Here is a 139,202-nt window from a genome sequence, read left to right on the forward strand (position 1 = left end):
CCAGGGAGACAGGGGGGTCCCTGGTGGAACAAACAAAGACAGCCATATCCTAAAACTCTAGGTTTTGAAATCACTCTTTTGCTCCAGGACAAAATGTAACAAGGCCTTGAGGTTAATCATAAAATTCCTTTCGGTCTGACAAACGGAGCTGATCTGATAGATAAGAGTGGGTCATTTTGCTAATTCCTTTAGGATGGGAAGCAGAACAAACCTGGTAGAAGGCGCCAGTTCCCTTCTTCAAACAACTCCCCTTCCCCAAACAGGCAAGGGAAGGTATAAAAGTAAGAGCTTTTGCCTCAGTCACGGGGCACCCCCATTCGGGACGCCCTCCGCTTGGGAGCTCTGACTCTTTGCTTTCAATAAACTATCCTCTTTTTAAAACTCTTTGCCTCTCCTGAGTCCGTGTTTCCATTCTTCAGTCTCACGAGACACGATCCCGGCCCACACCCAGAAACTGCCAGCAGATCCAACATTATCTACATCATTTGGGAACTCACAGGAAAAATATTCCTCCATCACCAGCATTCCTATCTGTGGGCTAAGCCCTACCCCCTTCAAACTGTAAACTCCACAGGGGGGCATTTCCCAAAGGAGCCTGTGTCTGCAGCCAGCTGAGGGGGAAGTTGCAGGAAGGAAGGAGAAAAGGAGCCATGGCCTCCCTCCTCAGACACAGGACCCCAGGGCTCAGGGACCTGCACTTTCAGGGTTCTTCCCTCTCCCTGCAGGACCAGTCAAAGCTCAGAGCCAGGCAGATTCAGAAATTAGGGAAAGGCCCCACTGTGAGCTGGTGGAAAGGCCCTCCTTTTGACCTGGAGGGGCTGGGGATGGCAGCGGGAGCCTGATATTAATGTACAGCCTGAGGCTGGAGGGGGGCATGAGCTGTTGGGAGGACTGGAATCGGGAGGCGAGGTCCAGGGGCTGGTCTGGTCCACTGAGAGTAGAGTGCCCGGAGGGGCGTTTGCCCCGCTCCCGTCCTTCCCACTCCACCCCTAATCGGGAGAGTAGAAGAGGCCCTGGGTCTGACGGGCTCTGAAGGTTTGGAGCCCACAAGCCCGCCCCTCCCTCGGAGTGACCAGCTTGGTCTTGGCCCCTTGGCCCCTCGGCCCTGGGTCAGGTTCTCTCTGTGTGGATACCAAGGCAGTTATTTTTCAGAAGGCATGTGTCTTGGCTCGAGCTACGCAAACAAACCCCAGACTTGGCGGCTTAAACAACAGACATTTATTTCTCACAACTCTGGAGGCTGGATGCCCAAGGTCAAGGTACAGGCTAATTAGCTTTCAGGTGAGGACTTTCTGGCTTGTAGAGGGCCACCTTCTTGCTGTGTCCCCCCCATGGCCTTTCTTCCCTGTGAGCTCTCTCCAGGCCCCTCTTATAAGGACACTAATCCTTTCGGACCAGGACCCCACCCTTATGACCTCATTTAACCTCAATTACTTCTTACTCCAAATGCAGCCTCACTGACAAAGCGGCCAGGAGTGTTGTCTCAAAACACAGAGATGTGTTTGCATTGGCGCATTTCCGTTTAACAAAGAAAAAACACTCCTTTGTTTTGCTTTGTGGTGCTTTTTGGATCTGAAGTCTCTATCTCAGAACTCCAGGTTGAGGCAGGCAGGCAGGCTCCTGGCCCTTCCCTCCGCACAGGCCGGTGTCCCCACTCAGAGCCACTGGACAGAGGAAAGGGCACCCACAGGCACGAGGATGGGCACAGCTAAGTCTGGACAGCAGATGTGCTGCTGCCACCCCCTTCGGCCGAGCATGGGGGTCTTCTGTGCAGTCTGGGTGGGCGGTGTTCCAGAAACTCTCAGGGAGGGATTCTGGCTCCTTTGCAGTCTCCAGTCTCCATGCGTCCACGTGGGCCAAGTGGACTTCTACCTGTTTCTCTGACATCCAGGGACAAAGTAGCCTGTTCCCCAGGACCAGCACACACCTGACCTATCCACCTTCAGGTGCCAGATAGCTCCTGGCTGTGGTGGCTGAGGCAGGTGGGCAGTGCACAGCTGCACTACACCTGCCAGCTGGGGTAGTGCTGGAGTGTGGGGACAGAGCCCCAAAAAGCAGTTTCCAGGCTCTCGGCCTCACATAGAAAGGTGCTGGCTCGGGTAGTAAATGGCCATCAACTGTGATCAGATGGCTAGCAGCTGTGCCTAGTTGGCCGTCAGCTGTAACTCGTAAGCCATTGGCCACTAATATAACGGCTGTGGTTACGCTAGCAGAAAATGGGGGCTAGCAAGAGCGGATTGCAGAGAGGCGGATGCCGCCGGTGAGAATATAGTGGTATGACTCCCCTACTTATGGCTCCGTGGCTGTTCCTTTTTGGCCTCACCATGTCCTGCGTTCTTATGTGGGGAGTGGGAGCAGAGACCCCGCAGGCCGCCCCGCCAGACACCCCGCACGACAAATGGTGCAGCGAGCAGGGTCTCCTGCGTGACATGGAGTCACCGCTCTGAGGTCACCTCTCTGGAGCCTCTGGCCCAGGGACACAGCTGCTTCCACGGTGGCCTTGCTTGGAGGGCTCAGCTGTGCTCTGGTGGGGCCTTGCCAGGTGCCCTGTGCCGCTGGGACAGTGTCTGACTGCTGCCCCTCACCACCTCCAAGGGGCAGGCGAACTCGAGTATTCAAGAGACCAGGCTGCTCTGAATCGGTCCCCAAACCCGTATTTCCTGAACACCACTAAGTTTCCTGGCAAAAGACTATTTTTCTAGTTTTTTTTTTTTTTGGTGGGGGAAGGACAGAACTTCTGGGGGCGGTGTGGCAGGAGAAGGAGAGGCGGGAGGAACCCTCTGCAGCCTCCCTGGTGGGGGGGGGTCCCCGGTGGCCATTACGGGGAGAGGGCACCCCCTGCGGGCACCCCCATCTCGATTTCAGCTGTGCTGGAGAACCGCGCGTTTTTAGCGGGCTGCCCGCACCCCCCACTGGACTCCTGCGGGCAGCACGCCCGCCTCCTCTGCACACTGATGGGCCCCTCTAGTTGAAAAACTAGTAGAATGGCCCCGGAAAGCGTGCAGATCCTAAGCCCAGCGCCAGCGACCCTCCTGTGCCCCCTGCCAGGCTGCCACGCCAACTCCAAGGACACGAAGGGCTTTGCCAGTTTGAAGATTTGAGTTTGGTGTGACTGGACCTCGTAGGGGCTCTGCTGCCTGTCTCCTCCAGCCTCTGGCACCTGGCTGGCACCTCAGTGCTGTCTTGAGGTCTAGAGGGTGAAGTGTCCCAGGTGACACCCCCTGAAACCGTCTCAGGCAGACCCCCTCCAGGCCCCCTGGATGCTGACTGCCAGAGACCTAGGTGGGTGGTGGGAGTGCCCTGGGGACAAGGGAGAAAGCAGGGCAGTGGCTGGGAGGGGGCCGGCAGCCCAGCAAGGACTCCTGGGGACTGGGGTCTGGACCGCATCCGAGACACCCCCTGCCTTGACCTCACTGCCACGGGGCTCAGTGGGGAGGAATGCCCCAGGTGAGGCCCCAGCCTCCACAGAGCCAGCCTGGAGGAGGAGCTCGTGTGGATTTACACTTGGGTTTCTCTGGCAACGTCAGGGCGGGCTTCTGTCCCAGGCTCGTCCCAGCCTCCTGGCCTGTCTCCTGAGTGCCTGGAACACACCCGGGTGCCTGGGGCCCTGTGCTCTGCTTCTGGCTGAGCTGTGAGCCATGGCTGCTGCCTGGCACCCTCCCACAGACAGGGAGGCCTGGAGCCTTCCAGTTGGTGAGTAAGAGCTGGGGAAGGGCCTGCCTCTGAGCCTGCCCCAGGCACCTGGGTGGAGGGCAGAAAACACCAGCAGGGTGGTGGATAGCGGTGGGGGGAACAGGTGGTTCAGGAGGGTGGCTTAGCTTTTACTCCTTCCAAGGACTTGGCTGGGTGTAACCTAGCTACCCCTCCTGTGTGCTGCTACCCTGGGAAGGGGTCTTCTCATCTGGGGGTTCCCTCTGAGGGCTTGGGGCCTCCTCAGGGGCAATGTCTGGCTTCCCCTGAGAGTGGGATGCCAACCGGCCCTACCCACTGGGAAGCCCTGCCTCTGGGCTCAGGTCCAGCTGCGGGCAGCACTAGATTATCATCTAATGAACCCTGCCTCAGTTTCCCCACCTGTAAAATGGGGATAAACACTGCCTCAGGCCCTGAATGGGACTGATGGCTCTGTATTTGGTCCCACCTGGCAGGGTCATTACTGACAATAGCACCAGTCAGAACGGACCCCCTGTAGCTAGCTAACTCTCCTTAGGCAAAGGGCCTGGGTCGTCCTTCTGAAAGACTCCCGTCAAGGAGGGATTTAGAGGTTGGAGCAACAGGACACCCTCAGCCCTGCTCCCCAGAAGCCATGCCCCTAGTGACTGTTCTGAGCCCTTGAGGACGGTTTTGGTCCCCAGGACGGGGTATCTGTATCCACAGTCTCCTTTCCCGGGCTTGCCAGGGTCCAGGGCTGTGTCACTACTCTGGGTGCCCCTAGTTTGGGGGAGGTGCTGCCGACGGCAGGTGTCTGCAGTGTGTGTGACCCTGGGCAAGGTGACAGAGCCTTCCTCATGGGCTGTGGTGAGGAGCTCCAGGTCACTCCAGGTTGCCCAGGGAACATGCTGGGCTTGAGCCTGGCCTTGGCAGGGTGCCCCTAGGGGGGGCCGGCTCAGAAAGTGCGGCTGGAAGGCTGGGACCAGACCTGGGCAGGGGTGCAGGGAGGTGACAGGGCCTGGGGCCTTGAGGGAGCAGGCCTGGCGGGGAGGGCGCTCCCTGCTGACCTCTCTGTTGGCATGGCTGTAAGTGTCCCCTTGGCACGAGTGGCTCTGGGCTCCCTGGGCGGGATGCCGGTGCTGGGTTTCTCTGGGCTGCTGATCACAGTGCCTCCTTGCTTAGCCGAAGTGGGTTGCAAGAGCTGTTGCCGAGAATCTAAGCTACGGGCAGCTGTGCCTTCATTTCCTGCGTGTTGCTGCCTCTGACTGTGGAGCCCGCTGCTCTCCGGCCCGGCCATTGTCCTGGGTGTTTGCTCCGTTGTCAGCACTGCCATCTGGCTTCCCCAGCGGCACTCTCCTCCCAACCTCCAACCGTCTTGCTGCTTGTGGTGTCACCTCGTTCCTGCCCTCGCATCTGCCACCTCTCTGTGGCTCAAGTCCCCTTGGGGCCCGACCAGTCCCGAGGAGCCAGTCAGCCTCCTTGGGGAGCGGCTGGTGGAGCTGCTGTGGCTGTTGGAGCAGAGCAGGCAGCAGAGGCTGTGGGGGACGCTACCCCAGACATGAAGCCTGCTGGCAGCCGGGCGGGCCTGTGCTTCTGGCCCCCATCTGCAGAGCCTGGTGTGTGTACGTGTGCACGCGTGTGTGCAATATGTTGTGACTGTTGTGTGGTGTGTATGAGAGGGACAGCACGTGCTTTTGTGCTGTAGGGTCCAATGTGCCCAGGTGCTCTGTCATTTGCATGCCATTTCCCCAGATGTGACCTGAGCCTGTTTCAGCCTCCGGAGAGCGTCCATTTAGATCCTTGAGCCCCTGTGTCCTCTCCGACCACCGCTGCCTGGCACCTTCGAGGCATGGCCTGTTGCAGCTAGAGATTCTAATCGGGGTGCAGGGAGACTGGGGATGGCTTCCTCAGGGCTGGGCCCGAGCAGGTGGCCGTTGGGCACCATGCCAGCGTATAGACCTGTGCCAGCTGTTGTTTTCACCCAGTTCCACGCGGTCTGAGGGCCCCGGGCCCCGGAGGCAGTGGGCGTGGCAGGCCCTTCTCACTCCTTTCCGCTGACTCTGTCCCCAGCCTGCTCAGGCCTCCTCAGGGCTTGCTTCTCTAGGGACCAGGCGTGAGAAGTAAACAGTGAGGCTAATCAGAGTAGAGGCTGCCAGCTTCCAGAAGGAAGCCATCCCCACCCTGCCAGCCAGCCCGGCCAGCCCAGGCCGCTGGCCAGGACAGCAGTGTGCTCCTCACAGGCCCCCCGGGCGAGGGGCGGATCCTGGTGAGTCACCACTTCCTGGCAGCTCTGTGCAGGGCCTGGTGGTCTGAGGGCAGAGGTGCCAGGTTTCTTAGTCTGTGCCAGGCCCCAGGGTGAGCACTTTGTGTTCTGTGTGTCTCTGACCCTTGGAAAAGCCCTACCGAGTGAGGAGCAGGGCTGAATGACGTGCCCGAGGGCACTAGCGGGCACCCCCCCTTGTCTGGGAATGGGGATCTCCACCACTGTGCCCGCCAGGTGGGGGCAAGGGCTGGGGGTTTGCTCTTCCCACCAGCCCCTCCCAGCCAAATGCGCATCCCGTGTGAGGCTCCCAGTCTGTGTCCCAGCCCGGCCCCAGGATGAACGGGCTGCCGTCTCTCCATGCCTGGGTCCTGACCCTGACGGAATGCTGGACTGGACTCTGGCTGAGCCTGTGGATTGGAGCTGGACTTCTCCCTGAGGATTGTCGTCCTGTGCTCCGAAGTGCCCGGCCGCATTGGAGGCTCTTATGGTCACAAGCATTCTCATGTCAGGCCACCCTACCCCCAGCTGTCCCCAGCCCTGTGGGGGAGGCAGATGGCTGCGGACCAGCACCAAGGGCGGGAGGGACCTTTGTCAATGAGAGTGGCATAGGGGAGGGAGACAGGGCAGGGTCAGGAGGCGAGCTGTGAGCCCAAGGGAGCCGCAGGGTCGAACGGGGCGAGTGTGCAGCCCAGCCAGCATCAGCTCAGGTGCTGCTGGGCCCAGCACAGGCCTGACCTGTATGAGGGCTGCTCCTCCACCCCGGGCAGGGGCAGGTGACAGCTGCAGCCCAGCTTGGAGGCTGCGGTCACCCCAGGAGGTGCAGGCGTTCGGGGGTGGGGCTGGATGTTGACAGGGAGAGGGACATCCCGAGGCCTTCGGGAGTCGGTGCCTGGCTCTGGCTCTAGAACTGGGTCTGGAAGCCCCATGGTGACGCTGGTAGGGTGTGGCAGGGAAGGAAGCTGGTGGGCTTGTCCCAACTCACAGGGTGCCGATGACGCTTGTGGGGTTTGTTTCCATGTTCATCAAGCATTGGCTTTCCTAGTTCTGCTTTTATCAACGGCAGAGCTCTAAACTGACTGCCCCGCCGTGTTCATGATGTAGCTTCCTCCCGGAACAGTGATTCTCCACTCTGTGCTGGAGGCAGCTTAGTATCTGCAGTGTTTTGCAGCTAGTGGGTAGAAGGGTGTCAGGCCCAGCCGTCAGGAGAAACTTCCCGGCACTCAGGTCTGGCCACTTCTGCTCAGCATGACCCTTCCCCAGGCCCTTCCGGGAGCAGGCTAGGGAGTTGGGGAGGATCCTGGGGAGGTGGTCCTTCAGTAAAGGGACCAGCGTCTGCTTAGTAGGATGGCCCGGGGGCTGCCGCAGCGGCTAGGTCCCTCAGAGGGGTAGGGGGATGGGCTTGTGTCCTTGTCAAGGCTGCAGAAGGAGTCTGCTCAGGTGTGGGGAGGCTCTGGGAACAGATGGAGGTGGGGGATGCCATGGTTACTCCCTTATGTCCCCCGAGCCTGCTGCAGCGTCCCAAGACCTGGCCCTGGCATGTAGTAGGAGCTGTCTGCAGGCCAGGAAACCCAGCCCATCAGAGACACACTCATGCCCTGTGGCTTTATTAGAAAGGCTGCTTCCCCAACCCCAGGCTCCCCCGTGCAGCCCCAGTTCAGTCCTCTGGGATGCAAATGTCATAAAGAAACGTGCCTGCTCCATTTTCAGCCTCGAGGAGCGATGTCCCCAGTGGATGGGGCCAGCCCGGGCAGGGCGGGACTGTTAGCCAGGCAGATGAGGCCGAGACGGATGGTGGCCGAGCGGCTGCTTGCAGGGGGACCTGGCTGCAGAGGTACGTCAACTCTCTGGGCCTCCAGGTGTGGTTGAGTGCCCTGGGGCTGGAGGCTGGATTTGGGGTCCTGCTGGCTCCATGCTCTGCGGCACACGTCCTTCCCCTCGTCTTACTACAGGGGAGGCTGGTGGGGGTGGAGGGGGTGGCACCTCACATCCAGGCAGGCCTATCGCTGGGCCCCTCTCTCCTGCTGGTGGCTCAGTGTGGGGGCTGTGTCCCCCGTGACCAAGGCCTCCAGCTATGAGCCCTGCCTGTGCCTCTCCAGACAGCAGTGGCTCCAGGTGTCGCTGTCCCCAGGACAGTTTTTTTACAAGTCTCGAGGATGGATTGTGTTCCATCCTCCATGCCTGCCTGGAATTAGGGGGTCTTTTGCTGCAGACTCCCCTTCTTCAGGGGCTGCTCTAGAAGGAATGCCTGTCAGGCAATTCCTAAAGTAATACGTGCTCATGACCTCCTCAGCCACTCCCTGATGGCTCCTGATGGTGGCCGCCAGCTCAGGCCACTCCTGTGGGAGTGAGCCCACGGAGGCGAGCTGGGGCCGGGGGGCGAGGAGTGGGCAGTCTATGATTGCCCAAGGATATTGCCAGCTGCAGCAGAGCTGGGGTGTGAACCAGCTCTCCTTGTGGGGGACTGTGCCGTGAGAGCTCAGGGCCAGCTGACCACAGAGTGGGGGTCCTCCCTACCACACTGCCCTGCCAGAGTCATCACAAAGCGGACAGGAAGTCCGCTGGGGGTGGACGGGAGCTCAGGGGCTGAGGAAGCAGGCCTGGGGCTCCAGGTGCTAGGGCAGCTCTAGCTACCGTTTCTGTGCACAAAAGAGTGCCCTGAGCACCTGGCGGCCAGGGTGGGCCCAGAGGCCAGTGCCCGCTTCCCCTGGCCAGCCCCACATAGCCAGAGGCCGTGGCTTTGAGGGAGCTGCTGATGTTCTTGCCTTAGTGTTAGGCCTGAGCACTTAGCCCCGGGCCAGCTGCTGGGGACACACAGCAGGCGGCCTTCTCTCTCCTGTACCCAGGCTCTTACGCTGACCCCTCTCGGAACCGAACCTTGAGCCAGACACCAGCCTTGGGTTGAGCCCCAGCCCTGCCCCTAACACTAACCCTAGGAGCCCCCAGCATCTCACTGTGGCCCAGGCCAAGCCCAACCCCCAGCCCTGGCCAGCTCACTACCCACGCATGTCAGCTACTGGCCCCTGCGCCCTGGGACGACTAGGGTGGGGGCGCCGCCTGGACCCTCAGGAGGAGTTGAAGGCTCAGCCCTTGGTTGCTGAGTGACAAGGGTTATTATGCTGTCATGGGGCTACTGGAATTCTCTCTCATCCAGCCGAGAGGCAGATTATTAGGGAGGGCCTGGCAGCCCGCCGTGCCCACCCAGTTTCCATAACCATCCTGAGGGTTTCCATGTTGGGCCAGAGGACCAGGACAGACCAGTGTCCACAGTGGGGCAGTGGCCAGCCTGCCTTGAGCAGGGATGAATGCCAGGCTGCAGACCACAAGGCTGCCCCGTGAAAGCACTCAGCACAGGTGGTGACTGGGTTCACCAGCTCCGCCCTCGCTCCTGGCCCTGTGACCATGCCAACCTGCCTGGACAAATGAGCCAGCCCCACCCCAAAGTTAGCCAGCCAGAGGCGGGGCCGGCTCTCAGTCAGGGCTCCGAGGGGACCGGCAGTTGGGAAGCCGAGGTAGTTTGTGCCAGTTTAGGCGCATGTGTCAGCACACCGGGCCAGGTCGTGTCACTGCTGGGGAGATGGCCACGCCTTCTAGAAGGCAGCTGAGTCAGTATAAGGAGCAAGGACTTGGGGGCCAAAGTGCCCCTGCAGTGTGCCTTCTCCCCAAGTCTCAGTTTCCCCATCTGTAAACTGGGATGATCAGGGTGCCTAGCAAAAGGGGTGTGGTCAGGACCCGAGAGAACGCATCTCTGCACTGCCATGCACGGGGGCATTTTACTGGCCCCCCATACCTTTCTTAGTCTGTCGGTGTTCTGGGACAGGAAAAATGGGGAGCAGGAGAGGGCTGGAGACTATGGGGTACAGTGTGAGATGTTCTGCCAGGTCTATACACCTAACCAGCTGTGTCTGCTTCTCTCCCAAGGGCAGATGGGCTGTGTCTATCTGCAGCTGAGAATGACCGCATGGCTGCCCTGAGGTGGCCCAGGCCCTCTGTGCAGCCAGGTGCTCTGTGGGGAGCTCCCTCCACTTCCTGGTCAGACCACATCATGATGCCGGGCCCCCCGCAGAAGGACTGCAGCTACCCGGAGTGGACAGCAGGCGAGGAAGCCAAGGATGATGATAGCTCTGTGTCATCGGGCCGCCTCTCTGGCTCCTCGGGGGGCCATGAGTCACGCACACCACCCCACGGGCCCTGGAAGGAGAGACCCCCCCAGGTGCTGGGGTCCCCGCGGCAGCCCAGGGAGAGCAACCCACGGCTGGAGCAGCTGAGGGACAAGATCCGGGCCCAGGTGCAGCGGCAGGCCAGCTGTGCCTCTCTGGGCACCTCGATACCCTCCAGCGCCTCGCACCGCTACCAAGCCTCCACACCAGACCCCCGGAGGAGGGCCCGAAAGCTGAAGCACCCCCCTCAGGCCCCAGCCTACCCAGGTCAGTGGCAGCTCTCCCTGGCGAGGGGCAAATGAGGCCACGAGGAGGGCTGCGTGGGTTCCGGGGTGGAACCACCTGGGCTGGTGGCCAGTGTGCCCCTGAGAGGGGCTCTCAGCCTGGGACGTCCTCCTGGAGATGCACTGAGCCGGGCTTAAGCATGAGGAAGCATTGCTGATTTGATGGGGACGAGTGAGTTTCAGGCTGGGGGAGCCGGAGGGGTGGTGCGTTAGAAGGCAAGGTACATTGGGAGGCGGCAAGCATGGAAGGGACCTGGTGCCCTGGGTCTGAAGTCTGTAGCCTTGTGGGAAGGAGGCGGGGTGGGCAAGGCAGGTGAGGGTCATGGTCAGGTGTGTGGACTCAGGTGAGGAACACCTTGAAAAGCCTGCAGCGGATTTTGAAGGTTCTCATAAACAAGGCGTGCTCTAGCCCCAGGGCGTGGGCAAGGGCGGGGATTTAAAGAACTATCCAGACACAGCTTCTCTGTTGGACAAATGGCAGAGACGCAACCCTGTGGCTTTGCTCACTGTGCAGGCACATAACTTTTTCTTGGAGACAGGGAAGATGTTTTCTTTTCTTTAAGAATTATTATTTTAAAGGTATCTTTTCAAAAAAATTATAAAACACACATAACATAACACCGACCATCTCAGCCACGTTTCGGTGCCAGCTCATTGGCATCAGGCGCAATCACACTGTTGTGTGGCCACCCCCTCCATCATCTCCAGGACTTTCTGGTCTCCCCAAACTGACACCCTGTCCCCATTAAACACTCACTCCCCTCTCCTCCCTCAGCCCCAGCTTCCATCCACTGACTTCCTGTCTCTATTGATCTGACTCCTCTGGGGACCTCGTGTGAGGCGGGGCCTCCAGGGTTTATCCTTCTTGCACTTTTTTCTTAAAGGAAGGGACACCACCTGTTTGCCTGAGCACATCTGCAAAGCATGAAAAATGAAATGAAAATGGTGGACATTCCCTGTGTGCCTCTCTCCCTACACTGCCCTGGTTAACACCTCAGGGGGCCGTCCCTCTATGTCAGTTTTCTCTTTGCAAAAGTGTGACTTGTGCTGTGACAACCCTCTGCTGTGCTACGTTGTCCAAACAGAACGCAGTGCCCAGCTTGAGGCACTTGGGGCCCAGCTCCCCACCGGTTGGGTGAGGCTGGGCTGGGACACGGTGATGCCGTCACCCGCCCACCTCCACCCAGCTTAGCGCTGTATCTGGGTGGGCTCCGCCGAAGCACTCAGCCTGGGGCCTCAGGCAAAGCCGCTGTGTTGAAAGGCTTTTCCATGGCTGCCCAATGGGGGCTTTTCCTGGAGATTTCATGAGCCCCTCTCCTCACAATGTCCCTTTCTTCACACTCTGCTCCAGGCTTAGGCAACCTGAGTGAGGCTGAGCATGGAGCTGAAGACAAGGCCATCCTTGGTCAGCGGCGTGAGCCCTCCAGGGTTTCCCAGCAACGGGCGTCAGGTGAGTGGCTCTGTGGCCGATTACCCTGGCACATCCATCAGACACTCAGGCCATGGTGTGGGCAGCACAGTGCTGGACTCAGCGCTCTCCATGCAGCTTCTCTCTCACCCTGTGTGACTGCCTCAATTATTAATCCCCACGCACAGACAAGGACAGAGGGTCAGAGGAGACCCCAGCCAGGAAGAGGCAAGATTTGGACCAAGTTGCCATTCTCTGGAGCCCGATTTCTAACCCTGTGCCTTCCAGCAGGGAAGGCATCCAGGCAGGCCCTGCAGGGCAGGCTGGGCTCAGAGGGCAGCTGGGCAGGGGCATCTCCTCGCCGAGACTGCACAGAACATTGAGGTCTTTCCTGCCTGGTCACATGGCAGCCACAGAGGTCCTGCCAGCTCCTGGGCTTGCTGTTCCACCTTGCAGACAGGAAGCACTGCCCACCTGTTCCCCAGATGGCCCCACCATGCCACAGCCCTGCCTTGCTCAGGAGGTGCTGCTGAAAGGTTGGCAGTGAGTCGGCAGACTTCCAGACGGGTGGGGAAGGGCACAGGGGCCAAGAGAGCCACTAGGGTTTGGCTCACTCATTCACTCCACAGATAGGTGGGTGAGGACGGAGAGGCGGACGGACAGGACGCTCCTAGGGGCTGGAGAGCAGCAACATTAGGCAGAGAGGCAGTGCGGTGTGGCTTTGGAAGGCTCGCTCCGAGGCAGGATGGGGAATGGGTGGAGGAGGCCGTCACCACAGTCCCGGAGGAGAGCCTCACTCCAGCAAGATTTTGGAGACTCAGGATAGGAGAGAGACGAAGGGCTCAGGAGCAGATGTCAGGCTGTCCCGGCCCGGGAGCTCTGTGGGTTTTCTGTGGGGCTGTGGGGAAGGAGTAGGTGAGACTCAGGTTCCAGGGGACAATCGTGACCTGTCCCAGTGGTGTCGTGGTGGCCAGGGTGGGGTGAAGTTTGGTCGAGCCTTGAGTCTTGGACCTCTCTGGGTGGCGGTCGCAGGCATGTTTTCAGGTGTGTGTCTTGCCCCAGCTGGCTGTATGAGCCAAGAGCGGGCCCAGATGGGGTCGGGGGGCAGCCCGATTAAAGCTCAGGGGTAGGACCTTCTCTTTGAGCCCAGCTCTAGCCTAACTGGCATCAGTAGCTCAGTAGTTCCCCCACAAAAGCTGGGGGCTCCTGCCCTGTCCCCATTTTGACTCTGGTTCATAGAGAACTTGCTCGTCCTTCTCCTCCTCCATCCACAAGGAACCCAATGGCCTTAGCTCATCCACCTGGTCATTCTCCCCACCCCACCCCACAGAGGCTGCTGGGGCCCATCAGTGAAACTCAGGACTCCGTCCTCGGCCACTTGGGGACCTCAGCCCTTATGGTCATTGGTCACCAGCTCTTGGTAGTCATATTTCATCCACCCAGTTTTAGAACCCTCCGGAAGCAGGGCATGGGGCAGGGCCTGGGTCTTTTTCTTAAAGTTGTAGTAAAATACACATACCATAAATTTACCATCTCAGCCACATTTAAGTGCCAGCTCAGTGGCATTGGGCGCAGTCACACTGTGGTGCGACCACCACCTCCGTCATCTTCAGGACCTTCTCGTCTTCCCAAACTGACACTCTGTCCCCATTAAACACTCCCCCCCCACCCCCCCTCTACTTCCTGTCTCTGTGAACTGTACTCCTCTGGGGACCTCCTGTGAGGGGGGTCCTGCAGGGTTTGGCCTTCTGTGTGGACCTGGGTCTTAAGGCCCCTCTTGCCAGCAGGGTCAGGGCCCTGAGGCCCAAGTGACAGGCCAAGGCCAAACCCAATCGCCCTGGAGGCCTGGAGAGGCCTTCGGGTCAGTTTGTCCCGTGTTCCTCCAACCACGTGGGGACATGGAAGCCTTGGCCCAGTGTCTCGCACTCACTGGTGGGTCACTGTGCTCGCCATGGGACTTGGACAACTTCTGCCTCCTCTGAGTCTCCATGTCCCCCCATCGTCCAGCCAGGGTAGACCCAGCTATGCGAAGGCCACTCTGACCCCAGCGCTCACTCCTTCTCTCCTTGTTCAGTGTAGCCAGCTGCTATGCAAGGGGTTCACCCGTGGGCCCTTTCAGTCATTTATTCATTCAACAAACATGAGTGCTGTGGCCCATCCCTGAGCTGGGTACGAGAGACTGACATGTGAGGCTGTTCCTATTCTCAGGGGCTCTCGGCCACCAAATTTGTGCACAGTCAGGATGTGCCATGAGGGAGGGTTGGCATGCCCAGCCCTGTAGGGGGATTGCCCAGCAGATGGCCGTGAGGGGTCACAGAGCCATATGTGCCTTTGCGGCCTCTCGCTTAGCCACACACTCTGGTGTGCATGACCAGGGAGCAGACAGGACTGTCACGTGGTTCCGTGGGGCCTGCTCAGGGAGCCCCTGTGTGTTGGGAGCCACTGCTCACTTTTTCTTCCTCCCCTCCCCCTCTTCTGAAGTTCCATGGGAGAAAACCAAAAAGACAAAAAGTGGTTCTTGCAAAAGAGAGAAGGCCCCCAAGTCGCCCACCCCCAGAAGAACCACCAAAGACAAGGGTAAGGTTGGTTCACGTGGGGCTGGCAGGGCTGGGAGACATGCACGTCCCGTTTGGCTCACTAGGTAGGCACATGGTGCCAGGATGGCTGGTGGCCAGTGCCTGCCTAGAGCCCTATGTGCACAGGGTTGTGGAGGGGGCGCCTGGGACCTGTGGGGCCGAGCTTGAGTGGGGGAGGTCTCTGTGCACAGAGGAGGGGCAGCGCTGACGTCTGCATCTCAGGTAAGGGCAGAGTCTGGCCACCACCGAGCCGCAGGTGGGCCTGCCCATCCAGGGGCTGTGCCTTGTGATGAACTGAAAGTCCGCCAAAGCCCTCGGACATCCTTCCCACCCCTGCAGTGATCAAAGGCACACACGCACACGGCCATGCTTCAGCACGCCTTTAGTCTGCTCCTCACAGCGCACTGACACATTTGACAGGCGTGCGTGACGAAGGGCAGCCCGTGACCTGTATGGCTGACAGATGGGTCTGCGTTTTGTCACACGGCGTCACTTAACGGGCTGTCAGGGTTTTGCCGCCTTTGGCAGCGGGACGAGGACATGAGCTTCCCTATGGCCTGGTTTGGGAGTGAGAATGCCAGGCAGCAAGCCCACCTGAGCGCTCGTGTTGAGCAAGACCTTGGGCAGTGTCCTTTCTCTGACCCCTCTGGGGACTTGGAGCCGCCTCCCAGCCGAGCATGTGTGTGATGATGGCAGCGAAATGGTGTTGGTGATGGGCCACAGTCACGGAGAACTTCCTAATTCGGGGCCTGGGAGGTATGGACACCGGCCTGAATATGGCTTGTGGAGCCTGTGGGGTGAACCTGGGAGGGGCCCCTGCCCTCAGGCTGCATGTGGGGAACAGGGAGGCAGCATCCTCTGCAACGTTCCTTGAGAAGGTTCTGGTGGTCAGATGAGTGGGCCATGCTCAGTGCCCAGCTTGGTGTGTGCCAGGCACTCTACGGGCATCAGCTTCTGTGATCCTCACTGCTCTCCTCGGGGTGGCTGGCTTGCTCCCATTGTGTAGATGGGGAAACTGAGGCGCAGAGGTGCAACACAGATCAGGCAGGGTCTGGCCCTGACCCATCCAGCTCCAGGCCTGTGCTCCTTACCTGAGAGGGCCCAGAGGTGTGTCCCTGGGACCACACCCGGTACCTCCTCAAGGCCCGCCTTCTGGGTCTGGGCTCTGGGACCACTGTACCAAGGGGTTTGGGGACACCACTGAGAGCCCCCCAGGTGGAGAGAACCCCTATCCAGTGGGACTGAGGCCGGCTCTGCGGGACCCTTAGTCTAATAGTACTCGGAGCTGGGGTGCCGCTTTTGAGCTGCTCCTGTGCGTCCCCATGCCTCAGTTTCCCCCATGGCAGGAGATGACAGTCCTGACAGGGAGTGGGTGGTGTGTGTGCCGTGCCTCACGTCATCCCGCTTCCTCCTCCACACCGTGCCGGGTGGGCCCTGAGTGAGGTGGGGAAGCTTAGGCAGGGCTGCGCGTGCTGGGGCAGATGTGCTCATTCATCTGCTAAGAGAACCTCCACTCCCACCAGAGAGTGAGGGATGCTGGGAGACAAGGAGAAGGTTCTGGAAGGCCCACTGAAAATGCACAAAATATGACAATTTTCTGCATCGTTGTCTGCCCCCCCCCCCTTATCTTTTTGGTTTGTTTTATTTTAATGGCTCACTTGAAAAATGACCTGCTGTGTGCCTGACACTGGGTCAAAGGCTGTGCTACGGGCTGCATTCATCATCGTAAGCGCCGTGTCACCCCCGCGGCGCTCGCCATTAGTTTCTGTCAGTGACGAAGTCACAGCTGGCTAAGGAGAGATGAGTGTGGGCTCAGAGGTCAGAGTCACAGGACTTGGGAATTGGATGAATTAGAAATTTGCTGTAGTTAACAAAAAATTAAATCACAATAGTTATAAAATATTCATCCATCCGGCCGGAGGAAAATGAAGCCTGATATTTAATTTCAGATTATATCACCTCACTTTGCATTTTTTACCATAGATTAGGTCAGTCCTAGAACTCTGACAGGGCACTTGGGGACTTCATCCATTTCCGCAGATTAAAAATCCTCTCGTAAAAAAATTAATTGCCATTAAACTGCTCAGCAGAAGAAAAAATGTGCCCCCCAGGACCCATTTATTGACCCAGGCCCTCTGGCGGGCTAATGGGGAAGGTGAGCGCCCAGCAAAGGAGGGGCCTGTGGGTGGGGGCATGGGGGCCTGGCCAGGGCAGCCCCCCCACCACGGGGTGCCCCAGTGGAGGGACAGAGGCCATTTGGGCAGCATAGCAGTACAGGTGCCAGGACGCAGGAGTCTCTCTGGGAAACGCTAGCACACTGGTCCCGCCCAAAACCCAGAGGTGGCCTGGTGGGCAGTCCCGGCCTCAGCCCTGGCCTTTCCATGCCCAGCTTCTGGAGTGGTAATGACCGCTTTTTCATCCATGTGGCTCTGTGGGGAGAAGCGTACAGATGGGGAACTGAGGCACAGAGAAGTTATATCACTTGCCCAAGGTCCGTAGCTAGTGATGGGCAGAGCCTGAATTTAAACCCAGGTTTGGGACTCCTGAGACCAAGCTCTTAACCTCTGGTGTCCCCAGGAGCTTGGGGCTGGAAGGCATGGCCCTGGGAGGGGGCCGTTAAGATTGTCCTACTAGAGAGAAGGTCCCGTCCTATTGGGGCATGGCTTATGGAGGACGTAGCTCTGGGGGACAATTCCTAGAGGGACATGGCTTTACAAAGGATGTGACTTAAAGAAAGCAGGGTTTTGGTGTCCTGGCCCAGAGAGGTGTGGGCTGGGGGTGTCCTCAGGTCCTTACTGGGGGCGTGGCCTCTGGACGGCATAGCTCTGGGTAGTCCCTTTCCCCTCTGCAGCTTCAGGCCTGGGGCTGATGTTTCTGGACTGGGCCGTTAGGACGGGGCCATGTCTAGTGGCTGCGTGTGCTAGGGAGACGCCTGACCCTGTTTGGTGGCCTGTCCCTGGGTGGTCAGCTCGCTGGATAGTCTCTGCTGTAAGGCACCGTCACTTGGCAGAAATGCCCAAGGGGCAGGACAAGTTCTGGCTTGGGCAGTCTTGTTTCCCTGTGGTTTACCCTGGGCTGGCCCTAGCGGAGGGACAGCGTGTGAGTACCTGTACAGGCGTGTCTCTGTGGGTCTCTGTGTGTGTGCATGCGTGTGTGTGAATTATAGGCTGGCAGCTGCTTCCTGCCTCCGCCAGGGCCCTCGTGCATGGGGTGTATAATGACGGTGGGGCTGATATTGGCATTTGGTGAGTGTAACCCGGGATTATGAAGTAAAACCTTGATAGATGATGTTTATTATGTGACAACAGTTATTAAAGAAAGTTTGTGTTTGGGAGACACTCCCTGGGACCCCTCATCCTGCCAGCCTGGGAGTCTTCGTTGATCCCCCACCCGTTGTTGTCATTCATTGAGTCTTATCTGCTTCAAAACAAATTAATTTACTTCAGCTCCGTGCAAATGAGTGCTGTGGCTTACTAATTATTATTAATTATTATTAATTATCATTAGTAGTAGTAGTAGTCAGCATTACTGAGCACAGGCCATGTGCCTGGGCCGGTGTCGAGGTTTTGCAGACAAAGCGGTGGGGAGCGGGTTTTATTTCCCCTGTTTACTGAAGATGAGACAGAGGGTAAGAGAAGTCAGGTCACCCGGGGACTCAGCCCTGCCTCTGGCTGGCTGGTGGCTGACAGTGTGGCTCTGCCCCAGAGGCCTGGACAAGAGGGATCTCACCCCGAGCCCCTTTGGCAGCCTGGGAGCTGTCTTCCTGGGCTGCACGGAGCCGCCAACCTCCCCATCTGGGCCAGCATTTGAGGGCCTTGTCCCGGCTGTGTGTTTTCTCTGTTTAAGATTTTGAGTTGACTGGTGTTTACGCCTGGAGGAAAGGACGAGCTCTGGCGAGAGTGCTGCTTGGGCCCCCTCCTGCCCTCCCCAGGCTCCAGAGCAAGGCACCCTCAAGGGACCCGGCCCCAACCGCAGAATTAGGTACCTTCTGTCTCTGCCTTGGGCTCCACCCTAATCTGCTGTGGCATCTGGGGGTGGTCATGGAGGGAGAGAGTCCAGGTCCCCACGCTGCCTGGGAAGGAGGTGGCATTGGGGTGTGGGAGCAGCACCTCTCCCCCAGTACCCTGTCAAACGCCCCCCAAACTGCCATCAGATGGGGGACTTTGGGAAACCACTATATTTAAAAGCCTAACAACAGAACTTCTGCCCCTGAGAGCCACTCTTTTGACTCCTGGGAGGCAGGGCATGGCCATCTAGGCTTTCCTGATTTAGGGAACACGGGGTGAGAGCCAGCAGGGGCTCCTAGCAGACACCATGCCCCTGCTTGGTCTCAGTTTCCACCGGGTGCCCAGCACAGCCTCGAGTCACACAGATGTGGCACCTGCCCCCGAGGGCTTCCTCGAGTCGATGATGAGTGCAGAGGCCAAGAGGGGGGCTCCCCAGGGTGGGAGCGAGGGTGCCTCTAGAAGGGGAGCCGGTCTGCTTCTCCCTGAGCCCAGCAGGTCCTGCTACCCCTGTGACTGCCTGTCTTTGCAGGAGACAGCAAGAAAGTTGGGGCTGCTGAGAGCTCCCCAGTCTGTCAGATGCCCCGTCCAGCCTCTGTGTGCAGTGACCCACAGGCGTCTGCCAACACGCCCAATCTGACTTCCTGCAAGCAGCCCATGAGCATCCAATCTGCCATGACCATCCTTCAAGAACTCCGCCAGCAAATCCAGGCAGGGCTGCAGTTGGCCCAAGACCCGCAACTCAGGGGAGGGCAGGAGCGCCAGTCATCGAAGCTGTGGCTACGGGACCTGACAGGGAGGAGGCACGAGGGCCCCTGCAGGGCCCCCGATGTGCGGGAATCCTTCTTGAAGGGTCCTCAGGCCACAGCAGAGGGGACGCACCCCTCCTTAGAGAGGGATGGGAGTTTCCCCACCAGGCAGCACTGGAGCACCGTGGCCAGGTGGGGGTCCTGTCCGCAGAGGGCCTGGTCAGCCCAAGGACGGGACTCCTCCTACCACAGACCTGGCAGCACCCCTGAAAGGCTGACCTACTTCCCTTCGCGGCCCTGGAGCGCCTCAGCGGGGCAGAGGGCCCGGGCCACTTGTGAGAACTGGGAGGCCCCTTCCAGAGGACCATGGAACCCCCTGGAAAGGCCGAGCCCTCCTGCCCTGCGGCCCTGGAGCGCCTCCTTCACACAGAGGGCTGGCACCACGTGCAAGGGCAGAGGCTCCCTGCTGCTGCCCTCCGGAGCGAAGCACACCCACAGCGCCCCTCAGAACGCACCTCGGAAGGAGAACGAGGCCCGGTTGCCACCCCCCTGCCCGAAGCTCCGGGGGCTCCTGGGCCACCCTTACAGCTCCGAGTGCCTGCGGGATTTCATGCGCCAGAAGACACTGGCACGGAGGCAGCAGGCCCTGGAGGAGAAGGCCAAGGCCGTGCGGGCGCTGGAGCTGAGAAACCAGCGGCTGCAGGACATCTATAGGAAGCAGAGGGAGGCCATCCTGGGCAGAGGCGTCCCTGGCAAAGCCTTCCCCATGGTCTCCCAGACCAGCCCCGGCATCGTGACCTTTGTTCCACATTCTACACAGTCCAGGGTATGTACTGGGGTGCGGATGGAGTGCTGGCCAGCTCAGCCACTGCCTCCAGTCCCCGCGTCCCCAAATGCCTGCCTCCCTGGGTATGACGGGGCTCTGGAGGGACCCCATTGCCTCTGTCCTAGTCCCTAAAGAGGAGTCCTCGAGGAGTCCAGCCTGAGACCGGAGAGGGTGTCGGGATATTCTGGCCTGGAGTGGGGCTCTGACTGTCTTCCTGTTTCAGGACCTGGAAGCGCCCGGGAGCCTGGGGTCACCCGTGCTGCAGTGGAGCAAGGTGACTTCCGGCATGGTGCTGGGGGACCAGGAGGCCCCAGGCAGGTGGGTGTGCAGGTCAGGGGGAGGGGAAGAGGGGCTGCACTTCCTGGGTGGGGCTCCTGGGGCGGGGGCACAGCTTCCTGCACCCACTGCTGCACAGAGCCTGAGATTTCATTGGGGTGACATTCCCATCACATCAAATCCACCATTTCAACGTGAACACTTGAGTGGCATTGAGCATTGACAATAGTGTGTGACCAGCACCTCTGCCCAGTTCCAGAATGTTTCATCACCCAAAGGAAACCCGTCCCCATTGACAGTCACGCCCCATTCCTCCCCCAGCCCCTGGCAGCCCCCAGCCTGCCTTCTGTCTCTGGCTTCACCTGGACATTTCAGATAAAAGGATTCTCCAACATGTGGCCTGTGGTGCATGGCTTCTCTCACTGAGCACGTCTCCTAGGTTCATCCCTGCCGTAGCGTGTCTGGACGGCTCCGTTTGTGGCCACGTACTGTTCCGCTGTCTGGAGCGGGGGAAACACTTGGTTCATCTATGGGCAGTTGACGGACACTTGGGCTGTTTCCCCTGTGCTGTTGTGAACAGAGGTGCTGAGAGTGACTTGTCTGGACACTTCTTGGGTAGATACTATGGTGTTTCCCCCAAAATAAGACCTAGCCAGACCATCAGCTCTAATGTGTCTTTTGGAGCAAAAATTAATGTAAGACCTGGTCTTATTTTACTATAATATAAGTCCAGGTATAATATAATATAATATAATATAATATAATATAATATAATATAATATAATATAATATAATACCGGGTCTTATATTAATTTTTGCTCCAAAAGACGCATTAGAGCTGATTGTCCAGCTAGGTCTTATTTTCGGGGAAACACGGTAAGAGTAGCATGGTCGGGCCGCATGGGAACTGCCACACAATGTTGCCTCCCGCCGGCAGTGTCGGAGCTCAGTTTCTCCCGTCTTTGTCAACATTTATTTTCTGTTTTTCCCCCCCTTGCTTTTGTTTTTGTTTTGTTTTTGCCACCATGTGTCCTAATGCTGGTGGGGCAGCTGTCCACAAGCCCCCGCCCCCCCAGCATCTTGAAGCACAGGGTCAGAGACCTCCCCGCCACTTTGCTCACTGACTGGGGAGGGTGGTGTGACAAGCAGTTCACAGCCAGGCTTGGAGGAAGCTCCTGCCACCCACCAGGCACCTCCCACCCTGTGCTGGCTCCCGACCTGGCTCCCAGATGCATCTTTGGCAATCCGTGCTCTGGGCGGGGGCTTTCGGGGGACCCCCTGGGTGCTCAGTTCCCAGTCCTCTTTGCAGCCCTTCACTCCCCCTTCCCCTGGCCCCTGGAAGTTTCTCTGTCTGGCTCTCTTTTGTCTTAAAAGTGTCCATCCCCAGGCTCCTCCCCAGACTTCAGGTCCACAGGGCAGCCCAGGACTCTGTATTTTAAAGCTTTTTAAAGTTGACATCTGGTAACATCCCGACAAGGACCAGGTCCTAGGTGTGCAGCTCAATGGACATTCACGTGCTGAGCACACATGTAACCCACACCTGACCAACAAACCGGCCCCACCCCTAAGGGTCACCCTGCCTTCAACGGAAGGGCCAATGGAGGTCCTGGCTCTCCTGACACCATGCTGGGGTCATTCCATGGCTGCAGGAGGCTGCGCTCCTTCATCTTGCTTCATTGTGTGCTTTTTTTTTACTCTAAAAGAATTGGAGGAAAATACACAGAAAATCGACCATCTTACTCATTTTTAAGTGCCAGCTCAGTGGCATTAGGCGCAGTCACCCTGTTGTGTGCCCACCACCTCCATCATCTCCAGGACTTTCTCATCTCCCCAAACTGACACTCTGTCCCCATTGAACACTCACTCCCCTCCCCTCCCCTCCCCAGCCCCCCATCTACTTCCTGTCTCTGAACCTGACTCCTCTGGGGACCTCCTGTGAGGGGTCCTGCAGGGTTTGTCCTTCTGGGACGGGCTCGGTTCACTGAGTACAGTGTCCTCAGGGTCCATCCACATGGTAGCGGGTGTCAGGACCTCCTTCCTTTCAGGGCTGTGACATTCCACTGTGTGGAGGGACCCCGTTTGGTATATCCGGTCCTCTGTCAGTGGACACTGGGGGTGCTCCCACATTTTAGCTCTTGTGAATAGTGCGACTGTGAACATGAAAGTAAGAACACTTGTTCGAGTCCCTGCTTTTGTTTCTTTTAGATAAATACCCAGGCGTGGGATTGCTGGGTGACATGTGTCTAATTTTTTGAGGAGCCGCCATACTGCTTTCCATCACGGCGGCTCCACTTCACATTCCCCTCGGCACTGGACAAGCGTCCCGTTTCTCCACATCCTCGCCAACACTTGTCGTTTTCTGGTGTGATCTACAATCACACCATGATAATGGGTGTGAGGTTGTACCCCACTGTGGTTTTGAGTTGCGTTTCCCTAATGATTAGTGATGTTGAGCACCTTTGTAAGCTTATTGGCAATTCTTCTTTGTAGAAATGTCTATTCAAGTCCTTTGCCCATTTTTAACCAGCTTCTTTGGGTTTTGTTGTTGTTGAGTCATAGGTGTTCTTTACATGTTGTGGATTTTAACCCTTGTGAGACTTTATAAAGATCTCCTATTCCTTGGGTTGCCTTTTCACACTGTTTGTTATCCTTTGACACATAGAAGTTTTGGATTTTGAAGCACTTTGTCCTTTCTCTCATGGCCTGTGCTTCTGGAGTCATATCCAAGAAATACCTCCAGTTGTCCTCATTCTTGCGAATAGTCATGCGCAGTCCTGTAGATGCTCTGTAACCAGCACCGTGGCCATAAATAGACACTGTGACTAGACCCTGGGTCTGTCACAGACGCTGCAGCTGGCCTATCCCTGCAGGTGTGTCTCACACACACCACTGGAGATCTGACCCTCCACGGCCTCTCTCCCTGCAGCTTCTGCCTGTGTTTGAACAGAGCCTTGAGCCACACCGAGACTCTGGAGACGGGGGTTCCCCAGGAAGGCTGGGATGGCCCTCCCCTGCTGACATCGGCCACTGGCTCTCTGGGCCCCACAAAGCTCTGGGACCCGCCCGCCCATGCCCCACGCCCAGGCCTCTGCATCTATCTGGGCCCTGAGGAGGCCGAGCGCCTAGGCATGCCGGGCCCCCTGCACTTCCAGTACAAGCAGGCCCGGCTGCAGGCCCTGGAGACCATGGCCAACATCCTGAAGCAGCGGATCGATGTCCTGACTGCCAAGCTGCTCAGGTCCAAGGCAGCGAACTCTCTCGGGGACCTGGTCTTGGACTCTCTGCCCTCGTGCCCCAGCACCGTGCCTGTGGCAGCCACATCTGCAGCCCCAGTCTGTCCTGGAGGCTCGGTGCCCAGCGGGGGCCGAGGGGCTCCCTGGGACTGGGAAGACGTGCAGGCCAGGACTCTTCTCTCTCCCACCTGCTCCCTGGACGGAGGGACGCCGCTGTGGAGCCCTGGCTGGGAGGCGAGGCGGAGCATGAGCTCGAGGGGCCACCTCGCCAGCAAGCCCCGAGGTAGGGCCGGCTCCTGGGCCACAGGGAACCCCACTTTCTCCCTGCCCCTTGGTTTCTTCTCCCTAAAGGGGTACATAGTGACAATGCCATAACTGTTGTCCAGACCATTTGAGGAGGTGACATAGGTGACTGTCCTGGCACAGCGAATGACACATGCTAAATTTTCCATCAGCTGTAGCTGCTGTCATCGTCTTGACTCTGGCTGGAGGAGGGGTACAGCCTGGTCCTGAGGCTTAAGTGCCTGACACCTCCCTACCCTGCTTCCCGAAGAGGGGCAAGAAAGCAGGATGAGGCACCGGGCGGGCGAGGCACTGAAGCCACAGGGCCCTCCGGCTGGGGGTGGGGCACTTCCCTCACTCCCCTCTGACCAGCAGCCACTCTCCTCATGCTGACACCTGGGAAATAAAATCCTGATGCCTGTCTCTCCAAGGTTTCATGGACGTCGGACGTTTGGAGCTGGGTGAGAGGCTGGCGAGAAACACGGCTTCCTTCCAGGCCCTCAGGCCCTTCACAGGGAGGTAAGCCCGTGAGCACCCTGTGCGTCTAGGCTTGCCACGAGCTGTGCGGCTGCCTCTCATGCAGCCAGTGCACGGCCACACTGGCCAGGGCCAGGAGTCTGGGTACATCCAGGCCTGGCCGGGCAGTGACACAGCTCCTGACCCATCCGTGCTGGCTCTGACACTGGCCCGGCAGGCCTGCAGGCCCCCTCCACACAGTGGCTCTTGGCTACCTCTGGAGGGCTGTGTGCAATGGGCCCCTGACCCAGGGCTCCCGCTGATGAGTGAGCAGCCCTGGGACGCACTCCCCTCTACCCTCCCTGCACTGGTTCTGGGCCCCAGGGAGACACTGTCAGCTACACTTTCTTGTGTCACTGGTGTAACTGACAGGCTGATGGTGTCCAGGGGACACTGAAGCAGGTGGTCCTCCATCCATGTCCCATGTCTGTGTCTAAGTTCTCAGGACCATCCATCCACAGACCCTTGCACCTTCTCGTGGCTTCCATCCCCAGCACCGCTGTGGCCTTCTCTGGGGGCCACTTCACACAGGTGTCTTCCCAGGAGACACTGGACCCAGTTGCACACAGATGACCAGCCTGGGGCTGGGGCACTGAGCGCCCTCGGCTGCCCCACCATCCACCTGCAGCCCAGACAGGGCTTGGTTTTGGGGAACTGCGGTCCCCACCCTCGCCCCAGGACTCTAGGGCCTCAGCCATGCTCCCCAGTGCTGTACACCTGCTGTCACTTCCTGTCCCCTCTGTCCTCCAGCTCATTTCCCCCCAATAGCCAGGGTCACTGCTCTGTGCTCCCAGCCCCTCAGCCCTGACTCTGCTTAGGGGGGGTGTCTGTCCCCCCAGGCCCAGCCCTGCTCAGGGAGCTGCTTCCTCACCAAGGTGTAACCTTCCCTGAGCCACCGTGGCCTCTCGTCTTCTGGGCTTCATGAACATGCTTGGGCTTCTCCTCAAGGAGCCCCTCGCCACCCCAAGAACTATTCCTTCGGCCCCCATCACCCGCCCACCTGCCTGGTGTCTCCTGATGCCAGAGCAGGCACGGGTCCCTGTCCCATCTTCCTCAGTGGCCAGCAGCACCCTCCTGGTCCCCAAGCCCCACCCATCCTCCTCCCAGGCACACCATGTGGCCCTCGAGCTCCTTGAACCACCCCAGCCCCTCTCACGAGTCCTGGGACTGAAGGAGCCTGGGGCAGTGGTCCCCAGCCTGGCCCCGAGCAGCCCCTCCCCAGCCAGCCCTCTCCCACATCCTCCAGGACCCCAGACTTGACATCTCAGAGCCGAGGGAAAGGAGGGCCCTAGAGGGGGACAGGCCGGCGGGTGGTCTCCAGGGGGCTGGCCTCGCCCCTTGTCATTGTCAGCCAGAGCCTGCCTGGAAGGCCTGGGACGGATGCCAGCCAGAGGGTCCTCACCACGCACTCGCCAGGTCGTCCTAGCTTGGTGCTTGGGTTCGGGGGCTTCAGGGGCCGGCTGGAGGCTGGAGAGCTTATTAGCGGAGAGCTAAAAGGGAGGGCGGAGACCGCAGTTGGGGCAGCTGTGCAGTGAGGAATACAAACGGGGGTGGGTTTGCCTCTCTGGGGACAAAGAGCTGGACACCCCTTTACATGAGGCTGCCCAGGGGACCCCAGGGGTCAGTGCCTCAAGCTGTTGGTCTGGAGCATATTCACGTGCTCCTGCCAGCCTGAGTCTTCCCTAGGAAATGGGGAGGTGATGTATCCACTTAGAAAGGGGGCACGAGTCTCCCCAACACCGCTTCAACCCTCCCCTCCCCTCCAGGGACATTTCCCTGCCTGCATGCCTCCCTGGTCATTACCCTAGGAACCCCCACCCACCCTGCTGTCTTGTAGCCTCCCTTGATCTCAATGGTGGGGGTTAGTGTTTGGTCCTTTGGGGTGAGTTTTATCTTGCCCCCCCAGCCTCAGTCAGTTGGTGGAACTGCATTGTTGCCACCAGTAGGGGGCAGCATTGGGCTGGACTTCTTTGCGCACCCCCCCCACCCCCACTTCCCCTTCAGAAGGGGCCAGGCAACTCTCCAGTTTAGTTTCCGGGTCCCAGGCTCCACGGTGGGCACTCTAGTCTGCACCTGCTGCCGGATGGCCAACATGGCCCCATTGGCCCAGGCCAGAAGGTCTCAGAGCAGAGGGGTGGAGGGCACATGGCCTCTGGGACGTTCCCACCCGGGGCATCCCCCACACCCGGGGCATTGCCACCAGGGCCTTCCCACTGGGCAACGCATCGCCCCCATCCCTGAAGCCCTGACCAGGCCCTAGGGCAGAGGCGGAAGTCATTCACAAGCGTGCCTGGTGTGTGGGGTCAGGGCCCAGGGGCTTGCTGGCTCCTGAGGCTTCCAGGGAAGGTGCCTAGGCTGCCCCTCCTAAAACAGCAGTCACCACTCACTGCTTCAGGGGGCTGCAGCTTGGCAGCAGTGCCCCTGGTCACCTTACCTGCTGTCCAGTTCCAAGGATGAAAGCTGCAGCTCTCCTCCAAGGCCAGTTTCTGAGTTGGGGTGGGACGACCTCTTCTGCCCCATCTTTTCCCTGCTGGGACAGTGGGGCTCAGTGCAGGATAGGAACCTCCTGTCACCAGCATTGTGGTAAGGAAGCTGGGTTGGGCCCCAGGATGCCCTGTACTCAGGTGAGGGGGGTACGCCCCACTCCCCGCAGACTCCCTGAATCTCATGTACAGCTTTTAGCACCTGCAGGAGAGGTGCTCTCATTTTACAGACAGGAAAACTGAGATTCAGAAAGAAGGGACTTTGCTCAGGTCACACAGCTCGTGGGAAGGCAGGCCAAGGTTCAGATTAGGGCTTGGACTCAAGAGCCCACGGTTTTTCCACTTGGCCCATTCCCTAGTTCAGCGGTTCTGCAGCTGTTCCCTGGGAACTCATTAGAATTGCAGAGTCCCAGGCCCACCCAGCCCTCCTCGATGTGGTACACTGGGGAGGGAAGTGGTCAGTGTTTTCACAAGGCCTCCAGGTGATTCTGGTGTCCACTGAAGTTTGAGGACAACTGCCCTGGAAAGTCTGGACCAAGGGTCAACACGCCACAACCTCCGCAGCCCACCACCTGTCTTTGTAAATAAAGCTTTATTGACACATGGTCATGTTCACTTTTACATAATGAGAACGGCTGCTTTCATGCTGTGAGGGCAGAACTGAGTCCCCACAGAGAGAGAGAAACAGAACTTAACTATTAATTGTTTGGTCCTTTATGGGAAATGTTTGCTGACCCTGCTCTAAATAGTTGAGAGAGACACTGGCCATCGATGGTGTTCTTTTTAACTAAGCCTTTGTGGAGATGGCTCCTTCCTGCCATCCATTGACCCACTCAGTGAGGCTGGCACCCTAAGTTCAGGGTTTGGAAAGCGGGAGCGAGAGTGAGCCTGGGGAAGAGCCTGCAGGAATCTCGTCCTTCCTTTCCCTTCATGGGCCCATGCTCTTGGAGTACCCCCACCCCAGCTCCCCTGGTCAACCGGGCCTGTCCCATCACTTGCTCGCAGCTCTCTCTTAGCCCCAGGGAGAAGGCTGCTCCCTCTTTCTGGAAAATTCTTTTCTGCCGTCTCCCGGTGAGCTGTGGGGGCAGGGGCTGGGTGGCAGGCACCTGGCACACAGAAGGTGCTAGACAAACACCTGTGGCCTGTGGGCCCCTGTGGGTGGCTGGAGGAAGGCCAAGTCCCCCCCTGCCCCCAGTCTCCATGGCGACAGGTATGGCCTGCGTCTTTAGTCACTCCAGCAGGCCCTGGGTGGCTGTGTGCCGGGAAGGACACTTGGCTGTCCAAGTGTCCTAAGGAAGGACATGAAGTGAGGGGGACCGTGTGCACTGCTGCTACAAGCTCAGCACGTCAGGACAGTGGCCGTGGCATGGGCACTCTGTCCCGGCCCCAGCACCCCTTGGTGACCGTGGAAGCAGAGCCTCAGCTGTCTGGCCCCTGTGGGGCTGCTGGGCCTCCGGGTCTGTGTGCAGAGCCCCAGCCACCGCTTCTCCGACGAGGCCCCACTGAGCCGGTGGGCACTGCGGGTGTTGGCATCTTCAGGCCCCACCTGCTCATCACAGTTCCCCTGGTCGTCTGGTCACAGGCCCCGCTCTCGTGGGTCTTTGGCCCTGAGATCCTGCCTCGGACACTGTGTGGGTCTGAGAGCTCTTCCAGCGGAGGGAGTCCAGACTCCCAGCCCCTGCCCTGCTCGCCACCTCCTACCCCATGATGTTTACTGCTCTACCCTGCTCACGTGTGTGTTTGCATGTCCCCAGCTCACACAGGGTGCCAGCCCCACCAGACCCCACCTGCAGCTCCCTGTGGCTGGAGGAGACACCGTCGGCCAGAGGGGCAGGCTTGGTCACGCCCTGGACCATGCAGAGTTGCGGTAAGGGAGAGCCTGTGGACAGGCCCTGGGCTGGCTGGTCAGGGGGCCGGGGAGGTCCGCTGGAGACCCCCTCCGCGGCCCGACACACCAGCGAGGTCCTGCGGATGTAGAGAGGTCCCTTTCTATGTGGAAAGCATCCACGCTTCAGTATTAAAGTGTTTTAGAGGCTTTTGGGACCCAGCTGCTTACTCTGTGCTCTTGCCACGCCCCTGTTGTGACTGATACTTGCTCCGACAGATGACCATCCAGCCACCTGCCTTCCCGGTACTTGGGTCTGTCATGCGTGGTGGGCTGGGAGGTGGTATGGCATCGGGGGTAGGGGGCAGGCAGCCCCGCCTGGGACCCACACTGAGGGGCCTGAGGCCAGAGCCAGGGGCAGAGAACGGCACCCTCCCGATATCCCGAAGGGAAAAGTGTCAGTCCCTGGTTGAAAGGACAAAGTGCCTGACTTGTGGACCACAAATCAGGAGTATGGATGGCGTGCTTTTTCCCACTGATTCATTCCCTCGAGGAATATTTAGTGGGTGGCCTGGGTGCGAGGGCGGACAGACAAGAACTGACATCAGCAGCTCCTTCCAGAGCTGCCTGCCCTGCCCCCACAGGTGCCTCTCAGCTGTGTGAAGGGCCAGGTCACAGACCTCCTGACAAAGGAGGGACCAGTGAGGGCTGCCCCACCCCAGCTCCCTGTGGGGCTCAGGGTCCTCAAGGGAGCCACCCACACCTGCTATGTCTTCCAGAGAGAGGACACTGGGCAGAGCTGCCCCACCCACCTGAGAATGTCCCTTCTGAAGCCTCTGGGGTCTGGTCTGGGTGCAGCAGTGAGCTACCCGTATTAGCTGGGGCCTGGCAGCTTCCACAGGCTGAACCTGAGCAGAGCAGGTACCAGGCCTTCTAGCAAATGCTGCTCCTCTCCCTGGTGCTGCCTCCAGGCTGCCTCTCCAGGAGGTGGGAGTAGGTGGGCGATGGGGTGGAAGCTCCCCCAAGTTCTCGGTCCCTCCTGTGTGAGGGGGCTGAGTCCCAGCTGCCCTTACACTCTCCTGGACAGGGCTGGGCAGGCCCACCTCTCTACCTGTGCAGACTGGAATTCTCTGGCAGGATCTCTTTATCCTGAGGCTACAGGCAACCCTGAAGCATCATTTGAAATCGGAGCCACTTCTGCTGGGAGTGGCTGAGAGCAGGATATCAGGTAGCCAGAAACCAAGCAGTGAGCACAACCCAAATGGCCTGCACGAGGCTTGTGTCAGACACCGCCTCCAGGAAGCCTCCCAGATAACACCCAGGCTGGGTCAGGGTTGCCACTCACCCTGTCATGGCCTGCTTTGTGGGCATCTAGCTCGTGTTTGTGTGTCTGTCTCTGCGGGCCACGAGAACTTGAGGGTCTGGGTCTCATTGCAGCGCTGGCCTTTGGAATAGCACCTGTCATGCGGGGGGTGGGGGCACCTGGGAAATATTTGTTGAAAGCATGCATGAACTGCTGAGCGCCCTGAATGCCCCTGGGCCAGGAGCTGTTTGTTACACACCGTGTCTCGGTCTCACTGTGCCTCAGAGATCGCTCCCATACTCGTGACAATGGACAAGGAACCTGATGCCCCCATCAGGAGCAGAGGAATCCATCGTCTCCAACCGGGAAATGGCTGAGTGGGGATTCAGGCTCAGCTCTGAGTCAGGCAGCTCCAGATTTAATGAGTGGAAAGAGCACCGACCGATAGAACTTTCCAGTCTCAAACACCTTGACCAGCCCTGCCCAACAGAACCTTCTAGACCTAAACACCTAGCACCATATTATCCAGCAGAACCTTCTCGGATGAGGGAAATGCTTTCAATTGTGGGCTATCCAATATGGCAACCACCAGCCACATGTGGCCGCCTAGACATTGAGACGTGGCCAGTGTGACTAAAGAGTGACTTTCAATTTAAGTGCTCACGGAAGCAGTGTGTGTGGCTGCCAGCTGCCGTGTTGGGCAGTGAAGCGCTGGCTGTCAGACTCGGTGGCTCTCCCACCCAACAGGCGTCCTGCCAGCCTCACTGGGGTGCGAGGCCGTGACCCCCCGACCCTGGAACGGAGAGGTCACTTCATCGTCATCATAATCATTAGCCATAATAACAGCATTTATTAAATCCTCTCTCTGGGTGCTCAGCTACCAGGCACTTTGGGGTGATGTGCAATGCTGGGCTCCTCACCAATTGTCTTTAGAGAATTTGGAGAATGAGGCCAGTGTCACTCTCTGCTCAGTGGGGTGACTCTGGCAGTCGCGGGGGCAGCCAGGTGCTTGGCCAGCCAGGGCCATGCTGCTCTCAGGGACAGTTTGCTTTCTGTTGGGCCACAGCGCAGAGCTCATGTCTCCCAGGTGACCTGTCAGGAACACTGGCATGGCCAGAGGTGGCCAGGAACTTCCCCTCCTTGGACTGAAGGGCTGAAGCCTTGGGCCTCTGAAGCTTACAGGTGCCTGGAGGAGGGTCCGCGGGAAGTAGGCCAGCGGGGGCCAGCTTGGTGGGAACCAGGCACCTTCTCTGGCTTCAGCTTCTCAAAAGGGCCACACAGCAAAAGCAAGAGGGGATTTTTCCCTTCTTGAGGGAACTTCAGCTCAGAACAGACACTTTAAACCAATTCCCAAGTGTCTTCACAGAGGCCAGTTCACTGGAAGGAGGAGAGGGCCCCCCGAGCACCCTCCAGGTGCTCAGTGTACCTTCAGCGGCCAGAGCCCCTGCTTCTCACCTGGCTCGGGGCCTCACGGTATCGCAGCTGCCGCGGAGACGCCCAGGAACTGGGGTAGCCGTCACTCCTAGCTCTTTATCGGCTCTAACGTGGAAAGCTGAGTCGCTCTGTTCTGGGAAGGAGAGCTCAGAGGAGAGGGTGTTACTGTCTGCACACTCGCCAGCAGTGACCGGGGAACTCATCAGAGAGTCACCAGGAGGGTTCTGCCGTCTTCAGACCAGCGGCCTGAGTCGGTGTGAGCTGACCGGCCTCCACGCCCTCCTCCTCTGCCAACTCTCATCAGGAGCCAGACCCAGAAGGAGGAGTGAGGGAGGGTGGAGGAAAGAGCACACTGGCCACCCCTCCGACTGTGGAGTGTCCCCTAGAGGCAGCTTCCGCAGGGCCGGGAGCACCAACTGCAGGGCCTGAGCTGGGCCTTGGGGCGCCCAAAGGAAAGAGTCCCCTCCACTGCCCACGGGGACTTCCTAACCCAGGGGGAGGCTGACGTCCTCACTCCCCCACACCAGGCCAGCCCTCGGGCGGGACCTGGGCCTCTGCCTTGATACTCCCCCTGCCCCCACCACGACTGTCACTAGTGGAAGCTGACAGCCACCACTGGAGCACACGCTAATTAGGTCATTTCACTGCCAGGGAGCAGGGAACCTCCACCTCCCACAGAGGCTCTGATGGGCTAGCGGTTTGTTCCAGGTCACCCGGCAAACACATGATGTGTGAGGTCTGTCCGGTGGCAACGCTGATGTTCCTGACCCCTGTTATGTCTGCAGACCGGGGTCTTTGCTCCAGGGGGAGTGTGGCCCAGGCGGGGGGGGGGGGGGGGGCAGAGCGAGTCCCTGGGAGGTCCAGGCCTTGCAGCAGAGTGTCTCCTGCTCCAGGGGCTGAGGACTGATTGTGGGAAGGGCCTCTGCTGGAGTCGGCCTGGACGCCTCCCTCTGCGCCCAGCGCTGGCACTGAGCAGGGGGTGCCCGAGGGTGCTCCTGGCGCCCAGCACCCAGATGCTCCTTTCCCCCTGCTTTCCGCAGGTCAGCAGGAGCATGGCGGGCTGCGTGCCAGGCACCTCTCTGACATCCAACAGAAGTCCCTGAGCTTTCTCCAGTCACTGAAGGTGTGTCCCGTCCCCTTCTGCCAGGCAAATGACTGCTGTGTCCCCTTTAGGCGTCTTCTATTTGGGGTGAACTGGGAGGAGCCCCTGTCCAGCTGGGATTGAGCAGAAGAGGCTCTAACACAGGGAACCGTAGAATTTAAAGCTGCGGCTCTTCAGGGGAGGTTGGGCAGGAGGGTGGAGGGCGGACAGCACAGCAGTCAGACCAGCCCAGGTCACCAGCCTTCCTGGCTGAGAAGGGGAGGCGCCAGGTAGGGAGAGCACGGGTGGGAGGGGAGAAACGAGGGGCCTTGTGAAGAGTGGGGTCCTCTCGGGGGACACTCGAGTTCTCAGAGGTGGCACTGCCTGCACTCTCCGGCTGAGGGTTTGCGGGGAGCTGTGGGGGCAGCAGGCTGGGCCCCAGGAATCCTGAGGCTTGGGCCCTTCCCACAGCTGGACCAGCAGAAGCAGGAGCAGGCACTGGCCCACCTGCGGCAGCGGGCGGAGATGGAGGTCTGGGAGACACAGAAGGCTCTGGACGAGCTGCTTTTTAAACACCAGCTACAGGTCAGCCAGGCCGCGGCTAAGGCTCTCACACATGCCCACTGCCTGCCCAGGTGCCCCTCCCTGGAGGAGCCTGTGGTCCTTGGAAGGTGGAAGCGACTCCCTTGCTGGGTGGGGGCTGCCTGCCTTTGCAGAAGCTCAAGTTGAGGAGGGTGCAGACATGCTACCTCCTGAAATGTGGGCCCTGCCTGCACCCCACAGAGGGGAGCGCAGCAGCCTGCTGGAGGCCGGTAGGTAGGCTATATGCGATGCTTTTCCTGGGGGCTCCTGGCTGGGGTGACAGATGACCGTCTGAGCCTCTCACCTGCCCATGTCCTGGAGAGGCTGGCACCTGAGCTGCGGGCTGTCCATTGGCGCTCACGAGCTCAAGTGTTTGGGAAGCTTGTGTCCCAGGCAGGTCTGCCCTGGAAGGGAAGGGGCCCGCACCTCTGAGCCCACCCTGCCCAGCGGCCTCGCACTGGCCTGTTGAGCCCCATTGGGCAGGCAGCTCTGGCTGGTCGGGGTGGTGCAGACGGTACCCAGCATGGCCGGGGCTGGAGGGCTGAGGATCAGGAGGCTAATGTTTGTGACCTGGTGGGACGTGAGGAAGCTGCACAGAAGTGGCTCTTCTCTGTGCCTTTGTCTGGGCACTGCTGGGATGTACTCACTCACATTTAGGGAGATGCTCCCAGGAGACTAACCGAACCCAAGGGAGCATGTGGACACGTATGTGCACGCGTGCACAGTATGCCGTGTGTGCACACATGCGTGCAGGTGCCTTCAGACCCACAATGGCACAGGCACATCTGGCCTCTCCTCCTGTTTCCAGCATCGCACCTGCTGGGTGATTGCAGCCACAGCAGCCTGGACCAGTTCCTCAGGTGGCCTTCATACAGCGGGCCCTGGCTGTCCGATCCCCCACACTCAGGGGGCTCAAGCACTGGCCTTGCTCTGCACTGCTGGGCACCTCACCCTGCCATGTCCAGCTCTCTGGAGGGCAGGAGGGGGCAGAGAAGGGCCTGCCCCCTGGAGGATGGGCCAATGAGGTCCCCTGAGGTGGGAGACTTGCCTGGCCTCCGGCTCCTCCCTGGGGCCTGGCCTGGCCTGAGGGACTGTAAGGCTGCTCTGTTCTTCCTCCCCACACACACCTGTCATCGCAGAGGCTGATGGAGAAACACGAAACCCAGGCCAGGCCAGGAATAGCTTCGGAGCTGGAGCAGCTACTGCTGTGTGGGGACCTGGATCTGGAGACCTCTTGGAGCAACGTGACAGCCAGACCAAGGTGCAGCCCGGGGCTGGGGCCCACGGCCCACGCCCAACGTAGAAGGCGGGCTGGGGGGGGGTCTCAGATAGTCATGGGCAGTGGTGCTGCCGGGTGGTGAGTCCCCACTTCTTTCTCACCTGGCAGATCACACCCACCCCGGGGCACAGACGCTGCCGTGCCCTCCCAGGGTGCCAAGGAAGAATGGCAGAGTCCAGTGGGCAAGACAGCTTCTGCAGGTGAGAGTCTCCTCAAAACTAGCCACACCCCAGGCGCTTACCCCCGAGCTGGGCAGCAGACAGAGCCCATTCCTGCATGGACCCCCCAGGGGAGACTGAGTCAGACACACAGTTGAGAGGCCCAGAGAGATAAAGGGACTTGTCCGAGGCCACACGGTAAGGGCGGAACCAGGATTTGAAACTAAATCTGATGCTAGGACTGTGTGATTGACCATCGGGCAACACTGCTTCTCGTGTGTAGGGACAAGCTGGGCTTCCATTGCGCCCGGGGTAACTAGGACAAGACAGCAAAGGGGCACAGCAGCCACCATCCCCACCCACACACCTGGGGACTGTGAGCCTGGGTGACAGCAAGAAAACTGTAGGTTAGACACTAGCTGAGATAGCCCAAGGGCCGAGTGAGGAAGAGTGTGGTGTGTCATCCAGTCCTGTCTGGGACTGAGAGGGTCTCAGCTCCTCCAAGCTCGCTCCCGGCACACCTCCACGGTGGCTGTTGCCATCTCCCTGAAGCCCCAGTTACAGCCCATCTCGGCCCCTTCAGGAACAGACACCCTCACACTGTTTCCAGGCCATCCAATATGCCCACCTCTGTCCCTTTGAGCAGTTTTCCCTGCGACCGACCTCTCAAGTGCTAGCCCATCAGTATCCTGCCAAGTCCCTTCTCCGTGTTGTGTGTTGGCAGGTGAGGGTCCCTTAGTGCAGGCTACAGGGACCTGGGAGCAAACCTCCCTGAGCTCTGAGCTCAGCTGAGCTGGGGGCAGCAGATGGTATGAGCACCTAGCCTGACGCAGTCGCCCATCTGTGCGGCTTTGCTCCTGTTACCAGTTTCCAGTCCAATCTCATCACGGTCACGTAGGACCCTACCTAAGTTCAAATGTGGGTCTTTCCCACAGTGCGGTCTGTCTTTGTGGGTGCCCCATGTCCTCTTGTAAAGAATGTGTCTTCCGCTGCTGTTGGGTCGGGTGTTGTTCAACCCTATTCCACGCTGGAGGGCTTTCCCATTGGTCAGGGAGGGAGGGGCACTAAAACAATGCCCAGTAGCTGCGGCTTTGTCCCTAGCTCCTCCTCGGAGGCTCCGTAGGGTTTTGCTTCGTGTGTGTTGAAGCTCTGGTATCAGGCCCTGAACACTTAAGGTTATTACGTGCCCCTGATGAACTGAACCCTTTATCCTATGTCGTTGTGGAATAACACTTGATCCCTGGCCCCGTGCTTCACTCTGAAGTCGGCTTTGTCTGATGCTAATCTGGCTCCCCACAGCTTTCTTACACCCGGGTTGGTGTGGTACAACCCTCCCACCCTTTTAACCTGCTTCCTGTGTCTCTATTTCAAGTGCACTTCCCGTAGGCAGCATGTCCTCAGACCTTGCTCTGTTTGTTCTCATTCGTTCTGGCAGTCTCTGCCTTCTTTGGGATTCGACAGATACTCTGTCACCATCCCATTTTATCTGTGCTGCTGGCCTAGGAGCTGTGCCCGTTGTGTCAGTGGTTGCGGTGGGATTTACTGCAGTGTATGCCAGTACACACAGTCCTCCTGCACGTGACACACCGCCACTGCGCCTGGGGCGCAAGGCTCGTCCACACGCCCGTTCCTTCTTTTCTGGACTTTAAGTGACTGTTGGCATGCACTTTACTTTAAGTATTTTATAAACTCCATAATAGATCGTTATTATTTTAAACACTCAACGATCTTTTAAAAATATATACATATCCCAATATGTGGTGTTCTTCAGTCCTTTCTGGGCACCCAGATTTCCTCTCTGACATCATTTTCCTTCTGCCCAAAGGACCTCCTTTCACATTTCCGGTAGTGCTGGTCTGCTAATGACAATTTCTTTTACCTTCCTTGTGCTCTGCCCGAAAACCCACGAATCATAAGGTTTTCCAGCCCGGCTAGTGGAGACAGATGTAATCCCCAGCCTTCTGGTTCTTCTGGATGTTTCTTTTCCCAACAATGAGGTTTCGCCATGTGCACATCACTGACCAATTCTCTATTAAGGACTTTAGGAGGACCCTCTACAGATCTCCAGGCGTCCCTCTCTGACTCTGTCCCATGAGCTCTAGCTGCTTCGGTCTCTCCAGACGCTTAGCTCCACTCCCCTACCCAGGGGGTCTGCCAGGCTCTGCCTCAGTTTCCCCTTTCTGAACTGTAGCCGAGAACCTCTCTCAAGGCAGCCAGGAGTAGCAATGAGAAGTCTCACCTCATGGGTTTCCTGTCCCTCGGGGATTACTGTGTTATGTTGCCTGATAGGAAAAACCATTCTTTCTTGTGTGGGTGTGTGAACATTTATATCTCTATGGTGCATTTACATACGTACTTTTTCGTTAAGTTTTTTTCTTAGTGGGACAGTAAATCCACAATCCAATTCCTTTTACTCTCTTGCAAGAAGCACAAGTCTTCATATGACCTTTTTAAAAGCACAGGGTCCATTTTCCATCATACCCATCATCCATGAGTGGCCAGCAGCGGTCAGTGGCCAGATAGCTGCTTAAGCTGGGAGTTTGAGCTCTGCTGTCACCCCACTTGCTTGGTGCTGCACCTTGAAGGGGTCATTCTCTCTCTGGGCCAAGAGAAGTCTCTCAGTCAAGTAACTGGACTCGGTTATCCCCGAGCACCCTCTACCTTGGGTCTGGTCTTTTACATAGTCAGTGGGTTCACCCACCAGAACTTCGTATCAGGAAAAAGGAGACAGTTGATTTCTTCTGTCATGGCCTTGTGAAGGTCTGGGGTGAAGCTGTGTGTATGTGGGGGCATTAAACCGTGTCACACATACTGCCTTTGTGAGGCCCTCCTGTAGAACAGGTCCCTGGAACCGCTATATGACCCAATGACTGCCTGCTTTCTATCCTCAGCGCCCATGCAGGAAGGGAGGCCAGACAAAGCCCACTCCCAGCTGCCCCAGGCCAGGCTCTACCCTTGGGACCACCCCACCCAGCAGGTACAGGGAGATGTTCCTGGAGGGGGCATAGGAGTGGGGTCCAGGGGAGGCACTGGCAGCCCGTAGACAACCCAAAGCCTCCCTCAGCTGCCAGGAGGCGTCAGGGGCCAAGGCCTGCCTCTCTGAGAGCCTGCACCCAGGGGGTCTTCACTGTGGGTCCTGGGCTGGGGGAGGCTCTCCCTGCAGTGGGCATCACACACCCTTCCAACTGACATCAGCCCAAGCCAGCCCCTTCCTCCCACCCTGGGAGGTAGGTCAGGGCAGTCATTTCAACAGGCTGCTCTGGGCAGGGCTGGCCCTGCCGCTCAGCTTGCACATGGCAGAACAGGTGGCCTGGCCTATCGCAAACCCTCTAGAGCACAAACAGGTCCCGGAACTGGATTGGTGCTGGGCGCCAGGCCAAGATGATAAGGACCCATATCTGCCGTCAGGAGCTCACGGGAATGGGACACACCATAGGGATGAGTGGGTGGGCAGTCCAGGAGGACTTCCTGGAGCCAGCGAGCTCCTTCCCAGAGCTGAGCACCGCTCGGAGTGAGGCTTGTCTCAGGAGTGGCCTGGAGCTTGGCAACAGTGACGTAACTGTGGTCAGAACGGTCTGTCCCACTGCAGTAGAGCCCTGTGGGGCCCTCTAGCGCCTTGCCCGGGGTTTCCCACCACTTTACACTCCAGATGCTGGAGCAGAGTCTGAAGCAGAGTCTGCAAGAGGAAGAACTCCGTGCACAGCACCAGGCTGCACTTCTGCGCCTGCGCGAGAAGGCTCTGGCGGAGAAGATGCGGGCGGAGCTGGCTTGGCTGGAGCATTGGCGAGGGTGAGCTCATGCGTGCGCCGGCCCCCCAGGACCCCCATGCCGACAGCATTAAGGAAACTAGACTATACTGATCCAAATAGTAACAGGTGTTTGCAGAAAGTTAGATAAGGCAATAAAGTACCAAACAATAAATACATAAATTGAAAAACCACCCATCGTCCCACCTCTCTGCGATAATCTCTGCCTATAATCTGCAGTCTTTCTTGAAGGCTCTTGTTGAGGGAGACAGGCACATGGCTTTTTAAACAGTAGGTGTAATAGACTACACACACTGTAACCTAAGACCTAAGTTTTCACTTAAAAGTCCAGAAAACCCTCTGGTCCCTTGGTAACTGATACAACAGCCAGGGTGCCCAGCGCAGAGACCACCAGTTCCTTAAACAGCCCCCTATAGCCGGACCTTCCGGTAGCTTCCAACTTGGTGTCATTAGAAGGGACCATCCTAGACGTAATTTCCTTAAAGTAAATTCCTAGAAGTAGAATTGTCATGTCAGTGAGAATGCATTTTTTTAAGCTTCTTGATATTGCCACATTGGCCTCCAAAAGGTTACTCCAGCTAAAATCCCCACCGGCAGTTTATGAGCGTTCCAGACTGTGGGGGTTCTACTCCACAACCCACCCCCTCCCCAAAGGACCCGCAGGCTCGGCTGGGGCTCCAGGGTGGGAGGTGCTGCCTTCCCTTCGTCTCTCAGGCCCAAAAGGGGTTGTGAGGGGGTAGAAAGAGTGACAGCCTTGGCTGGGGTCACCGTCTGCCCCCAGGACGCCCCCAGCTTGCCCACGCATGGCCACTGCCTCCAGCTATGGGAGGGGTCATCCCATGTCCACCTGGCTGGCCAGGGCTCGCTGTGTCTGGCTTTCCACATCCACGTGCCGGACTTGAGGTTGACCATCCTGCCACCCCCCCAGGTGTCTGGGCAGCAAGGGGCACTACACTGCACTGGTAGCCTTGGTGGAGAAGCAGCAGCACGTCCTCAGCGACCTCGAGCGGGAGCAGGTAAGTGCGCAGGTGGCAGACACCATGGTGACGGTATGATGAGCGCGCACCCTGGCTGGAGAATTCCCGAGCCGTCTCTACGTCCAGGGCTGCTCAGGCTTCTGACCTCCGTCCTAGATGGCCTGTCTGGATTGGGAAGGTGGGGTGGCAGGCATGGGGTGGGGGGTGACAGGAGGAGCCCCAGACAGAAAGACGCAGTGACTCTATCTGTAGGGCAGACCCTCACCAGTGAACCGGGAGGAGGGCTTAGAGGGGGATCCACTGATCAATGGCACTGAGGGTGGCCTATGGCACAGGCCCTGCCTGGGGGCCTGCCCCGGTCTCCCACCTGAGAGCGCATCCTGGCTGGAGGGCCTGGCCACCAAACCTGGAGTCCTGGGTTGTAGGCAGACGCAGGGTGGGAGCTGGGTCAGGGCCCGCTCTGCTGAGCCTTGGTGTCTGCCTCTGGCCTGTGAAGGCTGCGACCTCCCCAGGTGGGTGTGCAGAGACCCAGTGTGGGTAAAGTAACTTTGTTGAGGGCTATGCTGCTGGAGACACAGCAGGGGACGGAGAACAGTGGGGACAGTTTAACAACAGGATGTGTTCTAGAGGTGGTGGCAGTGCCCAGAACCTGGAGAGGGAGGGCTGCGTGGGGAGGGCAGGGACGGGCACCCAGCCTTGCCTCCTGCCTCCTGCTGGCCAGACCCACAGGGAGCCCAGGTGCACGGGGCCTCCTGGTCGAGCAGGCTGAGAGGCAGGGGCATGTGGAGGGGCAGAGGGAGGCCCCACACAGTCCCAGCGCCAGGCTGCGCCCTGCACCCCGTTCATCAGTGCCTTTGCCTCCCGTGTGGCCTTTGTGCTGGGCGGGGGTACGGCTGATGTTTCCTCCTCTGCCTGGTTCAGAGGGAAATCCAATGCCTGCGGAGCAGTCACCTGTTGTCGCATCGAGAGAGGACACTGCTCCTGCAGCGCACCCGGGACACCCTCTTCATGCAGAGGTCCCTGGCCCGCCTGCAGCAGGAGCTCCAGGCCCCGCCCCGGCTGCCTCAGGTGGGCGCTCTCACCCGGGCTGGAGGCTCCGCCGTGGCCAGAAAAGCCTTGTCACCTGGCTGCTTTGTGGGAATGTGCAATTCCCCTATAAAAATGCCCATGACCCAGATGGAAAGGGACTCTGGAGGGGTACAGATGGAGGGTGGGTGAGTGGCCACCTGCTCTGGGGGCCAAGCAGGTCTCCTAGAAGAGGCAACCCTGGCTGAGCCCTGCAGGAAAAGCCAGACCCCCAGTGGTAGTGGAGGGGGCTCTAAGGCAGGAAGAAGCACATGGCCTGGGGCTCCTCAGGGAGGCCAGCCCTTTGGGGGAGCCCGAGCTGCAAGGGCATTCGTGGTCCAGCTCCCCATCCCTGCCTGCTATTGCATGAGGAGGCTGTGGACGTGTGGGGGGGCGGCTGTCTCCAGCCTGAGCGTCTCCTCTGAAGGTTGGAGATGCTGATGGTCTCACCTGGTGGGTAAGGATGGAATGAGCTGGGTTCCATGAAACACCCGGTGTAGGTTAGCGTTTGCTCTGTGAGATGACCACCAGGTGGGTGTGCTGCCCTCCCCAGGCCAGCCTGCAGGAGGGGGCACCCAGGGCTGCCGGATTCCCAATACAGCCTTGGTTGCAGCCCTGAGACCCCACTCTGGCCTCGTGTCTGCACCTGTCGGGGAACAATTAGCACTGGGGTGCAGGGTTCCTGTGAGGGTAAGTAAGCCCATCTGTTTCAGCCCAGTGCCTGCTTGTGGGAACATGCTACCTAGCGTGCTGTCGGCCGCCCCACCACAGCTGCTGCCACGTGAAGCCTGCACCCACTTTTCCGAACAGGAAATGGACCTGAGGTGCCTGGGCCAGCTCACCCTGCTCTGTTTCTCTTAGAGTCCCAGCCCCGAAATCAAGGCTGCCCAGGAGGCGGGCTCTGAGGCAAGCCAGCAGCCAGAGGGGCCTGCACAGGGATCCTCATGTCCCCCGACACCACACAGGCCTGGCAGCCCCCCAAGTCACAGCCCCTGGAGAAGCCCTGAGAGCCTGCGAGTCCCACAGTGAGTTGTTGGGCACCTCTGGCCCTGGTCCACCACTAACAGTCGTTCCTGCCAGGAAGGCGCCCTGGCACTGCCGGGGCTGCCAAGGAGAACAGGGACAGCGGGAGCCCTGCAGGGACCCTGCTCCGGCTGGCTGGTCCATGGGGATGGGGGCAGAGGCCAGAGTTGCCCTGGCTGGTGGCAGGTGCCGCACATTCCCAGCTGTGCCGCTGGCTGGGGTGTGGTGGGGGTGTCCTCCCTTCTCTGAGCCCTTTTCCTTGTTTGTTAAATGGGGACAGGCTGGCACTGTCCGCAGGCCGTGGTGGGGTGCACTGAGACAGAGCAGCTAGACAGGCCTAGCTTGAAGGCAGCAGGCGGAAGCCCAGCTGCTGGGCACCCTCCATCTGTGGCTATTCTCTCACAGTCCTTGCCACGTGGCCGCTGCCCTCTGTTTGCAGTCAAAGGGCCTCTCTGGTGGGACAACAGAGGCCCCGCCCAGGCTGTGTCACCTCGGGGGGCAGCAGCGGTGCCCAATGACCAGTGCCCCGACTCTGAGCCTTGCTGTGGGAGGAAGCCCAGCTGTTTCTCCTTCGAGCTTCAGCCCCAGGGCTGGCCGGCTGCCGGACTCTAATGGCAGCACCTGTCAGAAACAGGTGGCAGCCCCAGGAAGGGACGGCCCCAACCTTCTTAGGGACCCCTTCCTACCTTTGGGGGCAGGGTCACCCATCCAGCAGCCCTCTTCCAGTGTGGTGGAGCCCGTGTTCACAGCTTCCCCAGGAAAGGGAGTCATCGCCCACTCAGCCGCCTGGCCTAGCCGGCTGGTCCAGCTTCACTGGGCTTCCCCCTGATGGCACTTCCCAAATAAATCTCACACGGACTGGTCTATAATTCACGTCGCTACCCACAGCCAGCCAGTCCCAGGTTTTCAAAAGGTTCTGGGTGACCCTACCGTATTGGTACCCGTGAGCTTGCTTGTAGGGCTGGGTAGGCGGGGCCCTGAGCCTAAGGTTGGCGGCCGGCGCCTGGGGTGAGGGATCAGCCGTGGGTGGTCCTGTGCTTTCCGATCACACCCGCGATGTGAAGTTAGGAAACAGGGAAGCGGTGTATACACGGGAGAGACTTGAGAGACACTGGGCATTTTGCTGGTGATCACGGCGCACAGATAAACAGGCGTCCTCCATTCTTTTGTTCGTTCAAGCGCAGCCAGGTGGGGCTCCCAGCCGGTCAGGGCCTGCGTGCGCCTGTGAACTAGCACCTGCGCCTGCTCCCCCACGCTCTGCAGGCCTGAGGCCCGGGGTGCAGGGAGGGTTAGGGGCCTGCACCGGGGTATGGGGACAGGGCTCAGGGCACAGCCCCCATGCTCTGTCCTCAGCACCCGCGCTCCAGGGGCCGGGCGGGGGGGGCGACTGCATCTGGGACACACAGCTGCCCACCAGGTCCTGCCCAGCGAGGTCCAAGCTCCAGCCCCCAAGTTTCCTCTTTTTAAGGCTCTGAGCACTGGCCTCTGACCCGAAACCCTGTTCTCACTCCTGATATGGTGTGAACCCTGGGGGGGAGCAGCAAGCTGGGCCCAGTTGTAGCCTGGGGAGACAGGGAACAGAAGTTAATGCCAGATTGCACCTGGAGAGCTGTGTGCGGAATGTTCTAGAGCGGGCCAGCCTGTAGGCGTTGCCCTTAAACCCAGGAGTCAGGACACCTGCCAGGCTTACCCCCCAGCCATGTCCTTGAGGCTGTGACGGGGGCCATTTCTTGCTGCCTGTCAGTGTGCCCAGAGTATGGCAGTTGGTCTGGGTGTGTGGCACCCAGGCCACCGCCCCGCTGTACCTCCCAGAGCTCAGTGGGCCCCACTGGCACACACGGTGCCGCCCCATAGCCCTGCAGTTGGGCTCCACGCAGAGGTGTCGACAGAGCATGTGCTCTGCCCCGCTGTGTGCCAGGGGAGAGATGGCCAACTCCCTCCCACCATGCCAAGTGCTGTGTCCCACGCCTTGTCACCCCCAGCCATGGCCCCTGCTTGGGAAGCTGCTGGTCAGGGAGGGGCCGGGACCCATCATTTTTTACCCATGCACTGACCACAGCCACTGACCACATGTGCCCTAGAGTGACGCGTGTTGTTCCACTTGTGTTCTGGTGTGGGCTGGGCACTCTGGGAGGACATTCACCGCCCCCTGCACTGCCTTGCAGGCTTCTCACCCAACAGCAAGACGGGACACCCCCCAGGACAACTTCAGCTTTGGACAGTCACCTGCAGCCCCCGAGGCCAGCATGGGGGGAGGACACAGCCACAGACCATGGCTGGCTTGACGCCCAGGGCCAGCTGGTGGACAGCGGCAGCCATATGGACCCAGGTAACCAGGCGGGCCAGTGGCAGTGGCAGCTGGAGGACAGACGGTCGCTCCCTCAGAGGGTCTGGCCTCACTGTCAGACAGACCTCTGTCCTGCTGTGTTGCACCCAAGCTGTGTGATGGGGCGTCCCCAGCCTCTCTGTGTCTGAGTGTGCACTGGGCCCTGTCACCAGATCAGAATGGCTGTGCTGGTGAGGAGATGCAGAGGGCTCCAGCCCCATCCCCAGGGTCACCCCTAGGAAATGTTTCAGAGCCCAAGGGCACCTTGGAACAGAGCCTGGGAGGCATGGGGAGGAGTGTTGAGGGGTCTGAAGGACAGACCACTGGGCCAGCAGCCAAGTCTCTGGGTGCCGGTGTCTAAGGGTAGAGGAGGGGAGGGCAGTAACCTTTCCCCGGAAGGAGAAGGAGGTGTAGAGGAGGGGTTGGAGGACGACATTGGAGTCCCAGGGGAGGGAGTGTCTGTGGCTCCAAGCGGGAAGGGCAGGAGGACAGGGTCTGCAGGAACCTTCCTCGGAGACCAGCTCTGCTGCCTCTGCACTCTGGGCTCCCCGAGCCCTGGGGGCCTTTCCCAGAGGGCCGGTCAGAGCCCAAATCCCTGGGTCTGTGTGTTTTTCAGAGTCTGGGGAGCAGCCTTGTGTCCCTCTACCAAGCCCTCAGCAGGTGACCTCTCTGGATGTTGGATGGCCTCTGGTCCCGGCCTTTCCTGTATGCAACCCCCCAGAAAGCCCTTTCCTCCATTTGCCCATTTGGGGGACCTCTCCCCTCCTGCTGCTTGATCTTGGTTGGGAGCCCTGTTGCCAGTGTGCCCTTAGTCCCTGTGTGTGGGGGGGTCCTGGGCACCCTCTCCCCAGGTGGCTCCTGAAGGACAGCGGCTTTCCTCCCCTCTCATAGCCTGCGGCGGGTGAGGCAGAGGGGAGCGTCTCTGCAGTTCAGCTGCAGTTCCAGCAGACAAAGGAGCTGCCCCCGGGTGAGTCCCCTGGAAAGGCTTTTAGGGCCTCCCCTGCGTGGCCTTGCTAGAAGATCCCCACACCTAGCGGGTCTCCTCCAAGGCCGTGCCAGCTGCCCAGCATGACCGGGGGGCCCAGGAGGAAAAGCACACAATCTGGGCCTCAGAGCCTACTTACGCGGGAGACCCGCCTGTTCTGTGTCTTGGGGCAAAGTGAGGCTTTTCTGGCAAAAGGAGAAACTGTAAGCTGCTGATTATTGCACTCATAGCTTTGTCCACCTGGGATGGATGTTAAGTGACTTGGACACCAGCATTGCCAGAGGCATCTTCATTAACTAACGCGAGATTTCTGCATGTACTGAATTCCGGGATAGGAGGACACTCATTTGTGGCATGTTGGGGACAGCAGGCTGGACAGCCAGGGGGTCACATGGCCCCCGCCTTGTCTCAGTGCCCAGAATGCCACCTGAGCTTGCCCTCCAGCCCTGGGTCTGGGCCCCAAGTCCAGAAGCCGCTCTCGAGGTCCATCCTCGGGAACAAGCAGGAGAGCCTCCACACCAGCCAGCTGGCCGGCCTGGTAACCGAGTCCTGGGACATCCATGTAGATGGGAGGGCTTAGAACCACCCGGGCCGAGGGGAGCTGTGGTGGGTCCAGGCTGGCGCGGTCTGTCTGACTGGTGCCAACTGCTCTCTACTCAGGACACTGCCAGCAGGGATTCCCTGGTGATGGAAGCCCAGGAAGCCCGGGGTCCTCTGGCATGACCCACAACACCTCACTTTCACTAAGCGCTGTGGACGAGAGGTTCCACAAACCTGGGCTTTAGCCAGATGGCTCAGGTCCCCTCAGGCTGGTGGCCTCAGGATAGTCACAGACCCTGGGTCTTGGTGTCCCAACACCTGCCAGGTTCAGGGTGGAATGAAGGTGTAGGAACATGATGACGTGCAGACATGAAGTCCCCAGCGAAGGCCCTCCTGCGGTGCCTTGTCCCACTTTGTCCCCACTTCGCTGATCTTCCAGCTTGTCTGTGGTGACCTTGACATGGTCAAGGCCTGCCCCTGCCCCACCTCCCTGTGAAAGGTTTTCGGGCACTTGTTATAGTAACTCTCTAACAAGGATAATTTCAGGAGTAGATAACACATATTTCTGTGTCCTCCCACAAGCCAAACACAAATTAAGTGTGTGGCTGTTTGAAATTTTAAGATTTTGTTCATGTGGCTTCAGAATTCCTGGACACCGTGTCTTCTGTGTCCTGTGTTCTGTGCCTGTTGGCGCTGACGATCCCTTTGCCTCACAGGAGACCCCCAGACCAATCCCAGCCCCCCATCTGCAGAGGAGGAGACCCGGGCTCTGATGGAAAGTAATGCTGGGGGCTTCCAAGGCCCAAAGCAGAAGTCCCAGGGCGGAGGGGGACCCCGCAGCCCCCAGGAAGCCAGCGTGAGTCGGGGCTTGGCTCTGCACTGCATGCTGGCCCTTGACATGTGGCTTTGTGGGGGGTGACCTCGTCCATCAGATGAGGTGCCGCTGAGACAGACTCTGGGTTTTCCCAGATGGTGTATCCGTTGGTGGGTCTTTGGAACCTGCTGGAAGGAGGGCTGTCTGCTGCATGCGGGTCTCAGGGCCCTCTGTAGGGGATGGTCTTTGTTTCTGACTGTGATCACAGAAGCAGAGGGGCTTTCTCCACAGCTAAGGGACTTGGACTGATGCTGGCAGAGGTGGCCACATCCCGTCTGTGGCATTTCTCCATTGTGTTTCCAGCAGGTGGCTGAAGGCGGTGCAGGACGTGCAGGGGCGGAGTCAGGGCTGGACTTTGTCGGCAGCCCCGTGGGGAAGTCCCCAGAAACAGAAAGCTGGTGGTCAGGAGAGCTGAGGTGTGAGGCCTGGGGGCACTGCCTGGGCCTCGGGGACCCCTCAGGCAGGGGTTGGGGCCGGGGGCATGCAGATGCTTCTGCCAGCGCTCCCGTCCTCTCACTCTGTCCTGGAGCCCCTTGAGATGGCCTGGCCCACTGTGCACCCCCAGGCCACCTGAGTCTGAAATAAGGAGCCAGCGGTGGGGGCAGCAGGAGGGGCCCCTCCAGGGAGCACATGCCTCTGAGCCTGTCAGGTGGCCACCCCCCCGCTACTTGACACAGTGGGGACTGAGGCCAGACACCTTGAAGACGGGGTTCCTTGGCCCACCCATTGAGCCCTGACTGGCCTCTTTGGGGTAGTTGAAGGCCCCCTTCGGAGACCTGGAGCTGGGAGGAGGTTAGGAGGGTGGGGTCCGTCCTGGGGACGTCCCAGACTTGTCCATGATGCCCTTGCAGGACAGGGACCTGTTGGCAGGAGGACGCCCACAACCCCTTCTGGCAGGAGGATGCCCAGGTGATGCCTGTCCAGACTACCTGTCCAGGTGAAGCCCTGGGCCCCCGGCCCTGCACCAGGGCCCTCGAGTCCCTGCTTAAGGGTCATCCAAGACCAGCTTCTAAATCAGAGCCAGCCCCCTCCCACAGCGCCCACCCCTTCGCCACCTGTCACATCATGGGGTCCCGAGAGGCAGGTGAATGGCTGTAGGTGGACTCCCTGTCTGGACCACTTATGTCCCAGATGAACGCAGAGCGAGGCAAAGACAGCCACTCAGTCTCTGAAGGGCAGCTTCGGTTCTAAGCCCAGGTCCCTGAGACGTGGAAACATCCACCCAGACGTCACTCACTTCCACGCGGGGGTGGGTGGGGCTGAGCTAACCCATGGGATCAAAGGGTCCACTAGCTGCGCCCATGGATATTTCTGCCTCTGTCTGGGTTTCCTGGTTCTGATCGGCTGGCTCAGGGGCCAAGGAGTATGGGTTGCTGCCCTTCCCAGCACTGGGGACGTTGCAGGGACAAGAGTGTAGAACTGTTGGCGTCATCCCCACACCCACTCTCTCTGCAGCTCCGGCAGCCGCTGAGGAGGCCGCGCCCCCCACCCAGCAGCGGAGCAGTCCCCTGCCCCAGCTCTCAGCCCCCTTGGCCCTGGGCTCCCCTTCCGAGCCTGCCCCCAGGACCTGCTCGGGGTCTTCTGTGCGGTCCCGAGCCTCCTCCTCTGCCAGCAGCCTGTCCTTTCCCTCCCTCCAGGAGTTCCAGAAAGTGTCAGCCGTCCTGGTCCAGCTTTCTGAGAGCTCTGTCTCCCTGTCGGACTGGGAAGCTGGGGACGCCCCAGACGCAGACCTGATTTGGTCTGGGGAGGCCTCCCCTCGAGGCTCCAAGGAGCTGCACAGGGGCGGAGGGTGGGTGACCTGGGAGAGGCCGGAGGGCAGTGGGGCCGGTCCCCTGCTGGGCTTCTCCACTGTGCTGGGAGGCCCAGAATTGGCGCTAGGCCTCCCGCAGGCCAGCCAGCAGCCACCTCTTCTCCATGTCCCCTCTCCCAGGTCGGGGTCAGAACTGTCAGAGGCATCCAGCGAGGTCTGGGATGAGGATGACCTCCTGGAGCCTGGAGCTGCTGCCCAGCCAGCCTCAGGGCACGCCTCGCCTGCAGGAGGTTCCTCTGGCCTGAAAAACGGCGAGGCGCCCCAAACGGCACTTCCCTCTTTGGGCCCTGGGATGGGGCAGGAAGCTTCTGGAACTAGTGGGAGCCTGACTAGTGGATCGTACACAGGAAAGGCCAAACGGACGTCCCGTGAAGCTGCTTGCATGGCGTCCCCATCCAAAGCCTCTTCCTCCGGTGACTTAGACCTTTCCCTTTCCATTCCCTCGGGGTCCTTGTGGTCTGAAGGGGCAGATTTCGGCAAAGGAGGAGAGACCGGGCCTCCACAGGCCGCACCTGGTTGCCCAGAGGAGCCCTCGGATGCTGACCTGAGTCCATCCACTGATAGGAAGCCCCTACAGGCCTCACCAGAGCCTGAAGTTCCCGTGAGCCTACAGGCTCCTCCTGGGAACCCCAGTGGGCTGGCAGGTCTGACAGCTGAGAGCCGGGCTCCTGGGCATGGGGGCAGCGGAGCACCCCCTGTCCCTGAGGAAGACTGCCCTCCTCTGGCCAGTGGTGTCCTGCCTGAGATCCTGTCCCCAGTGGACGAGGTGCTGTCTTATGGCAGTGCCGACCTCCCATCCTCCACCCACAGGGGTGCCCTCTTCCCTCTGCCCCCTCCCACCCTCTCAGCAGAGAGTGGGGCCACCGCCAGCTCCCACTCAGAAGACTTCCCTTCCCCACCTGAAGACACCATGTCTCCTGGGGTCTCTCTGGGCCCCCCAGAAGAGGACGCCTCCATCAGCACTGGAGAGTTGCCCTCATCTGAGGAGGGGCTGCCCGAGGCACTGTCCCTGGGGCCCCAGGAGTCTGGGCTCTGCCTGGGCGAAGGTGCACCGGGCGGAAGCCTCGGGGACAGATTAGAGGAACCGAGTTCCACTGCGGGGCACCAGGCTGTGGGAGGCCAGTGGTCCGAACCCTGCTGGCTAGGGTCTCCCTTGTGTGGGGGGGCAGGTGATGCCCCAGTGCAGCCCCCACCTCTGTCCAGAATGGCCTGTGTGGCCGGGGAGGGTCTGCCAACACTGTTGACGGCTGGTGACACAGCGCTGTCTGGGTGCGGGGACCCAGCTCCTGCTCTGCACGTGGGCCCCTGCACTGAGCTCCCCGGCGTGGAGCAGGCCGAGGTGCTGGATCTGGTCTCCACCCAGCTCAGCAGAAGGATCCTGTGCGACACGCTAGCTGTGCTCTCAGAGCTGGCTCAGCCGGGCAGCTCGACGACGGAGGAGGGGGCCAGTGCTAGTGCTGTCCCCAGGCCTCACACAGCAGCCGCAGGCCCGTCTTGCGGAAGATGGGACTTCTGAGCAGAGTGTGTTGGGGATGGTGGTGCACTGACGTCAGTGATACCCTTGCAAGGTTGTGTGTGTGCGTGTCTGTGTGTGCTTGTGTGCATGTGTGTGTGGGTGTCGCTGTGCGTGTGTGCGTGTGTGTGCATACAGGTGTGTGTGCGTGTGTGTGCATGCGTGTGTGTGTCTGTGTGTGCGTGCTGAGGCTTTAGGAAGCCTGGACTATCCCAGGGCAGAGCCGCCATTCGGAATAGGCTGGCTGTGCAGACGGTCATCTGATGCAGGCCAAAGACTGGACAGTGACTCCCTGACACCATCTGCACACTGTCCTGGCTGCAGTTTTCTGGACACTGGGTCCATTGCTTCTACCCAGCTCTTGAAGGGGTCCTGACCCACAGACAGTAATTGGCAGGAGTGTAGAAAGTTGTGTGGGGTATGTTCAGAGGCTGCCGGGCAGAAAACGGTGTGGGGGGTTCCAGACTTGAGGGAGAGCAGTCCTGAGGAGCGGAGGGGAACAGCTCCGGGCATGAACTCTGCTCCAGCCGGCGTGAGGAATACATACCAGGATGGGGTGGGCGTGGGGCATCTGCAAAGAGCAAGAGAAGAAGAGAGTGGCTTTGGGGAGTGGGAAGCAAGGAGCTGAGGTGGGCTGGGGTCTCGCCCATTGACACGGCCCTCAGCTTTGCTCGGGAAATCATTAGTGGCGACACTGACCCAAGTTTGACTTCTGGAGGCCAAGAGACTGGATGGTTTCACGGTGTCCAGCCAGTCCCCGGTGGCTGGGTGATGGGCGTCTCCATATCCTGTGCCGTGTTGTATAGAGATTAGGGGATGTGGCAATTCAAGGGCCGAAGGGCACTTCACCTGCTGACAGCCAACCCTCGAGCCTGTCCTCGGGGTAGATGGGCCCAGGCCTCCCCAGATGTGCTCTGGACTGCTTCCAGAGGAAACGAGAACCTGTTTCTGAGTGGCAGCCATTGCCGAACAGCCCCCAGTGACTCAGCATGGACCTGGAGCCGTTTTCAAAGGTGTTGGTGGTCCTGCCGAGCACACGGGCCACCCCAGCTCTCCTCTCCTCTAGAGTGCCTCCTGTCCTCAGAGCAGGTGCCCAGGTGAGCGTCTAGGCAATTCATGCTGACCCAGCATCAAGAGGATTTCCGCCGGGAAACAAGTCAGCAGATGAACATGAAGAGCAAACGAGACCTGCCAGATGGAGGCCCTGGGGGGACAGGCTCTCAGCAAGCCAGGGGCAGGGTCCTGGGGCAGCCTCAGTACAACAGCCCTGGTGCACATAAGGGCCAGGGCAACTGACCTTCATGCACCTGAAGGACAGGGTGCCACGGCAGTGACCTCTGCCTTCAGGAGCCACCACACAAGCCGCTGATGGGCTGTGAGCAGGCCCCTGTAGCCTGCCCCCTCACCCAGAGCAGTGCTGCTGCCAAGCCTCTCTCCTGGCAGAAGCCACAGGCACTAGTGCTCTGACTCGGACAATGGCAGACACTTAAACGTCCCGTCTGCCAGTTCCCCAGGACTTTGTCTCTGGGTCACATTGGGGACCTGAACTACATCTTCTCCAGTACAACTAGAATGCTGCAGAGAGTGTGTGTGCGCCTCTAGTGCAAGAGCACACGAGCCTGAGCTCTATGGAGTCACTATAATTCATCTCTCAGCGTCTAACTAATATGTCATTTCTCATGTATCTATCATTTATTATCTATCAGTTTATCCATCGTTATATATCATCCATCCATCCATCCGACCATCCGACCATCCGTCCACCCACCCATCCTTTCCCAATTCCTTTCCTGAACTGGAAAGTCCCTGCTTGATGGAGAGTCCAGAACCCAGAGAGCAGGGTGTTGGCCTTAGGAACGTCCATTCCTGGTGCTGAGGACAGCAGGAAGTCCAGGAATGTCTGTTCCTGGACTCGGTTTCCCTGTCCAGAGCCCCAGGCTTCCCCAGCTCATTCACTGAACTTCGTTTATGGACCCCTGGGGAGGTTTCTGGAGCCCTGGGGAGCCCAGACTTCCACGCACTTGTAGAGTGACTGACATCTCCAAAGCTGGCCTGGAGAAGCCCCAAGGTCTACCTATCCTCTACACTGCAGCTCTGGTGAGAGGCCCCTGAGAACACTGCAGGAACCTTCCCCAGGCCCCAGGCTCTGGGTCACCACTCAGGCCCACCTTCATCCTATGCCGATGTTCCATGAGTGGGTTTCACAGTTTGGGAGGCACCAACCATTCCCAAGCCCCCCTGAGAGCTCAGGAGAGGTTTGGGTCCAGTGGGGACATGTGTTCATTTTCTGTGTACACAATTTGAAACCAAATTTTGAGCTACAGCTTTCTTATTGATTCCTTTCTGATTTTCTGAACAAATTAGTCTGTAATTTTTTTATTTTTTTCTATTTATGGCTGACCCTTTTGGATTTATGAGGCCATGTGAGAGCAGCTATGTATTTTACATGCACACATTTGGCACGGTAATAAATCTCCCACATCGAAACCCTGCAGACCTGCCTCAAATTTGGTCGTGTCCCTTCTGGTCACTATGGGGTGGGTGCTGATGGTTTAGCATGACGCCTGTGGCTGTGCTCACAGTTGGAACGAGGGCCTCCCGACATCACCTTGCCCGGGTGACAGCAGGCCACAGTGTCGCTGGAGTCGTCTCTCGGCCTGTAGCCCCGTGCCCCTGAAGGGAGGCCGGTCAAGGGGGACTAATGGGAATCCTACCACACCTCACATGATAGCAGGGTCCAAGGGAGGCCAGGCTATAAGATGACTGGCTAGAGGAGAAGTGTGTTCACCGAGGTGGCAGACATTTTTAATCTCAGCCAACGTGACGTGCGCAGGGCCGTGGACTCAGGAGTTCAGATATATTGACCCAGCAAGACTTCAATATCAGGATTACTCCCCTGCAGGTCTCAACGTGCTCGGCTTGGCTCCGATCCCCGGTAATCTCTTGGGCCAATAAATCTTGATTCCTGTCTCCAGAGAAGTCATTATCTTTCATAGAAAATGATTATTTCTCAGTTAAACCCCACGTTTAATTTTCCTGTGATCTGTCTCTTTCAGCTTCCCCGCTTAACGGTTTCTCCTGCATAAAATGCCCATGAACGCGCCTTCAGCGCTTTAAATCCCAAGTCAGCAGACCAGCTTTACAAGTCGGTTTGATTCCTTACTCTGCGTGGCCGTAGTAGCTGCTCTCATAAATATAAATGAAGGGCTGACGGCCACTTCCAGAGGGGGTGGTGGCTGCACACATGCCAGAGGAGCATAGCAGTTTCCATTTAGTTTGTGCCCACCTGTGCCTGGGGTCTGGCTCCCTGAGCATGCCAGCCTCCCACATGGAGCTGTGTCCCTACTGGGCCAAGTTCTCCTGCCGCTGGGGACAAGGCTGTCTGGTGAGTGCCCGCACTAAACCTGTCCAGAGTCAGTCCTGTTCCACGCTGGCTCATCAAGACCCCAGAACGATGGCTGCAAGTCCCACATCTGTCCTGATGGTCCTTCGCCCAAGCCGCCCACACTATGCCAGCCATCAAATCATCAAACACCAAACCGCTTCTCTGCATTTGTCCCCCACCTAGCCAGTCCTGTCCTTTGCCCCAAGCAAAGGCCCCTCCCTAGTGCTCTGTTAGGTAGAAGTTATTAATAGAAAATGCAGGAGGAGGAGGGGTGGGGCCCCTGTAGTGCCTACAGAAAAAGCTCATAACTAGCTTTGATTAAATGCCTTCAGCCTCGAATCTGACCGACCCATAGGTAGTCTGGAGCAAAATAAGGATCTGGAGTCAACAGGCCTCCACCCATCTTAAGAGGTCACGCCCTCCCTTGGAAGAGCAGGCACCACCTGTTCCCACTAAATCAATATGAAACTCCCTCACCCCACCCAGCAAACTACCGTGTTTCCCCCCAAATAAGACTAGGTCTTATATTAAGTTTTGCTCCAAAAGATACATTATGGCTTATGGTCAGGGGATGTCATCCTGAAAAATCAGGCTAGGGATTGTTTTCCAGTTAGGTCTTATTTTCGGGGAAACACGGTATTAAGTCCTCTAGACTTGAGCTCTCCCCTTAGTTTTTGGTTTGCACCAGCTCTCTCTCTGGCCCTCCAGCACTCTTGCCCTCGCTCTCTCCCCCTTTCTCTCTCTCCCCCTCTCCCCCATGCTAGGCCCTGTTTTCTTCCCTGAGAATGCATCACTACTAAACCCTGCTTGCATACTTATCCGCTTGCTGACCTTTGATTCTTCACTGCATGGGCAAAAAGAACCCAGACTCCCATGCAACAGCTCCACGAGCTCAGCTGAGAGCAGGCTTGATTGCAGGCTCTGGGACAGGATAAGATCTCTCTCTCTCTCTGTCTCTCTCTCTGTCTCTCTCTCTCTCTGATGAGTGCACCTCTGGCCCTGCCTTGGGGCTCCCTGGGTGCACAGACCTCAACCAGTCTCTCTCACCTTCTGAGCTCCAGACTCACAAAGCCAATCCGTGGCCTGACACCTCCCTCAGATGTTGGAAAGGTCTCTCAAATTCAACAGGTCCAAAACAAGCTCTTGACTTGCACTCTCACGTCTAAACCTGCTCTCCTCTTGCCCGGATGATCCCTCCCCTGCCGTCTTTCATGTCAACCAAGGGCAACTTCATTCTGCAGTTGCTTAAGCCAAAACCCTGCAGGCAAAGCCCTTTGTCTCACAGCCTGGGTTTGACCCACCATATGTCCTACCTTCAAAATATCCCCAAAGTCTAAGCCTTCTCACCAGCACCGCCACCCACCCTCGCCTGAGTGTCACCACCTCTTGGAGGGCTGCGATGGCCCTCACGGTTCTCCTGCTGCCCCTCCTGCACTTCCACCCAGCAGCCAGAACCACATCCAGCTCAAAACCCTCCCCTGGCCCCCATCACATCATCACATTCATTATCAAAGCCCAGCCTGGTCCTCCCTCAGCGTGATCTTGCCCTCAGCGGCTTCTCTAGTTCCCTCTCTTTCCCCTGGCTTGCTCAGCTCCAGCCACGCTGGCTTCTGGCTCCTCTTCCAATGTTCCCACGTCAGGGCCTTTGCCCCTACAGTTCTCTGCGTGGGCTGCTCACCTCTTTTCTTACTTCTTTCTTCCAGGTCATCTTCTCTGAGAGACTTCCCCACTCCCTGGCCCTGGGCTGTTTTACTGCTTTTTATATCACCCATCTCTGTTGTGGCTGCTGGCTAGCTCCCTCTAGGGTTGTGAAAGCATTTTTGAGGCAGGTAGAAATACAGAAGGAAGACTTATTAAAGTAAGAGGAGGGTCAGCTGGGCAGTCTGCTGGAGACCCCTGCACTGAGTCTTTGTTTCTTTGGAAGTTTTATATTTTCTAACCAGAATGTAAATTGCTTCGGCCTGTAGTGGAATTTTCTATTGGGTTCAGCTTTGTCCATGGCATGGGGGAAGGTGTGGTTAAACTGGTTATTGAAATCTTTGCATTTGTTATGTAACTTTAAGTTGGAGCCCGGAGTGGATCCCATACACATGCAAAACCTTTTCCAAGTCACAGGGCCAGCACTGGGCCGAACCAAACAGAACCACTGAAACTGGTCTGCAGAGTAAATGTATAGTAAACAGGATCATTAAGATTTGGCAGAAAGGAGGCAAAGAATAGAAAGAAAAAGCTTTCAAAAAGTCCCAAACTAAATTGTTCATTTGAATTGTACCAGAGATCCAAACCTCAGAATAGAAGATTGGGTGCCATTGTTATAATCCCCCTATTCTCCATCTTACTCACTTGTTTGCTTGTTTTGGGTCTCTCTCCTAGAACGCATACCCAGTGGCCCTGCTTTGTGCACAGGCTCAGCAGGGAGCAGAAACCCAGTAAATGTCAAGGAGGGAAGGCAGGAATAGTCGCTGGGGAGGGGTGGGACACGGGGAGATGGTGTGGGGACAGAGCCCCAAAAAGCAGTTTCCAGGCTCTAGTCCTCATATAGAAAGGTGCTGGCTCGGGTAGTAGATGGCCATCAACTAATCAGATGGCCATCAGCTGTGGCTAGTTGGTTGTCAGCTGTAACCCGTAAGCCATTGGCCACTAATATAACTGCCGTGGCTACGCTAGCAGAAAAAATGGGGGCTAGCAAGAAGATGGTGGCTGGCAAGCACGGACTGCTGTTCCTGTGTCTCCAGCCCAGCCGCCAGCGAAAATATATTGGTTTAACTCCCCATCTATGGCTCCGTGGGTGTTGCTTTTTGGCCTCACCGTGTCCTGCGTTCTTATGTGGGGAGCGGGACCAGAGATCCCGCCGGACGCCCCGCACGACAGAGGGTGCAAACAAATCTTACATAGAACCTCCCAATGTAAGGAGCAGAGAGAGATGGTTGCATCAGTATAAATATAGTTTAAGTTTAAATCATATCATTTACTTATTTAAAAGAAAATCACCCATAAGAGCAAGGTGGCCCCAACATAAGAATTTGGACTTCCAATCCAAATGGATGACCATTGCTGACTCATATTTTCTCTGTGATCCACTCCCTTTTTTGTGTTGGTCAGTTCCAAGAAAATTTAGATATGCATAACAATTAGAAAATTAGGAATAGCAATTTAAAAGGCAGTCTCTCCGGCTGAATTAAGCAAAATGTCATATGAAACTTTATTTCCCAGGTTTACAGAGAGATCAGCTGTGGTCAACTCCACGATTCGAAAATTTAGCACCCTAAGTCATCCTAGTTTGTATGCATGTTTTGCTACATTTTCTAGGAGTTCAAAGTTCATATTAAGATATCAAGGTCAGGGTGGCAGACCCTCTGAAGGCCCAGGTAGGACTGCCAGATAAAACACAGGACACCCAGTTACAGGTGAATTTCAGACAAACAGCGCGTCGTTTTTAAGTCTAAGTATGTCCCATATCTGATATGCAAATTTAACGGGATATACTTAGACTTTGAAAACAACGCGCTGTTTATCTGAAATTCTCCTGTAATTGGGCGTCCTGAATTTTCATTGGCTAAGTCTGGAGACTCTAGCCCAGGATGGGGAGTTGGGGGGGGGGCTCCTACGGGGCGGACTAGGCGGTGGGGGCGGGGCCTGCAGGGGCGCGTGAGAGGCGGGACCACGGCCGGAGGCAGGGCCGGACCTCGGGGGCGGGGCTGGAGGCGGGGCGGGGCGCGTGTGGGCGGGGCTGAAGGCGTGTCCCGGCACACAGAAGCTGGGCGGGGCGGGGCCGGGGCGTGGAGAGGCGTCTGGGGGAGGAGTCTGGGGTTCCGGGGCGGGGCTTGAGGCGAGACCCGGCGCTCGGGGCGGGGCCGGGTGCTGCGGCTCACGTGACGGCGGTTGCTAGGGTGAAAGGTCAGGCGCCCCGCGGCACTCCCAACATGGCGGCGGCCGGGGCGGTGGCGGTGACGCGCAGCCCGGGAGCCCCGGTAGGGACGGCGGCTGGAGCCCGGCGCCCGACGCCGGTGCGGCCCGCGCGGCTGCCCCCGCTGCTCGTGCTGCTGGCGGCGGCGGCGGGGCCGGGCGCGGGCGGCGCGGCGCGGCTGTACCGCGCGGGCGAGGACGCCGTGTGGGTGCTGGACAGCGGCAGCGTGCGCGGAGCCACGGCCAACAGCTCGGCGGCGTGGCTCGTGCAGTTCTACTCCTCGTGGTGCGGCCACTGCATCGGCTACGCGCCCACCTGGCGGGCCCTGGCCGGGGACGTGCGAGGTGAGGCGCGCCCCGCGCGAGACCCCGACTCGGCCTGCCCCTCGCGGCGCCTGGGACGCGGCCTCTGGCTCGCGGCGGCCGCCCGGCCCCTTCCCCGCCCTGCGGCGCACCCGCCCCGGCCCCCGCTGGCCTGCGCCCCGGTCCGCAGCTGAGCCCCCCAGGGGTCCGCAGCTGAGCCCCCCGGGCTCCTTCCTGGGGAGGTGCTGTCTCAAGTCCGAGTGACCAGAAGCCTTCCCCAAACCTCCCTCCACAGCTGGGGACAGGGCAGCCCTCCCGAGGCCCCCAGCTCTCCAGGCGCCGACTTTGAACTCCCCAAAGCTGCATCAGCCCCAGGCCTCCGTTCCAGCTGTTTGCTGACGCGCGCGCCGGCCGCTCTGACTCCGGTTCAGTGCCCAGGAACCCCGTGCCTCGAGGAGCAGGCCCCGTGCCCCCAAATCCGTCCTGGTTATCACGCTCCTCTGCCTGGGTAGCTGCCCAGATGATGAGCCCTCCACTTAGACGTCCAAATACTGTGCAGATGTCTGTAGAAGCAGAAAACGGCCGTTGAAGCGGTTCATTGGGAGGTTCCGTGTTCGTGGACACGCCGCCTTTGATAAATCTGTCACCCACCAAACTAGCAGTCATGTCCCCACGTCGTGTTGCTGTTTGCCACTGTCATCGCGCTGCAGTTGTTAGTCCCTAAGGTATTTGCCTGCTCTGACGGCCGGAGCTGAGGCAGGGGGGACATTTGTAGCATCCTTCTTGCAAGCGGACCCAACTTTGAAATGGACCTAAAATGGGATGTAAATCGCCCTGAAGTAGGAGCTTGTCCCCAGCCAGAGTGAGGTTTGGCTGGACTCTAGCTGATGTTGAGCTAACCTCTAATTATGTATTTCAGTGGGTGAGAGGGTAACAAATTGCTGTTTCCTTCCTACCTCCGTTTTTAAGTCTTACATCCAACCCTGTTGTGATTGTCTCATATCTAAACTGATTCCCAAAGAAACTTGAAAGAAGTCTAACTAGGGGTTTTGTGCATAATTGAAAGTAATTATCTTTAGGAATGCTTCTCATCCTACCTCAGGGTGTTGGGCCTTTTCGTTCTAAAGGGTTTGCTCTCTGAGGGTGTTTTCTTAAGTCCCGCATGTCCTGCCCTGGTCAGAAATGAGACCAGAGGCTACAAAGTGGGCAGAGAACTCGTCCTCGTCCTCGTAGGGTTTTTTGCCTCAAGTCTTTGCTTAGAGAACAAACAAGCCCCTGAGTAATGCAGAGGACTTCCAGTTCTCAGTTGTCATTGAAGGTATGCGTGCCGTTAAGGTGCAGGTAGCTCTGGAAAAGCATTTGTCACCTATTTTGTGCATATTCTGATTTTTTTGGGGTAGTTTCTGAACTATAAAAGTCGTAAACCAGATTCAAGCATTGCAAACTTCCATAGTGAAACCAGCACGCGAGGACCCTTGAGAATTGTCGCTGAAACTTGGAAGGTAACTTCCGCAAGTGATGCTAGTCAAATCCATACCGAATGGTATGAGTAACTTAACTATTAGCCAAATAAGGTTATCTTAAAAGGGTTGGACATTGTCCAAGTCGAGGCCGGAAGATCAAGGTCTGAGACCGGATGGAGATGTGGCTAAAAGTGAAAGACAGCTGTGGCACGGAGGACCCTTGAGGCAAGAGTAGGGTGAGAGGGAGGAGGGGTGCCATGCCAGCAGGGCTGCCCAAGCGCCCTCGGCACCAGGGAGTGTCCCACTTGGGGTCCCCAAAGGGAGGTCACCTGGGGACTTGTTAGAAGTGCACGTTGTCAGCCCCAGTCCAGTTGGTCAGAAACTGGGCATGAGGCCCAACATCTTGTCAGCACAAGCCCCAAAGGTGGAGGGTCACTGTGCTCAGGGACACCTTGCAGGACACCTGCTAGAAATGGCCCGTGGCCAGAGGTGATGGGAAACGTGGCATGTGACTCCCTCTCGTGGATGCCTACTGCACACGAGAGTTCCTCAGTTAAGGACTCTGTTAACGCTCACCCTTTGCTTCCCATGTGGTTGACCCCAGGACCTTTTCCCCAGACTCACATGGCATGTGTTGGGAAGAACCACCCTCACCCTCACCTTGGAAGTTTGTGGCAGGCCCCCTAGCTCGGTGCCGTGCTCCCCACTGTGGGCCACCTCACAGGGAAGAGGGTGCTTATACACTTGTGCTCCAGCCTGTTAAAAAACAAAATTCAACCCGGTCCATTGGAGATTTAATTGGCTTTATTAAGCAATTCATGGATTGGGCAGCATGCTGTCTATAAACTAGACAGGCGCTCCCAGGGGTTGTACAAAATGGAAGTTTATAGGCAGAAAGAGGGTGGGACTAAGAAGCTAAGGTGGGTGATTTCAGGCTAGGACACCTTCCCTTAGGGGGAGGCGGGGGTCTGATCTGGCAGGTCACCTCACCAGTGGAGAGCAGGAAACTCCAGACGGGTTTGCAGTGGCACTCCTGGGAGTGCCACTCGGGAGCTGTGACGCCTCACTTCAGGCGTCGTGGCTCTAACACAGTGCTGCCGGGTGCTCCTGTGGTTTTCTCTAACAAGTCCAAGTGCCGTGCTCACTCCATGGTCACACTTTGGTCCCCATCAGTCACTTGGGAATTGGGCTGTCCAGTCAGCCCCCCAGGGCTTGCACACCTTGGACTGGAGAGTATCCAGCCAGCTTTCCCCACCTGCCGCCCTCCTTCCAGTCTCTACACCTGAGTGGCTTCTAGAAAGTGAGTAGTTATGATAACAGGCTCTGCTCCCTGGCTTGAGATGGGCGTGGGGGGTGGGCGGACACCGAGCTAGATGAGCATCTGCTCCCCCCCACGCCATTGCCTCCCCTCCTGACTGCCTGTGCTTGCTTAGGAGCAGAAAGCCTGAATGAAAGGGGGGGGGCTCCTCCCCAGCTGGGCAGGGACTCTGTCCACAGCTTAGGTAGGTACCTTCATTTTCCTAGATTTGGAGTGAACTTTAATTTAGCTCTTCACTGACATTTCTCACATTTTGAAAATAAATGTGGGTTTTTTTTCGAGTAAGACGGTGGCTTCACCAACAAAAGGTGTACTGTTGGGTGTAGCCAAGTGTCACTCCAGTGTTTATGGTACTCTGGCTCGGGCCTGTCACTTCAGAGGATTCTAACAAAGCCCTGCAGTTTTCCTGAAAGTCCTGTCGCCAGAGCTGTGGTGGCAGCTCCCTTGGTCTGCCACCCGTTGTGCTGGCAGTTGAGACACCTTGGCCTGGGGCAGCCCCTCCCCTGAGATATCGCTGAAATGTCTCTGTAGAGCCATGGTCCCAGGATTGTGGTGAGGCCGTGTAGGGGGAACCAGAGACCCACGACGCACACCTCGTCCTGCAGGGGGGTCGGTGCGCTCAGGTTGCAGATGGTGTGCCATGAGGCTGAGTGAGGCTTACCCACTGGGGGTCACAGCTGAGTGACAGGCTGGGGGACTCCAGTGCCCTAAGGGCCCACTCCCTGTGCCTTGCTGCTGCGTGGCGTGGGCTCTGGGTCTTGCCTCCCTTCGAGCTCTTTCCCACCTGGCCTGGACTTAATCTGTGGCTACATGGCAGGCTTCTTGGAGGTGAACTAGAGTAGAGGACCTGGCGTTCCCCACGGGCCCAGTGTCTTTCACTGGAAGGAGGAACGGGGGCTGAAGGAGGATGGGTGCGAACGGTGGCGAGAGTGACGGGTTAGCACACGTGCAGGGTGCAGCCCGAAGGAGAGCCCCAGGAGGGCTGCCAGGAGCTGCCCTGGACTCTGGAAGGGGATATCAGAAGCAGGCAGGTGGCAGCAGCGTCCTCCTGGGGTGGCCCGGACGCCTGTGAGACGCAGGCTCTGTGATGGCTGCGGTATTCAGAGGCACTCCACTGCTGGAGACATTGGAGGAAGTGGGCCGCACATGCTGCTGGCCCTGCCTCAGCGCTGGAGGTGTGTGGACTTGTGCTTGTCGCTTTCCTTTCTCACAGCAGGGTGACGTCTCAGCATTGAACCAAGAAGACGCGGTTCGCACCTCTGCAGCAGCCCTGGAATGCCCGGCGGGGACTCTGGACAGCCCACGTTGGGCCGGGAGCCGGGGGTGGGGGGCACGGACCACCGAGCCAGCTCCCGTTGAGGCTAAGAGAGCACTCTGGACTCCTCATGCTGGCTCTGGGTAACGTCTGGATGACTTGTGCTGGCCTCTGCTACGTAGCCTGTGGGCTTCATTTCTACCTGGGCCTAGAGATTCTGAATTTGTGGCTTGAACTTGACCTAACCCAGAAAGACCTTTGTTCAGCTAGGAAGCGGCCTGCACCAGGAGAGACAGTGCACTGCCCTCCGGTGGCTGGAACGTGGGCATGGGAACCCCCACGTTGCCCTGAGTTTGCATGAGGATGGAGAAGCCATATTGGGGGGGGGGGGTTGCTCTGCCTGAAAAACAACTCTGCAGTTGCCTTCTTTTAAACTTGGGAGGCTAATTAATCTGCACCATCGTCATTTTCCAGAACTAGTTGATGCTTGACCATAAATCAGACTTTCCTAGACTTTTCCGATAGAACTTGACAAGTCACAGTGAAAGGTTTAATCCTGTTAGGTTAAGTAGTGTGGTTATTTGACAAGTAAACTTGAAAGACATTTCAGTCTACTGTGTGCAGAAGCTTAATTATTGCACAAGTAGTTTTTAAGCCTGTGGTACTAAAGTAGGCAGGCCTGTGAGTCAGAGTGAGGAGTGGGGGTCCACAGGCCACAGGGAGTGGCTGCCCCTGGCAGCAGTCTCCCAGCTGGTCTATCCCCCCCCACACCGCTTAGCTGGGGGTGGCCCGAAGATGTCATGAAAGCTGGCAGTTTGCATTCAGTTCAGAGCGTCTCTCTCCTTTGTGTGCTGGGACCCAGACAGGTGGGAGAGGCAGGAGGAGGGGAGGGTCCAAGCTGAATGAGGCCACCACCCCGGAGCAGACCATTGAAATGGTTTGTGTGCCTCGTGTTGGTGACGGAGGCTGTGTCTCCTTTGTGTTCCCTCAATGCCAGTCCATCTGCCGGAGGCTTGCAGTGACTGTAACCGAAATTCACCCTTTGGCGCCTTCTTTCAAAGACAGACAAAGGTCTCGTGAGTGTTGCCCTGTGCCCTCCACCAGGACGGCAGCCGGTTCCCAGGGGACGTTGGCTGTGAGTGGGTCACTGCCGACGGACTTGTTGATTCTCAGGAATCCTAAGGAGGCAGGCAGGGCGCGGGCTCAGCACTGTCCTTTCCCAACACTGCCCCAGCAAGCTCCCCGCGGGAACAGGATGTGGTGTCTGCTTGGTAATTCATGGGGCCTGTACTTGGGCGTCCCCTGCCCCGAGCACTGTGGTAGGTGCAGAAAGCGGTGACGGATGGAAGGGCTCTGCGCAGTGGAGCCTGTGCTTCAGGGGGGGACCAGGCAGTGAACAGAAAAACAATGAATCGGTTGGTTGTAGGTGATAATGCTGGGAAATGCACAGGAGGGTGGGTTGGCACCCGGCAGTGGAGGAAGGGCTCAGAAGGGCGGGCTGTGAGGCCCAGAGGGGAGGTGGAGCAGCTGTGTGAGGGTGAGGGGCCACCCCGTGGAGGGGAGGTGTCAGCACGCTGTCCATGCCATGTCCGGAGGGCTGGGAAGGGGCCGGGCTGGGGAAGTGGGGCAGCTGCGATGGGGTCAGCAGCCGTGGAAGCTGGCAGCCGGGCTCTGGGCTGCTACCTCGTGTCCTCACCCCTGAGCCACAGGACAGAAGAGCAGCTTTAAGCAGGGGTCCAGGGACCTGGTGTCTGCTCCCTGGAGAACCGAGGGCCGGAGACCAGCAGGGCCACTGTCGGGACGCTGTCACTTTGGTCGGCATCAGGCGCTCTGTGGCCCAGCCGGCCGCTCCTGGCCACGGCCGTGTCACGCAGCCCCGAGCAGGTCCGCCAGCAAGGAACACCCTTGGCCCTGGTCATGGGGCATCAGTCGGGCCTCGGGCTCTCCAGCAGTAGGTGCCGACACTGGCATAGGAGCCCTCCCACTGCAAGTCTGCCGGTGTTTCAGGTGTCGGAGGTGTCAGGAAGGATTAGGCCAGCGCAGGTTTTTCGTGAATACCCTGTTGTTTTCTGAGAGACCCCAGCTCTTTCTACCATTGCGGTGGAAATAAGCACCTGGTTGCACACCTGGGGAGAAACAGGGTTTTCCTTTCTCCTTTTCATTTTTGTGCCACCAGCTGTTGTACCCTTTTTCAAAGGGCAGAGTCCACCTTCTGGGTGCTGGGGACGTGGGCGAAGCTTTGGAGGCTGAAGACCCAACGTGGTGGCTGCAGTCCGCACGGCCCCCTCTTTCCCTGCATAGGGGGTCTGCAGCCCGTCACCCCCTCCTCAGTGGGAAGGCAGCCAGTGCCTCTGGGCTGGGGCCCCAGAGAGGAGAGCCAGCCCCCCACTTCCGGGGGACGGGTGTGGGTAGGCAGACGACCCAGGATCCTCTTTTGGTCCTGTCTCTTGCCGGCGACCTGGGGCGGCAAGTGGGTGGGTGGGGCATACCATCCGGGCTGTGGTGGAGGGTGGGGCAGAGGGCACCCCCCACCCCCGCCCTCACCCTAGGGCCTTGGGACAGGGGACAAGCTTACCGCTCTGCCAGTGATCTGTGCTCCGTCCCCCAAAATCTCTGAGGCCAGAGCGTGGTGGTTACAGTGTTACGTTAGGGAACGGCTGTGGGTGTGGGTGGCGTAAGGATCTGTGTCCCCAGAGCCATGGGACCGCCCTGGACAGGCGCCGTCTCTGAATGCTGGACCCTGAGAAGGAAGCCACTGTGCAATGTCTTCGGCCCCCGTGACCCAACGCTGCTTGTCACGATGATGCTGTCGTTCACTCATCGCCCACAGGTGTTCCTGAGGCCCTGTGGGCCAGGGGCTGCTGTGGAACTGGGACCAAGGAACAGAAGCCTTCCTGCGATGGGCAGCCTCGCAGGGACTGGCTCAGCCCACGTGCTGTGCCGCTGCCTCCTTCCCCTCTCCTGCTCTGGGCCTCTGGTCCAGGGGGACAGCATTCCCAGGTGTGCCCTGCTGCTCTGCCAGCCAGAGCCCCGTGAGGCGCACTCGGAGGGTGCTCTAACAGCGGCCACGGCTGCTCGCCCGTCAGGAGGTACATGTTACCTGGGCTCTCCATTTTTTTGGGGGGGGCAGCCGAGGCACGGAGACCTGAGAAGCTGCCCCGTCTCAGAACCCGGTCAGTGGCAGAGCAGCGTGTGGGCTGGCTGCTGCCTCCAGACTGCTCTCCTTGTCGCCTGGCACTGCCTGCCATCCACCTGCCGTGTTAATGGGCCTGCTGGTGCTGGACGGGACAGGCCACTCCGTGGGGACAACGCAGACCAGCAGTCATGAAAGCCGGCAGAGGAAGCTGCGTTTAGACAGGCCTAGAGGGCAAGGAGTGTGAGCTCCGAAAGGCAGAGGCCTACGCACTCCAGGACGTGGTCTAATAAGACACTGGAGGGAGGTGCAGTGTGGCTGGAGGACCAGAAGCTGGGGGCTCGTCTGGACTGGGCTGTGGCTGCCTGAGAACATGGGGAGCCATCGGGTCCCTTCAGGATGCTGCTGCCTGTCCAGTGAAGGATGGCGGGTGCACGCCGACCCCTCCACCCCCACCCAGGGCTGCCAGGTGTGGTGTGTGCGGGGGCCCACCCCAGCAACGCCCATCTCAGCCAGACTCACCTGCCGGGACTCTTGTTTCCCCCCCCAGCATGTCCTGTCAGGGCGACATTCCACTGCGATCTGATGGTCATGCTGAAATGGGAAAGTGTGAAGGGCTAACTGAACCCGGGCCCCTGAAGGGAGACCAGTTAAAAGTGTCGTGAGTGCAGCGAGGAGGGGCGGGGCTCACCCATCTGGCAGTCTCTCCCCACCCCTCACCACCTGAGAGGATGGCACAGCTCCAGGGCAGGGCAGGGGAGGCAGCGGGCCAGGTCCCCCTCACGTGTCGTGGGGTGTGTCGGTCGCGTGGATCCGAAGTGACGCTATGAGTGGGAGGGAGCTCTGCATGTGCTCGTCCGTGCCTTGGACACTGGCTGCGCCATGCTGGCCAGGAAGGGACCCTGCAGTGCCAAGGAGTGTGTCTGCCCATGATCTACTGGAGAGAAGTATAAAAGATGGGGGGGGGGGGCAAGGACAATTTATTCCTCCAAAGAGTTGATTTTCTACATAGTTAAGGAGGTAGGATGTCATGCAGAGGCTTTAGAAAGCAGCTGTTGGATGAAATGGTTGATTGTAAGTTTGGGGAACTTACCTTTGCTTCGGAAGTGGCCAAGTGGATAGGGTTTGAAGAGGGAGTGTCTTCATCTAGAGGTAGTAGGATGAGGGGAGGGGAACATTCTGGTAAGACCTCACTGGCAGGCCTGTTACCTTCATTTGCGATGGGGGGTGATGGACTGGCTGTGGAACCAGGAAATTCAGGGGGCAGGAGTCAGTCAGCGGTGGGTTGGGTGGAAGTACAGACTTACCCTGTGTGTGTGGAGAGCTGGGTATGTGACAGGGATATTGTCGTCAGAGCTGGCTTGAGGGTCAGATAGTCACAGCGCAGGGGTGCGGGAGCAGGGGGCAGCTGCGAGGCTGAGCGGGGCATGGGGACCACCTGTTCTGGTGGCCTGGGCACACCTGGGCTTCTGCCTTCCGGGTTTGAAGGTGTTTACCACAGGGCTGACAGCCATCCCTACCAGGTATATGCTGCGTTAGGCTCAGGACAGTTATTAAAGCGGTTGTCACCACCCTGGCCGGGGTCAGACCTTGTGGGCAGCATGTCCCCCCAGCCTACTTACCCTGGGAACTCCAGGGACGCAGAGTCAGAAACGGAGCAAGTGGGCATCTGCACCCATGTGTGATGCACAGTCCCCCCCCCCACCCAGCGACGAGAGTGTCTTTACATTTGTTTTTGTAAGTAACATACGCTTAGTAGGAAAAACCTGGAAAACCAAGTGTAGAGGCAAGTCCCACATGAAAAGCAAATGGTGGTGAATGCCCGTGAGTGTTTGGCCGCCTCTCGGTTCCCGGTCAGCGTGACATTTCCCTGTGCTTATGCTGTGTGCGCAATGTTAGCTCTCGGAGCCGGTTCCCGTTTTCTTACACACTTCATGGGTAGTAGGGTGCTTTGTTTTTAATCGTGAAATGGAAGTGTGTCATGGAAATTCCCAATAAACGGTGAAGCTATGATGTAAGCCAGGAGGGAGATGGCAAATATGGGGTATTGTGCAAGGTGAGCGGGGTGAGCGGCGAAGATGACAGGCTTAGAGTGGGGTCCAGCAGTCCAGTGCCGGAGCTGGTCCGGGGAGAAGGTGTTGCTGGGCCGCTGCCTGCCGTCCACCTGCTCCGCAGGTGTGCCATGTGCTTCACTGTCTGGATGAGAGTATTAACTGTTCTTCCTCAGCCCTATGTAATTTGAGACTCCAGAAAGATGTGACCTGTGATTCCGGAGGGTCTGTGACATTTTTTTTCCATCCACTTAAAATGGCCTTGGGATGTGAACTGGTTCCCCTGAGGCTCGTGTGTGGAACAGTATTCGGTCATTGATGGTGAAAGGCATAGCTTTGTTGGTGTTGTTACTTGAGCCTTTGCACTGTATTAATGTTGGCTAACTTCTTAGAATTACAGAGGAAAAGGCATGTGTGTTTAATCAAAAGTGGTGTATGAGGTGGGAAATTGCAGTTCGTGTTTGTATAGCGTCTAGTGATGGTCGTATTTTCTCTCTCCTTCCCGACATGTTTTTAATACGACCTCTGGAGTTTTGGGTCAAAGCAGAACTCAGAGAAAACTCTTTTTACCTGATTTTTAACCAAAGTCCTGTTGAGACTAGTGTGTGGTGTCAGAACAGGGGCCGAGAGGAGCCTCACCACCTCAGTGACAGCCAGTTGTCACTGCAGGAGGGGGGGCGGGACTCACCTGGCCGGGAGTGGCCCGTCCCCCTGGGAGGGCCCGAGACCCTGCGTCCTGCCTGGGCCTCCCCCAGTGTGTGTGCCCTGCTGCTGTGTCTGCACAGGCGACCCAGCTCACTTATATGTCCTGCTTCCTTAGGCTACGCGCCAGTCGGTGTGTGAGGATGCTGGGGGCCGTTCCTTTGAAACTGGTGACTAAAGCGACAATGCCGCCTGCCACCCCCACCCACACCTCGGGGTCACCATGAGCATAGGCTCCTCAGATCAGAAGCTTCCTGCCCCTAAGTAAGGCTGGGAGGAGTAAGACGCCACCACCTGGCTGCAGCCCCGGGAGTCAATGGGTTCAGGGGGTGCTCAGTGAGAAGGGCGGCAGCCAAGGGTCCCCCACCTCCGGGTGGAAGCCTGCTACACCAATTCCCGAAAGAATTGGGTGCACGCCTCTATCTCGGGGCACAAGCTTATAGAAAGTCCAGGGCTGCGCAGTCTGCAAAACCCCGCCGGTGGCAGACCGCAGGGAGAGGACCCGCGTCGTGTCCTGCAGCGAGCACTGCGGGACTTGGGGACAGGGGACAGGAGACGGCAGACATGTCCTCCAGGCCTGTGATGGGCCTGGAGGCTGGGTTGGGGCCGCCCGCCACTGACGGTCTCGCCCCTGCTTCCCAGACTGGGCCGCCGCCATCCGTGTGGCTGCGCTGGACTGCGCGGAGGAGGAGAATCACGAGGTGTGCAGCGCCTACGACGTGCACTTCTACCCCAGCTTCCGGGTGAGTCCCCCGCCCCGCCCTCCGCCCCGCCCCCCGGCCCGATCCCTCCTCCTTAGCCTTTGGGGAGTTTGTGTGCAGAGGGTCCCCTCTTTTGTTCCACCCTGTCGGGTGGCAAGCCCGCCCACCCCCAGCGAGGTGAACCGTGAAGTGAGGTCTGCGCCCCTTGCCCAGTGGGTGGGGAAGGTGGGTTCTGCTGTTGGAGTCCGGGCCTGAGGCCGCGGTGCCCAGCGCTTCCGCGCGCCACGCGTGTGGCCGTGGGAGGCGGGTTCCCTGGTGCACCTGCCCCGGCGCAGACAGGTTTGTCCCCGCTCCTTCCACCAGGGGGCGGGGGGTAAGCTGGAATCTGGCAGGTGAAGAACCGCGTAGTCGGTTAGTGTGCGTGTGCTCGGTCACGCGCCTGCGTGGGAGGCGCCACCATGTTACATCTGAGAAAGCTTCGCGCCCCCCTTTCCCCCACCCGCACACAGCCTACGGTCCTGTGCTCTGTGCGGCGTGGCGGCCGGCGTTGTTCCTCCCCACTGCTCACTGAGCCGGGTGCAGACTGGCCCGCGCACACTGGCCTGCCTGCTGTCCCCTCCCTTGAGCCCCACGTTACTTGTCCTCTTGCTTTCTCGTCCGAGAGTTTGGTGGCGTCCGATGCTCTCCCGTTCGCTGTCTGCCTTGTGCACAGGCTGTTGTGCTGCATGGAAGCTTCGGGTCTTCTCTCTCACGTAATGGGACGGTGCTGGCAGTCACCTCACCGTGTGGCGGCGCACGGTTTGCTGTCCCCTCTGTTGTTGGTGCTGGTTGTTCAGGCTTCGGCTGCTGTGAAGACGCTCATGCGTGTCCCCTGCTGTACGTGGCAAGAGTCCCTCTGGGCACAGGCCTCCGAGCGCAGGAGCTGGGCCGGGGGTACACGGGCACATTCCCTGCTGACAGTGACAGCGACCCTGTCTTCCATGTTTGTGGGCCCTGTGTCACCCCATCTGTGCCACGCCTGGTCCTGTCATTTGCCCATTTCCTTTGGATTGTTTATCGTTTCTTACTGATTCACAGACGTCCTTTGTATACTCACAGTGCTAAGCTGTTTCCAGTTTTGAGTACCACACCCTGTTTGTAGCTGCCTTTACTATGTCTTTTCATGAAGAAGGTTTTTAATGTTAAGGTAATCCTTTCTTCTGTTCAGAGATACCAGGTCCTGTGTGTCATCCTGCCCGGAAATCCTGTGTTGTTAGAATGAAACGATTAGACAACATACTTAACACCAGAGTCAGAGAAAGTGCCTCTTTATGGTTCTGGCCCTGTGAGTCTGGCCGTAAACAGTATCCACAGAGAGGAGGAACCACGTGGTTCCTCACTAATTCACGAAACTTCCTGGAGGAAATTGACTAGAGCTGTCTTCAAGATGATGGTCATTTTGTTGCTAAAGATTAAACATTGACACAGACACCAGGCAAGGCTGTTTCTTATTTGTTCTGTGTTTTTCCTCTTAGTATTTTAAAGCATTTACAAAGGACTTTACAACTGGAGAAAATTTTAAAGGTAAGGATATAAGCAATATATCTTCCTGTCTTAGATTAACCTCACAACCCATCAAAGTGAAAATGGCTTCAGGAGACTAGAAAGCTCAGTGACAGGGCTGTCCCCGCACCCTCACCTCCACATATGGGCAGCAGCCCCATCCTGCCTGCCTGCCTGCCTGCCTTTAAGGGCACAGTCAGGCAGGCTCAGCGGGAACTTTTTATTTCATTCTCTGCCTTCCTTGGCAGTCACAGTGGTGACATTTCTTTTTTAAAGTAAACTTTTTTGTTGGAAAAAATATTAGAGAAGTACACAACTGCTGCGTTTTTAGGAATGAGCCTGCCTAACAGACCAGACCGGGCTCTGGAACGGGACCAGTCAGCCCCCAGGTAACAGTGTCCTACACCAGCGGCCATCCTGCCTGGTTCTGAACCTGCTGCGGGGGCATCGCAGCGCTCTGGCCTCTGTCTCCACGGCGTGGCGTGTGTGAGGTCGTCCGTTGCCCATTTGCTCCCATGCTCGCCGCCGCCGCTGCCTGTGGTCTCCTGCACTGCACACTGGACGGGATCAGCGCCCCCCACTGGGGTCCTGGGCGGGCTGGGCGCTCGGCAGACAGCGTGGTGATGGGGTGCCCCCCACAGGGCCCGACAGAGAGCTGCAGACCGTGAGACAGGCCATGATCGACTTCCTGCAGAACCACACAGATGGGAACAGGCCTCCTGCCTGCCCCGCCTTGGACCCCATTCGGTGCGTAGTTCTGTGACAACATGGGATTTAATTTCGTAAAATACAGATGTGCATTAAGTGGCATGGGTGCTGGCATGTGATGGCCAGCTCACTGTTCTTGAAAGCACTAAAAGCCTCTCTTTTTTTCTCTTAAAAGGCCCAGTGACGTCCTTTCTCTCATTGACAACTGTGATGGCCATTATGTGGCTATTTTATTTGAGAGCAACAGCTCGTATGTTGGACGTGAGGTACCGTGTCAGCGTCTCCTCCAGTCCTGCCACATGACAGGGTTCAGTGTGGGGCCCAGGAGTAGATTGCCGGGCAGTGGGAGCTGCTGGTTTACAGAGAAGACTGGTGGGGGGGAGGGGGGTGGCTCCGGGGGCAGAGCAGGGCCAGGCCCATGCCGGTGGACTTGGCCTGTGTGCGCTGGGGGTTCACAGGAGACCCACCCGGCTCCGGGGGTCGCTCTTCACTCCCTGTGCACTGGTGTCTGGATTTCTTCTTTGCTGTATTCTGAAGTCAACTTTCTTGCCAAATCCAAGATTCTGTAAAACCCGTTTCCATCGTGAGACTTTGCCCTCCTGTCTTCTCCCATGTGAGGGTCTGAAGTCTGTGCCATTGGCAAAGTCTCAGTAAGATCCAGAGACTGATACCAGAACAGCTGATAGGGACCCCTACCCTGTTTCCCTGAAATTAAGACCTAGCCGGACAATCAGTTCTAATGTGTCTTTTGGAACAAAAATTAATATGAGACCGGGTCTTTAATATGATATATGATATGATATGATATGATTAATATAATATATAATATAATAATATAACATGGGTCTTATATTAATTTTTGCTCCAAAAGATGCTTTGAGCTGATTGTCCGGCTGATTGCCTTATTTTCAGGGCAACGGTAGGGATGGAGGAAACACCTGGCTGTCAGTGTTGAGCTGTCCTCTGCTGCGGGCCTCCTTACTCATTATCTGTGAGCGCTGGGAACCAAGGTGGAGACATGGGCTCCGGGGGCGTTTTTGTGGGTGCGGCTGGGGCCGGAGGCTGCAGAGGGCAGTGACCTGACCACCACGTGCCTCCGAATGTGGTGGTGCCGTCATGCTGCCTTCTCTGTGGGAAGGACCCCGTGTTCTCGTGTGACCCCCTTCCCCACTGTCCCAGGCTCCCTGTCTCACTTGTGCTCTTGAGTGACATCCTGCGCTACCCCCACGCACACCGACCCGAGTGGGGACTGACGTGGCTCAGTCAGCAGTCGCCCTGTTCAGGACACTGCTGGTCCTGCCACTCTCGCCCAGAAGTCAGCAGCCGGCTGGGTGGGTGGTGCTTGTGGGGTTTGCGGGCTGCCCCTCCCACGCTCTGGCTCCCGAGATGTCCCTCCTGTGGTCGCCTGGCACCGTGACCCCATCTCTGCACCCTTAGCCTAGTGGGACCAGTCAGGGGCAGGTCCTGAGGGAAGGAGCGGCCAGCGCACAGCCTGCTGGCACTCCAGCCGGCTGACCAGAACCACGTTGCTATCCATGGATGCTGGCGGCCTCCCAGACACGGGCCATGTTGCGGGTACATGGCCGCGTGCGCCAGGGGAAGCTTAGCAGTGCGGCCCCTATGTCCCCATGGTAATGTGTCCTTGTACGATGAACTTCTGGCTTAGACAGTGCAGTACAAGTTCACGGACGAGCATTTTCCTGGTTGGTCTGTAGGACTGCGGGATGAGACTGGTTTGTGCCCAGGGTATGCGTCTGGGGCAGTTACCTTAGAGTGCAGTCAAAATAAGGTGTACGTAACAGGCTGGTTATGGAGGAAAATACAGATTTATTCCAAATGATATTTCCAATTCCTGTAGCAGGCCACTCCTGTCAGTGTGACACTTCTGAGGACACCGCCATCCACAGGGCAGGTGACGCATCTCTCCTTATCCAGGTGATTTTGGACCTGATTCCATACGAGAACATCGCCGTGAAGAGAGCGCTAGCTGCTGACAGAGCCGTTCTGGAGAAACTTGGTGTTTCTTCCGTCCCTTCATGTTACTTGATTTACCCAAATGGGTCACATGGGTTAATTAACGTGTAAGCACAGTTTGGCTAAAGGACTGTTTGTGACACCTGGTGGGTCTGGGGTGGGAGTGCACAGGGGCCAGGTGTGGTCTGTGTCTGTCGGGGGCGAGGCACCCCTCCCTTGCTCCACGGTGAGCGGTAGGCGTGGATGGGCGCCAGGCTCTAGTGCCCTCACGTCCTCTCTCTGTGCTGGGTGCCTGGATGTCCCTAAGGTCACCTCGATTGAATAAAGGTTGGGAAAAGGTAGTACAGGATGGCTACGTCTCGTTCTGAAGCCTGTGTCTGCCGCGTCCCAGCCAGCTTAGCAGTGGGGAAGGCCCGCTGCTGGCCTGGAGACCCCAGGCTGATTTAGCCTGCGTTTACTCAGCAGCTCCTAGCAGGGCACCGTGTGCCAGGGCCACAGCAGTGAGAAGACAGGACACGTTTCCTCCTTCACAGGCCTTCTATTTCAGTTTCTGGAAAGTTTAATGGGGCACCAATGGCACCCTCCCCAGAAGCCTTAAATATGTCAGTTCCTTAGGTGTATTTCTAGTCTTAACAAAAAATCGGAATTCAGGGTCAGCAAGGTATCTGTGGAGTTGGGCCATCTTTCGTCACACTCTGTGGTCCGGCTTGTTAGGATGCTGTAAGCACCTGGGCCGGCATACCTGGGGCCTCGGCCCTGCAGCAGAGGCTGCTGCTGCCTGTGACAGCTTCCCTTAGCACTGCCATTTGGTTTCTCGAAGAAAAATGCTCGTTGTATATTAAAAGCGTGAGCTGTGCAATTGAACATAAAACAACGTTGATATTTTTACCTGGACACTTTTGATGACCCCTGAGGTACATTGGAAGTGCTCAGTAACGGCCTCCACATGTCCTCACTCAGGCTGCACAGCAGCGCTCAGGGGAGCTGACCGAGCCCATTGGGCGGGGCCAGGACACCGCTTCTCCCAGCCCCGACTTCCAGAGTTCCCACCCAGAGCTGGCAGACTGGGCAAAGGCTCTTAGGGTTGTTGAATACCACAGTTTGAATAAAGTTGATGTTGGCAGATGCTCAACCAGCCTTACAAACTGACTTATTGTCCCCATGTCCCCACTGAACAAGAATGATTGTAGCACTTATTACAGCCAGAGCTGGGTGCTGTGTGGGTCTGTCTGATCTCCCGAGGGGCCAGCTCCTGAGGCTGGCTTCTGCCCACCCCACCGCCCCACAGCACCTGTAGTAATGGGTGACATGTAACTGGGTGACTCGGGACATGGCTTAGATCCTGCAGAGCTGGACCGGGTCCCTTGGAGCGGCCGGCTCAGCCCATGCCCTGCCCACCCCTTTCTCGCAGCGCGAAGCCTCTCCGATCGTTTTTTACCTCTTATTTGAAATCGTTGCCGGATGTGAGGAAAAAATCACTTTTGTTGCCTGCGAAGCCAAACGAAGAAGAAAACTCTGAAGTTGTATGGAGAGAGTTTGACAGGCAAGTGTTCCTGTGGACATGAGCTGCCCGGGGAGCGGCTGCATGTGCGGGTGGCCGCGTGGAAGGCTTGGCTCACTGCAGGGCCGGCTCCAGTGACAGACCCACTGTTGGCTGTGGAGGAAATACCCGTGTTGTCCTCGTGAGGAGGGGTCCCTCTGGGGTAGGAGCAAGAAAGGGGGGATTGATGTAAAAGGTGGTTTTCACATGACTGATGTTTAATCGCAGGTCCAGGCTGTACACGGCAGACCTGGAGTCGGGGCTGCATTACCTGCTGAGGGTGGAGCTGGCCGCTCACAGGTCCCTCGCTGGGGCCGAGCTGAGAGCCCTCAAGGATTTCGTCACCGTGGTAGCCAAGGTGTGCGGGGTGTCTGCTCCGGGCGAGGGCTCGGCCTGTGGAGAGGGTGCTCAGGGCACTGGGCTCCCTGACTTGAGAGGGAGGGAAGCTGACCTAAGCTAGATGGTGCCCAGCGTGTTCCTGACCTGCCTGAGCACTGGGAACATGGCGCACAGAGCAAGCCGAGGGCACTGAGCGGAGGGGGCCGGGATGGGCCCAGGGCAGAGGGAAGAGTGGCTGCAAACAAGCACTGCCACTAGCATGATGAGAAGGGCAGTGGGGGGGCAGGGAGCCAGTGGGCAGTTGGAGGAGGAGGATTGGTGGCCGCCATCGTTGTCCCCTGGGGTCTGTCGTGTTGGATGGGACCTGTGGTGAGTTGGCTAGCACCCCACCTTTAGTGGTCGGTGAGTGGATGGGTGGCTCATGTGTTAGCTAAAGTCTAGTTCCTGCCAAGAACTCTCGGCTCCAGGGCTGGAACCCATGGCTCCTTTATGTTTAAAGGAACAATGAGTCGCCTGTATGTTTCGAATGAATAAAGGAAACTTGTTTGGACAGGTTTTGACACCCCTGTGCCGTTCACAGTTCAGAAATCTGCAGCTGTCCTCATTTCCTTTAAGAAAGTGCCCTGCTGATCTGTGTCACGTGACACTCGCCTGCCCGGGCTGTTAGATGAGAACATGCCCCGCCAGCTCGCCTCGTTCACCCTCGTTTCAGTAAGGCGCGAGCCCAGGTGGCCCTGCCTCGTCTTTGTCATCTTCCTAAAGTTTACTTAAGCTTTAAATTAAATACTGATCAATTGGTAGTGGTCTTGGGAAAGCTACGTAGAAGAAACATTTTCCGGAGCTGGCGGTGGTGTTTTTGTGCTGTGTCCGCGTCGTTGGCAGTAAGGTTTAGTCTGCAAGGTTTAGTCCAGGTTTTAAGAGCTCTGGGCAGCCTTCATTCTGCACACCCTCAGCGGTGACCTCGGCTCGCAGTCCCACAGTGCTCTGGGGTCCCTGGTGGCTCAGCCTGAGGACGGGCATTTGTGAGCCTAGAAACCCCAGTGGCACCTGTAACTTTCCCAGTGGTCACTCCAGCCATGACATGGGGAGGAGGCGGAGGGAGTATGCAAGTACCAGGCGGGATTAGCGTGAATTATCAGGAGGAGGGAGCACAGAGCCCTTGACAACGAACATGGCATACAGAAGGTCATTGTGAAGGACGTTCTGAAGGGCCTAGCTGGTTGAGTGGTTGAGGACACAGCAGGTGGGCTGGAGGAAGGGGCTCCGGTGTTCTTGGGAAGGGGTTGGCCAGAGCCCCGCTGCCTGCACCTCAGGTCCTCTCTGTGTCCCAGAGGAACTGTGGTTCCTAGGAAGATCTCCACCCCAGTTCTGAGTTAAAGCTGTAGGTTGATTGGGGACGTTTCCTGCAGTCCGAGCGGGGCAGGCGTGTGTTCTCTTCTCCGTGTGGGGCACTTTTCTTGGCCCGTTGCTAAGTGAGGGTCCTTTCTCGCTCAGCTGTTCCCTGGGCGGCCCCCGGTCAGGAAGCTGTTGGAGATGCTGCAGGAGTGGCTGGCCAGCCTGCCCCTGGACAGGATCCCCTACAATGCCGTCCTTGACCTGGTCAACAACAAAATGCGGGTGAGCCCAGGGCCGGGGGGACGGACTCGGCAGGTGGGGAGCAGCGGGCTGACCTGCACGTGGCCTGACAGCGTGCAAACACCTTCAGGCCCGCTTCCCTCCACTGCCCCTGTTTCCGTGGCGACCTGTGTCCACTCCCGCGTGCGTCTGGTGCTGTCAGGCCGTGCCGAGGCCCAGGTTCAGGGCGGCCCACCGGAACGTGTGACGGCCTGCACAGGAAGGGGTGGTTGCTCAAGCAGCGATGCAGCAGGCTTCCCAAAGTTTAGATTTTAAGTAAAGTCATCCCAGTTTCACACCTGGAAACGAATGCAAGAGACATGTTCCAGAAGGAGTATGGAAGCCCCGCTGGAGCTGCCGCTCCAGCCGGTGAGGGTCCCGGAGTCCCTACTTCTGCCCGAAAGCATCACACGGAGCAAACCCAGCATGGGCCACGTCAGGACGGTGCGTGGTCGGCCTGTGCCAACAGGTTTCATAAGTGTCCCCATGTCCCCACCACCCAGCTGGATAGAGGACATTCACCGACTTTTTAATTCCAGTGATTTAATTCTCCCTTTCTCTTTCCTTTCTCCCCAGATTTCTGGAATCTTCCTTCCTGACCATACAAAGTGGGTGGGATGTCAAGGAAGCCGACCAGAGCTGAGGGGTTACCCGTGTTCTCTCTGGAAGCTGTTCCACACTTTGACCGTTGAAGCCGGAACCCACCGAAAAGCGCTGGATGACACAGGTAAAGTGTCCCTGTGCGGCCACCTGACGTGTTTCCCATCATGGCACCTGCAGGTGCATCCGAAGCTCAGCACAGGGTGGTTTTGCGCGTATCAAGCAGTGTCATTGACGGCCCAGTGGCTGCTGCGGGAGCCTGAGTTCCCAGCTTCTGAACTTGCAGGCACGTGTGTGGCAGGAGCTGCCTGTCGCAGGGAGTCCTGAGAACGCGCTGGCTGGGAGACAGTCAGAATAAGTGAACATATGAGGAAAGGTGTATGTTTGATCTCTCACTGTGTAACATGATTTAAACTTAGCAGCTCAAAACAGCACACACTTAACCATTTCACAGTGTCTGTGGGTCAGGGGTCCGATGTGGCCTAACCGAGTCCTGTCTCAGTCAGTGTCGGCCAGAGAAGGCTGTCACCTGAAGGCTCGACGGGGAGAGCCCCGCCCGTGCTCACTCTCGCTGGAGGCAGGTGGACCGCCCTGGCTGGGTCCTCACCACGTGTCCTCTCCGTGGGCAGCTCCCGTCACAGCAGCCGGCTCTGTCAGAACACCAGTGAGTGAGGGCGCCCTCCTTTGTGTGACATCCCAAACGTGTTCTGGTCGTGAGAAGGGAGCCATTGGCCCAGCCTGCCCACAGGGGTGGAGGGACATAGACTGAGTGTGGGAGGGGAGCATGGGGCCGTCTGACAGGCTGCCCTCCACAGGAGGTTAAAACTGCAGAGCTTTGGGTGGGCTTCATAATCTCGGTCATCAGGAGATAGCTCGGTCAGAACCGCCGTGCTTTACGTCCCCACACGGTGCTAACACTGGGTTTGCCCGCTTCAGACGTCGTGGGCGGACTGCCCAGTCTCGGCAGGCCCCGCGGGCTCGGGGTGCTGGCTTATCTTTCAGGTGCTGTTCTCCGCATTATTTAGGTGCACTGATGTTTACGTTAAGTCAGAAGGGGAGGCTGTTGACTCCCACAGTCCAGCGTTCTTCCCAGTAAAATGGTAAAACTCTTTTAGTTATCTCTTTCTGTGTAATACACTAGCCCAAAGTGCGGTGGCTTAAAACAACCACCGCTGTATTTGGTCACGGTTCCGTGGCCTCAGTTTGGGGGCCCGGCTTGGGCTGGGGTGCTCGCCCATGCTAGCTGGTCTGCACTCAGAGGGTCCGGGCCCTCCCGGCTGGCCCCACTCCTCACGTGGGGGCAGCATGTCTGGGAAGGGGTTCTCGGGGCCTTGGCCCGGGGGGGTACATAGTATAGCTTCCGTCACATCGGGCTGGTCACACAGGGCTCATCCAGCCCACATGCAAGTGGGGACCTGGTGAGGGGAGAGCAGCAAGGCCACCTTGCAAAGGGCCATGTGGCCATCTTCGGGGACCTTTACCAGCCGAGGGCCCTGGTGGGGAGAGCTGGGCTTTCAGACCACACAGCCCTTTAAGAATCATGCAGGAGAAGTAGCAGGGTTTTCAGGAGAACCCTCAGGAGCCCCAGAGTGAAATCAACCTCAGCACCGCCAGACGCAGTCCATGTAGGCCCACGTCCCCTTCCGGGCTGGGCCCTCAGGATGGAGACCCCGTGTTTCCTGAGGACAGTCCTGCCAAGACAGGACAAGCACTGGGCAGGCAGTGGTGGCAGCCAGGGCCGGGGTCATCCCCAGGGTACTGTGCAGGAGTGCCGCAGAGCTGAGGGTGGTGGTGTGAAGCTGTGAGGGCAGCAGACGGCAGAGCACAGCCCCGCACCCTCACCCAACAGCACCCATCGCAGGAGCGGCAGGAGCGTCTCAGGCCAGAGAACTGGGTCAGACGGAGATGCTGGATTATGTCTTGGAAGGTTTTCCTCTCCTTCCTGCACGTTTAAACCCCATCGACTAGAAAGCCTGTACGTCCCCTAATCCCACTCAGGTAGCGTTGTGGTTCTTTTCCACTTTAAAGATTAGGGTGGCCCTGAGTGCGGAGCTTGGCTGGGGAGAGAGCAGGAGGATTACACAGTGGTGCGTGGCAGCTGTCGGCTGCAGAGGGGGGCTGGCGAGTGGGCCGTGGCCAGACACCCAGCCGCAGTGGGTCCCGAGCGCGTCCCCAGCCTGCACATGGTCTGTCTCACTGGGCGCCACCCAGCCGCCCTTGGAAACAGAGCCCAGAGTCACCGGTGCGCTCAGATCGCGCCTTCTCCAGTGAAGTAAATGAGGCCCCAGGGTTAGTGACACACACGGGACGTGCACCGGGCCTGTGACGTTGCCCTTCCCAGGTGGAACCGCGAGGGGACTGCTCCAGTGTGTGGAGAGACCACTTGCAGGGCCTGCTGTTGTTTAAGATGAAGTCTGTCTCAAAAATGTCCTTTTTCCCCCCAATTGTTTTGCTGCAAGTCTTTTAATGCTGACATTTAATCTGTTCTAATCTCACGAGTCTCTTATTTGTGCGCTCAGTGCCCGTGTCAGTTGTCTGAGTGGGCCCGCAGGCCTAGCCCTGCGCTGCCCCACGGTTTCTCAGGGTCCCGTTTAGCACCATGCTGTCAGCCGCCTTCCGCTCGGGGCCACTTGCCTTCTTGAAGCACCAGTGTCCTGTCAGGCAGCGGGGCCTGTCAGTGTCCGGTCTCACTTAGGGCTGCAGACTGGCTGGCAGAGGCTGTGGAGCTTCCTTGCCCAGAGACGTTCAGCAGGTCCTTGCCGCCCTGCTGCCCTGCCGTCCCCAGAGGGGGCCTGGCAGCTGACCAGCGTGGTCCCTTCGGGAAGGACCACATCGCGGGGCTGGCAGCAAGCCCGGAAGCACGTCTTACGGCCATGCTCACACTGGGATGGTGTTTTGCAAAGATTTCAAAGCAAAACAACTACAAATTCAGGGCAAGTGGCCCTCATGGCCCTGGCACCAGCCTTTGGAGGCAAAAGAAATGGCACACAGGAAAGAGGCAGATGCCCCGGCAGAGCCCTGGCCCTCTGGGTCGTGAGGCCTAGGGCTCCGACAGCTGAAGCCTGAGCTGAAGGTGCAGCCCGTCGCCCTGAGGGCCCTTGGAGTCATGGCGTCTTGATACTGTGGCTCATTCTCCTGATACTGGTGTGCGTCCTGCAGCCAGACACAGGACGGGCCGACCTTGGGCTGTGACGTGGGAGCAGCAGCACCTCCTGGCATCTGGGCTGGTGCTGTTTCCTTCCTGTGTCTGTGCAGACACCTATGCCTGCCCCTTGTCCTGTGTCGGGCGCTCAGCCCAGCCCGTTCCCTGCGACGCCACCGCCCCGAGCTCTGTGGACACAGTCAGACACGTTCTGGTGGCGCGTTCCCTCTGCAGGTTTCGAAGGCGACCCCCAGGCAGTGCTGCAGGCCATCAGGAGTTACGTCCGCACCTTTTTTGGGTGTAAGGAATGTGGGGAGCACTTTGAAGAGATGGCTAAGGAGTCCATGGCCTCTGTGAAAACCTCCGACCAAGCAATTCTCTGGCTTTGGAAGAAGCACAACCTGGTGAACAGCCGCCTGGCAGGTAGGCGGAAGCCACACGCTGTGGCCGGCACCTGGAGTGAGGGCGTGTCCTGTGGGCGGGAGGCCCCACCTCATGCTCACAGCTGGGATGTCTGCCCCATCAGATGGTGACCTTGCCTGGGAGCTGCCACCATGACAGCCGTGCCCACCTGCAGTGTCCCAGCTTTCCAGATTGTTCTCTCACTTCGGGGGCCGCATGGCGCCACCTTTTAACTCCCCCGTGGGTTACCCACTAGCTCCTGAGTAAATTTAGCAGTGGGAGACTTGGAATAGAATTAATTTTCAGTAAGGAATTTTAGTGTCATTAAAACCTGCTCTTAGACTATAAACCAAACCCCTCAAAATGGCTTTGTTTAAAAAAACTAAATAGGGCGCATGTATTTTCTCAGAGTTAAGTAATTCAAACTGTTCCTAAATCAGTGGCAGATTAAAATTAGGCTTAAAAATAATTCCCCTGAGAAACAAATCTTAATAGAGATGAATAGAAAATGCCACTAAACTATTGCTTTTTGTTTAATCCACTGTATTATAAAAACATACTACAACTAAAGCACTAAAGAAAATTGGTTTTTCTTTGCGCTCAGAGCTCACTGCTGGCCTCCAGTCACGTGGCCGCGGCCCTTTTTGTGTTTGCCAGGATTTGACCGCCATCAGCTGCGGACCAAGGCACTTCCATGGTGACCCTAGTAAGGGACTTGTACCTTCAGGGTGTCAGAGCTGTCCCTCCCTCTGTCCCCCGCCAGCCTCGCTCTTCACCCAGGCCCCCGCTTACCCCAGCAGCGCTCCCTCTGAACCAGCACAGCTGCCCCAGGCGTTTTGCTGCTGCTGAGGGGCTTTCTAAGGCCGGCCGGCGCGGGGACCTGTCACTTCTAGCTCCCGTCGTGCCCCCAATCCCATCTCCGGCTCTGGGTTGTGACCCAGATTCCTTGGACCTCCCTCTCTGTACCGTGTTGCTTGAGGACTTGGGCAGCTCTGCGTTTGTCCCCACGTGTGTTCAGAGCTCCCACTGGACACCCCGGAGCACAGCCCTGGCCCTTCTGTGGGCTGCACCCCTTCAAGTTTTGTGCACATGCTCGTGGGAAGGCTCCTGTGCCACTGTCGGCCCTGCCGTGGCACGTTCACGTTTATGCACATCCGGTTAAAGCGGAGTGTGGGTGTGGTTCATCTTGTGAAAGGGCATTTGCCACATCGGAGAGATTGGGAAGGACCCCCCGGCCCCCACCTCTGGGGACCAGCGGGGCTGTGCTTGTCTGGCCGCACTCGCCTTTTCCTGTGGGATGAGGGCTCACCTTCGGGATGTTTTTGGAGATCCTTAAAGGACGGTTAGCGTCCAGGAGTGGCCTGCACATCTCAGTTCCTGTGCCTGAAGTGCTGGCAGACAGCTGGATGCAGAGCCTGCAGGGCGGGGTGTTTGGGGCCAGGGGTGTTGGGCAGCCCCTGAGGAAAGGGAGGACAAGCAGGGGTGGGGCAGGCTGAGCAGGGGGCCTGGAGGTCAAAGGCACAGAGGTGAGAACTTGGCACAGCCTGTTTTGGAAGCCAAGTAGCTGGGCAGATTGGAGCAGGGTGTGGCCGGCTGAGACGCAGTGTCCCAGTGTGGAGGTGACATTTCTATAGGGAGCGTAAGGGGAACGGGCTGCAGGGAGTGAGGGGAGCGCATCATCCAGATCCCACGCAAGATCATGATGGAGGTAGGTGGGGAGGAGAGCGTGGAGGGCAGGCAGGCAGGTGACTGGCAGGGCCCGCGCACGGTGTGATGGCCGTGGAGGGGTGGTCAGGTCGTTGGAAGGCCACTCCCCTATTGCTCTCCCTCTTCCTCCCAGGGCACCTGAGTGAGGACCCCAGGTTTCCAAAGGTTCCGTGGCCCACTCCAGACCTCTGCCCGGCCTGCCACGAGGAGACCAAGGGCCTGGACAGCTGGGACGAAGGCCAGGTGCTCCTGTTCCTCAAGCGGCATTACAGCGGTGATAACCTGGCCCACACGTACGCCGCGGCCCTGGGCGGTGCTGGCGAGGGGGGCGGCCCGGCCGAGGCCCCGGAGCGGGAAGGAGGCCACGCTTTCCCCGAGCAGCCTGGAGACCAGGGCTCCCGGAGTCTGCATGCGCCCAGCGTGCAGCCTCCCAGACCTGGCCTGTCAGAGGGGCCACAGCATGGGCAGGACCGGGCCCAGGTCCCTGACCGCAGGGAGGCAGAAGCGGCCACGCCCTTCCTGGGCTCAGGCTTCTCCAGTCTGGACATGAGCCTGTGTGTCGTGCTCTACGTGGCCTCGTCCTTGTTTCTGATGCTCATGTTCTTCTTCTTCCGGGTGCGGTCTAAGCGATGGAAGGTCCGGCACCGCCACCCGTCTGTGTAGCGCCTTTGGGAGCCAGCCCGCCATTGCCTGTGGCGTCATTTCACATCGGTTTACAGACACGACCTGCTTTCCCGTCAGATGGCAGCGTTGGTTTCCAAGCCTGCGTGCTGTGGGACTGCGTTCCCGGCACACTCAGCGGGCACCTTGTACAGATCTGCAGCTTCTCTGTTTTCACTCTTCTAGGCCTAAAAATGGGAGTGGGGGGGTCCAGGCCAAACAAACAGAAGTCGTTGCGCCCACTTTGATCTCGAGTTTACTAGACTCCACGTCCGTCTGTCTGTCTGCAAGGCTTTGTTTTGGGATTTGGAGCACACCCTCCTGCCCACCCTGGCTGCCGAGCGAATGAATGCAGCCGCAGAGCTGCAGCACCGGCCTCCGGGCGCCTCTGCCTCCCGACTCACTTGTGCTTTCCAGCTGCCTGGTTGTCTGTGCGGAAGCACAAGCCCATGGCACGGACGCCACGGCAGCTCAGAACCAGAGGGGGGAAGCCTTAGCTGTCCCCCTGCTCGGCTTTCACTCCAGACTGGAGATGGGAGCATGAAGGGCGAGCCGAGGCGTTTGTGGCTTTGCTGCATTTCAAGAACTAATCCCCAGCGGCTGTGTGCAGTGGACTTGGCAGTTGGTAGGGACAGGAGGGCGGCTCGTCTTATTCTTCAGGGGCTGTGCCTTTGCTTGTTTGTTTATATGGTGATGAGAGAGAGAGAAAGTGAACCAGGGCTACCCATCGCCTGCCCTCCCGGGTGGATCTGGGAGACATGCTGCCCACTGGGGGGAGGGGTTGTATAGTGGGCAGAGTCCCCAGGGGCGTCCCCTTTGTCATCCAGCACCTGTAGGTCCCCCTTGGGGGACCCGAGCCTGGAGTGAGTGGTGGACGCCTCTGAGGCCAAAGTTTACTTGCATGAAGCTGGTTCACCAAGGGTGCTGGCACAGGGGCTCATCCCTCAGGCTTTGGTGATCACGTTTTTACCATTTAATGATTTTAACACATTATTTGTAAAACGCAAAACATTTAGAGGGAATGAAAATGTAAGCAAACAAAGGAACTCTACCTGGGACGTTTCCATTGAGATGTTTTGTGGCTCTTGGTCGCCTCACAAACTCAGAGGTGTGCGTGTGCGTGTGTGTGTGTGTCTCTCTGGGACGGTGGTTTTCCCCACTTTGCCTGTTTTGCACTCATGTGCTCACTCAGTAAGGCCACTGTGATACCCAATGTCAGCTGATGCCTGAAGCTGTCATTAGCGGGAGTCCATCTTGATGGGAAGGTATGACTGCAGAACGCAGGCAGGATGCCCGGCGCGGCCGGCTGGGCCGGCGGTCTGAGCCTGCCCCCTCACTTCTCTGCCACGAGAGCTTTCTGCTTGTTTGGCACATTTTAACCCCTAGAAGCCTCTGTTTTAAAACCCATGATCTGGTCTTCATAGCTAGTTGTGTGCCTGGGTTATTGAAGACACCGTATTGTTTCTTTTCAACTTGAAAACAGGCAGATTTACACAGAGGGAAATAGAACCATTCGTTCCACCAACTGTGTGGGCCTCAGGGACGTTGCAGTGCGCCATCCTGCATCGTATCCTTCACGAGACCACGTTGAAAGGCAGTGTTGGCTTTTAAGGTCCGTAATGTTGCAGTTGGAGGTTACCACTACTCGAGCACCATGTTTACAAAGTCCGGAGGGGCAGGGTTTTCAGCAGACGTCGGGGAGAGGCGATGTGCCAAGGTGGCCACGGGAAATGTGTCGTGTGCAAGTGTTAACAGTTTTGCACACCTCACGTGGCCTGCTCGGAGCTGGATGCTATCTGCAGGCAAGGTACAAGGTCTATTTTCTAAAGTTGTAAGTATTCAGACAATGACTATAATAGTTGGGTAATTTAAATGTATTTATTTTTAATGGAAGAATTTTGATTAAAAATAAGCTAATTGACATGGAAATGTCAGTGAAATTTATTACCTGGAAAGAAAGTGAACATTTTGTATGTAACAAACTAATGTGCACATTTTAAAAATAAAGAAATCTGACATTTGAAAAGAGTTGTAATTCTTTGGAAACGTGAGCCAGCTCTGCAGAGACAGTGAGGGTGTTGGGGTGAGGAACAGGCCTCCTGCCTCTGGGGTGTATGGACTGGATACCTGAAGGTCTAGGATTTCTGTAGGGAACCGGGTGGCCCCAGGCTGGGCAGACAGTGAAAGGCGGGCATAAGTGTAGTTCTCGAGTCTGCTGCCGGTCTATACTGACAGGGCAGCAGCCTTCAGTTCACACAGCCAATCGGGGGACGTGGGTGGTGGAAGCTGCAGATGGACTGTACACTTCAGGGTACACCCCTGTTCAAGGGGACCTCTCAGGACCCCCAGCCTCCCCTAGCCGCCAGCCCACTCAGTTCCGGACATGGGCTCTTACTGGACGTGGCTTTCCTAGGCTGTCACTCCGCCAGCAGGCCTGAATGCCCCAGCCTCGTGGGCCGGGTACCTGCGCCTTTGCCCCAAACACCTGTTCGCTGTCTCAGATTCTGAATTATTGATTTCTTCTCCTGCCCAGCCTTGTTTCGTGGGAGGAGGTCTCCAGCAGTTGTGTGTGGCTTAGGAGGGAGACCTGTTGGCTGGAGTTTGTGGATTCGCTTCCCTGGCCAGGCTGTGCAGAGGCTGGTAGGTAGCCCCCTCCCTGTCTTCGCCCAGGTCCCTCCTCCTGAGAGGGCACAGGTAGTCCCTGGTGTGTCAGCTGGGCAGCACACTGACCAGTGGGCACCCTGGCCAGCAGCCAGGGACTGAGTGGTGCTGATGAGTGCGTGGACTCACGCACCATCGGTGGCCTGTTACAGGCCCAGGGTCCTGGAGCTCATGGCCCTTGAGTAGTTTCTGTTGGCACCCCAGCTGCCGTTCCTACGCTGTGGGGGTAGGGCTGTGGCCTGAGAGCCAGGGGAAGGTGAATGCAGAAAGCCTCAGGCCAGAGGCAACAGTTGAAGACCTCTGACCCACACCTGGAGCCAGGCCCTGGGTGGGGGCCTGGGCTGGAGGCCAACAGGGTGGAGGGGCCAACCCAGACTTGCAACCTGGGTGTTGCTTTCCAGAGGCTACAAGCAGGAGCGGCAGGGGGAGCGCCCGCTTCCGGTGAAGTCCCCTTGCCTTGGGGCCGACTGGAGCTTGGGGTGAGCCAGCCCCCTTTTCCTTTCCTTTTCCCTTTCCCTTTCCCTTACCTCCCAGTCCTACCTCCTTACCCCTGCAGGGGAGGTGGGAAGGCAGGAGGAGGTACGCACCACGGGAGGTGGGGGGTAGGCGGGTCATGACCCGAGAGGGGCGGGGCAGGGGTGGGGGTGGTGAGCTGGGCGGGAGAGCCGCGGTCTGGGGAGGGGGAGGTGGGCTGCAACAAGCTCGCCTCCTTCAGCACCACGGACAGCGCCCGACCCAGAGGCCCCGGGTCTGGCCAGCCCAGCGGTCAGGGACACGGGTCGGCTCCGACGTGGACACAGACCTCAGGGTGCTCCGAGCCTGCCCGGGGGCCTCCGAGGAAGAGGGAGGAGCTCGACCCGCGCGACTCGACTCGGGCGACTAGGTCTCACCCCGGCCCCGCGGCAGCGATGCTGTTGGAAACGGAGCGCGACCGAGATAGGCCCGGGGCCTCCGCGGCCACGGCCCTCTGCACCTTCGCCGGGACTCGGGGTAAGAGCCCCGAGCAGGAGGGCCCCCAGGGGACAGACGGCAAGGGACACCGGGGAGGAAGGGGCACAGCACACTGAGTGCAGAGAAGGAAAGAAAGTCTGAGGGACCGCAGGCATGACGGGAGAGATGGGAACAAGCGTGAAGGGAGCCCGGGGCGGAGGGCCTGGAGCAAGCGCCTGCTGTGGGTGGTTGGAACATGGACCCGAGTGTGGGGCCAGGGTTTGTTGCCGACTGCCCGGGAACAGAAGGGGCCTCACTGGTACTGGGGCAAAGGGATGGAGCAGAGCGAGGGCTCCAAGTTTCTCCCGAGACCCCAGCCTCTCAGTTCCCACACACAGCCCAGCCCCGGACCTCACCAACCGGCCCAACAGTGCAGCTCCTGGGCCCCTGGGCTGGGTCTCCCGCCTGAACTGCCCTTCCCAAGGGCCTTTCGATTGCCACAGACGTTAGGCAATAATGGAAGCATTGTTGGTGGGCCTGCCAGATGCCGAGCGCTGGGGCCGCCGCCTCCACCCGCTGCCCACCCGCTCCTTCCCCAGTCAAACCACACATGGCCCCTCTCGGGCAGGCCTCTGTGGCAGCTGACACTCAACGCAGCACCCGGTCCCACTTGTGCGCCTTGCCCTGTCCTTCTGGGTAACGGGTGGACTGCACAGGGAAGGGCTGCAGTGCTGGCTGCATGGGCCTTTGCTCAAAACGGAGAATCCCACAGACGAGGTGACTGGTGGCCAGGAGGAGGCAGGGGGAGATGGGGCATTACTGTGGGACTCCCAGGTGGAGGGAACTGGAGGATGGCATCAGCCTGCTAGTCCCCCAGCACTTTGGGGAGGGGGTCCTGCTCCATGCCTGGTGCCCGCCTCCCCCATACCCCACACAGCAAGGGGCCCTCAATGCTGTGTCCTGATGGCGGGTGCCTGCACAGGGTTGGCACTGGCCTGTGGCCAGGTGCTGTTGCCCTCTGGGCAGGAGCAGCTGCCCTAGGGTAGGTGCGTCTCTCTACATGCAAGGAGGGGTGGGTTCCTACAGGCTCACCTGTTTAGATTGGGGCAGGATGTTGGAAAATCAGGCGCAGGCACTGAGTTCTGTGAAAGCAGGGTGCTGAGGGGTGGAAGAAAGTGAGGGAGGATTCCTGGCTTTCCCAGCTCTGTCCCTGCTGACCTGGAGTCTTGGCTGCCTGTCCAGGCCGAGGACAGTGGGTTTCCCTCCTGAGAACTGCTCTCCTTCCTTATGCCCACTCGGAGCAAAAGTTCCAAGGGTGGGGCCCAGAAGCTGGTCAGAGCTGGGAGGTCTGAGGTTGGGTCCGGCTCCTAGTGGTTTCGCTGTGAGCCCTTGGTCGCCACACTCATGCTCTCTGAGTCTCGGGTGGCGTTCGTCCCAACCAGACGTCGTCACCAAGCCTCCCAGCTCCGTCTTGAGCTGAGCCTCAGGGGCGTAGGACCCGGCGCCCTCCCTAGCCCTCCTCCCAGGACCCCAGCCTAGGCCCGCGCTCGCTGGAGTCCAGGCCTCAGCCTGCGCCCGGCGCGGGGGCGGGAAGCCGCGAGGCCCCAGCCAGTGCCCGCGGGCGGCCCGCGCCCGGCTCCTCCTCTGCCCGTCCCTGCCCTCCCGGCGGCACTTGAAGCGGCGTATGGGCACCGTGAGTCCCCGCGCCAAGGCGCGCAGAGCTGGCGGACGCCCCTGCGAGTCTTAGCGACCCCCCCGGCCCCGCCCCGCGCCGCGGCCCCGCCCCCAGCCGCTCCGCCCTCCGCGCGGCCGGAGGCTCCCGGCCCCGGGGCAGCCCGCAGGCTCAGCGCCCAGCAGTGCCGGGAGTCGCTCGGGTGCCGGCCCGGGGCCACTGAGGCCGTGGCCTCCCCAGGCCCCGGGAAAGTTCGGAGCCGCGAGCAGCGGCGCCGGGAGGCTGGACCCATGGAGGCGCGCGGGGAGCTGGGCGCGGGCCGGGAGTCCGCGGGCGGCGACCTGCTGCTGGCGCTGCTGGCGCGGAGGGAGGATTTACGCCGAGGTGGGTGCCCCGGCTGAGCGGCTGCACCAGGGAGGGCGGGCCACCGGGGCACCCAGAGGCCCTCGCTCTTTTCTGGGCCTGCCTACGGGACCCCTGGGATCCGGGCGGAAGTGGGTGCAAGGGCCCCGGCTCGTCACCGCCTGGGCACCCGGGCAGCAAGTTTGCGTCGGGGCCTCTGGAGCTGTTGTCGGGAGTGTGGTCGCCGCGTGGCACCGCTCAGGCCAGGAGCCCTCGGGATCCCAGGGCCTGTTTAGGAAACCCTCTCCGAGATGGGGAGGGTGTGCAGAGAGCAGCCCTGGGGCCCAGTGACCACGGGGCAGAGGGTGCCCAAGAGGACAGCCCCCCTCCAGGTATAGACCCTCCACACTTTTCCGGGAAGAGTCAGGTGCAGGGGCCCAGGTGAGGCTGGACCCCATCTGTAGGTGCCTCTCGCTGAGGTCTCGGCGTCCGCACCCACACGCGCCTGTTCCGTTGGCCGGCTCTGGGCTGATCTTCAGGACCCTTGTACAGGAAAGCCCCCAACTTCCGTCTGGTGCCAGTCTCACTCCCAGTGCTTTGGCTCCTGGGGAATCAGGGCCGTTCTCCGTGGGCTTCTGGGCGGGCGGGACCGGCAGGAGCAGAGCAGGTGGGAAAGGGGTTACGTCCAGGCTGTGGGGTCCCCTCCTCCCCTACTTATTTATTTATTTTCCGACGGCTTCTGGGAGGGGTTGGCCACAGGGGCTGTGAGGAAGGGGTGGGAGGGCGGAAATGAAGGAGGGAGGGCGGGGAGGCGGGCTCCAGGCTCCCGCTCAGGAGCGCTGGCAGGAGCGGGCGGCCGGAGGGCAGGAGGCTCTCCTGGGCCCAGCCAGCGCTGAGGGTAGGAGACCCGCCGAGGCTGGAGCCGCCATGCAGCGTAAGGCCCGGATCCCGGGGTTTTGCGGGGAGCGCGGAGGGCGCGGCGGGTGCGGCTTTTGCCGGATGCGGGCTCCGGGGGCGGCTTGGTTGGGGAGCTGTCCGGGCCGCGGTGCTGAATACACGCTGCGCGGGCCGATCCAGCCGTCAGCTCTATGCCAGGGGTCTCTGCCGTGCTGCCATCGCGGATCGAGGTGGGGAACCGGGGCGCCCGGCGGATCCCCAAGGCTCCGCACCTGGGGCCGCCGTTTTGCCTGACGCGGGAACGCGTCCTTCATGGGTTTCCCCGCTGCTGCGGGAGGGAGGTCTATCCGAGAGAGGTCCTTTTCTTGTCCTCCCACCCATTGCCTGTCGGCCTGGAGCCAGAGGGGTCGGGGCCAGCGAGGTGAGCACGGTGATGGGGCTGCAATATTTGTGTGCGTTCCACCTCCTTACGCGTCGCTCTCTCATCCCCAGGAGACTTTTTCTGAATTAACAGGGAGGCCTCACCTCACGAGCACCCTGAAAAGTCCCTCATGGCCCCGGAACCCCTGCAGGCCACCCCCGAGTTTCCCCCGCCTGTCATCCCCAGGCCTGCAGTCCCAAGGGAGCAGAACCCGTGAGAACTTGGTGCTGGAGTAACTGTGTGGGAGAGCGAACTGCCTACTGTGTGCTCCGGTACCCATGCTTGAGCATGAGTACAATGAATCCATTTGTCCAGTCCACTCACAAGTGCCCCTTCAGTCCCCCCGCAGACGGGGAGGGCATCGGCTTTTACCTTGGTAGCCTGCAGACAGGGCGGCGGGGCTGGACGGCCACGCGTACAAGGAGTGTTTCCTTCCACCAGGGTGCTTAATTGTGCAAAGTAACAAGGGAGATTGTGTGGTGGGTGCCTCCCCAGACACATGTGCCTGGCTTCTGGGTGATGGTAAGGACCCGTTTGCCAGCTCAGCCTGTAAGAGAGCTCCTGGGGCAGGGTTTTCCTAACAGACCAGTGTGCAGCTCTCCAGTGGTCCGTGCACCCGGACCACTTTGCGACTGATGGTATCTGGCCTAATGGAATGGCCTGGGTACCTTCTCGCTCCCTCGAACGTTTCTAAACCGATTTTGGTTTTCCTGAATTTTAACTGCAGGTTGGGCGGTGGGCTTCTGTGCCATGTACTCTCCGCACTTGGGGAGCCAGGCGGCCCCTCCAGCCGGCTGGGGAAGAGGGTGTGCAGGGCAGGGGGCCTCCCTCAGCAGCCCTGGGTCTGGGGCTGGGGTGGAAGGTGACTTCCGTGCTTCCCGCGACCACGGCAGCTCCTCGCCTTGCAGAGATCCCACTGTGTGCTGGCTGCGACCAACACATCCTGGACCGTTTCATCCTCAAGGCCCTGGACCGCCACTGGCACAGCAAGTGCCTCAAGTGCAGTGACTGTCACACGCCACTGGCCGAGCGCTGCTTCAGCCGCGGGGAGAGTGTGTACTGCAAGGAGGATTTCTTCAAGTGAGCCTGGCTGTGGGGGGATAGGGCGCCGGGGGACAGCGGCACCGTGTGCCCCGTGAAAAGGAGGCCTGGGGTGGCCACCCCGAGGGACCCCCCACTCGCAACAATAACCAGCCCAGGAACCCTGGAAGCCCGCATTTCCAGACTCCCTCCTGTCACACAGGCAGGGCGCCCTGGGGCCCCTCTTGTGGCGGTCGGCTGAGCCTGGCTAACACATCAACAAAACGTTTTTACGTATTTAATTTCGTAAATTGCAGAAGCAGTCGATACAAAAGATAATCCCAAATTTGTAGAACTGTGTTGAAGTTACTCCCTCTTAGTTTTGATCTTGTTTTTGTCCTTGATGCCGGGGCGGGGCGGGGGAGGGCGCCTTCCCGGCACAGGTCTCTGGTTTCCCGACGCCCCACCGAGGCCGCGGTGCCCCCCCCCACCCCGGGGTCCCTGGGTCGCCTCTCCGTCCTCTGTGCGGCTCCACCCGGGCTGCCGCGCAGGTGACCAGGGCAGCGCCCACGAGCCTCCCTCCCGGAACCGCCGTGCGCGGCGCCGCGCTCGAGGCTCTCGCACCCGCTCCGGGCGAAGGGGCCGCCTTCGCCGCGCTGAGCCGCACCCTGTGCGTCCCGCAGGCGCTTCGGGACCAAGTGCGCCGCGTGCCAGCTGGGCATCCCGCCCACGCAGGTGGTGCGCCGCGCCCAGGACTTCGTGTACCACCTGCACTGCTTCGCCTGCGTCGTGTGCAAGCGGCAGCTGGCCACGGGCGACGAGTTCTACCTCATGGAGGACAGCCGGCTGGTGTGCAAGGCGGACTATGAGACGGCCAAGCAGCGAGGTCAGCGGGAGGGGGCGACAGTCGCCGGGGTGGCCTGGGCGCCCCTCTTCCTCGTCTGCCAAGGCGGGCGAAGGCCAATCCGGTGGCGCGCGGAGGGATCCCCGCCTCCAGCGCCCGCCGCGCAGCGCTCATGAAGGGGCGCGGATCGGGGCGCCTCCGCTCCAGGCCGGAGCCGTGAGGGACCCCCGCCCTTCGGCCTGGAGCCGGCAGCGGGGAGGAGGGGGGCAGGCCCGCTCCGGGGAAGCCGGGCTCCGGGGTCTTAGCCGCCGCCTCGCTCGCGGGCGCAGGGAGGCCGCTCTGAATGATGTCAAGCCTCCCCTCTGGGCTGAATTGTCGCCCTAAGTCCTCGACCGGGAAGACCCGGCCCTGCCCCCGCCCTGAGAACAAAGAGGGGGCTGCGGGTTCCCAATGAAGGCCGCCCCTCCGCCGGGGCCCAGACGCCGCCGCCCCGTGTTCTCCGTTTCTCCCCGCACCCGCGCGCGTCCCTCCGGCCCCGCGGCCACGGCGGTCGGTCGCCCGGGGAGCGGCATCAGGGCCCCGAGGTCCCCGCGCGCGGAGGGGAGGGCGCGCCGGGCGGCGCGGGCCCAGCCTCAAGGCTCCCCTGCCACGCAGAGGCGGAGGCCACGGCCAAGCGGCCGCGCACGACCATCACCGCCAAGCAGCTGGAGACGCTCAAGAACGCCTACAACACGTCGCCCAAGCCCGCGCGCCACGTGCGCGAGCAGCTCTCGTCCGAGACCGGCCTGGACATGCGCGTGGTGCAGGTCAGCCCCCGCACGCCGGCGCCTGCGGCCCCCCTGCCCTCCCGCGTCCCGCGTCCCGCGGCCACTCACCCCCGCCCCCCCTCAGGTGTGGTTCCAGAACCGCCGGGCCAAGGAGAAGAGACTCAAGAAGGACGCGGGCCGGCAACGCTGGGGCCAGTATTTCCGCAGCATGAAGCGCGCCCGCGGCGGCTCCAAGTCGGACAAGGACAGCGTCCAGGAGGAGGGGCAGGACAGCGACGCCGAGGTCTCCTTCACCGGTACGGCGGGCCAGGGGCGGCCACCGCGTCCGCCTCGCAGCACGAACGCCCGCATCGCCGAGAGCAGGCAGTCCTGGGGGCCCGAAGAACGTGGGGAGGGTCGGTTGGTTGCTTGCAGGAGGCCTGTAAATCTGAATCTCCTCCTCAGTGGCCTCTCTAGCCTTACTTTAAAAAATGCACTCGTAGACTCTGGTCCCCCATCCCCAAGCCCCGTGAGGTGGCCACTCAGGACCACTGCTCTTCCCTTGGTTGGGGACAGAAGCCCTGTGACCTGGCCTGTCCTTCGGCAGGCTTTCTTATGGGGGACGGTCCAGACCAGACGGTCTCTGGCTCCCTGCGCTTGCAATGACTTTTAGGAAACTGGGCAGCACAATTTTGGGGTAAACGATTAAAAAGTCCTGGGTGCTTGGTGTTGAGAGGGTCCCCTTTCCTCTGTGGCAGCCGATTATCTCATTCTCTTACACCAAGGGACCCTCCCACCCCACCCCTCAGTGCCCGTCCTCAGAGAGGCTGTGCAGGTGACTGGTTTTGGCTGCACTGTGACCCTAGGCTACTCACCCAGCTTCTCTGGGCTTCAGGTAACTTGTCTGCAAAGTGGGGGTGAGTGGTACCTGTGCCACCCCCCCAAGGCAGCTTTGGGGATTGTCCCGGAGCCCTGCTCCCTGACCTGACCGCTCCTGGCACCATCCCACGGGGATCCTCCATTCCTTAGCCGCCTGGTGGGATGGAGCTGAACCAACGCAGGGGTGGAGAGGTGGGGACAGAGGGCCGATGAGTTCTAAGAGCAGAAGAGAGTTGGGCTGGCCGGTTGTGTGATGTGGGGCAGGTCACCCTGCAGCAGGGGCACTGAGGGGGTCCAGAGGTGGAGGAGGGCGAGCATTGAGCAGCGCCCTCTGCTTCCATTGCAGAAGAACCATCCATGGCCGAGATGGGCCCTGCTAACGGCCTCTATGGCAGCCTAGCGGAGCCTACCCCAGCCTTGGGCCGGCCCGCGGGAGCACCAGGCAGCTTCCCGCTGGAGCACGGGGGCCTAGCCGGCCCGGAGCAGTACCGAGAGCTGCGCCCGGCCAGCCCCTACGGCGTCCCTCCGTCCCCGGCTGCCCTGCAGAGCCTCCCAGGCCCCCAGCCCCTCCTCTCCAGTTTGGTGTACCCAGATGCTGGCTTGGGCCTTGTACCCTCAGGGCCTCCAGGTGGGCCCCCACCCATGAGGGTGCTGGCAGGGAACGGACCCAGCTCTGACCTGTCTACCGGGAGCAGCGGGGGCTACCCCGACTTCCCTGCCAGCCCCGCCTCCTGGCTGGATGAGGTGGACCACGCTCAGTTCTGACCGGGGCTCCTGGCTCCACTGAGCACCTCACTGGAAGGGTCTGGTCCGCAGCGGTGCCCCTGGCTGTGTGGCTGCACTCTCCTCCTTTCCCGAAGCCCTGGGAAGCCCTGGACCTCCAAGAGAAGCAGGTGCCACCAGCGGGGGACAGGATGAGGACGCCGACGGAGGGCTCGGTTCTGTGGAGCACCCATGTCCGCTAGTCCTCTGACACAGCGCTGGCCCACCTGGTGACTGGCCAGCAAGCCTTGTTTTATAAGCAGATTTCTCCCTTTATCGACCAATTAGCTGAGGGCTTACTGCTGATCATAGACATGAAATGTCACCCCATCTAGGCCTGGCCTTCACGCTGTGGCCTCTCCCAGCCCAGACCAGCACAGCCCTTAGGCTGGAAGATGCTTTAATTTCGAAGATTGAAAACTAATGCTAATCGTGCTTTCATTTCCCAGGGCCCATCTTTCTGAGTTGTGTAGCACCCTGGCCCCACTTTAGGTCAGAGATGGGCCTCGTTCCTCCAGGGCTGAGGCACCAGTGCGGGCCAGGGGGGCCTGCCCGTGTCCCTTCTGATCCCTCTGGGGGCCTTCCTGCCACCAACCCCCACCTTCCCCAGGAGCCTCCCCACCTCCCCCTCCCCCCTGGCGCAGCCAGCTCCAGATCTTTCTGCTCTTGACTCCACTAGCTCGTGGAGTTGACCGGACTCCCTGGGGGCCTCGTGTCCAGATCTACCCGTCAGTCAGCCCACTAGGAGATCCCTCCCCGCGCAGACTTAAGTTTTCACACCCTCCCAGTCACAGTCTCCTGCCCTGGGGTCCAGGTCACGCCCAGACCACCCATTTCCGTTGCCAAACAGCCAGGGGCCTTCCGTCCCCGCCCCTGCTCTAACTGCCGGAGGGTTGGACGTCCCGCTGGAGAAGGCTGGGGCGGGGCTGCTCTGAGCTTGCCCCGTCTCCTCAGTCTGATGCTCTCTGGCTGGGGTCCCCAGATACAAAGGCCGGCTGTGTGTAAGTCCGAGTAATTCCTGCAAACCTGCGTCCCAAGCTGCCTGTTGGTTCTGTGAACGTCCCGTGTCTTTTATTTATTCTCTGACCATCGGCTTTTTCCAAGACTTAAATAAATTTGTCAGTTGCAGACGTTGGAAGGTCCGTGTCTTTAGTGAGACCAGGGGGGTGGGGATGGGGGATCAGGCAGAGCTTGGCGTTGGGGTGGGCGTCGGTTCTTTGAAAGCTGGGAGGCCGTGTTGGAGTCGCTGCTGGCTCCTCGCCAGGGATGGCACCTGGTGTGAACTGGGGCCCCTTTGTCCCTGGATCTTGGCCAAACTTCCAAGCACTGGAAGGAGATGTAGGAGAACAGGCTGTCCCTCCATGTGGGGAGGGGACGGGGCCTCCACACTGTCCCTGTGAGAGGCAGGGGCTGGGGTGGCCAGGGAATTTGACAGAGCACAGCTTACACCTTGGAGCTGGCACCATTTGGTGGGTGGGGGAGGGCTGGTGGAGTCAGCTGGTCAGGAGATTCATGGCACATGGTCACTGGGGTCTCTCCAACTTGGACTCCAGTCCCAGCCATCTGCTAACTTGCTGCGTGACTCTGAGCAAGTGACTTGCCTCCTCTGAGACCCCTTTTCTCCTGTGGAGACGGTGGTCACAGCCCCCTGGAAGGGGGGACATAAGTGGAGAGTCCATGAACGTGGGGCACCAGCTTACCCTCTGGTAAGTGCTCACCAGAGGGCCCCCACTGGACAGTTAGGGCACTGAGATGGGTGGGAGAACAGGGCCCTAGACCAGGGGAGTGGGGAGCTGGGCACCACATCAGAACAGAGAATGGGGGGGATAGGCTAGGAGTCCCCCATACTTGGAAGGAAGAGTGCACACTCCCCAGATGGGGTGCCTGGGCAGGAACAGGAGAAGGGGAGAGGGGGTGGGCGACCAGGGAAGAGCCGGCCGAGATCGGAGCGCAGGTGGGATTTGCGCATTAGGGGACGTGGTAAGCCCAGGCGTCGCGGCTGGAAGCGTGAGGCGTCGGGGGCTGGCTTGGGCGTGGGGCTCAAAAGTCAGGGATCCCGGGGAGCGGCAGGTAGGGCGCGACCCCGAGTCTGTGACTTTGTTCTCTTTCCGGGGGCGACAGGAGCCCTGAGGGGAAAAGGCCCAAGCCTGGGTGGGACTCGCGATGAGGGGCGGATGGCCGAGGGCAGCCCCTGCCTCCTCGGCAGCCCGGCGGGCGTGTCATAAATCCTCGGGCCCCGCCCCGAGGCCGCCGGGGACCTGCTCGGCGCTGACAGGTTAATAAAGTGCTAAGTGTCCCCGCGGGGCCCTCCGCCTGTTTGCAGTTCCCGCCGAGCTTGCAGCAGCTGCGACGCGTCGATGACCCCGAGTCGGGGCGTCCCCGGCCCGGTGCGCCCCGGGCCCGGCCAGGAGCGCAGGAGGGGCGTGAGACCCAGGGCGGAACTGACGCGCAGCGCGCGGGACCTGAAGATGGGGCTTCGCGGGCTCCACCCACGGTCACGCTCGCTGCAGAACCTCTCCGCCTCCGACTCCCTGTCTGAACGCAGTGGGTGGCTCTCGCATTGTCCAGGCCCCCGCGCCCCACGCTCCTCCCCTGGGGTCCCGCCCAGCCCGTCGGATGTGGACCCGGACCGGCCCTCGCGCAGGGAGGGCTCAGGTTCCACTGCGCAGAGGTGGAGGAGCAGACCTCGGGCGAAGAGGACTCGGACCGCGGGGCCGTCTGCAGCCCCCCCCCCCCGCAGGAGAAGGAAAGGGGAAGGCTGACGCCCCAGGGTTCCAGGCCCCCTTCTTCAGGGGTCACCTGGAGGCCACCCCTTGTTCCCCACGATGAGGCCCGTTAGCCGGGCGGACAGTCTAGCGGCGCGTGGGTGTCAGCCGAGAATGCAGCGTCGCCTGCGCCCGGTCTCCGCACGGAACCAGGCCGAGTGGGGCGCCCAGGCTGGAGCCTGAGGTCAGCCCCGCGGCCTGAAGTCCCCGCGCCTAGAACTCCCGCGAGGTGGCGAGCAGGGCGCGGCCCCGGGGGCGGCGGGGGACGGGGCGCCCCGCAGAGCAGAGCGCACCCACCTAGGAGGGGACCCGACCGGCGCTCTGGCCGCGTCTGTGCCAGCCGGGGTCTGCTGGCACCGCTGGCGAGGGACCGAGCTTGGAAGGGAGCTGCGAAGCTGGTGGGCTCGGAGAGCTGCGCACGGGTGTTGTCGCAGCAGGCGTGTGTCCTGCCTTTTGTTTCGGTTTGCTTGGGCGGGAGGCCCCGCAGTTGGGCGAGCAGAAGGGGCCAGCGGACTCCGCGTGAGGGGCACCCCAGTGGGCACGCGGGACCCACCGGGCTTTTTATCCGCATTTTGTGTGCATGGGGGGTTAAGGCTTGTTAACTTTTGAACCCAGCGATTGTATTACATTACCTAACATTAAATACGATACCTGAATAATACAAATAATTTTGACCAATACAGTATATTTCCTTTTAAATTTCGCACACGGTGAAAGCTCAAAAAACCCTCCCCAGTCATGGCTGCCGTGGCTCTCCCTGAGACCATGGGACACACCCTCCCTCTCCCCCGCCTCTCTCTCCTCACCTGACGTAGACACCCCCGGTTTATCTTGGGGACCCGCCCCCAGACCTGGAGAGGGGAGTTGGGGTCTGAACTCTTGGGGCCTTGCCTTGTTGGTTAAGTAGCAAGACATAAATCAGTGTGTTTCCAGAGGAATCAGCCTGGCAGCTCTACCCCAGGGGCTGTAATGATCAATTCTTTAAGCCCATAATTGTTCAAATTACTCTGAGCAACATAAAACATTAATTTTAAGAAATTTAATAGGAAAAAAGCTCTTTAAATCCACAACGAGATAAATGGCACCCAGCATTGCGACCTTTTCCATACCTTGGTGACATTGAATAATCTGAAAGTTATTTACATTTTCATTCTTCGTGGGAAATGTTGACAAGCTTTTGGCCGTGGCGAGGTGCACGGTGGTGTGGACCGCCCCCTCCCCCCTAATTAATGGGGAAGCAGCGACTTCATAAGCAGAATTTTCATCAGTCTGCCTGGGCGACCTGCGGTGACGGCTCCCATCCCTCCTTGGAGCTGATGCAATGAGGTTCATTTTTTACCATAAAAATATTCCCTCCTGACCAGCGGAGTCCCCTCCTGGCATTCAAAAATAAATATGAGACTGAGAAGCAGCTTTAGGGGGCGACTCACGGACAGAGGCCAAGGCCCAGCCTGGGGCAGAGCTACAGATTCTGCAGACCTGAGTCCGTGATGCACGTGGGGGATGGGCGTGAGTGTGTGTGCAAGAGTTCCTGTGAATGTGTCACAGCGGGTGTGGAGGTCGTCCCTGGAGGGGTGGCCACCGGCCCCGAGACGCTCACACAGCCCTCAAACCCTCCATTCCATGTGTCCCTGAGAGACGGTCCAGATGAGCCAGTTCAGCCAGGTTGCTGGATGCAGGTGGATGGTCCACCTGGCTGACATCAGCTGGGGCTAGGCTGGGTTCCTGAGCCAGAGACATGAGGTGGGGATGTCCTGGGCTTCCCGCTGAGTCCTGCCTGTCTGTCATTAAGGACCTGGCAGAGCCGGGCACTGGAGCACAGGCTGGGGGGAACTGACCTTGCTACTCGTTTGCTCCCTGCAGCTGTGTGACCTTGGGCCAGTGGCTCAGCCTCTCAGAGCCTGTAAAGAGCAACAAACACGACCTCCTTTCCAGGGTTCCAGTAGGTTACCGAGGGAAAGCCGGAAACAGGGCCAAGTCCCACTGACCCAGAGCAAGTAGGACCCTGCCAGATCTGTGCATCTGCAGACCCAGGACCCCTGCTCTGCGCCAGCACGTGTGTGCACACACTGTCACGCTCACACATGTGCACGCTCACCCACTCTACACGTCATGCATGCACACAAAGCTCCCCCCCCCATACTCTCTAAGGGCAAGGGTACGTGATTCGTGGTGGCTGCAGAGGGTCCTCATTGGGGGACCTCCTGTCCATTGTAACAGAGGCGAAAATGCCCCTGTCTTTTGGCCACGCTGGGCTGGCTGGGACTTGCCCTGAGGCAGAAGGATGGGTAGTCTGAGCCCAGGACTTCCTACCTTGCAGTGATCACTGCTTCTGCACTGAGGTCCTGGGGGCACTGTTGTCCTCAGAGTTTCACAGTCTAGGTTTCCTCTGACCCCGGCGCCAGGGCTGAAGAACCCAGACGGGTCAGAGGCAGCTCATGGTCCTGTGCCCTGCTCTAGGCAGCGTCTGCCCCACGGTGGGTAGACAGAGGCCAGGAGGGAACAGTGTGCTGTGAGTCTGGAGCCCGTCCTAGAACCTGAGGGCTGGGACGGAAGCCGCGTCCTGTCCCCACACGTGACGTCCACCAGCACCTCTGCTAGCCTGGTTTTCCTGATCCTGGTCAACAAGCCCAGGAGGAGCCCATAACACTAATGATCAGGGAAATGCAAACCAGAAGCTCAGGAAGATCCCACTCCCCACCTCCCATGGCTACGGTAATAACAACAGATATGAACAAGTGTAGCGAGGGTGTGGGGAAATGGAACCCCCACGCACTGCTGCTGGGAACGCAAACGCGGAATTATGCTGTGACCCAGCAGTTCCACTCCTAGATTCACAGCCAGAGGTATTAAAACCGGACTCAAGCCTGGCCCGGCCGCACATAACCCAATAGCCGAGGGTGGAAACGGCCCAAATGGCCATCAGTAAATAAATGAACTCAGATGGACAGTGGATTGGTGGTTCCCCTGAGCGGGGTTGGAGTGACTGTTGATAGGTCTGGGTTCCTTCCTGAGGTGATGGAACTGGTTTAGCTCTAGATGGAGGTGATGGTTGGTTGTACCGCGTACACTTGAAAATGGTTCGTTTTATGTTGTGTGAATTTCACCTCAATTTTTTAAAGGGGGGACACCGCTTACTCCCCTGCAGGCTGCCCGTGAGGGTGAGTGCCTCGCCCACGCAGATCAAACAGAGAATCATGATAAACAACAGCAGCATGGGACCAGGGGCCCTGGGGGAGCACCCCCACCCGGGGGTCATGGAGTCAGCGTCCCACCCACCCCAAACCTGCCCTCTCCCCAGAAAGGTCCCCTCCAGGGAGACTCCAGCTTCATCTCTCTTCTCCCTACGGTGCAGCACACAGAGGTCTGCAGAGCCGCTGGCACCTGGATGGAGGGACAGTGCTCAGGGCCAGGGGCTGGCAGCAGACGGACCCTCCCCAGCAGAGCACAGCTGGCCTGGTGTTAGCTGCGAGTAAATGACAGCAATGGACGCTAACTTGCTCTTCTCCGCTTTGGGAAAGGGCCTGTGTCTGGATAGGAAGGTGAGATGAGGGAGACCTCCCCCCTCCCCACCTCTGTGCTCATTTATAAAGTGACTGTCCTGTCTCCCAGTCAAAAGCTCCACAAGAGGCCCCTGGCCATTGTCCCCAGGCTGGCCCGCACTCACCACCAGCTTTGTTTGACCTTTAGGAAGGTCAGAGGTCGAGCCAGTGGTGTTCCAGGCTGATGAGACACACCCTCTTCACATGCCCCCTCCCATTGCTTGGGGAACAATGCTGGCTGGTGGGTGGCAGACAGGTCGACAGCCAGTGTGGGGGACGGCCACTGCAGTGTGTGCACCCCTGAGAGGCTCCCTATGGCCTCCCTCCAGGACAGAGGAGGTGGGGCAGCCACTGGCCACCAGCTCCGAGCTGCAGGACTGGCTACCAGGCCATGGCAGGCAGGGTAAAGAGAAGGATGACAGAAAGCAAGAGGGACCCCCTAGCGCCCACTGGCCCCTCCCATGGCATTTGCTCCTGAATTGGAGGCCAGGGTGGTCGGGCTCCTTATAAGGGTCCCTGGCATCAGTGGTGGGTGTGGTGAGCATACCCCTTATCATCTCCTCAGGGCAATGGCCCCAGTGGTCCTGGGGCGCCTTGGGGACCTGGAGCTGAGAGCCTCCAAGGTCTTCCAGAAGATTCCTGTTTGGCCGCATGAGCCAGAGGCCTGTCCATACTTTATACCCAAGACCCCCAAGGAGCCTTTCCTTGGGGAGAGGTGTGGGCTGCTCTCTCCCTGACAAATGCTTTGTTCAGAGCTCAGGCTAATCTTTAGAATGACAAGGTTTAAAATTTAATTAGCAAGTCCCTCTTATGCAAACTCTCCTCATTAAACTAAGTGTCCTATTAGTTAAAATGAAGCTGGTGGGGTGGGGTTTGGATATATGGCTGGCAGGGCAGAGATGGATAATGAGGCAGGAAGTTTTATGGCAGCCTTGGCTGCCGCAAGTTGGGTCATAACTTAGGTGGGCGGAACTCTCTCCCAGTCCTTCAGGTGACATAGGCCATCAGACCGGCGGGAAGGGCTGGGCTGCCTGGCGGGAAGGGCTGGGCTGCCTGGCGGAAGGCTGTCCAGGGACTGAAATATGCAGGACACCACAGCCCAGGGAGATGATGTCACTGATGGGCGGGTGGCTGGTGAGTGCCGCCTCCGTCCCTGTCAGGGCCACTGGGGTCTCCTGCCCTGGGGCCCTTCCTGCGGGTCCCTCCCTTCCTGTCCTATCTCCCAGGGTCTGGGACTGGCCTGGCCACTGCCAGGAGAAGAGGGAGGCCATTCTCAGTGTTTATAAGGTAATGTGCATGGCTTATTTTTTGTTCCAAAACTAATATGTGCTCATTGTGGAAAATTTGGAAAATGTAGCCCCGCTCCCCGTCCCCCCAAACACATGCCCTCAGTTCCTCTAATGGAACACCGCCTGAGGGGCTTGGCCCAGGCCTGTAGCTGCTGGCGTGTGTCCATCACACGCGAGCTGTGTTTATACCCAGTTGCACTGCGACCTGCTCCTCCTTCACTAAGTGTCACACCATGACCATTTCCTGGGCCACCAAATCTCCCTCCAAAGTTGCTTCTACTGCTGGTTGTAGCTGAGGTCTGGCTGGCTGTTCAGGCCCCTTCCACTGTTTCTACTGGGCGACTCGGGCTGTCAGCTCCGGGTTCACCAGCTGCCCACCAGGCTGATGAGCCCATCTGGCACAGCCTGCCCCTCCCCCCATGCCCTGGAGTCCAGAGATGTTGGCCCCGGACCTACCAGGGAAGGGTCAGCTTCTTTCCTATCCAGGGGCATCTTTCTGACCTAAGGGAACGACCTGGTGTAGCCTTTCTCTTCCTTTCTAGAATATTCCATGCTAAGGCCACTCCCCAACCCCCCTCCATCATCTCTTATGTCTCTGTGGGGCTCTGAGCATAGCTTTGGGGAACCTATGGCTACCTTTGTAGACCCCACTCTCCCCCTAGCTCTCTCCTCCACCCGCTGGGGTCCTGGGTTTGCTACTGTGGAGTTTCTCAACCTTTGCCCACAGGGCTCTTGCCCTCAGTGGCTCCTGATGTTCTGCACACGTCTTTAAAATGATGTATTTTCGAGTTGAACTGTGATTCTCAACCCTTGTCATGCATTAGGACCACCTGGAAAACTAGAAAGAAATAATGTCAGGGCCAAGACCCCACAAAGACCCCCAGCCATGGCTCCCAAAGGCGCCACAGGGACTTAGAGGATGGATGGGGTGCGGCGTAGGCCCTGTGACGTCCGCAGATTCCTGGGTGTGATGGTGGGCAGTGCTGGGGGGGAACCCATCTTTCTCCTGCCGTCTGAGCAGCCTCAGGCTCTGGGGGCCCTTGGCTCCGGTCGCCCACCTCCGTGCCGCCATTGCATTCCAGAGGCCCCATGACAGGCTCTTCCGCCGTTGGTCCCTGCTTGCCTCTTGGGCCCAGGCATGCAGGCGTGTGGCCAGCCTGCACCCCTCCCGGGGGCCCGCTTCCCTACCCCTGCATCTGGACATCCGTCTAGTCCATCTGGTCCTTTATGAGTGGGCCAAAGGGGGTGGGTGGGCAGGAGTTCCACGAGGGTCTAGGAAGGCCGAGGCCCCCCTCCCTCCCACCAGCCAAGAGGCCAGCCCGCCTCCTGTCACCGTCCTGTAACAGATTCTCTGAGGAATTTGTCAACGGAACTGTCTCCTTCTGACTTCCCCCAGTCATCAGGTTTAGTTAATGGGCCTGGGCTGAGGCAGGCAGCTGTGTGGGGTGGGGGTGGGGCTGAAGTGGCCAGCGGGCGTCCTGCTGCCCCTTCTTCCTGCTCCCCACAAGACTGCATGTCCCCAGCACCCTGCAGGTCGTGGGAAACTTCCAGCAGTCTCAGCCCCCCAATGTACCTGCACCTGGCATCATTGCCCCCTCTGAGGGTTGCCCAGAGGTCGGGGGCCTGAGGAAAGGAGCAGGGGGCATGGTGGTGACAGGGCAGGCGCTGAGCAAGGGGGTGCTGCTGCCCATGATATTTTGGGAAAGTAACCCCCAACTCTCCCTGTGGGGACAGAGCCAGGAGTGCAGTTTCCAGGCTCTCGGCCTCACGTGGAAAGGTGCTGCCTGAGGTAGTGATTGGATGGCCATCAGCTGTGGCGAGTTGGCCATCAGCTGTAACCATTGAGCCATTGGCCACTAATATAACTGCTGTGGCTACGCTAGCAGAAAAATGGGGGGGGGGGCCTAACAAGAAGATGGTGGCTGAGCTAGCAAGCGGTGGAGTGTAGATTGCGGATTCTGTGGCTCCTGCTTCCTGTGTCTCCAACCCAGCTGCCAGTGAGAATATAGAGGTATGACTCCCCTACCTATGGCTCCGTGGGTGTTCCTTTTTGGCCTCACCATGTCCTGCGTTCTTATGTGGGGAGCGGGACCAGAGACCCCGCATGACTCCCTGCATGACACTCCCCTCGCTCATTTCCTTGGGAGCAGGATGTAGGGACAGAGCCCCAGAGAGCAGTTTCCAGGCTCTTGGCCTCATGTGGAAAGGTGCTGGCTCGGATAGTAGATGGCCATCAGCTGTGACTGGTTGGCCATCAGCTGTTACGGGTTAGCCATTAGCCACTGGTGTAACTGCAGTGGCTGCGCTAGCAGGCATGGGTTGCAGTTAGCCAGTGAGGTTGGTTGGCAGAGAAGTGGATGGCAGGTGGCTGATCGTGTGTCTCCTGCTTCCTGTGTCTCCAACCCAGCCGCCAGCGAGAATATAGTGGTGTGACTCCCTTATCTATGCTCCATGGGTGTTCCTTTTTTGCCTCACCATGTCCTGCATTCTTGTGCGGGGAGTGGGACCAGAGACCCCGCATGACACCTCGCATGACACAGGCCCACTCGAATTCAACTGAAGTAAGAATGGGAGTGTGTCCAGGTTGGGACTTTAAGCATTTTGCATATCTGCTGTTTCTGGTTAGGTCCTGGTGAAAACAATTTGGCCCTTTAGTAATTGGCCAGCTTGTGATTCCCACTAAAATGTTTAATAAAAAAACCGGCTTAAACTTTGAGGTCAATATCTTATAACATTATTGGAACCACGCTGGAATCTAGAGGCATGAGGGTCTCCATGCTGGCACGCTTACTGTGCTTTTTTAGACAAATAATGACTTATGCTTGTGGGAATTTCCCTTTGTTAGGTCCAACATCTGAAGCAATTAACAAGGAAACAAAATACTAAGGTTAAAGGGGGGGTCTAAACGGAATTTAACTGAGCTGGTGAAGTTCCCTAACATCGTCTATAGAATTTGCTAGGGTCCATGAGAGAATCAAACTCAAATTAAAAACTTAGCAAAAAACTAGAGTTGTGAGTTAATTAAATATTTGAATAACCAAAGCGATTATGCTGAATAATCTCTGCAAATCTTTTTCTCTGCAAAAAACAAAACAAATTCAAGAGCACAGAATATTGATATTCGCCAAATTAAATTTTCATTGCCCAATTTCATAGCCCGGCTCTGTATTCTCTGGGTGTGAGATGACAAACCCTCTCCTTGCCCCAGCGCTCTTCTCTTGTTGCGGGTTGACTTGTGTCCCCCAAAAGATGTTCACATCAGGAATCCCGGTGCCTGTGACCGGTACCTTGTTTGGAAATAGGGTCTTTGCAGATGTAATTACAAGAGGAGGCCCTGACCCGGTGACGGGGGGAAGTTTGGACACAGAAACCCAGGGAGACACAGGAAGGCGGCGTGTGATGACAGAGGCAGAACGGGGCTGATGTTTCTACAATCAAGGGCGGCCAAGGATTTCAGGCACCACCACCAGCATCTGAGAGAGCCCGGAACAGGTCTCATCAGAGCCTGCTGGAGGAGCCGGCCCTGCTGACACCCTGATTCTGGACTGTGGCCCCCAGAACCAGGAGAGAGTACATGTGGGGTCCTTTGTCATCATGGGACTCTGGCACTAATGTCCCCCCCGCCCCTGGGGTAGAATCTTGGACTCTAACCCAGGCCGGCTGACCAGAGCTGCCTGGCCCCCAGCAGGTCCACCCAGGATGGTGGTTTGGGCACTTGGGTCCCTGCTTCGTGAGGGGCACAGGCGGGCAGGACCTGTTAGTCCTGAGCTAGTCAGCTGGGCAGGGTCACGCCAAGGTACCGCAGGGGTCCCACACAGATCCTCCAGGGCTCTGGCACGTCTTTCCCTGCCCTGGCTCTGATGCCCCCTCTGCCCACACCAGCTGGGCCTGTTCTTCCGGCCTGGGCTATCCTGTGAGGGCCTCTGTAGCTTCCATCCACTGCCCAGCCTGCCCCCGACTCTTCCGTCGACTTCTGTAGGCTTAGGGGGTGGGAGCAAGCCATCGGCTGCCTCCTCTCTCCCCAAGGCCAGGGTAACCCTGCCCCGGCCCTCCCAAATCCACCAATATTAGAAAGAATTTGTGTTCCCGATAAATAATGCAAAGTTAAATTACATCCTCTCCGGCTTAAATTTTCATATTCCTACTTCTCATCTCCATAAAGAAATTCTATTTGCAGACCTCACAGGGTGGCCCCTGCCAGCTGCCAGGACGCCCCTAATGAAATTACTCCTCCAGGAGGGCGGCCAGGCGGGTGTGTGGCGGCCCGCCCACCGGGGGAAAAGGTAAAAGGCCGGAGTTCAGATTATTGCTCTCCCTAATAACTTAACAGATCGCATGCATTGTGTGGTCCAGGCCTCATGCCGGAGTGGGTGGTGATATATGAGGGGGCGGGGGTGGGGGACACATGGATCTTTGCATTAGTGACCCCACCACAAGGGCACAGCAAGGACTCGCCTTAGTAATGTCCACAGAGCTGGGGACCCGGCCCCCCCATCCAGGGAGAGGCGGGGTCAGTGTGACCTTCCTGGGCTCAGCAAACTGACCCCACATGGCCCTTTATAAAATGCAGGATGGGACAGGGGTTTCCCCAGGGACATTGCCCCCTGTGCCCTAGCCAGGGTCAGGGCCTGGCTTTTGCAGACATTTCCATGGCCTGGGATGCAGTGGGCACTTAGGAATGTTGGGGTTACCATGTTGCCCAGCCCAGAGGCCTCACGGGGGCAGCGGGAGGGAAGGCTCTGAGTTGCTTAGAGGGCTCCAGGGGTCCAGACAGAATGAACTGGAATTCCAGACAGGATGGGGAGGGTCCTTGATGGCTGGAGTGCCAGGAAGGGGGGCTACAGATGGACCTTGAAAGGCAAGCTGGGGGAGGCGGCCCCATGCAGGAGCAGCCCTGGGGAGGAAGGGCACATGGCCAGAGCGGTGGCAGGAGGCAGCCAGACCACAAGACAGCCTTAGGTGCCCCAAACCAAGACAAGGAGCTGCAGCTCGAAGCTGAGTCCTTTGTTACGATTGAAAAGAAGAGTGTGCACACTGTACCCCTCTTTTGGCCCCTTGCTGTGCCCCTCTGGTTCGGCAGATGGCATCTCTGGACCAGGACAGGGTCTTTGGCCATTGTCGAGGTTCCCCAGGCCCCCGGGGTCATCGTCTGGGTCCCCCACTTCCTGAGGGGTCAGTCAAGGTGTGCCAGGCAGCCCGTCACTAGCTGAGTGTAGCAGCTTCTCCACCCTGCAGCTTGGTTCTGTACCCCACTTTCCATCCTCCCACCTGGCCCAGCTCCTCTGGTGAGCCCCTGCCATCAGGGTCCCCAGGAGTTCCCCAGACCCTGGTTGGTCAGGCAGCATGGCCCCACTCTCCTGCGTCCCTCACCTTGTATTTATGACCACTTAATCTGTACGAGCGGCCAGCCCCCCATATATCTCCAAGTATTGATCAGCTTTAGGCTGATAGAAGTTCAAGCTCATGGGGTCCCGCTCTTTGACCCCCAAATAGGGTATGAATCTCAATCGAATAGACTGATATTCGCATGTGGCTCCTACCCTGGGCTGGCGGCTGCGGGAAAATCAATGAAGAGTGCTAATGACACACGATTTATAGAACACCTGCCATTTTAATATTAGAATAAATGTTATATTGCAAAGGGGGAGAATCAGGGGGTCTCAAGGAAAATATTTCTTAGAGAGCCTTTTCTGCTGGAAAATGATGTGCGTGGAATTTTATGAAGTCAAATTTATAGACCTCGTTTAGGCTTATAATTTAAAACTCCTTATGAGAAAGACATTAAGTAGAGTGCTTGGGGTGGGGAGGCAGGGGCTGGACAAGCGGGTGGTCCCTCAGTGGGAAGGAAAGGAGCCTCTATTGAGGAGGGCAGCACAGGAGAGCGTGGGGCCCAGGGAGCCTGAGAGCCCCTCTGCCAGGGCCCAGCAGCAGGAACAAGAGCATTAGTCTGGGCCCGGGGCCAGCTGACGAGCCTGGGTAGGGGGGTGCCAAGTTATCTGCATCCCAGGGTCACAGGGATCTGGGATCCCAGAGTGTTGGGCCTGACAAAGGAAGGACACCCCCAGGAGGTGGGCCTCCTGCAGGTTCGAGGCGGGGCCGGGCATATGCACGCATGTACACACACTCACACGTGGCACTGCCTGCCCCCATGTGCGCACGTGAACACATGGATGGGTCACATGATGCCCATCCAGGCACACACCACACGCACACACGTGTACACACACATTGCACACACGTGCACACGTGCCCAGGCACACACTCACACTTCCTCACAGCCTTTCCTTGACCTCCCACGTCAAAGCCACTTCTCCAGTTTCCCTGAAGAAAGTTCTTGCTCCGAGTGCCCCTCCCCAAAAGGACTCAAAGTCACCTGTGCCATCGGCTGGCTGGAGGTCAGAGGGAGACCCTGAACATTGTTACTTAAACTCAGACAAAAGTACTGCTGGGTGTCAGGGAGCAGAGGAACCCCTGTTTGGTAGAAATGGGCTCAAGCCAAGGCCATTGGGTCAAATAGCATGGTCAGAAGCAAACATGCCCTCTGAATACCAGCCTCCCAGGCAGAGGCAGACCCTGTGTGTGTGTGGGAGGGGGGCCAGGAGGCCAGGTTCAGGGCTTCAGAAGGTCTCTGGGGACCCTTGGCCTGCCCCAGCTGGCAAGTCACCTCCCACGGTCTATGTGTCTGTTGGAGGCTGCTGGGACCGCCTATGGGCTCTCAGCTTCCCCTCTGGCTAAGTAAATCCTTCCCCTCTGGGCCCCCATTTCCCCAGCTATGACTGCAGAGGTCCCGAGAGTGGTAGTCGAGACTCCTCAATTCCAGGCCCTGGTCTGATTCTGGAACCGTCCCACGGGGTCAGATCCAAGTCTGACCACACATGGTTCCCTCTCAGAGACACACCTAGAGGCCGTGGCTGGGCCTGGGAACAGGCCAGAAGGTGCAGGCTCCCTGGGAGGCCTGGCCTTGGGGAGCTGGCATTTCCTGAGGGGGATTAAGCCCGGATGGAGGGCAGGATTAGCTTTTTTTCCTAAGGGTATCATCTTCCCAGACAGGAGGCCCCGGGAGGACCTGCCACTCCCTGCCAAGTCTGAGGCTCCTCGCTGAGCTGAGGGAGATTATTTTCAGGGGCGAACCAGGGGCAGCCTGAGGGGAGGGGCAGAGAATGGATGAGGCTTGGGGGAACCCCTGGCCTCGTCCCCAGCCCCCATCCAGGACTGCCATCTTCCCTGGCCCTGCTGATGGGCTGTTGGCACATACATTATAAATGCCTGACCTGGCCTGAACGAGAGGACCTGCGGTCACATGTTACTTCCTCCCCTGAGCTCTCTGTGCACTGCCCACTGCTGGTGCGGGAGGGGCACGTGTTACATTTTCAACATTATTAAAGGAGGGAGTCGAGCGTGGGAACACTGCCTTCTCTCCGTGGTCAGTTCCGCTCTTGGAGGCAATAAATCTGCAGGCCTATGATTTGTGACTCCGCACTCCCAATAAATTCAATCTTTCTTGATGAAAAGGTTGGTGCTCCCGGCTCTGCTTTAGGTCACTGTGTTTGTCCAAAGTAAGTGGCTGAAAAGAAGGTGCCGGCGAGGCTCACCACTGCTTGCCCTGCCAGCTGCATTCCCATCACTGGGAAGGTGGGGTGGCCCAGGGCGGAGGCGATGCCAGGCTTCGTGGCAGAGCTGGACCATCTGCAATGACTCGCTCCCAGACACACGGCCGACATGTCCACCACCCCACCCCACCCTCCAATCCACCACCAGTGACATTTTGGCCCTTGGCCTAAAATTTCTGGAAATCTCTGTAGTGATGCAGAACAGCCGTGCTTGCCCTTCTCATGTGGTTGCAGCAGACGAGGGCTGTGCTAGTGAACCCCCTCGAGGGTGGCCCAGGCCCTGCATGGTGGGGTGGCCTTGGGATTGTGCTGGAATGTGACCTACTGGATGGCTTATGTCACTAGTGGGGCCAGCTGGGATGTGGGGCCAGCTCTGCCCCCACCCCGCCTCGGCCACTCTCTGGGCCTCAGTTCCTAGTCTGTGAAAGGAAGTCACCGCCACCTGGGAGGGCTGGCAGTGCTGCGCAGGTCGTGAGCGCTGGGCAATTAGCCTGCTGTTGAGCGGGGCCTTATACTGCCCTAACTTTGTCAGGACAGAAAAGGCTGGGCTGCAGAAGCCAGACTTTGCTTGGAGGCTGCTAGAACCAGCAAGGAAGGAAGCCCCGCCAGCCGCTCTGGGTCAGTGTGGGAGAGGGCACCAGGGACAACCTGAGATGGCCGCTGCCCTCAGACCAAGAGGACGGAGACGGGTCCATGTTTGTGCCTTGCAGCCGTGCTGCCATTCAGCAGGGTGATGGGGCCACAGAAGCGAGTCACAAAATCACCGAGTTTGTAAGCCCAGAGCCAGGCTCGTCATTTAATAACCCGAGAATCTGTGTTAGGAACCAAAAGGAATGAGGTCTGCATTTTGGAACGAAAAGATTTATGGCCTTGGTTAAGAGTGGATCCCAGGGGGGGCTGGGCTGGTGGCTCAGGCAGTTAGAGCTCCATGCTCCTAACTCCGAAGGCTGCCAGTTCGATTCCCACATGGGCCAGTGGGCTCTCAACCACAAGGTTGCCAAGTTCAACTCCTCGAGTCCCGCAAGGGATGGTGGACTCTGCCCCCTGCAACTAAGATTGAACTCGGGCACCTTGAGCTGAGCTGCCTCCCGGATGGCTCAGTTGGTTGGAGCGCGTCCTCTCAGCCACAAGGTTGTTGGTTCGACTGCCACAAGGGATGGTGGGCTGCGCCCCCTGCAACTAGTAACGGCAACTGGACCTGGAGCTGAGCTGCACCCTTCACAACTAAGACTGAAAGGACAACAACTTGACTGGAAAAAAGTCCTGGAAGTACACACTGTTCCCCAATAAAGTCCTGTTCCCCTTCCCCAATAAGAAGAAAAAAAAATATTAAAAAAAAAAAAAAGAGTGGATCCCAGGGAAAGTGCTGGAGAAATTGCTCGGGCACAGGACGAAATCTTACAGAGCCCAGAAAGCCAGGAGCCAACTTCAACTCAGCGGGCCCAGCTCAGGTGTCACGGTCAGGCCAGGCAGGGCCACATTCCAGCAGGGCTGGGGCTTAGGTTCTGGCACCAGAGACAAAAGCGCTAACCCCCTCCTCAGACTCTGCTGGCCAGCCCAGCCATTATGCTGATGAATCAGGTCCTTGGGAAGCACTCAGGCCCTTTTGGCTGATTGCATTCAGAGAGCCGCTCCCCAACACCCCCTCACCCCCTCGGAAGTCCCATCTATTTATTTTATTTAGTTTTTGGTCCGGAGGTGGGGCGCCATTCCTGGTCCCCCCGGCTGGTGAGGGGGAGGTGGTGGCCTGGCCAATTTGAATGTCTGCAATTCTCTCATGGTCTAAACAAAAGCTGCCTTTGTCCCCATCTGTGTTGAGCTTAGGGAGGAAACAGGCCGGAAGTGGCCTGGGCAAGGGTCAGGAGACCCATTAGTCCCCCCAGAGAGCTGCCTCAGGGAGGGAGGGTCCATCCTCCTGCCCCTGGGCCCCAGGCCCTGGGCACGGCCGCCTCACTGGACAGACCGGGAAAGCCCAGCAGGGGCAGGAAGGCTGGACTGCAGCTGCCCAAGCTGGCCTGTGGGGCCTCCTGACGTGGCCTTCCAGGTTGTCCAGGGACAGGTTTCCGGAGTGGAGGCACTAGAAAGGCCCGCCCCTGGCCTCCACCAGCCTCTGCTCACACCAGTTACCTCGTAGCCCCGGGGCCCACAGGCCTGTCCCACCCCATCCCCACCCCAGCCCATCCCCCTGTCACGTGGCTCCTTTCTGAATCTCCTACCTCAAGGCCTTTGAATCTGCTGTGTCCTCATGTTCTTCACCTGCCCCTGGACACCCTCCCTGGGCCTATGGGCCATCTGCTCAGCTGAGGCCGAGCTCCCCGGACTCCTCACCCCACCTGGAATTACTGTAACATGGTAGCCATGCTGGTGGCCACAGCACTCCAGCCTCTGCTCATCTTCACACACCTCCTCTTCTGTGTCTGGGTCTCACGTCTCCCTCTCCCTCTTCCAAGGACACCAGTAGTTGGACTGATGGCCACCCTAATCCCAGATGGGCTCATCTCCAGATCCGTAAGTAATTACGTCTGAGAAGACCCTGGGTCTGCTCTCACTGGCCGCCTGAGGCCTGGCTAGCCTCCTTGCCTGCACAGCCCCTGTGTCCCTCTGTAAGATGGACATGGACGTCCCCGCTTAGAGGACTGTGGGGGAGGCCTCAGGGGAGCCTACTCAGAGCAACGCCCCCACAGCCAGGAGCGCCCAGGACTCGGAGGCCTGGCTGAGCTGACAGTAGCGTTTTCCTGCTTTCCCGAATGAAGCATCTTGGTCTCGGAGTATGTCTGCAAATGTCCACTGCGTGCCCCTGTGCCCACCTGGTGGGAGAGCCATGCGCTGAGGTGAATTTCCAACTCTGTGTAGGCATGGGTCAGTGGAAACGGCTGGTGTTGTGCCTTCACTGATTAACCCAGTGGTGTGTGCGCCTCCTGTCTGGGTCACTAGGGGGCCTACATGGCCTCTGGCCACTGCAGCCCTTGGGCCCTGCTCTGGCTGCCCGCCTGCTCTCAGGCTCTGGCTCCCGTGACTAGCCACTGTGGGGCCCCTCGGGGCCAGCTGGTTACTATGAAGCAGGGTCAGGATACTTACATATTGGAGTCCTCCCTCTAGCTCTTCCAACTGTGCCATTCCCATCCCCTAAAACCTCACCTCACATGTGGGGGCTTCCTAACCCTGACACTATTACCACCACCGCCAATCACAGCTACTGGCCTCGTGGCCAGACACGCCAGGCAACAAGCCACGCCTGTGACCCTGGGCATTTTGGCAGATCTGTGCAGTAGAGACCTTCACCCCATTTACAAATGAGCAAACTGAGCCTCCCAGAAATGAGGCCTCTCTCTAGTTCACCAGCAGCTTCAGGAGCTAGGTGTCGGGGACAGCCAGGTCCAAGGCCATGTCCAGCTGAAGTCAAGGCTTGCTGGCCCTCTTGCTCATCTCCATACCCACCAGTTGAAGTTCTCAGCAGAGAGGAGCCCCCAGGGTGGCCAGCACCTCCCGACCAGCCTCTCCAGAGCAGCCCCCGAGCTGGGGGAGGCAGGCTCCAGGGTGCAGTTTGGAGAGCAGCTTCCAGAGGCCCCCTGAGGCACATGTGCAGAAATGCAGAACCTTCCCACAGCCGGAGCTCACCTCCGTGCCCCGGCTCCCCCCACACCCATGCCTGTTCACCCAGCACCTGAGGAGCAGGTGCAGGGTGGGGCCAGAAGGGCCGTGTCCCAGCTGCAGGGTGGCTCTGCCAGAGACCTTTGCTGCCAGCCCTGAGGAGCCTGGAGCTGTCTTGTTGGCCTGGGAGAGGAGGACAGTCCCTGGTTCTTGGGTGGCATTGAATTGCACAGGACGGAACCCGACTCCGAGCCACCTACATCTGAGAAGGGTACATTCTTTGTTTGCTCTTGGGGGTGGATTCCAGCCTCTGGTCTCCACACTGCAGTTCTATCGACTTAATTTGGCTTTTGTCTGCGTGGCCCCCACAAGGGATTACCCAGGGGTCCTGTTACAATTTCCAAGTCTTGCCCTGTCATGAGTTCACAGGCCGGTGGCAGAGGTGAGGGTGAGGCCTGTTTTCCCGTCGCCGTGGTGACCATCGGCACGTGGCCGCTCCCAGGCTCTGTGAGGCCTCTCGGTGCATGAGGGCCCTGAGCAGGGAGGGTAGGGAAGCCCCCAGGCGTGGGCCACAGAGGGGCAGTGTCCCTGTGCCTGTGGGGCTGCCAGTCCGGTGGAGAGGAGAGACGGGCCAGAGAGCCCACGCACCAGGAAGATGTGAGAAGTACTTCAACAGAGCCCAGAAGGAAATGAGTGTCCAGTGCAGTTTAGACATAATCCTTGCCCTAACCTTCCCGGCTGGGCTGGCGACACCTTAGCTGAGGTTTCCATGACAGCGGAGCCACCTGCCTGTGGTCAGAGGAGGGGCATTCAAACCAGAGAACAGCAATTGCAAAGATCCCGAGGCGGGAGAGCCAGATGTGCCCCAGGACGGGAAGGAGCCCGCCTGTACGGAGGGGACAGAGGGAGCTGGGCACCTGGGGGGCGGGGAGGTCAGAGAGGGAGGCAGTAAGATGGTACTGCAGGGGCAAAGGTCACGCTTGAGTGGGCTCCATTTTATAGAAGAGGAAACTGAGGGTCAGGGAGGCTCAGAGCTAGTGCCCCGCTGAAGCAGCTGACGGGCTGAGTCAGGATCAAATCCCGGCCAGGGGAATTCAACCTGCTTTCATGACCACTTTGGTCTGCCCACTCCTCTGGGGGCAGCTGCGCGGGAGACCCCACTGCAGCTGGGCTCCCAGCCTCATACACATCCCCTCCCAAGGCAGCGAGCTCACCAGTGGGCACAGAGGGGGCTCATCCCTGGCACAGCACCGTGCCCATGACTGGCTGGCCTTGGCTGCCCCCTGACTGCCACCCTGGCTAGGGGCATCGACCCCACCATGTCACCTCAAGGCTCCATCTGGGGCCCAACCTGGGATTCTGCAAACACGTTCACCAAATTGTCAATTAAGTGAAAATCAATGCTGAGTCATCCATCACAGGCTGCTGGGCTGCCTGGGCCGCCATCGATCGGGCCCCGGGGAGTGATTGAGGCCAAGTGTAGCCCCACGGCTGCTGCACCCTGGCGGCCTTGACGATCCATCTTCCCAAAGGCCATGGTGCCCACAGGGCCGGGCTGCCCAGGAGGGCAGAGGGGATGGCACAGGGCCCTCTGCTTAACATCCAGAAGCTCCCTTCCCCCACCAGCCCCACAGCCTCCCACCCTGGCTGCAGGGACCAAGTCCAGTGAGGACCCCATCTGGGGATCCGTCCCAAAACAGCAGGCTGGGGGTGCTTCCTCAGGAGGCCAGAGCCCCCTCAACGCTTCCACGACTGCTTGCACACACCTGGGAAATCCACAGGCCCCGGAAAGGCCTGGTTTTCTGAACTCCCTGTAACACAGCATCAGGCCATCATGTTTACGTCAGGAGGAAGCATAGCATCTCCACCCCACCTGCAAAGACCTTGGTCCCAGGTTCCCCAAGGGGCCGCACAGTGCAGACCTCAAGACCCTCCCAGCAGGCCCTTGGGGCCTGAACAGCCCCAAGTTGGCTGTCAGTACTTGGGGGCTATATGCCCTGCCCTACAAGCCAGTGATGTCTCTGGTGGAGGGGCCCCTTTGGGCATCCGAGGGGTCCCCACTGGACAGATGAGCATGTGATGGGGAGAGCCCCAACCCCTCATCCTGGGCTTCAAGGTGGAAACTGACAAGGGCTGACCCCCACCCCAAATACCCTCTCTTCCTCCCCTCCCCTCAAGCACCGGGGTTCTGGCTGCATATGGGGATTATTCCATAAAAGACCTGAGACACCCTGGGCCATGTCGGCGGAGGGCCGTACATACGCTGATACCTGTTGGGCTCCAGGTTGCACTTCTGGGGCTCAGTGCATAGCCAGCCAGCCCTGCCCACCTACTGTGCGACAGGTACTGCCACACAGAGGTGGATAGGACACCTGTCCCTGTCCTCATGGAGCTGAGGCCATGAGAATCGGCCTGAGTAGGAGGACTTTCGCTCAAAGGCATGCAGGAGCTTTACTCATTTATCTAGTCATCTACTCACCTAGAAATACTTGTTAAACCATCAGAGGACTTGTGCCTCTAAGCACGATGAGTAACGGGGACTGAATTTCCCCCATGCTAACAGGAAACAACAGAAGAACCTATGAAATATGTGAAACCACAATTGTCTGATGTTGGAAGCCCAGCAGCACAGGGCAGTGGTCCCAATATATGGAGGCAAACGAGGGGAATCTCTGCTTGCCTCAGCCCACTGCCAGGCCCAGTGCATGGAGTACCCAGAGTGAGCCAGTGGTCTCCCCAAGTTGAGGAGGCAGCTGAAATGAGAGAAGAGGAGGGGGCTGTGTGGAGAGAGGGAGCCTTCCCCTCCCCCAAGAGCTGCTGAGCCTTCCCTCAAGTCTCCAGCTGACTCATTAGGGAGCACGTGCCTGTGAGAAAAGCAGCCAACACTGAGAAAGAACCACAGGAAAGGAACATGCAGAGTCATCTTTGAACTCACACATGGCTGGGGGTAGTTTGTTTCCACAACCAGACTGACAGGCCCCCCAATACACAGGAAGTCAGGAGAGGACTTGGAAGGGTCTTGCCTCAGGATTGGGGCAAAATTAGCCTCCAAAAGGTCACATGGTTCCCAGAAAGGTAACCACACCCCAGAACAAGGCTCAACAGGGTTTACAGGAATGCAAACTACCCAACAAGGTAAAACCCACAATGTCTGGCATCCAAGCAAAAATTACTCGGCACACAAAGAAGCAGGGAACGTGGCCCCTGAGGAGGACCAAATGTGACACAATGACACAGAATTGACACAGATAAGAGACTCAACAGACAAGGCCATTAAAACTGTGTCATGGAATCTCTTCCACGTAAAAAACCCAAATCCAATTTCTAGAGCTAAACACACACTGGATGGAAGTAACATCAGAATAGACAGTACAGAAGGAAAGATGGCAGGTGAACTTGCAGACGAAGCGATAGAAACTGCCCAAAATGAAACAGAGTGTAAAAAGATCTGGGAAAGTGGCACAATGTCAAGTGGCCTAATCCACCTGTCCCTGGAGTCCTTGCAAGAGAGAAGAGAGAAAGGGAAACCCATGAAGAGTAAACAGCCAGACCTTTCCAGAGTGACGAAATCTATAAACCCACAGGTCCAAATCCCAAACACAAGAAATGTGAAGAAAAAGACCCTAAAGCACATTACATTTCTTAAAACCAGTGATGAAGAGTACATTTGAAAAGCAACCGGTGGAAAAAAGCCACGTGATGTGCAGAGACACAAAGGGGACCAACCGTCACATCAGAAACCCCACATCCCTCAAGCTCGGAAAGAAAGAATACTCACCAGCACTGAATTCTACAACTAGTGAAGTCGTTCTCCAAAGTGAATGCAGAATAAAAGCTCTGCAGGCATGGGAACGCTGAAAGAAGTCTTCACCAGCAAACCCACACGACAAGAAATGTCAAAGGAGATCCTTCAGACAGAAAGAAGGTTATTCCCAGTGGAAAGATAGGTCTGCAGAAAAATAAAGAGGGCTGCAAATAATAACTGTGGGCGTAAATACAAAACGCTTTTTAATTTGAAAAACAAACTTAAATAATTGATCGTTTAAGGCAAAAAAATATTGTGATGATGTAGGTATGTAAAACTGAAACGACAGCACACAGGCCGGGATGGGGACGTGGATGTGCTCTGTTGTGGGGTTCCTGTACGTGAAGTGGCGTGACGTCATCTGGGGGCAGACTATGGTACATTAAAATCAAGAGTTATCACTAAGAAGCCAACAAAGGATCTGGGGTGAAATCCTAAAAACACTTAATGAATCTGATGGAAGACAGAAAAAGAGGGCGAGGGAACAAAGAGCGACGACCCAAACAGTCACATTAAACGTAAACGGCCTAAACACCCAGTGAAAAGACAATGATCGTGTTATTTGACTGTAAAAAGGAATGAAACTCTGACACAGGCTACAGTGTAGAAGAACCTTGAAAACATGGTGCTCGGTGAAAGAAGCCAGTCACAAAATGCCACAGAATGTGGGATTCCGTGGCCATGAGGCCCCTAGATTAGTCAAATTCACAGAAACAGAAGGTGGAATGCAGGTTACCGGGGGTTGGGGGGTGGGGAGCTAGTGTTGAAAGGGGACAGACTTCAGGTTGGGGCGACAGAAATGTTTAGGACATAGGTGGTGGTGGCAGCAGCACAGCATATTGAGCTGTACTTACAACCACCCCTGAGCTGTACACTTAAAAATGGCTGAAATGGTACATTTTGTGTTGTATATATTTTACCACAATCTAAAACATTAATAATGTATGACTTCGATGAGTGAATTGTAGGGCTGTGAGCTTTGTCTCAGTAAAACTGTTTAAAAGAAAACGGTGACAATCATCAGCATTGGTGTTTAAAATCACGGAGCAAGCAGGTGTGCCAGGCACCGGAGTTGGCACAGACTGGTGACGGAGCCAGCACAGACGCAGCCTGAGCCCTCCTGAGCGCACCTGGGGGAGACCCTGAGGACAATGAAGAGGTGCTGTGGTAAAAATGATTCTGAAGAGGAGACAGGATGGGAAGGATGGAAAGACGTCCAGGAGGGGCCAGGCCCGAGCCCTGCAGCCATGGGGAAGAGGGTTTCGGGAGAAGAACACTGCTGGGATGGACCCCATGTGGCCGATTTTCGTCGCCTCGTTTATAACAGCAAAGAAGTAGTGTCCTCCAAAGTGTCTAAATGTCAGGGAAATTACGAAGGGTTTTGTGCTACAACCAATCCATTGAGGATTTTGCAGTCATTAAAAAAATATTTTTTAAAAAGGAGTATTGAATGACTTGAGAAAATGTCTGTTGCAATGGGCAAAACTCAGGAAATAAAGTTGACCATGTGGTACAATGATATCACGGCACAGCCAGTGATACACTCATGCGCCCCCCACAGCCCCACACCTACCACACACACCACCCCCCCCACACACACACACAGAACGTCTGGCGTCTCCCCTGCCTTTGCCAACGAGAAGTGAGGGCCAGGGGATGTGAGTCATCCTGTGATTCCCTCCTACCCCAGGCTGCCTCCCCTGGTTTCTCCCAGTTTGGGGACATCGCCCCATGGCCTGTAGCCCCCTGCTGCGGCCCCTTGTAAGGGCACAGAAAAAGGGCTCCACCGTGCCCCAAGGCGCCAGTCCTGCATCCCCAGGACAAATGAGAGTCTTACTGGAATCCTCATAAATCTTCCATTCCTGACAAACCCAAAGGAAGACAAGGGGATGAAGAAGAGGGGGGAGGGGAGACAGTGGAGTCCCCTGCTAATTCTTTCAAACTGCTGTTTATTGAAATGAGGCAGCAGGGATAAACCCAGGCTGGATCGATGATGGCCTGTCTAATATAATCAGCGAGGGCCGCTAGCCTCCTGCCTGCCCTCCAGCCCCTCCTTCTAGGTGGTGGCCTGGAGGAGAAAGCCAGGACCTGCTGGCCCAAGCCTTGGGACCTGCCCACCCAGGGAGGCAGTGCATGCCCTGTGGACGTCAGCGTGGCTGCTCTCTCCCAGCCCCTGGCTGTTCCGCGGCCCTCAGTATCCTCCTGGCCTTCCTTTCAGGGGGACCCAGAGGGGTGAGCAAGGCGCCCAGGCCCAGTGGCCAGCTTGTGGGGACCAGGGCTCCGATCCAGGCCAACTGGCCCCTGCTGCTCCCACCTAACCTGGGGTGCAGCCACACTGCGTGCTCCCCCGCACTCCAGCTTGCTTGGGGCTGAGGATGTGTGTGCTGTTCCCGTCCCCCAGTGTTTCCTGACCTGTCCTCCACCTTCACAACCCTGTCCCGGGAGTAACGGGCCCCCTGGCTCTGGCTAAGTGGCACCCTAGCCCGGGGGCCCTGTGCCCTGTGTCTGTGACTCCCCCATACAAGCCCTGCGGGCAGAGCAGACCCGTAACTTGATGCCTGGCTCCCTAGAAGCGGTTCCTTTTTAAATGAAGTAACCAGAGGCTGGCAGGGGTCTCAGCCAGCCTGCAGGAGGTAGGCTCACCAGGAGATTTGACTTCAGGGGCGTCCTGGAGACTGGCCACACTGGGAGTGCCACCCCAGGGGAGCAGGCAGTGGGATGGGGCTTCTGCTGGAGGCTGCATCACCGCAGAGTGGATTTGACATTCTTGGCAGCCCCAGGCATCGACTGCTGGGTGCCTCTCCCTCAGGTCCAGGCCATGTGAGACCTCCGAGAGTCCCAGTGAGAGTCCCAGAGAGGGACCCAGGGACTCAACCCCCACGCCCCAGGTTTCGCAGAGTGGCTGCCTCCTCCCCGATCAGGAGGCCCCAGGGCAACACTCGAGGCCCTGGAGTCCCTCAGAAAGGTTTGGGAAATGTGGGGTCACCTAGGATACAGCTGTGTGGCCGGACTGCCCGGTGCCCCAGCCTCCGACTTCCCAGGGATGACCCACCTTCCTCCAGACACCCTTCACCTCTGAAGATGACGTATGAGCGTGACAGTGATGGATGGCCTTCCCTAAACTGAGAATTAGTCTTGGAGAGAGGCTTCCTGTTTCCACCCATCAGGTGAGGACTATTAAGGCAGGAGGATGGACAGAGTCACACCGGGCAGTGACAAGGTGACACATGCCAGGTAGTCACTGAGGAATTCAATTGTCGGAAAAGCAGGCCCGTGTGCACAGGCTGCTGTCTTCACTGGCTACAGACTGGCCCAGGCCTTCATCTGAGGCGAAGGAAACAGATCCCATCACGGTGCCCCTCCCCAGCCCCAGGGTGAGAAGTCGCTTTGAAATCTGCCCAGGCAGGTAAATTTCTCCATAGAGCTGCTGACCTTGAGCAGCGGGGAAGGATTTACAGTGTCCCTGGGAGGCGAGGGGACTGCTAATCCTCCCCAGGGGGGGGAAATGGGAGGGGTCGTTTTGCCTGTAGCGGGTCCAGCCTGCTGATGCTCCCCGGGGTCCCTCTCTAGACTGCCCGGCATGAGGCGGCTCTCCAGAAATTTCACGTCTATCAATAGTCGGAACATCATCTCACGCCAGGCCCCCCCCCCTCCTCAAGGGTCAGGACTCAGCTTACGTGTGCGCGATCTTGTTGGGGGCAGGTTGGGGGCTTGTTGGAAGGTTTCAATTAGTCACCTCTTTCCAGGAAGCTCCGAGACAACTTCATGCGTTCAGACACACAGAGCCTAGAGGTAGCGGATGAGCAGGAATGGGGCTCTACTTCTTGGCTGCGTAAAGCAAATAGGGAAATGGTTGGGTCCCTTTGGGTCTGCTTCTCCCTCAGGCGGTGTGCATCATGTCACAGACACAGCCTTCCCTGGGGCCAACTGACTCAGAGCAGGGTTTGCCCGTACCCGCCCCCTCTGCAGGGACATGGGGAGCAGAATGGTCAGCCAACTAGGCAAGAAGCCTGGCTTCTCTGAGGTCACAGGCAGCTGCCCAGCCCTTCGGACTCGGGCCCTTTCTTCTTCCAGAAAATGTCTTCCCCGGGACATGTCACGTACGCTTTCCCCGCAAAGGAAAAGCATAGGACAGTGAGGCTGGTAGGATGCTAAGACCTGCAGAAGGGCAAAGGCCATTTGGGCTGCCAGGTGACCAACCACCTCTAGGCACTTGCTCCCAGAGGCCCAGTCCAATGCCCCTTACTGAGGGCTCCTGCCACAGGCAGCTGCCCCCGTGTCCCTGGAAATGTGGTCACTGCCACAGGAACGAGGCGCTGTGGAGGACAACCCTGCAGACCCCAGTCCTGGTAGCCCTTCATCCACGACTCTGGCCCTGATGGGACCCCCACAGGTCGTGAGGCTGCGTCCGGTGAAGGGCTGTTGTAATCACAGGGCATGCCTCGCCCCACCCAAAGTCTCACTCAGGAGACCCGGGAGGAGCAGGGGTCCACAGGGGGGCAGCCCTGGCCTGGTGGCAGCCCCCCAAGGCTCATAGCTATCCCTCACAGTGGCTTTGCCTAGGCAGAGGGTGGACCCTCCGGGGCAGTCCCCACGCGGACTGGAGTCCTGGCCTTGTGTCCACACCTTCCACAAAGCCAAACTCCCCCCAGGTGTAGCTCCACATCTGACTTTCTGACGACCCTCCCCTTGGGCCTCAGTTTTCCCATTTGCAGGGGAGAGGTAGGGGGCGGCCCCCTTCAGCTCTAGCGTGCTGAGATTAATCAGCAGGCAGTGTACCCCAGAGGGGAACCCTGTGTGGTTTCTGCAAGCTCTCCTAGGAGATAAAGGTGGCAGTTTTGCTTTGATTTTAAAACCCCCCAGCCCAGGACAAGCTGATTGGGAAACACTGAAGGGGCCACTGCGGGCAGCGGTCTGCACGCTGACCCCACTCAGCTCTAACCGCCAGACACAGAGTGGGTGAGCACCAGCAAGCAAGGCCTCCTGGGGGGCACCCCTCAACCCTGGGATCAGGGAGCCTTCCCCTGGCCCAGCGGGCACCAGGTCCCCTGAGCAGGGAGGGGAGGCGCAGCAGAGACCGAGAGGAAACCAAAAGCAAATTATTTTCGGGATTATAGCTCTAGAGCCTTGGCAAGATAGTGCCCATTTTTCATAGCAGACAAAAGCATTTTCCAAGGGATCAATTTTGCCTGTAGAAGTCGCCTTCTTTCAACCTACAATCCATCATATTTCCCCATTTGCAATTTCTTGGTGTCTGAGTGTTTTAAGTTTCCTATGAATTATTTTATAAAGCTTCCTTTCTTCCTGCTGAAATGAGGTGTTCTGTCCGTGCTGGAGGGCCTGACGACGCCATTAGGCCGTGGGCTGAGGGGCCGGCACTGTCCACCCACGGGGCCTGGCGTGACAGGGTGCAGGATGGACTTCCCGGTCAGCGGGGTCCCTGTTACCCGTCAGCCCCTGATCGGGGTGGCTCCCAGGGTGACTAGGGTGGATGCAGGCCCAGCCCGGAGGGTGGGGAGCGGGTGGGCTGTCCAGTGGGCTCGAGATGCCACCAGCCGCTGGGGGCAGGGGAGGCGGCGCAGGAAAGTTTTGAAGGGATTTATTCTGATGTGCTGCTGAGGGAGGGTCATCCTTCAAGAGGCAGCGTGTATAAAAATTTCCCGGCCTGTTGATTGGTCTGTCACGGTGATTTGTAGCTCTTCCCCCAAGGTAATGGGGAGCAACTGGGCCCGTGAAAGGCAGCCGGACAGATTGCTGAACAGAATGGGAGGGAGGCCTCGGCGGCCAGCAAGATTTATTGACCTCGACCCGCGGAGGTCCCTTCAGCGCTTTTAATCTGGCCCTTCAGCCTGTCACCAGCACTGATTACGGCCCGGCCAGCTCCCCGGGCCCCAAGGGCCAGAGGCCTGGGGGATGGCCAAGGGGGCCACGCCATCTGGCCCACTGCCCCCGAGGTGCCTCTTCCCGAGAGAGGAGGAGAGGGCTCCGTCCTCTGCTGCCCTGATTTCGCCATCAGCTGGGTCGACTACTCTTTTAAAAGGAAACATCTTTATTGAGGTGTAATTCCCATACCATAGAATTCACCCATTGAAAGTGCACAATCCAGTGTTTTCGTGTGTTCTCAGAGTTGTGCGGCCATCACCGCCGTCAATTCTAGGACATTTTCGTCACCAAAAGGAGAGCCCCTGAAGACAGTCTGAGGCTCCTCCCAAGCTCTTCCATACAACCCCCTGGTGTCACTCAGAGAAGCGGAAAACTCAATGTCCACACAGAACTCTGCACATGGACGTGTAACGCGGCTTTATTCACAGCTGCCAACACCTGGAAGCAATGAGGCGTCCTTCAGCGGGTGACGGATAAACTGTGGTCCCTCCAGGGAGTGGAATAGTATTTAGCTGAAAAGACATGCGCTAAGAAACCATGAAAAGACACGGTTACCAGCCACTGAAAGAAACCCATCTGAAAAGGCTGAACACATGCAGACGAAAACCACACCACATACCATCTCACAACTGTTAGAATGGTGATTATTAAAAAGACAAGAAGTAGGTGTTGCTGAGGACGTGGAGAGAAGGGAACCCTGGGGCTCTGTTGGAGGGAATGTAAACTGGTGCCGCCATGACGGAAAACAGTATGGAGGTTCCTCAAAATACTTAAAACAGAACCACCATATGACCCAGTAATCCCACTTCTGGGTATTTATCTGGAGGAAATTAAATCACTATCTCAAAGAGATGTCTGCTTCCTCGTGTTCATTGCAGCATTACAATAGCCAAGACATGGGAACAACCTGTGTCCATCAATGGATGGCTGGGGAAAGAAGATGAGGTACATCTCTATCTATCTATCATCTATCTATCCATCATCTATCTATCTATCATCTATCTATCTATCATCTATCTATCTATCTGTCCATCCGTCCGTCCATCCGTCCGTCCATCCGTCCATCCATCCATCCATCCATCCGTCCGTCCGTCCATCCATCCATCCATCCATCCATCCATCTATCTATCATCTATCTAATGGAATATTACTTGGCCACGAGAAAGAAGGAAACCCTGCCATCTGCGACAACATGGATGGCCCTTGGGAGTGTGACGCTAAGTGAGATAAGTCAGACAGAGAAAGACAAATACCATATGATTGCACTGATGCGTGGGATCTGAAAGAAAAACACTGGATTCATTGAAACAGAGAACAGATTGGTTTTCCTGGGGGCTGTGGGGGGGGTGAGGCAGTGGGAGAAGGGCGTCAAAGGTGCACTTTCCAGCTCTAAGCTAAATCGTCCTGGGGATACCAGGTAGGGCAAGGGGACTACAGTTCCTAACACTGTATATTTGGAATTGCTGAGCAAGCAGATCTTACAAGTTCTTCTAAGAAGAAGCTGTAACTCTGTAGGTGGTGGATGGTCGCTGCACTAGCTGTGGTCACCACTTCACAGTGCACACACACAGCGAATCACCCTGTGGCACGCGTACGACCAGGGCAGTGTTATATGTCAGTTATGTCTCAATAATACCGGGAGGGAAGGGCCACATGCTGCCTGATTCCAGCTGGATGACATTCTGGAAAAGGCAGAACTATAGGGACAGTGAGAGGGTCGGTGGTTGCCTGGGGCTGGAGGTGGGGGGTGAACATGGGATTTCCAGGGCACTCTGTGTGACACTGTGATGGTGGGTACATGTCATTAGACGTCTGTCCAAACCCACAGAAAGTACACCACCAAGGGTGGTCCTAATGTCAACTGTGGACTCGGGGTGATCGTGACGAGTCAACATAGGTCCGTGAGCTGTAACCGATGGGCCACCCTGGGGGGGTGTCATGATGGGGGAGGCTGTGTGTGTGGGGTCACGGGGTTCAAGGAACTCTGTACGTTCCTCTCAATATTGTTCTAGAAATAAAAAAAAAACTGCTCTAGAAATAAAGTCTATTAAAAAAGGAAGAACTCACACCCTGTACTCTTTAGCTATTACTCCCGACCCGCCACTCCCACCCCTTGCAGCCCCTGGTCTGCCTTCTGTCCCTGTGGATTTGTGTGTCCTGGACAGTTCCCATAACTGGGGGCAGTGAGCGCGTGGCCTTCCGTGATGCTTCCAGACTCGTCCGTGTTGTAGCACAAGACCCTTGCACTGGGGTCTCGGGGAAACGGGGAAGGCAGGGGACGGTCCACCCATCCCTTTACGGGGACTACATTCTTCTTTCTCCAGAAGGCTGGGAAACCACTAGCGTTTAAAAATCAATAATAACTCCGGCTAAAACCTGTGGCTGGACAGAGACACTGAAGGGAAGTGACACAGCCGATCCTCATCGCCGCTTTAAAGACACTTTTAAGAGGTGCCTCTGGCGTGGGCATCCTGTCGGTGGCCTGCAATCTATTCTGAACGCGCACTTGGAAATTAAATTCTCTTTAGCCAAACCGAGCCTGGCTTCAATCAGCCTGAAGTACCTCCGTCCTCCCATCCTCAGCCCGCCCCCACACCGGCAGCATCTTTTAAGCATGCAAATGGGGACACCTTGCTAAATGGTCAGCCAGATTGATCCTGTTGTTTCATCGGGGAAATGAAATTAAAACGGAGCCTTGCTGCTGGGCTGCCCCTTGCGATTTGCCCTTCAGCTGCTTGGGTATTCTCCAGACGCAGCCCTCCAAGGCTCCGCCTGCCCCTGACCCATTGCCACCGGGAGGGTTTGGGCCTATCCGTGGATGGCCCCGACCTTGACAACTTCCAGAGGGCACGGTGGGGGGGCTGCCTGCCACGGGACCCCTATCTGGGTCAGGTCCCACGAGAACCTTGATCCCTGGCATGTGGAGGCGGGTCCCTAAAGTGAGGATTCAGACTAGATCTGCCTCTCGGGGTACATTTGTGGCCTCCCTGATCAAACTGGCCCGGGGAGAGCGAGATAGGAATTCAGGCCCCGGGACCCACCGAAGACGCAGAATGGGGTGGGGGTTTGCTGGACACCCATGCTTCCCTTCTCCTGGGGGTCAACACAGGAGGCCTCATTTCCTAAGGCGCTTTTCATTTATGCGCCCCCTCACTCATTCCACAGATGTCCAGGGCTCTGCCCTGGCTTGGGCCTGGCACTGAAAACAGAAAAGATGGCCGCCGTCCCCAGAGCTGATCGGACCGCAGCTTCCAAAGAAGGGCTCCTAGGGGAGGGAGTGGTCTGTAGGACCCACCGGGATGGCTGGTGGTGGCATTTCAGGCTGGGGAGTAGAGCGGTCATGACCACGCCTCTCCCTGTGTGGCACACAGGCCAGGACGCAGCTACTTCTGTGGGCAGGAGTGACATGAAAATGTTGGGATATACCTGCGACGAGCATGGCCTGAGATGGCTCCAAGGGCCTTGGAAGGCTGTGGTCAACCTTTCTAGAGCCACTTGGTACCCGGTCCTCACTCAGGCTGACCTGTGCTACACAGGTCATGCCCATAGCCACCCACGTGATGAGGGGCAGCATGGAGATGAGGTGAGGAGGTGCCAATTGGGAGAGACAGGATGACAGATGGCGCGCCTCCCCTCCTCACCCCCGCCTCCTGGGCACCTCCTGTCCCCAGCACAGGGACTTTGCACTTGCCACTCTCTCTCCCAGCCACCTGTGTGTCCGGTGCCTTCTCGCCACTCCCAGGTCACCTCCTCCCTTGTGGCCGACTGGATCAGCAGTGCCCTGTGCCCTCATCACGACACCCTCAACTTCCTGGTTGTAAATATTGCTGTCTGCCCTACTCCCACCCCCCACGTCTGTTCTGTGAGGCTCACTTTGTGCAGAGCAGAGCTGCTCTCAGAAAGAACCCTGTGTGTACATCTCAGCCCCAGGGGCTTGGTTCTGTTACTGCCCCGTTTGACCGGGCAGAATGTACATGAGCCCCGCTGGCCATTCCAGGAAGCACTAAGGCTTCTCTCCTCTGAAGGGAACCCACGGCCAACCCACCAGGCGGGGGTGGCACCCTGGAGGCTGGTTCTGGCTGGCCCAGGGTCCTGGGTCTCTGGGGAACCCCTCTGAGTCTCCCTTCCGTGCCAAGGCGGGGTTTAGAGCTGCAACCTTAATTATGATGCGTGATTCTCACCACAATTAAACTGATTCATTCCCAACAATCCGGGCTACACTGCATAATATATTTAATTAGTCAGATTTCCTGTGCACGTCGGTGGGTGGGACGGGCCTGGCACGTTCTCGGTGTAATACACTTAATTCTGAAATAAATCAACGTTTGGAGAGAGGCATGCTCTGCCCACCCCCCGGAGGGGACCAGGGGCCCTGGGGAGCTCCCAGCTGGACCGGTCTGCTGTTCCTCTTCCCAGGAGTATATTCTGGGGTGGAGTCCTTCCCGGTGGTGTGTGGGGGGGGGGGCAGTGAAGAGGGCTGGGGTCCCTGAGGCTGGTGGATGGGGGAGGTAGAGAGAGCACAGCAGCCGCGTGCAGACAGGGCTCTGCCCTGTGGCGTTCCCCAGAGCCTCCTAGGGCACTGAGGCCAGGAGGTGTGCCCAGCCCTCAGGGCTGCCATTTCAACAACTCGAGGACCAGAAAACGTCTCGCGGGTGTCAGGGCTCTGGGATGCAGGAAGAGGAACAGGGCTCGTCCGAAAGGGCTGTGCTCAGTACTCGGGAGGCCGTGCTGGCAACAGGCGTCCCCCCACATTGTGCTCTGCACCCCCACGGCAGGCGCTGGACCGGGGCCCTGGGGGCAAGGGTGCCCACTGTTGCTCCCAAGATGCAAAAGGCAAGATGTGCTCCTGTCAGCACGCCGCCTTCTCTTCCTGTCTCACAGTGACTGACCATCTAGCCCCAGTGTCTTTGCTCTCACTTCCCAGGGAAACACCCCCCCCCACCCCCCACCCCCCGCCCGACTGCCAGAGGGATGTTCACGACTTTGGTGTTTCAGGGAAAGACAGCTGTTGCCAGGCTCCCCTGGGGGCTGGGAGCACCTAGGGACAGACAGCACCGAGTCCAAGGACAGCTGGGTGTGGGGTCCCTCATCCCAGGCTCGTCAGGGCAGAGTGCCCTGCTACAGCCCAGCCCTGGCTGCCCAGCTAGGCTGACACCTCTCCCAGGAGACCCTGGGCCTGCGCTGGCAGCCTGCCTCCCACACCCTTCCCAGGCAGGGCCAGGCGCCACCTTTTGGGTGCCCGCATCGCATCTGAGCTCCGTGAGGAAGAGGCACCTCCATAACCAACACCGCGTCAAGACTGAAAGCACAAGAAAAGAGCGAAGAGGGACATCCCTAGGCCCAAGCTTGCAGGCTTTGTCCCTCCCAGTGGAATCCCAGGACAGGAGGGGCTCCTGTGTGTCCGCTGCCCGCTGGGACGGGCAGCAGGGGGCCTGGTGTGCCTCCCCTCCCCGAAGGACTGCCTGCCTGCCCCAGGCTCTGGTTACTGTGTGCATCGCCAGCTGCCACCCTCGGGGCCGGGTCTCGTGCATAATTCAGGTGCCTTGACAAGGCCCCAGCAAATGGGTATCGACAAGGCCCAACCAGCTGGATCAGATGTCGCGACATTGGACACTTGATGAACAGGACATGTGTCCTTTTGCCCTATTTGTACTGTGGTGACAGGCCAGGCAGGGAGCAGTGTGAGTGGTCTTCTCAGGCCTGGGGGGGCAGGGCGTGGTATTGCCCCAGGACACGGTAATATAATCATTGGGCTGCTGGGGGGTGGGTGGGGGTGGGTGGCGCTGCACTCTGATCCCAGCCCCACCCTTCACCTGCTGTGTGGCCTTGGTTGGGTCGCTGCACCCTCAGCCCTCGGGCCTCAGTTTCCTCATCTGTGAAATGGACCCAGCGTTGAAGGGAATATGAAGATGACCACTGAGTGAGGGCTGCCCCACGGTGCCTTGCCAGCCATGGCGCCTACAGGCCAGCAGGCTAGCACTCAGCTTGAGGCTGGAGTCCTGGAGACCAGAGCTGGACCCTGGGGCTGCTGCTCTGGGCCCTGGGCACCAATTGCCTTCCCCATGCTGTACTCTTGTTCTGAGAAGAGGCAGTTTGGCTCTAGGATGAGGTCTCAGGCTGTGGTATCGCACCTAGAACCCATCACCACCCCACATGGCCACTCAGCGTCTCCGGGGGGACCCACTGCTGCAGCCGAGGCCTGTGTCACACGCCCTGTGGGACCCTGGAAGTCTGAGCAGTGACTCTTCATCCCAGCCCTGCCACGGGCCACTGGGTGACCAGCAGCTCACTGGCCCTCACTCCATGGAAGATATAGGGCAGGAAATGACCCCAATGACACTTTCTGCCAAGCCAGAGGAGAGAAGGGACCTTCTGGTCCCTCCCTCTCTGTCCAGGGGCCGCCTTGAAGGGCTGTGTGAGGATCAAAAGACATAGATGTGGGGGGGAGGGCACACCAAGGACCCACGGACACTCCCATGCTGCCCAAGGCTTGGGTGGCTGACTCTGACCCAGTGTGGCCGGGGCTCAGCCCTCCGGGCACCTCTCTTGTCAAGTGGGCACCTGCAGAGCAGGTAACCTGAGCCGGTTCCACTGACGCTTTTTTAAGAAAAGGGGGATCTGTCCCTTAAATAATTGATGACAGCGTTAACAACCGACCCCGGAGGACATCTGGCAGGTAGACGGCTTTCACCCTGTCAGCCGCGTCAGGTTAAACCGACTGCTGCCTGGTGGGAAGGGCACCTGAGCTGTACCCACTCCCTGCCCCGCTGCCCGCAGGGGGGGTGTCTGGGGCAGGGTGTTTCTCAGCTCTGCTCCCAGCGACGCGTGTGGGCTCAGACAGGCGCTCACGGGCACACACACTCGCACCCTACATGCGGACAAACAGGTCACACGCATCACACATGTCCACGTGCATGCTCCCACACATGAAAGCATACCACGCGTATACTGTGCTCTGTGCACTGTGCACACCACGCACACGCGTACTTGCTTGGACACACACATATCACATGCACACACGGCGTCACACACGTGCACACATTCCCTTCCATGAGTGACCTCCACCTCCGCGCTGACTCTGGGGACCTCAGGGATCCTTTCCAGCCCCAGCTGGAAAGTTCCCTGCCCTGTCCGGCCCTGGTAGGAAAGGAGACTGGCAGGTCCTGCCCGGGGCCTCCTGGTGCAGGAGTAGCAGCCGGCAGACCTGGGCGGTGTCTGTCTGTCCTGCTAATGCATGGCAGCACTGGACTGGCCAGGGCGAGGAGGAGCTCAGGCGGGGTTTGGTGACTTCCAGGGGCTTAGAGATGGCTTGACATGATGTAGCAGCACCTCGGTGCGAGGGCCGGGGGAGGCGGCCAGACCCTGGGGTGTGTGTGGGGGTTGCTTCCCAGTGTTCCTCTGGCAGGACTCTCCTAACCTGCCCGACCAGGGACGTGGTCCTCCAGTTCCCACACAGCGAGGGCCTTCCCCGGGAAGTGGCCGTGCTCGAGAGAACCAGCTGGCACCCGAGCCCCTTCCGCTCATTCCCTTCCATTCAGTCCTCACAGGCCAGCCTCCTCACCCATTTTACAGCTGAGGACACTGAGGCTGGGGTAGGGAGAACCTGCCGAGGCGGCCAGATGCCCAAATCCTTACTCTTACCCTCCACTGCCTCCACCCTGCCCAGGTCACGTGGCAGATTCTCACCAGTTGGGCCTTGAGGCCCCAAGGGCAGGCAGCCTGAATGAGGGGCTTGCCACCAGAGGAGGGATCCCACCTGCGGGCTGAGGGGCATACTGGCTCCGGAACCTTCTGGGGCTCAGTACTAGGTCTGGGAAAGATGTCCGTGGAGAGGAAATGGAAGAGCCCCCCCAAAGCCAGGCAGCACCCCTGCTTTAGGGGGAAGGAGGGTGTGGGGACAGAGCCAGGAGTGCAGTTTCCAGGCTCTCGGCCTCATGTGGAAAGGTGCTCACTTGGGTAGTAGATGGCCATCAGCTGTGGCTAGTTGGCCGTCAGCTGTAACTAGTGAGCCATTGGCCACTAATATAACTGCTGTGGCTACGCTAGCAGGAAGGAATGGGGGCTAGCAAGAAGATGGTGGCTGGCAAGTGCAGATTGCAGTTAGGACGGCGGGTTGCGGACAGTGTGGCTCCTGCTTCCTGTGTCTCCAGCCCAGCCGCCAGCGAGACCATAGTGGTATGACTCCCCCATCTATGGCTCTGTGGGTGTTCCTTTTTGACCTCACCATGTCCTGAGTTATTATGTGGGGAGTGGGAGCAGAGACCCCGCCTGAGTCCCCGCATGACAGAGGGAGTGGGGTTGCACCCTGACCCCAGGGGGCCATAAGGGGAATAAACAACGCAGCGCCAAGGGAGGGGCCTCTGCAGTCTTGGCCTCGATTGGCCTCAAGACGCCAGATTCTGCCCAGAGCGCCTGCGGCCTGGGGGCCTAGGATGGCACCCCTTCCTTCACCACCCCAGTCTGGCCCCACCCCAGGGCATCTCACACTCTGGGCCCTGCAGGACCTGCCCCGCAGTGGCAGCAGCCCTGCCTACTGTTGCCCTGGCTCCCCGCAAGGGCCCCCCCTTCCAGTGTGTGCCCCACCTCCCCACCCCAGCCCCGAGTCAATGATTTCTTCATTACAGAAATGCTGCCACGGCATCCCTTAATTGTGCCTAAGTTACTGGACTTCCAAAGACATCTCTTGGTCTTTGCTCTGCTGACCTTGACCCTTGGCCAGATGTCTGGGCTGGGGAGCCAGCATGCGCCCAGAGCAGCCATGTCCTAAGGAAGCTGGCCCCTTGGGAGCTGGTGAGACCTGGCTTTTCCCCTGCTTCCACTTCCCAGCTGGCAACCAGGCCCAGCCACATATCTCCTCAGCCTCAGTGTCCCCATCTGTCCACTGGAGCTAGAATCCCCCAAACCCTCTCACAGAAACAAGCAAGCAAACCCCTGCTCTCTTCCCTCACTGTCATCTCTAACTCACTGCTGTGTCCTGGGGGCCAGGGCCACCTGGCCGGGGCTTTGGGGACTGTGGGGCCAGAGCCCCAGAGAGCAGTTTCCAGGCTCTCGGCCTCACATAGAAAGGTGCTGGCTCGGGTAGTAAATGGCCATCAACTGTGATCAGATGGCCAGCAGCTGTGCCTAGTTGGCCGTCAGCTGTAACCCGTAAGCCATTGGCCACTAATATAACTGCTGTGGCTACGTTAGCAGAGAAAATGGGGGCTAGCAAGAGTGGATGGCAGAGAGGCGGATGCCGTCAGTGAGAATATAGTGATATTACTCCCCTACCAATGGCTCCGTGGGTGTTCCTTTTTGGCCTCACCATGTCCTGTGTTCTTATGTGGGGAGCGGGAGCAGAGACCCCACCGGACGCCCTGCATGACAGGGACCTTGCCCTGCTGAGTCCTCATCATCACCTTGGGACTCCGTGACAAAAATCAGGCCCGTTTGCAGATGGGGAAATCAAGGTCTGAGAGCTGAGGCCACCTGCCTTCCCTGTTCTGTTCGTACGTGACAGGGCTGGGCTGCCGAGCTGACTGGAGTGAGCCCTGAACGGGCCCTCCCCACAGAACTGAGCCATGGAGGGTGGCAGTGGACGTGTGTGTACTGCGTACTTGCCAATGGCCACTCCCCCCCATCCTCTCTCCAGGCCACTCTGCTGTCCTATAGTGGAGCTGAGGGAGAGCACCAGGCCTGGCCTCTGAGCCCTGCCAGTCGCCTCCAGTTCCAGACCGAATGCCAGAGCCGGACCAGGTGTGCACTGGTGAACCGGCCAGCTGGCCATTTCCTGGCCCTTCCGGGGGGCCAACCATCCCAGCACCCAATTTCAGTCAGCCCAGAGGCACGAGCCCATTGCACTGAAGGGAAACTGAGGCCAGCGGCTGGACCCGTGTGCCGGGAGACACAGTGGGCAGACCTATGCATTTCCTCTTCCTCCGTTCCTCGTTGAGACCCAGGTGGACCTCGCACCTCGTCGGGCAGACTGCTTGTGTGAGGGGCACAGCAATCACAAGGCCCACCCCAGGGACGTCCTCCCGCTCACGTTATACGGTATCTGGATTGTGCCATTTTAACTCAAAGTACTCATGGCAGCGATGCAGGTGTTTTGGAGGTCGGGGCGGAACGGGTTAAGCTTTCAAGCATTTCCCAGGGTGGGCCGTGAGCTTCTGTGCCCACATGGCCCAGCCACTCCCACCCACTCGAAACAGGGGTCCCCAGAGTGTGAGACGGAAGTGGGGCAGGCCGTCCCAAACACCATCCTTGCTGGTTGAGAAATGCCCTCCGTGCTCTGAGAGCCTGTTCCCCATGGGACCAGATCTCCCAGGAATAGCCTGCCCTGTAGGAGGGGGAGTATGGAGGGGTGGGTGGGCTTCAGAAGTATGCAGACCTCTGTGGAACAGGGATTCCAGCTGCTGAGGGGCAAGGGCACCCCCACAAAGGCCTGGAAAGGATCTCCACTCAGAAGTGGTCCATGTGTCCAAATGGACAGTTATGTTGGGTCTGAACTCACGAACCCCAGGCAATCCAGGGAATGGGCTGGGGCTGGTGGGCAGAAGGCAGGACGTGCCCCTTGCCTGCCACACGTGGGGCTTTCCTGGGGAGGGGGTCCTACCCAGCTTTGTGGAGGCACTTGAACATTCCCATTCGGGCCTAATGGGGCTCAGAGATTGATTTCCCGCAACTGGTCTCAGCTGAGCCCAAACCTTCCCAAGTGATGCTAATGAGCGTGGGGGTGGCAGCCTGCCCCGGAGAGCACTGCCCAGCCCTGACCCCCGCCCCCAGACCCCGTGTGTTGGGCCCTGGGAAGGGGATGGGAGGGGCCCCTTCCTGGGCCTCAGACTTGGGAAGGACAGGCCTGGCTTGGTGACCATGGTGCAGTGGGGGGTCCTTCCATTATCTCCCCCTCCTGCAGATCTGGGAGTCAGAGGGAAGGGGGGGCATTCCCTGTTTCTCCTCTCTTGCTCACCCCCACACCATGTCCATTCTTGTGAATGGTCTGCCTGCCCATCAACTTTGAGGACACAGAGCTGTCCCACAGAGCTTGAGTGCCCACAGCCTGGAGCTGCAAAAGGTGGGAGCCTTGCTCCAAGTCTCCTGTCTGGGCCGCTGCCTCAGCTTCCCCTTCCTGAAATGGACTGGCGCTCCTGCTGTCCCTGGACCCCGGGAGACTCTGGGGTCAGAAAGGCAGCCGGACCTGGGGGTGGGCTCCATGTGAGCAGGGGTTGTCCTCCAGACTAGGTGTGGGGAGCAGTGGGAGGCACTCCAGCTCGTCAGAGACGCAAGGCGGGACCCTCGTGGTGGCTTGGGCTGAGGGCCTTGGTGCCTGAGAGTTTCTAGGAGGCCTCCTGGGTCCACATCCACACACAGGGCCGGGGTCCACAGAGGTAAAGATGGTTTCCGCCCCCGTGCGGCCACCTGCTCACATCCCCTTACTCATCCAGAGGGGAACAGCACCAGGACCCTTCTTCCTGGGGCGGCAGCCCCATCCCCCAGACCCCGCCCAGTGGCAGCCCTCTCCTCCAGGGACATTTCCATCCTTGTGGCCCCGGTCGGCCTCCGAGGTCACTACGAGTGGAGGCCACCTGGGACACGTGCAAGCATGAATCACATGTTTAGAGTCTCCTAGTTTTACAACCTGGAGACAGGCTTTTAAATGGCCTCACTGGAGGTGAGAGGTGGGGGTCTCACTTTATGAGGGAAGCCTGTGGGCCCCAGGCACGCACGCCCAAGCCCCCGGGGAACCTCTGGCCGTGAGCGATGACGCCAGGCTGCCCAGGGGACTGTCCCTTCAGCTTCTAGAATAGTGATTCCGGCTCTCACTCATTGATCTCCCTGAGTTTTTAAAGGAAATTTTATTTGTTTGGGGTTTCTAGTCATTAGGTTAAAACCAGTAAAATAGAGCCAGATCGATACCTATGGGACACAGCACAGCCAGCCTGTGTTACGAGGTAAAGCAGGCAGAATAAATTGCAGCCAGGATTCAGCCTGGGGGAAGGGCTGGGTGTGGGGGTGTATGACCTCAAGGGGAACCGTGGGGTGGTGGGTGGGCCAGCCTCAGAGCCGGTGCCCTGGGCCCTCTGCTTGGCTGGGGACTCTTCAGTCCCAACACCAAGTGCGAGTTTGGGGACAGAGAGTCATGGGGACAGCTCCTTAGAGTGTGGCCTGCTTTGCAGACAGTGCCACCTGCACAAGCCCAATCTGCCTCTGCGTGCGGGCGCCCAGCCACTGTGGGTGTGGCAGGAGGTTCTGCCCCATGTTGGTCCCATCAGCCCTCCACTGGGTGCCAGCCATGCACCAGGGCTGCTGTCCACTGCTGTCCACTCAGTCTTCTTGTCACCAGGTGCCACATATGTACTGCCAATAGGAACTGGCTGGAAAATCCATGACCTCTGGTTTCTAAGCTCAGCCTCCCACAGGGTAGGGGAGGAGACAGGGCAGCAGTTGGGACCCAACCTACTGGTGAGTCACACGCCACACAATCCACCCAGTTAGGTTGTATAATTCAGTGGTTTTTAGTATATTCATAATGTGTGCCACCATCACCGAGGCCAATCTTAGAACATTTCAGCACCGTGAAAAGAAACCCTGGGGGATTCTGACACCACGTGGACGGACCCTGAGGACTCTGTGCTCAGTGAAACGAGCCCGTCCTAGAAGGACAAACCCTGCAGGACCCCTCACAGGAGGGCCCCAGAGGAGTCATATCAATAGAGACAGGAAGTAGATGGGGGCCGGGGCTGGGAGAGGGGTGGGTGTGAGTGTTTAATGGGGACAGGGTGTCAATTTGGGGAGAAGAGAAAGTCCGGGAGATGATGGAGCTGGTGGCTGCTCGACAATGTGATTGCGCCTAATGCCACTGAGGTGGCACCAATACGTGGCTGAGATGGTCAATGTTACATTGTCTGTATCTTTACCACAATCTAAAATAGAAGCCGTGGGGGACCCTGTCACCAGAGCTGTGGAAGCTCTGTGCTCTTTGTGTGTCTATCTCCAGCCCCCAGAATTTGGGAGTTCACACGATAGAAGTGTTTGGCACTTGAATTCCACAGAAAATTAAATCAATTACCGAGTCTAATGAAGAATCCCAGGTTTTAATTAAACTAAGCTTAATTAAATGGCAAATGCAGCTCTGTCGATGCCCTGATCAGGCCCGGTGATGGTGGAGGGGGGGCTGGGAGCGTCTGAGGAGATCAGGTTGGTGCTGGCTGGAGGGGTCGACGGGCCACATGCCCCAGGGCTGGCAGCAGGTGTGGCATGTGTCACTGGGCAGCCAGGCACTGCACGCATGTTCCTGCCCCACAGCACCCGGCCCTGCAGAGGGACTAGAGGGGCCAAGGGGAGACCTGAGAGCCAGCGACACAGCAGCTGGGGCTGGGAGTGGGCTGGGGGCCTCGCCTCTACTTCACCTGGGGCAGCAGATGGCCTGGCTCCAGGGTCTCACTGATGCCCTCGCCACAGCAATGTTCACAGGCACGCAGCACGGGCTCTGTGTCCAGCCCGGCCTCTCTGCCCACAGCCCCCTGCAGAGCTCTGCGTGGAGAGGGATGGCCCCTCTGCCCACTCACCCCGCCCTGCCTGGGCTCCTCAACCTCCCCAGCCCTGAGCCCGGGTCGTAATGGTCGGTGCAAGCAAAGGTCTGGCCAGGCCCGAGCGGTGTGTTTGCATAGACACTGGCAGTGTCAGCTGGGCACTGCTGCCCACTGGGCCTCAAGCCTGCCCCTGCTCAACCCTAGGTGACCTGGTGGCCAGGCAGGAGGGGGCAGCTTCCTGGTCTGCTGTGGGCTGGGGAACAGGCCTGGGGCAGCTTCTGGGGGTCAGGAGCTCAGGGTACATGAGGGAAGCTTTGCTTCAGAGCTTGGGGAGGCACCAGCCCCCGGGCAGTGAACGGGCCTGTGTTGGACTCCTTGTGGCCTCCTACCTCAGAGCTTCCGTAAACCCGGAGGTGGAATCAGTGGGATCTGGGCCCATCATGGACGCGGAGCCCCCTCGCAAGTGCCTGAAAGGGCGAAAAGAACAGAAGCTAGAGTCAACAAACCGAGCTGGCCGACCAAAAGACCTCCAGGAGGACCCCTCCCACACCAACCTGAAATGGCAGGGACACCAGGACGCTTGTGTTGTTTCCAGTGAATTGTCCCCTGGGCAGCAAAGTGGCCCCTCACCCTGGGCATCCTTGGCTCAGCAGCACCCACCCAGCAGTTTGGGGTGACTCCAACTCCCTTCTGCCTTGCAACTCCAGCTGTAGCACCCCGGAGGGGACCCAACCTCCCTCCCCACTGGTGCCGCCCACCCAGCTACGGGGAGCCCTTCAAGAGCTGCTGAGGCCACTTGGGTCCTTCAAGCCTACCCCTGCCCTGCAGCTGTGTTGCGTGGCCCCTTCCCCAGTTCTCAGGCTTGTGGCTTACGAGCCCCACCCCACCCCCACCTCCCAGACCCCAAGATTCTGATGGATGTGTGTGTGTCGCGGTGACACGGTGTGCTGGAAGCAACCTGCCCCAGACACCGAGAACCAAACTGCATAATAAAAAAGAACCTTCACTGCGATTGTCTGATCTATATTTATTTCATAACATGCAGAATTAATAAGATGCCGGCTTTAAGGCAACCATGGCAACCGAATGCACGAAGGCTTGCCCCGGCAAACAGATGCATTCATAAATAACTCTGAAGTGCTGATATCAACAGTCAGGGGACCCTGCTGCAATGCTAATGTCCCCCAAGGCTGACAGACCCCAACTGCTACCTGGAATTGGCCTGAGGAAGGTGAGTATTCTGTGACCAGTTAGACGGGAGCTCTTGTGGAGCTCTGTCCCCCATGGGGACCGGGTCTACAGATAAATGGTCCTGGGGGTGGGAGGGGTGGACACAGGAGGCCGCGCCATCCCTCTACACCTGTGACAGCCAGGTGGCGGGGCCTCCGGTCCTGCTTTCCAGGGCTGCAAGACGATTCGTGTAAGGAGGCATTCCTCCATTCATGCAGTCATTCATTCTTTCCACAGGTGCCACTCACCACTGACTGCCAGTGCCCTGTGGACTTCCCTGCCTGCACTTGACTGAGGGCCACCGTGTGTCCCCCAGGGCCTACTGTTTTGCTGCCCTGTCCCTGCAATTAGCATTTGAACAACTCACAGGGGCTGTGGTTTTGCCCCTGAATATGAGCAGCCCACCGGAGGGGCCACCCGCAGGACCTGGCGAAGCCAGACTTCCCAGGTGTGTGTCCTCTGCCTGGAGTTTGGGCACTGCCATGGGTGAAGCTATGAGCCGACATGGGTGGTCAGTCCTGGGGATGTGGGTTTCTTCGCCCCCGAGCCTGCATCTCCTCATCTAAAGAGTGTGAATCCTAGTCCATCAGGCCACATTCCCATGAGAGAATTCAAATGAAAGGATGAAACCCGGGGTTGGGGGGAGGGGCGGGCAGGTGGGGCACAGGGGACTCTAGGGCAGAGATTGCTCTGTGTGATGCTACAATGGTGGGCACAGAACATGGGACGTTTGTACCAACCCACAGAATGTACACCAAGAGTGAGCACGATGTCAACTGTGGACATGTCACCATAGGTTCATCAACTGTAATAAGTGGGCCACACTGGCAGGGGCATTGACAGTGAAGGACATTATGCATGAGTGGGGGAGGGGATAAACCAGAAATCTGTTCCTTCCTCTCGATTTTGCTGTGAACTAAGCTGCCCTAAAATATTGTGTGTGTGTGTGTGTGTGTGAAGTGAAACCCTTAGGGGTATAACCCTTCTGCCATTATTACTTAAAGGCTTTTATCAGACCATCTCCTATAAGAGGCCTTTCTGAACTCACTGAGTGGTCCCCCCACCCAGACCTAATGGACCTGTCTTTCCCGGGCATCGCAGGTCTGCGAGCGAGGCCCCCTTGTGCCAGGAAGACTCATTCACTCAACAGATATTTGTCTTAAACCCAAGGAGCTAAGTGAGACAGTCAGGGCACAGTGGGCATGATTGGGGCTGCCTGGGGGGTGGGCAGACCCAGGTTGTGTCCAAAAATCCCCTGGGGAGAGGACGGCCTGAGGCATTCAACGGGGCTGCAAGACTCCAGCAGCCCTGACCACCCGCAGGGAGACCCTCGGGCAGCAGTGCCAGCGGCCAGGCAGCCGCTCAGGATGGAGAAGGGGCATCCCTGGAAGGCTGGCAGCTGGTCCTCAGGACCACTGACTTTCTCAGCAGCACTGCCAGCAGCCTGGTGGAGGGCTCCTTCAGCACCCAGCAGCCTGAGTGGCCAGCCACACTCACCTCTGTTAACAGGAGGTCATTTAATGCCCATCTCCCCCATGCGCCCCCACCCTGGGCTGGGGGACTCCATGAACATGCTTCTGAGCCCCTGACCTGGCCCTGATTCCTCAGTGGTTGTCCAGTGCCAGCCTTACCCATCCTCGCCCTGTCCACAGGTGGGCTTCTCATTCATCCTCCATCTTCTTACCTGCAAAGTGGGGTCTCCCACCTCTTTCCCTCTGTCTCCCTGTCTGTTTGTGTCTCCATCTCTGTCTCTCTGCTGTTGATTGAAGGATGAACCTTAAGCCCAGTTTCTGAGCACACGCAAGCCGCAGCTTGCAGCCAGCCCCTCCGCGCCCCACCCGATGACAACCGTTTCAGGAGGAAGGCAGCGGGTGCCCCCTGCAGGACTAGAGGGGCACGTCTTAGCGCTGGGAGCGCCGGCTGCACGCGGGGTCCTGCCGCCGCATCCCCACTACGACCACCCTCACTTCCGCGGAGCCGGGCGGAAAAGGGAACGGCCACCCACTAGCACCGGCGGCCTGAGCGCGGCTCGAGGCCCCGCTGCCCGCCCCGCCAGGGTGTCGGAGCCCACCGGGGGTGAGGGGGCAGAGAAAGACCTGGGCCTGCAGGGGTGGGGACTGCCTGGTGACATCCTGCAGGCCCTGGTCAGGCGGCGGAGACTCCGGCCCGAGACTCAGGGAGCGGGCTGGTCAGGACGCACAGCCCTCCCCTCGGTGTGGCGCACGCCCCCAGACCTGTGTTACCCCTCCTCTCTGCCCCAGCCATCCGCACGTAAGAAGGTGCACGTCCCTTCTGGACTCAGCGCTCTGTTCACCCCTGAAAGGGGGCAACCAAGGTGCTCCAAGGAATCATGGGATCCCAGAGCAGCTGCACCCCGCCCCGCAGCGGCGCACCTCTACCCCGAAACGTGCTGATTCCCTGAGCCAGGTCACACTTAGCGGACCCCAGGCGGAAACCGAGGGACAGAGAGGGAGCGACCTGCCAGGGGCCCCCGCGGAGGGAGGGACGCCGGGGTGCCCCAGGGCCCCGAGCTGCCCAGCGTCCGCGCCGCCTCGGGGAGGCGCTGCCGACCCCGCGCCGCGGGTGACCGAGGCTGGAGCTCCGCGCGGAGTCCGGGGCGGGGCGGGGCGCACCCCACGCGGTAGGCGGCGGAGGCCCGAGCGCATCCCGGCCCGGGGCGCCCCTGCCGGCCGCCGCGCGCACAGCCAGGCCGGGCGGAGGCGGCGGAACCCGGGCGCCGCGCGAGACCCTCGTCAGCCCCGCGTGGAGCACGGGCGTCGGCGGCCACCCCTGCCGCCAGAGGGGTCTCCCTGTGCTGCGGTGCCGTCACCCACGGCAGCGGCGGCCGTAGGCGTCCGGGGGCACTGCTGCCGCGCTGCGCAGGCGCTGAGGCGCGCACCTGCTCCTGCGAGACGCACACCGTGGGGCTGGCGGCACCTGCGTCCTACCCGGGCAGGGGCGGTGTCCGGCGATGTCTTTTCTTTCTCCGGCGCGTGTAACTGGGCGGTGCGCCTGCGGCACCTGGTCTTTGGTGCACGGAGTGGGCAGGCTCCGAGTGCTGCGATTATGCCCTTCCACCCGGAGAACCCGCGGGACGACGCTGGCCTGCG

The 139,202-nt window shown here is 58.7% G+C and overlaps 3 protein-coding genes across 4 annotated transcripts; all 3 read left to right on the plus strand.

Annotated features, from left to right (window-relative positions):
• Nucleotides 1-9,956: 9,956 nt before the first annotated feature.
• Nucleotides 9,957-49,250, plus strand: CCDC187 (coiled-coil domain containing 187; the record flags this gene model as incomplete). The annotated part of the gene is made up of 24 exons (XM_081066724.1): nt 9,957-10,335; nt 11,704-11,802; nt 14,242-14,337; nt 18,183-18,317; nt 18,873-19,915; nt 20,139-20,233; nt 23,118-23,707; nt 24,255-24,488; nt 28,175-28,340; nt 28,460-28,572; nt 32,308-32,390; nt 32,820-32,933; nt 34,070-34,191; nt 34,318-34,409; nt 37,259-37,344; nt 38,017-38,156; nt 39,063-39,150; nt 40,033-40,179; nt 41,038-41,201; nt 43,365-43,528; nt 45,767-45,906; nt 46,231-46,340; nt 46,776-46,861; nt 47,380-49,250. 24 exons carry the CDS (start codon nt 9,957-9,959, stop codon nt 49,248-49,250), a joined length of 6,357 nt encoding a protein of 2,118 aa, XP_080922850.1.
• A 7,305-nt stretch (nt 49,251-56,555) lies between these two features.
• QSOX2 (quiescin sulfhydryl oxidase 2) lies at nt 56,556-83,714 on the plus strand (the record flags this gene model as incomplete). The annotated part of the gene is made up of 12 exons (XM_081065397.1): nt 56,556-56,883; nt 67,406-67,506; nt 68,979-69,027; nt 69,648-69,753; nt 69,890-69,980; nt 71,650-71,795; nt 73,100-73,231; nt 73,457-73,586; nt 75,062-75,184; nt 75,758-75,908; nt 79,158-79,346; nt 81,166-83,714. 12 exons carry the CDS (start codon nt 56,556-56,558, stop codon nt 81,693-81,695), a joined length of 2,076 nt encoding a protein of 691 aa, XP_080921523.1. The 3' UTR covers nt 81,696-83,714.
• A 1,547-nt stretch (nt 83,715-85,261) lies between these two features.
• On the plus strand, nt 85,262-92,869 carry LHX3 (LIM homeobox 3; the record flags this gene model as incomplete). 2 transcript variants are annotated; one of them, XM_081066670.1, is made up of 6 exons in its annotated part: nt 85,262-85,343; nt 89,524-89,695; nt 90,319-90,521; nt 91,134-91,285; nt 91,371-91,542; nt 92,451-92,869. In XM_081066670.1, the coding sequence occupies 6 exons, from the start codon at nt 85,262-85,264 to the stop codon at nt 92,867-92,869; spliced, it is 1,200 nt and encodes a 399-aa protein (XP_080922796.1). The 2 variants fall into 2 exon arrangements, with proteins under 2 accessions (XP_080922796.1, XP_080922795.1); XM_081066669.1 differs by lacking the exon at nt 85,262-85,343 and adding an exon at nt 87,246-87,339.
• Nucleotides 92,870-139,202: the final 46,333 nt, after the last annotated feature.

Source organism: Rhinolophus hipposideros (assembly GCF_964194185.1).
Source record: "Rhinolophus hipposideros genome assembly, chromosome: 11".
Taxonomy (NCBI): Eukaryota; Metazoa; Chordata; class Mammalia; order Chiroptera; family Rhinolophidae; genus Rhinolophus; species Rhinolophus hipposideros.